This window comes from Azolla caroliniana, unplaced genomic scaffold, assembly GCF_043228905.1.
Source record: "Azolla caroliniana isolate FFs.n. ecotype wild unplaced genomic scaffold, voAzoCaro1.0.p SCAF_5, whole genome shotgun sequence".
Taxonomy (NCBI): Eukaryota; Viridiplantae; Streptophyta; class Polypodiopsida; order Salviniales; family Salviniaceae; genus Azolla; species Azolla caroliniana.
The window spans coordinates 7,085,770-7,192,676 of NW_028230440.1; the positions used below are offsets into that span (position 1 = coordinate 7,085,770).

Here is a 106,907-nt window from a genome sequence, read left to right on the forward strand (position 1 = left end):
CAAGGAGGTTCCATGCCTTTGTGGGGCAGCAACGTGTAGAAATTTCATGTGCTAAGCTCGATTTAGTGTAATATGTACAGCATCATCATCACCATATACACAATTGGGTTGCAATCCAATCCCAATAATACTCTTTACTTGCCCAGATTCTCTAATTTTCAGATTGGGAAAGAGAGCTCAGAGTTCTTTTATTGAAGCAGATTTTAATTGTAACTAAAGGAGATAGATATAGTCTCATAACTCTTTTTCATCCAGGAAGCAGTGGATGGTTCTTCTACTGGAATGTACTATAGCATTTATTTTACAGATCATATGATGCAATGGGCAAAGCATACACAGCTATTTTTGCCCACTATTCATTAGGAGAACTGTACATATTGTTGTAACATACAATTTTGTATTCTTTGTAGAGTACATTTTTTACGTTGGGCTACCAAAATGCTATTTTCAAAATAAAGTAATTCTTAGTTTTTGGTGTAAGCCAAAATGTCAGAGTTCAATTCCTTCTCGTTTGGATAGACACTCAATCGATAACTAATTATGTCCATTATTATTGATTGCAAGTTAACCCTTGCCTACGTCACTGCAATTTGCAATTCACTGATTTGATACAAGGAGAAAAATGGTTCGTTTCCATTTTCATCAAAGGATAGGTACAAAGATGTTCTGTACGCTTCTGAAACATGTGATGACAGAAGGCCACGGATACTCTGCATGCTAAATTGATGTTCAGGTATCTAATACTTGCATTATTCTCTCAATTCTTTGCACATTGCTCTCAAGATTGAGCACACAATTGTCATGAATTTTGAACCTTAATACTCTGCAGATATTCTAGACACTTTATATGATTAGTGTGGAGTATTTGCTAACATGTTGACATCGCAAGGAGCTTTGCCCTAAATTTAGTTTTATGATGGTGTTAACATGTTTTAAGATTGTTTGCATTGAATGCTAAATAGTTTTCTAAGTAGTGCGATAGATGCTGCCTAATATCAGCTCTAAAAACAAAACAAAGTAGGCTAACAATCCAGAGAATAATAAATAAAGTTCAAAGGAAATAAGGGTGAGCTTAGGGCATTTCCTTTGGCATGACAAGTAGTTACAAGTTATAAGAAAGAGTGTTTCCCAATTAGGATATATAGAGTTGTCGATGCACATTCTTCTGGCACGTTATGTATAGTATTGTTGTTTGTAATTGTGCGCATTATAATAAACTTTATTATAACTCTTGGTGAATTCTTCATTGTGAAATGAAAACCACTATCTTCCATCACAAAACATGTCGTCTATCTCATGACCTCTTTGGTCACATCTATATCTAACCTTACTAGTTACATCAACATCCTCTTTTTGCACATGGGCTCAATTCTCATTGTCATTATATCTAGCTATATCAACATTTGCACTTAAGTTGATTTTGATGAAATGATTGATAATGCATAGTTAAAAGTATTAATGGAATTTCTCTTACATTTATTTGTGATTTTAGAATCCACTTTTCAAATATTGTGTAAGTTGACAAATAGTGGAATATTGATTTTTAATCCATAAAAAGCATGCAAAACCAGAGTGTTAATATTTTAACAGTTTCAACCCAAAGTTTAACGATTCATGCAAGGTTGTAGGGAATGTGTTTCAAGTTTTTTGTGTCTATATGACTTGATTCAATGTTCCTATGAAATAATTATGCATAAACCTGAAGACATGGCAACAAGTGTTCTTAAAGCATTTTTTATGAACATTGAGTTTTGTCTTCTTCTTCTTCTTCTCTCACAAGATCTAGGTTTTCTTATTAGTTTATCTATGATTGTAATAAGAGCAAACCCATGTAAAGAATTTGTTTATCGGTTACTCATTCAAGTCACCAAATTTCTTTTGTATGTCCACCAACTGTGCCCTATTTTGCCAACATTGAATGAAGTTGCTCTTTCTATTAGTTTCATCTCCATTTAGTTGTACCTTCTTATAATTTTCTTTGATATTCACAAAGGTAGTTCTAAACTATATGATGGCAATGCTAAAACTAAAGATATTCATGTTTGACCAATGGATCCATTTGCATTATCTTCTATTTTTCATATATTTACCTTTTGGTATTGAAACCTTTCATGTACGTGGGTTCCATAGAGGCTTCATGGATTCCTAAACTAATATTTGTTTGACATTTGAAAACTTAATATAGGGAATAAGATGTAAATCTATAACCAATAACTGCAATGATGTGTTGTGTTCCTCAATTCCAATGAAGTTATAGCTACTATACACAACCACCAAATTTGATCGGTGCTATGGCTTGCTTGACATTGTCAATCTGTCTACCTCTAACAAGGATCCACTTATATCCTCTCTCTCTCACTTTTCATAATGTGGTATGCCTTTAATGTAGGAGATTACACAAATATGACGTGACACTTCTTAAGTTCATTTCCCATCATTGATAAAGCACTATACTTTGATTACATCATGAGTTGGATTCAAAACCTTCACCACTTGATTCAAAATCTTTTCATGCCCAAGAATATGGGGATATACTTGACCTATAATTATTTTAATTGCATTAATACATTCCAAAACTTAATGCACTTAACTTAGTACACATTGTTAGAGACAATGCCTATGTCCTTTTTGGTGATAGGATGGTTGTAATTTCCAAGTAAGGTGGATTGTTTATGAATCATGGACCTAATCATTTTTTACGTTACGACAATGTGGCATCAATGTTGTAATTGGGCTTTATAACATCATTATATTGTCTTTCAAGTGTTATATAACATTTCAACAATTTGCTTTTTTTATCCAGACACTTTGAAATTCTTGCAACTGCAAAGACAAAAATTGGAAAAGAGGAAATAATAGGAAACAATTATTCTTACAAATGGTGGCAGAAGACAATGCTATTAGATTGTAGAAATTTAATTTGTAAAGACATTTTTTTAAAGAAAAACTATTGATTACATGTGTTGATGTTATTACCTGGTTTTGGTTGTTGGATATAAGACAAATCCGTCAAGATTCACGTTGACATGGGAAATATATCCTAGTTGATAAAAAACCCAGTAGTTTTGAATCCAGGATTTCTCGCCTATAAACCTTGCTTAGCTATTGGTAAAATCTGCAATGATAGATTCATATATACAAGTATGCATATGCCTTTTACTAGAGAGATATGGATATGGAATAACACACTTCATTCTTCACATGCTTGTAGGTACTCATATCCACCCATGTATGTGTGTGAAGGGAATGTTTTTACATTTTACTTTAACATGTAATACATCATGAAAGATGACCATTTTTTGAAAAACGGGAGCAATGAAATATTACTTGTTGCATGAATACCTCTCTTTTCCTTGAAAGGAAATTTCTAGGGTAGTAAGAAAGGGGGAACGTTTGCATTGGATCAAGAAAAACTTGATCTCTAGAATATGAGCATAAGATCCCAAATGATCTTTTACTACAGGGCTTAGAGACACATCCTTAGGTGGGTCAAACAAGGTTCAGATTTGATAACTCACAATAAGTAAATGCCTCGTAACTTCATCCATAAGGAATATTCTAATCAATATGTGATGCTCCATTTAACAAGAAAGCCATCTCGACTTTGAAGAGAAGGTAGCACTTTGGCATTACATGAGTAGGATGTCCATGTGAAGCATCCTTAGGATCAATGCGAACCCATATAGGAGGAGGACCAAACCTCTTTGTAGATGTGGTACCTCAACTTTTCAATAAGGTGTTCACTTTTATTTGTAGCAAAGCAGTAGCAATTGCTATAACTTCCTTCTCTCACATAATCTCAAACCTCCACTTCGGTTCTTGCCATGGACTTGGTCCAATCTAATTGATCACACTATGAACCGTGAGGATTCTATCTATATATCTTAGTTTGTTGCTTGACAATTTTTACCTCTCCCATGTTAAAGGCAATCAAATTAACGTTATAAAAAGAATGACAAGTTTAACATGTAGTAAATAACCACCTCGAATTATTTGAGGTAGATGCACATTTTCACGAAACACCATTGCCAATCAAAGCATACTCAAAGCACAATTCCAATGAGAAATGCTTGATATTTTTCTATTAAAAATGAAATTGTCATTGTTGTTTTTTCCTTTTGAATAGGAATGTGATGACATCAAATCCATTATTAGTGCATTTGAGATGTCTTTTAAGGAATTAAATGAGGCTTTAAAAAATCCTTGAAGAAACATGCTAGATATTTTATCTCAAATCTTCCTCCCATCCCTCTGAAATCTTACAATATTGATGGTTGAGATCCACGACGGGGTTTTTTAATTCATTACTGTGATTAACAGTGACCATTAAACTACTTATTAAATCAATTAGGGGAAACTAAACATTAGTATAGTAAAGTTGAAAATGATGTTTTTCCGATTCATTGATCTCAATTTCCCAACACTTCAATGAGGTGAACTATACTATAAGAGGAATAGCCAGATCTAGAACATCAAAAGAGACATTGGCTATAATAAAAAAACTTCCAAAAGTGTATTCCATTAGGAAATTCTATTAGCAAATTGTAAGGTTCTAAAAGAAATGGAGAGAGCATGGGCTTGACGTTATCCAACTATGTCCTTGCTACTAAAGTCAAACTCACACACACATACTCACTCACTCTCTCTCTCTCTCACACTCTCTCTCTCTCTCTCTCTCTCTCTCTCTCTCACCTTAAAAAATCGTCTGTCGTCGTCAATGGTCATCACCACTTTATCTCTAATAAGATACACATAAGGGCATCCCATAACAATGAAATATCACCTTTTTTCTCTTTTTTAGGAGTGATTCTATAAGATATCATTTGCCTTCATGTCAATTATCTCTCTCCCTATAATTCATGTACAATTTCTCTCCCATAGGCATTTCCACACATCTAAGGAATTCCATATGCATTTTTGCTAGCTACCAAGGTGTGTCTTGTCGCTGCGCAGATTCAAAGGTGTTGATATGAAGAAGCATTAAATTTATGCCCCACAATGGTTGGTTTGCCGAAGTGGTTATGGGGGGCAATTTAAGATCGCCTGCACTCGAGTATACATTGGTTTGAACCCCACAACCAAGAGAATATCCCAAATAGATCAACACCACCAATGCACATGGTCTTCTTATTTACCTTTACAATTGAAGATATATGCATAAGACTTAAGAAATTGGCCTCAAACGATCTTCAATGTATAACAACAGAAATGCTAAAATGGACGGGAAAGGAACCACATGCATGGATAAGTGATATGTTTAATAATGCATTTCAACATGGCATGCCACATGATTGGACTACAAATTGGATCAAACCTTTGCATAAAGGTGAATATGTAAATAATGTAAACAACTATCAAACTATCATGGTTGGCCCGCTAATGGCAAAACTATTTGGATGTAATGGAATCAAAGATAAGTGCATGGTTTGAAAAAAATGGTAAAAGAGTTTGTGGACAAGTTGCCTTTCAAAAACACAAACACTATTGATCGTCTTGTCACCCTTCAAGTATTAACGGAAGAAAGACACTTGAGGGTTAAAGGTTTTATATTGTTGCTTCATAGACTTGAAAGTTTTTGGTATGATACTTAGTGAGTATCTTTGGAGGCAAATAGAAAAACTCAAGGTGCCAAGTGAATATATGAGAATGTTATATGTTAAATGTATATGGACGATAAACTTTCAAAAAAGTTCAATAGCACTATTAGTGTTACACAAGGATGCCACCCTCACCAACTCTATCTGGTCTATGCATTGATGAATTGGAAGGAATGATTGCCAAGTTTGTAAAGGAAGAAGGTGTTGAAGAAGTTGTCATTGGGAATATAGTCGATATGCTTTTGTTAAATGCAGATGATATAGTGATTTTTGCAAATACTTTCGGAGATACACAAAAGCTTATGAAGGCATTATAAAATTTTACATGCATACTAAATTAAATGTCAATAACTCTAAAACAAAGATTATGCTTGTGAAGAGCCAAAAAAAAGATAACCATGTATCATGTACAATAATGAGTCACTTAAATGTGTGGAAAGCCTCAAATATCTTGGTCTTGAAGTTCCTTCAAATCATGGATGAATGTGCTATATGGTGCTTAGAGGCGGGAAAGAGAGCATATTATGCATTTGAGAACAAATGCAATTATGGAGATATTAAGTGTTTGGTTCTCAAGAAATACCTTTTCAACACTTTGTGGCACCAATGCTTCTCTATGGGATGGTAGCATCCCTAAATCCACTTGGAAAGAGTTTAAAAATGTCCAAAAACATTTTCTTACAAAGTTTCTACAAGTCAACGCCATACACCCCCCTCCTCCTTGAGACGGGACCACTTCCCATTAAGATCATGGCCATGGAAAGGGTTGTTGAATACATGCTTAAGGTTCACACAACCCTCACATCTAATACTTTTAGAATTGCACGACAATCAAGCAAAAAGATCCAAAAGACGCATAAAAGGAAAATTGTATGTTTCGATTGATTGGATGCAAGACATGGAAATATGGTTTGGTAGATAGTGTCATGAACACATGACCATTATGGCGTCACCCGGACTTGAACCTCAAACCTTGTAATTCATACTTGAAAACCTCAACCATTAAGATAGCTTATTGTTATATGAAACAATAAAAGCTACTTCTTGTATTACATTGATTATTGTAAAAACTCTAGATTATTCTAGAATGTTCTAGAATGTCCTAGAGCATTCTAGGTCTAGAACATTCTAGAACATTCTAGAAATCTCTAAGCTATTCTATAGGAACCTATAAATAAGCGCATACATGTATTCTCAAATCAATTCGAATCAAATTGTCAGAACCAAGGATAAAAGATAGAGTGATGGAAGAAGGATAGAGAAGAATGGATGTATAAGATAGAGAAAGAAAGAGAATGGATACAAGATATGTAATGAGAGCTAAAGACTGGGAGGCCTTGCAAAAATTTGTCGAAGATTATGTTCGCACTTGTGACACTGTTGTCGCGCCAAAATACCCCGACATCACCCTTATGGCTTACTACAACCATTACCCCCTCCCAACAAGCCATGGCAGTCTATTTCTATGGATTTCATTACGGATCTGCCACCTTCCAAAGGCTTTGATACTATTTTAACAGTAGTGGATCGGTTCACCAAGATGGCACATTTTGTACCATGTGTAAAGACCATCAATAGTGAAGAAACTGCAGATCTCATTATGCGTGAAGTGTTTCGCCATCATGGTCTCCCGAATGATATTATTAGCGATCGAGGTCCTCAATTTATCTCACACTTTTGGAAGCACCTATGGGCAGGCCTCAAAATCTCTTGCAAACTCTCTTCGGCTTATCATCCACAAACAGACGGACAAACAGAGCGCACAAATCAAACGCTCAAGCAATATCTTCGATGTTTCATTAGTTATCAACAAGATGATTGGAGTAAAATTTTACATCTTGCCGAGTTTGCATACAACAACACGGTCCACTCTTCTACCAAAGTTACACCTTTCTTTGCCTACACCGACAACCACCCTCGATGGTGTATACTGGATCTTCTCGAGGTGTCACGAAACCCTAGTGCGGCGCATCACCTCCACCGACTACAACAAATCCAGTTCGAGTTATCGTCACATCTTCAGAAAGCGCAAGCACACCATAAGACCAATGCCGATCGACATCGTCTTAAGTCTCCGTTTAAGGTTGGTGACCGTGTATGGTTGCTTCGTCGTCACATCAAGACTACCCGACCGTGTGCTAAGCTTGACTATCAAGGCTTAGGACCTTTTGTCATCACGGCGCAGATTAATGATGCAACATTTCGTCTTAACCTTCCTGCACATATGCGACTTCACCCTGTCTTTCATAGCTCTCTTTGGAACCTTGCCACACCTCTTTAATTCCTAATCGTGTCGTGCCACCACCGCCTTCTATACAACTTGTGGACGGCCCCGAATACGAGGTAGCTGCTATTCTCGATTCTAAGATTGTGCGCAATAAGCTTTATTATCTAGTTGATTGGCTTGGTTATCCTCCGAGTGATCGCACTTGGGAACCCATCGATAACGTTTGTAATGCTGAAGCTCTGGTCAACGACTTCCATCGTCACTATCCAAACAAGCCCGGCCCAACAATGTTAACGCCAATGTTAACGCCGACTTCCACTCGGCGTTCTCGAAGGAGGGATAGTGTCATGAACACATGACCATTATGGCGTCACTCGGACTTGAACCTCGAACCTTGTAATTCATACTTGAAAACCTCAACCATTAAGATAGCTTATTGTTATATGAAACAATAAAAGCTACTTCTTGTATTACATTGATTATTGTAAAAACTCTAGATTATTCTAGAATGTTCTAGAATGTCCTAGAGCATTCTAGGTCTAGAACATTCTAGAACATTCTAGAAATCTCTAAGCTATTCTATAGGAACCTATAAATAAGCGCATACATGTATTCTCAAATCAATTCGAATCAACACCAGTCTTTAGCTCTCATTACATATCTTGTATCCATTCTCTTTCTTTCTCTATCTTATACATCCATTCTTCTCTATCCTTCTTCCATCACTCTATCTTTTATCCTTGGTTCTGACAGATGGGATGCAACACACTTGCGTCATGATGCATAAACCCTTTGTTAATACAACCCCTCCAAGATGTAGGACTAGTTGACATAACAATAGTGCACCCCACTCTACAAAGTTTTCACTAGTGAGTGCTTTAGGGACATGATGCTTGTATATGATATTAGTTGCGAAAACTTATCAACCAATATATCTTTTCAACCAACATATCTAAATTTGAAAAGATACACTAAACCATGTAACAAGGTAGCTTGAATTGCATGATTACTAATATGAAAATCGCTTTGCAAAAAAGCCTATAACCTCCTAAGACGAGAAAGTTCAATATTTTCAATGATATCTTTGAACATATTTGCAAGGAATTATATTCTTTCCTTCTCATGGTTAACCTTAATTAATATCAAGCGGGCAAGTACATTGCTTTGAATAGCAACATGTCCCAATTTATCCCTCACAATAGATCTTAGATGAGAACAATGTCCTTCATTAGCCAAAACAAATTGTACATGTAATCAAGTTGAATGGAAAACCTTGATTTAATGTGATTATTATGATCTAGTACACATAATACATCCATTGGATATGTAGAAGATTTCTCCACATATAGGAGAGCAAACTAATTTTAAATTCCATCTAACTATATGCATAACTTACCATATTCGCTATATTCCCATTTTTTTAGCAATTTTGGTGTATCCTCAAAATAATAATTCAATGAGCTAAAAAGCATTTTGTATTGGAGGTCCTTGGTAGTCATTGATGCAACGGTGACTTGTAGGAAGTTGCCAATTTTGTTGCTCTAATGGTGCAATGACTATCCTTATAATAATCAAGTGAGAATAACATATTCTGTTAGGATAGACTATGTGTGAACTCGGCCATGGGGTTGATTCTCGTTGAAATTTATCTCAAAATTCCTAAAAGAAGTTGCCCATCTCTTCCTAGCATATTGTCGAGCTTTTTTCTCTGAAGTATTGCGAATATATGGCAATTGTGGTGTTCTCCCTTAGGAGAATCATTCTTTGTTTGACCTCTCTCTCTCTCTCTCTCTCTCTCTCTCTCTCTCTCTCTCTCTCTCTCCACTGGTCTCAAATAATAAAACAAGGGAACTATTTGTCCCAACATTTAAGGGTCGTCCCTCATTTTCATATTTTTTAACTTTTAAAAATGCATGCACGTTAAAAGATGTCTTTGGAATGATCGCTTTTCCACAAGTAAAAGGCTGAAAATACGATGGGATGACAAAAGTTAATGCTTACATAGACATTATGTACAACGTGGAAACATCATATACAATATTTTAGACGTCCATAACAACTTAATCGTACAAGATATTGCTTATAAAGATCATGAGCTTGCCATATTAAAAGTCAATTATAATCAAGCATATGACATACTATTACATTCCAAGACGGAATCCTCTCTCACACATGTGAGGATAAATTCAAAACCATTTCTCTATAGCAAGGGTAGGAACACTTGACAAATATTAGAGAAGAATAGAATAATGATGAGGTCGATAGGAGATTTTCGTGATCTGAAATTGTTATGCAGCATTTGGGAAAGCACATCACACAACATAGTTGTAGAAACCAAATCAATCATTTCATGTACTTCTAGCTCGGAATTGGCAACAGTTCAACACAAGCCTGAACAAACCGTTAAACCATTTTTGAATGGTTTGGCAGTTCGTTTCAATTGGGTTTAGGCTTGAGCTTCCTTAACTCGTTTGAGCTCAATTTGGGATGGCTCAAGTGCCAAACCGAACTGATACGGGCCAAACCGGTCAAGGCTTAATCGGCTTTGCAAAACCGGTTCAATTCTTTCAAAACTCCCAATCCTATCAAGGCTTCACTGTTTTGGTTTGGACAAGGTCAAACCGGTTAAGTTGAAACTGAACTATTGTCAAATCCTACTTGTCGCTTCAATATCACCAAATAGGAGAAGCTTAGGCAAATTACATCGTCTTAGGTCTAACTTGATTATTATAAAAACCCTCTCTAATACACAAGTGACCTTTATGTAAATGCCATGCCCATAGACCACATTGATTGCCTATCGAATAGAGTACCCATATAGTGGGAACTGAGGCTTTTAGAGCGTTAATTCCATAGCCTTAAATGGCAAGTGGCCTTGGGGAGTGTGCAAGCATAGGGGTATGCATGTTCAAGATGCGTTTTGTACTAGCTGCCCGAAGGGGAATTCTTGCACCCACCTCTTTTGCACTTGTTAAAAAGAAATCCTTGCAAGCCACACAACACTCTTCAAAGTTCAAGGTTGTAGGAGAATATAATCCATCAATTGATTTCTCTGTCCACTCACATCACAATTAAACAATAAGGATCACATGCCTTGGTCTGCTTAGAATGATATGTTGGCCCAACTAAACTTTTAACTTTTTTGGGGAGCCAACGAGACATCCCTACGGGCATGGCCCTATGAATTTCTAAACCTTTCTTTCATGCATCGTTTGAGGTCGCCTCACATGCAAGGATACCTCGGAGTGCAGGTCCCCGCCACCTCCTTCCCTCTCTCTCTGTCTCTCTGTCTCTCTTTGAGGTAGTGATTGTGGTAGACTCAGGGGCCGATGCAACCTCACGGAGGTGTGTAGCCAATGTCCGGGCAGACAATGCCGCTGTGCAACAATGTCAATGGGTGGGGTGATGAGGGAAACGTGGGATAACAACCTACCCACATTTCTCTCACTAATCTCTCTCTTGCTCTCTCTCTCTCTCTAGTAAGACGTTTGTGTTCCATTAGGACACAAGAAAGTCATTAGGACACACACACACACACACACACACACACAAACCTACAAATACTCCACAGGTCTCTGTCTGTTACTTGGGTTCTTCTGTTCATCTGCAGGAAGAAGAAGAAGAAGAAGAAGAAGAAGAGGAAGAAGAGGAAGAAGAAGGTCTCTGGGTATGGTGAGATGGAGGGGCTTCATCCGCAAACTCAACCTGGCCGTCGAGTCCAGCTTCGTCGGCCGCCACTTCAAGCTCTCAGACCGGAAGACCTCCTTCACAACGGAGCTACGTGCAGGCACCGCTACCTTCCTCACCATGGCCTACATCTTAGCCGTCAATTCTAGCATCCTCACAGACAGCGGTGGCACATGCTCAGTATCTGATTGCACCCCCATATGCAGTCCCCAGCCTTCAATCCCCCCCTCTGATTGCTCAGGAACCCTCCCTGATGATGGTACCATACTCTCCCTCACCACTCCCGGCCCCGACTGCAAATTCTCATTGCCTGTGAACCCCGGCTACCAGGCATGCCTCGATCGCACCAAAAAGGATCTCATCGTCGCCACCGCCGCCTCATCCCTCGTAGGCTGCCTCATCATGGGCCTTTTTGCTAACCTCCCCATCGCCCTCGCCCCCGGCATGGGTACCAACGCCTATTTCGCATACACTGTGGTCGGTTTCCACGGGTCTGGCAACATCTCGTACCGCGATGCCCTTGGCGCAGTCTTTGTCGAAGGCCTTTTCTTCATCGCCATCACGGCGGCCGGCCTCCGGGCGAAGCTAGCTAGAGCCATCCCAAGACCCGTCAGGATATCGACGGGGGCAGGCATCGGTCTCTTCTTGGCGGTTATCGGGCTCCAGTCTAGCCAAGGCATCGGTCTCATCGGGTTTAGCCCCTCTACCTTGCTCACTCTAGCTGGATGCCCTGCCTCGGACAGAATCCCTGTGTTTCCGGTTGTGTCCGGCACCAACGGCACCACTCAACTCTTGCCAGGTGGCTCCGCATCGAGCAACATCTTGTGCCTAAGGAATCGCATGGAAAGCGCGACTTTGTGGCTCGGGATCGTGGGTTTCATCATCATTAGCTATGCCCTCATCAAGAACATCAAAGGTGCCATGATCTATGGGATCGTCTTTGTCACCGCGGTCTCTTGGTTCCGGAACACCGGAGTCACTTATTTCCCTAATACCTCTGAGGGAGACCTCGCCTTCGATTACTTCAAAAAGGTCGTTGATGTGCATAAGATTGAGAATACTGCAGGTGCCCTTCGCTTTAACGGTTTCAATACTGGGGAGTTGTGGATAGCTCTTGTAACTTTCTTGTATGTTGACATCCTCGATGCAACCGGGACGCTATATTCAATGGCGAAATTCTCTGGGTCCATGAAAGAGAATGGGGAATTTGAGGGCCAATATTCGGCTTTCTTGAGCGATGCGAGTGCAATAGTGGTTGGTGCAACACTCGGCACATCGCCAGTCACTGCATTTATTGAGTCATCGACAGGTATCAAGGAAGGGGGTAGGACTGGATTAACAGCCATCACTGTTGCTTTTTACTTCTTTTTGTCATTCTTTTTTACACCCTTGTTGGCATCCATCCCACCCTGGGCAGTGGGCCCCCCGCTAATTCTAGTGGGGGCATTAATGATGAAAGCAGTGCTCGAAATTGAGTGGGAGAACATGAAGGAAGCTATCCCAGCATTTGTAACCATTGTCCTTATGCCATTGACATACTCAATTGCATACGGATTGATCGGTGGGATTGGAACGTACGTAGTGCTAAATCTTGTGGACTGGATCTTCTCAGGGTTCCATTTATGTAAGGAATATGGGAAGGAAAAAGAACCAGTGGGCGCTGATGATAAACTTGAAGCTGAAGGCATCGATGCACATGATAGGAAGGTCGAGCTTCAAGAACCTTAGGTAATAAGAAAAAGGTTTGACAAGATTTGTTGTAATCCTCATCAATGTTTTATAATTCTTTTGGGAAGACCACAATGGGGGTCTTTTTAATGCATCATCGACTACATCTTTAATCTATTAGAGTCATTGGTATAATAAGTAAACTTGAATCTGATGTTTTCCCAAGTCATTGAACTCTCTATTCTTAACAATTGAATGTGGTGAATTTAAGGTATAAGGGAAACAACCAGATATAGAACATCAAATGGGACATTGGCTATATAACAAACTTCCAAGAGCCGGTTCCATAGAAGTTAGGAAAATTGGAAATTTTACTAGCAATTCATGAGGTACTAGACCAAATGGACAGAGCGTGCATGTGACATTATCTAACTAGGTCCTTAGTACTTAAAAAACTTAAACTAGATCTCTCTCTCTCTCTCTCTCTCTCTCTCTCTCTCTATTGCAACATTCATTAGTAAAGTTCTTGAACATTGAGAGTTGCTACTCACTTTCACACATGATATGTAATATTTTTGGTCTCATAAGTCATATTTCACCTTCGATGACAATAATATAATCTATCTATTTATTTATCTTTGTATCTCTCCCTTAAATCTATGTTTGTTATTAAACAAGACGATGATAGAACTTTGGCTATCTCAACTACTTCATTTCTAACTACATGGCAAGGTAAACCCTCTTGGAGTACCATAATACCAGAACACATAAATCTACCTCTTGTTGGAACAAAATAGAGTTGTGAAATTTGTGAAATCATCTTTCTTTTCAACCTATAGAGTTGTTGTGGTGTCTTACAAAGTCCATTAAAGAAGAACCTATTTCTCATGCTCCCGTTATACCACATTGCCCAATACCAAAGGTACTCCAAAATCACGTGATATGATGTGGTGGGTAGAGCTCTAGCACCATCAATGAAAACCCATCAATGATGCCCAAATTTGTGATATAACCATCAAAATGGCTTTACCATTCGTCATTAACTTATGTGTATTTATTTTCTTCAACCATTATGCAAAAAAAAACATGTCTGATTTGAAATATATTTTCATTTTAAAGCCATCACCAAAGGCAACCCACCAACCATTCCACACCAAAGAAACACCTCACTAGGAACGTAGAATCTATACCGTGGATCATAGATTAACATATTCGCATTCATGGGGGTTACCATACAAATGCATATGAATACGCATAAGAATGCATGAAAAAATATTCGTTAAAAAAATAAAAATAAAAAGAGTTCATACTTTTTAGTTTCTTAGATATATCATATAACAAAGAGACTTTCACATTTAAAAAAAAAAATTTAACTTCACATTAAAAAGGAGACTTACAGTAAATAATATTTTTATATAATAGATGGAAACGTAAAAGTATTTTGTTTTATTTTCAATAAATAATAATAAATAAAAGGTTCATTACTCTCCCACAAAAATTGATATAATTATCTCATATTAAAAAGGGAACCTCATACTAATAATATTTTTATAGTAGATATAAAACTTAAATATATTTGTTTTATTTTTTAAAAATAAATAAATAAATAAAAGGTTCCCATAAATTTTCATATTTTTATCTCAAATTAAAAAGGGGACCTCACACTAATAATATGTTTATAATAGATATAGAACTTAAATGTATTTGTTTTTTTAATAAAACAAAAAATAAATAAAAATATGCAAATAAATTAAAAGGTTCCATAAAATTTCATATTTTTTATTCACATTAAAAAGGGAACCTCAACACTAATAATATTCTTATAATAGATGAAAAACTTAAAAGTATTTGTTTTATTTTTAATAAAATAAATAGAAGGTTCAATAATTCCTCACTTTTTACTCTCTTGACATTAAAAACGGAACCTTCGACTAATATATTTTTATATAATAGAAGTAAAAATAATTGTTTTTTTAAATAATAAATAATTGTTCAATGGTTCTTTAATATTCTTGGGGTCATTTTGTATTCTCGAATATTGCGGATGTCGAATATCACGAATGGGTCAATCTACGTTGTGGATATTAAGGAGAAGCAAAGGCAAAATTTTGACTGGACCAATTTGTTAGCATATGGAAGATGAGAATGCCATCCTACGTCTAAAACTCGATGTCATCATTTTATACATCAGGCAATGTGCCATGTATTCAAAACCTCATTCACTAACCAAGCTCTCTCTCTCTCTCTCTCTAGTTACGGCCTTAAAATATCAACATTATCGCCATCAACATCTCTATCTCTAATATGATACATCTAAGGGTATCCCATAACAATGAAATATCACCTTCTTGCCTCTTTTGTAGTTGTGATTCTACAATATATCATTTGGCTATATGTAAAGTATGTGTCTCCCCATAATTCATGCAATATAGTAAATGCATTTTCCCACATTTGAGTGTGTGTGTCTCTTTATCTCTCCTTGTATGATTGTATCTATCTATCTATATATTCATGAGTCATGACAACACGACAAGCACAAAAAATCCTTTCCTAATACAACCCCTCTATTAATTTCTACCAATGAGTGTTTTAGGAACAAGTTGCTTGTATAAAACCTCAGTTGCACAAACTAATAAATAAATTCTCTCTCTCTCTCTTCTAAATTTAAGGATAATATTTTGGCAAAGATATAATTTAATCCACGCAGAAAGGATATGGGTCTCTATCACCAAAAGGATTATATTTTGGCAAAGAACCAACTTTTTGATAGAAGCTTAATGACTACAACTTTCCCATAGGTCAAGAATCTTGCACAACTTGACACTTTTGTAAAACCGTTACATAGGGACCTTCCACTTGCATTTAAGCATGGGCTACTATCCTCATAATGGTCATTGCCCACAACAGGAAGCCCAACTTTCTCATGTAATGTTTAGCATGGATGTTTCATCGCATCATGAGGCAAGCATTTGGAGCTAAAAGATTTATGAAACGTTAATTTAACTTTACACAAACTATAACTTCGAAGACTAGCGATTATCACACTTTGAGGACTACTTATACGAAAAAGTCCAAAAACCTCTTAACTACGTCCATCACTTTCAACTTTGAATAGCCACATGTCCCAACTTATCCCTCACAATAAATCCTAAGATAAGAACAATGGATGTTCTTTGATCAACCGAAGTAAATAGCACATGGAATCATGTTGAATAGAAGACCTAGATTCAATATGATTACTATGGTTTAGTACACAATCATAGAATATCTAAGTCTTGTTGTATAGAAGGATTCTCCACATATATATATATATATATATATATATATATATATATATATATATAGCACAACAAGCTCCCATTACATTCAATGTAAGATGACATAATACTCTCTCTCTCTCTCTCTCTTTTTGTAAAAACAGACAATTATATTAATAAATGTGTGTAAAAAACCACTACTTACAAAGGGTATGACAATGGAGTATGGCCACCCACTAACTACACTAGATGGGTAGTGGAACATGTTGAATTGCCAATAGGCAAGACCAAGACTCCATCGAGGAAAGAATTTCCACTTGCTCCAATAAAGAAAATTGTCACATTACTACTCGGAATATATAACTCTCTCTCTCTCTCCCTCTTTCTTAGGTTCTTTCATTTGCAGGAAGAGGAAGAGGAAGATCAATGGTAATGGTGAGATGGAGCGGCTGCATCCAAAAACTCGACCGAGCTGTCGAGTCAAGCTTCGTCGGCCGCCACTTCAAGCTCTCAGACCGAAAGACGTCCTTCACAACGGAGCTACGTGCAGGCACGGCCACCTTCCTCACCATGGCCTACATCTTAGCCGTCAATTCTAGCATCCTCATGGACAGTGGTGGCACGTGCACAGAATCCGATTGCACCCCGATATGCAATCCCCAGCCTTCAATCCCCCCCTCTGATTGCTCAGGAACCCTAAACCCTCATGATGCTACCATACTCTCCCTCACCACTCCCGGCCCCGACTGCAAATTCTCATTGCCTCTGAACCCCGGCTACCAGGCATGCCTCCATCGCACCAAAAAGGACCTCATCGTCGCCACCGCCGCCTCATCCCTCTTCGGCTCCCTCATCATCGGCCTTTTCGCTAACCTCCCCATCGCCCTCGCCCCTGCCATGGGCACCAATGCTTATTTCGCATACACCGTGGTCGGCTTCCACGGGTCAGGAAACATCTCGTACCGCGATGCCCTTGGGGCAATCTTTGTCGAGGGCCTTTTCTTCATCGCCATCACACTGGCCGGCCTCCGGGTGAAGCTAGCTACAGCCATCCCGAGGCCCGTAAGGATATCGACGGGTGCAGGGATCGGCCTCTTCTTGACTGTTATCGGTCTCCAGTCCAGCCAAGGGATCGGCCTCATCGGGTTTAGCCCCTCGTCCTTACTCGCTCTCGCCGGGTGCCCTGCCCCGGACAAAATCCCCGTGTTTCCCATCGTATCTGGCAATGACGGCACCACTCAACTCTTGCCAGGTGGCATCGTATCAAGCAACATTTTGTGCGTAAGCAATCGCATGGAAAGCGCGACCTTGTGGCTCGGTATCATAGGTTTCATCATCATTAGCTATGCCCTCATCAAGAACATCAAAGGTGCCATGATCTATGGGATCATCTTTGTCACCGCAGTCTCGTGGTTCCGGAACACCGGAGTCACCTATTTTCCTAATACCGCCGAGGGAGACCTGGCCTACGATTACTTCAGAAAGGTCGTCGATGTGCACAAGGTCAAGAGCACTGTGGGTGCCCTTCGCTTTCACGGGCTCAATACCAGGGAGCTGTGGATAGCTCTTGTAACTTTCTTGTACGTTGACATCCTCGATGCAACGGGAACGCTCTATTCAATGGCGAAAATCGCAGGATCCATGAAAGACAACGGGGATTTCGAGGGCCAATATTCGGCTTTCTTGAGCTATGGCATTGCGATTGTAGCCGGTGCATTACTTGGCACATCGCCAATCACTGCATTTATTGAGTCATCGACAGGCATCAAGGAAGGGGGTAGGACTGGTTTAACAGCCATCACTGTTGCCTTTTACTTCTTTTTGTCATTCTTTTTTACACCCTTGTTGGCGTCCATCCCACCCTGGGCAGTGGGCCCCCCGTTAATTCTAGTGGGGTCATTAATGATGAAATCCGTGCTCGAAATTGAGTGGGAGAACATGAAAGAAGCTATCCCAGCGTTTGTGACCATTGTCCTTATGCCATTGACATACTCAATTGCATTTGGATTGATTGGTGGTATTGGAACGTATGCCGTGCTAAATCTGATGGACTGGATCGGCTCAGGATTCTATTTATATAGGCAATATGGGAAGGAAAAAGAAATACTGAGCACTGATGCTAAACTGGAAGGTGCAGAGATCAATGCATATGATAGGAAGGTTGTGCTACAAGAACTTTAGCTAATATGTAGAACAAAGGTTTTGACAAGATTCGCTGTTAGCATCATCAATGCTTTATAATTCTTTGGGAGACACCTTTTGTGCTATTTATGTATGCCTTTAACGTATGCATTGCCCATGAGATTTTGTGACTACACATTTCCCAACCCGATAAAATATAAGTCATTGCAAAAGTAGGAGATTTGATGAAACAAGTTCCACATTTGATTTCTTCATTTCATACAAAAAGCGTATAGATAGTGCCCGTTTAGGTTTTTTCAGAGATATTGTGAGCATTCCTTTGATTAACTTTGGTAGAAAGATAAGGGCTGCTTTATGGATCAAATTATTACTGTATTCCTGATTCTGAGTCGGGAATATTTAGAGGACAACATAAAGAGAGAAGGCATTAGATGCAAAGCATTGTGTGATGGATCACCTTTGACTCTAACTAAGTCAATAAATCAACCTTTAGAAAACCGATTGCAGAAAGGTGATGTTAGAAGAGAGGAAAAGGTTAAATGAACATTAAGCACAAAGTATGATAAGAACAATAACAATGGCACTGAATCGTCATTTTGCTTGACCATCACCAAACTGGATGGAACTATGTTCAAAGTTTTTCCCATTTACAAAATGAAGAAGAACATTCGAAGATCGAGGATTCAGTCACTTATAAACATGGATCCTCATATTCATTGATGTACAGCATTCTTCAGTTTATCTTCAATTTGGATGGAGAAAATGTTCTGGTGCCGCCCCACATTTCAAATTCTCGTCAAGTATTGCTGGTTTCTCATATGCTTATTAGTGCAAAGGTAATATATAATCATTGTACTCCTGAACATTGATCATAATTGAAAGTTCAAAAGCTGTCTTCGATGACTAAAAAACAAGGTGTCCATAAAGAATTTGTCAAAGCAAGTTTTGAGGTGTTTAAGCCAAAACATTATCACTGAATGGATGCCATTGGCATTATTTAGGGGCATTAACTTGCACAAATTACAATTACGAAGTGTATTGAGATAATCTAGGCTTTTAGTGGAGAGGCAAATAAGTCTGTATATATGTATGTACGTATTGGATTAACTACATACTGCAAAAAATGCAGGAAGCAGAGAATCTCTCCAAAACAAGAAATTTAACATTACAAGATGGACTCTTGTAATGTAGAGAGGATTTTATGTAATGTCTTGAGCATGAGAAACCCCAATCTCTCCAGAGCAATCTTGTAAATCAAAATGGGCAGACTCCTCCTTTGACACATGAGCAATGGTGGTCTCTTGTTGCAACTTTGCCTAAAGCCAAAAAAGACATGCATTTCAATTCAATGGTCAACATTGACATCTATAAGGTATACATATACACATTGATATACATATACATGCACATGAAGATACACATAAGCAAGCTTGGGATATGTGTATGTATGTGTATATATCAATATCACACATATATGCACATATAAAAACTTTGCCTTGTTTGTGGGCAGAGTTTGTATATATAGGTACTAAAATATGTATGTGTGTATTTGCATACATGTGTATACTCGTGCACATTAATTCAAAGGTACACATATATACTACGTATATAGCATATAAGATTTCAGCTCGAAATAGGCTGCTATACTTACACCCAATTGCATCCACTGGATGAGCTGCTTCAGTTTCCTTTCCTTGTCGTCCAGTACATCAACTCTCTTCTCTAGCATTGTCAACTTCTCTTTTGCTTGGTCAAGGGCCTCAGAAAGTTCTCGACACTTCAGAGAAAGCTCACTGCATCTGGAACAGCAGCATGTGCTACCCTTGTCTTCTACTTCTTTTAAGGATTCCCAACATCTATCACCTTCTCCATTAATATTTGTTAACCCTGGGCCATATGCATCAATGCTTCTATGGTTCTTCACGTGCTCAATGCCCATGGCTGTCTCATCTGCGGGACAACTACCATTCCCTCCTTTTTGCGACAATATCTTGCAACTTGTACAAGCATCCGCATTGTTTGTTACAAAGCCAGACACATCAAAGCTTGTATTATGGTTCATTGGATGCTCAGTTGCCAGAGATTGATCTGAAGTAAGCTTCCTAGGGTCGATGGTCTCTACTTTCTGCGAGAGTTCGCAACTACGGCGACCTTCCACATTCTTTAACTTCATATGTCTCTCCAAATGCTCGGGTTCCACAGCAGTGTCACCTGTCATTACCTTTGGTACAAATCCCCCGAATGTGACATTCCTATGCCATGATTCCTGCACAATATCGCCAGCATTAGCATCATCGTTCTCTAAGAAAAGCCTCTCCGGAAATGGAGAAGCAACACCTGAGCTTGACCCCCCAGATCTTGACGATGCCACCCGGGCCATACAACTACTATATGGATATAACTGGTAAAAAAGGTCGAAACCCGTCGTTGATGGGGCAACCCCTTTCTCAGTGTCGGGATACTTGCACCGTGTATGGTTAGGGTTTGAAAGGGAGCAACTGTTCTCGAATGAGGATGCTAGCATATGCGCAAAAGGCACCTCTGGTGATGAAGGTGTTGTGAGATGGGCAAGCTCTGGAGGTGGAGTAAAGGGAGCTGTAGACAAAGGAGTTGCTGGCGTGGTCGTTGAAGTCGAGAAAATTGGTGGAGTCACCAATGTATTCTCAAGCATAAATGGTGTGAAAGTATCTCTTGGTTGACCTAATTGGCTATGGAACCTTCCCGATGTTACCCGGAACAATGTGAATAACGTTACTGATGCGGGAGATGACGGAGGAGCGCACATGACTGGAGGTAGCATGACAGCCTGACCTAAAGTATCTAATATTAGGCTTCCATCTTCAATGTCTTGTTGCATCGATTTCAATGTAAGTTGTGCCTCGACAGTAGGGAGTTTTTGTGGTACAAAACACCCGAATTTTCCCCAACACTTCTTCCATCTTTTCTGAACAGAAAGATAAAATAACATATATAATCAGAGGCTAAAAACATGTCGAGAATTCATTCATTTCCATCAACAATTAAGAACTAAGTACAAGTGTCAATGCTCTAGGTCTGCCATTTCCCATTTTGCAATCTGAACAAATTTGCTGGGTTTGAAACATAAAAACTCCAAGCAAGCAAAAAAATTATTTTGGCGAACAGAATTGGCTAAAGCCACATTGTAATCACTTCTTCAGTTAGAAAATCAATCACTGTATCACGTAAGGACATCTTCTAAGTTCTTGATCTGCCAGAAATGAATTACACTTTGGGAAACTACAACACCACCACTTTTTGAAGCCTGTCAATATGCAGACAAAGTACACAACGTCTCAGTCTCTGATATCTGCTGAATCCATATTTACGAGTCGATCTTCAAAGATGTCAAACATATAGAGTACATATGTTTACGCACAGTGGCTCCTTATGAATCATCAACAAATGATCATTATATACAACAATGTAGCTCAGTCTTGTCCTCGCAGGTGGAAAGGTTAATGACTTGCCGCTACGCTAGACGATAACCCTAATCCTTAAACTAAACCTTAAATCTTAGATACTAAGCAAAAAAACGCGGACTTCACCTTAAACCTACGGTACTAGCTACGAATCCTAAACAGTAAACCATAAACCTTAGATAGCAAACCTAACCTCTAGATTCTTAACCTTAAATCCTAAACGCAAATTCTAAACCCTAAATCTTAGAACCCTAAACCCTAGGTACTAAGCTTAATCTTTGTCAAAGGAAGAAATTGATGAAACAAAAACAGAGAAGCTGCAAGATGAGAAGCGGTGAAAGAGACGTGACCTACCAGGAAGCGATGAGGATCAGCCTTATGATGCTTATGATTACCTCCCATCAAAGAATAGATGTTGAAGAAATATTAGCAGAAACTTGAAGGAATCCACAGAGAGCAAGAAGAAGGTCTACTTTGTAATCCAAACAGAAGTAAGAGATTCAGCAGAGCGCAGCAGGAATCGGTGGAAGAACCCACAAACGAGATGGATCGGAGAACCCATAGAAGGATCGAATAACCCAACCCATACTAAGCTAAATCTGGTGAATAAAAGAAATGAAGAGAGGCGATGATGATGCAGAGGCAGAGAGAGAGTGTGTGTGAGAGTGACAGTTGAAGAGGTAGTTTAGGAGGAGGAAGAAGCTAACAAACAAAACAGCCAGCTCTTTTCTACAGTTACCATTGATGGTTAGCATCATCGCTGACTGTTATTACTCTGCTTTTCTTGAATAGAAATTGTGTGCCTATAACCTGATCTGCTATACATATATATACATACTGTATCATCACTATGTATTCAATACATAAACTATATATGCCTTCCCAGCCTTTCTATTTCTTCTTTTTCTTCGATTTTCCGGCCTTCCACTCTGTCCGCGGAATATAGGTGTTTCCGGTTCGATCAATCGATCGATCCCGGCCTCGGTGTTTTCTGAGTGTTTTGGTCGCATTCTCGTTTCCGAATCCAATTTCTGTGGTTTTGAGATCCCCTCCTCCTCCTCCACTGGGCTCTTTGGTTTGAGTGTCGTCTCGTTACATTTTATAGGCTCTAAATTTCCCATTTGGTTTGTGGGGGTCCGACTTCGCTACTGGATCTCTATCATCACACCTTCAAGGTTTTTGATGTTTTCCTTAAGAGTTAGGATTTTCGCCACGTCTTGGGTTTGATTATTAGTTCTACATTTATGGGCTCAATGGATTTCCGTTAACGTTACGGATTTAATTTGAGTGTTTGACGCATATTCTAGGTTTCATAATCTTCTTCACATTTTGAATGAGGAATTGCATCTGGCCGACAAAAGCTTTTGTATTTGTAGACTCATCTATGAATCACGCAAAATACACATGCTACCATATGTAGGGCTGAAACCCAAATTTGGGGTCCATTTTTCGAGTCACACTTAGCATTCAAATATATATTATGCATGTTCCATTTTCATTTCATAGTGCATTCAAATATACTCCCTAGAAGCCTGTTGTTTGGTGCTTGATGGTTGTAACTTACAAAGAATTCAATAATGACTTTCATTCAATTATGTGTTATATTATGCATGCAATTGTTTTCGTTGCCTTTAGGGTTTGATTCTCTTACGTGTTCATTTGGCTACATCACGGGTTATGAGTCATGACTTTCTTGGGGTCGTTTCAATACCTGAGAGTATTAGTAAGTATTTGATAAGTTGAATCCTCAAGTAACCCTCCAATACTTTGATCATAGCTCCAATTTCCAATACATCGTTAGTTATATATAGGTTGCATTCTAGGTTTTAATCGATTTTCAGGGTTTACATTAGATTTGAGGTTGGGATATGTTCAAGATATTTGGAGTAGTGTTAATGGGGGGACACTCCAACCGCTAGGTTGGAGGTTCGAGTCTCCCCGCACCAACATACATGTGGTACCTAAAGAAGGGCGGTTTGTGCCCGTAAGTGACGGTGACAACAATGACGGTTTCGACGATGAAGAAGGTAAAATGTAGCATGTCTACAAGTTGCATGATGGAACGTGGTGCAAGTCTCATCATATCTCCTAGAGGTCATCCGGTGCATGTATCTCACTCGTACCATTCGGTACACCCCCTGATGGACTATGTACTGCTAATAAAACATGACTTCGTGTGAGTTGTAGCCTTCGAGCGAGCCAAAAGATAAAAAAAATACTAAAGTACTATCTCTAAATGGAAAAAAGATATTTGGGGTAGATTTTGGGTTTGAACCCATTATTATGCTTTGTTTTCACTACCATTATGTTTGCTATCATTGCCTTTGGGTTGGAGTTCATTATATGTCACATTTTGTTTTAAATTTTATTCTTCCTCACATTCCGCTATAACCGACATTCTAGGTTTGGATCCATTGTAGGTCTAGCCCGACATTAGAATTCGACGTGCAACTTGCTAGTTCATGGGACTTGTATTTTTCAAATAGGTAAGCCTTATCGGAATGAATTTTTTCTAACTTGGCAATCCATTCATGCGCCAAGAAATTTGTTAACCGTCTCAAAGCACATAATGAAAAATGTCATATATTCTTTTCATAGCTATAATTTAAAAACAACTCCATATATTGGCATAATACTATAGAAAGATGATGTAATCCACTGCAAAAAATAAACATAAACCCATATAATAGAAATTAGAGTGATGATACATTAACACATATTTCAAAACATACGTAATGTTGCGCTACGGCCACTGTCCAATTCTTCTATTCTTCCAAGTTTCAAAGCATTTAGTGTACATAAAACTCTTCAATTGTGGTCACATGTTGTGCATCAATAAACCTACATGTTTTGATCTTATTCATTTTAGAAAACCCTCTTTCATTGCAATTGAGGATTGTGGCAACATAAGAACCACCCTTCAAAGTTTCATTAGAAGTGGAAAGATTTATTTTGATTATAAGAACCTTTCTAAGATGTCTACATGTTTTTTTGTCTCTAGACTAATTTCTCATCATCTATTTCATTTATGTTCTTCTTTAATTGATCAATGCACATGGGTCCTTCCCAAAATGATCATGTCACACTTGTAACCATTATGGTGTGCACGAGTCATGAAACAATAAAATATTTTGCAAATATTTGTAACATGCTACTTATTTTTAAATTGTAATGAATATCGTTAAGAATTTCTTCTAGCTAGGAACCTACATTGTAGATCATAGCCATTATATAAATATGCATAAACCATATTAGTCATGGCATATATTATGTTTTGTTTTCGACAATCACCTTTTTTTCTCCCTAGCCATGACGGGTGAAAAAAATTCATTCTCGCCCTACACTCTCCAAAATGTGGATGGCACTTCAAAACCTATGATTAGCAAAGTGATTATACTCACGATCTAATTCCCCTAAGCATGTTGACGTGTGTGAATTCATTGATGAAATCAAACTTAGTTTGATATGTCAGATGTCACGGGTAATTGATTTATGATAAAGTTAACGTTTATTCAATACCATTCATAAATTTCTTTGTTCAAACACAAAACCTTGAACTTTCGAGCATATAATACCTGGGTCAAATATTGACATGATGAATCAAGATTTGCTATCTAATAGAAGAGACATGCATTTAATTCAAATCTGATGAAGAAAATCTTGGATGTAACATGTGCTTAGGGTATTGTTGAATAATTTGTAGTTTGTCAAATTTTAGTTGACTACTAGATCTCGCCTATTATGTAGCGAAACAACAACGATGAGTCGATTTGAACTCATAACATAACCATAATCTAATTGTGGTTTGAACGCCCATAATAGATTTGGTGTATTGTGTCAAGTGTAATAACCATCATGCATGAAAACCTATAATGTAACTATACATTGCACATTGATTAAAGTCACGTGATTAAACCTATAATGTAACTATACTCACAATGTCACGTGATTAAAGTTTTAAAATTTTAAATCCACAAAGGTAACAATGGAAGGCTAAAGATTGTCTTTTAGGATATTAAAGTCGTAGAATGAAGTCCTACTTTATGTGCATTAACTGTCCAAGAACTTCATGTGTGTTAGTTTGAGATCATGCACGTGAACCATTTTCTACTAAAAGTGTTCACTTTGTGCAATCAAAGGGTTATGAATGCACGTAATATAACCAACTTTTGTATTCAAGGTCAAGAGATAAATTAAACTAAACGGTAGGAGCAAGTGAGTATTAGATTTAACAAAAATTATTTAATCATATATCCGAAATGTTTGGAGTTTCAATCACATGAGCAATTTGAACTACCGCCATAATACGCGTCTATAAGAGGGTATTTGCCACAATCTAATTTGCAAACACTATACAAAATTATATAAAAGTTTAATTTCTACTCTCCACAATCCATTTTATCAAGTTTGACCTAATACAACATCTAATGTTTCTTCATGTCTTGAACTACCCTCCATAGTTCATTTTATCAAGTTTGACCAATTAGGAGGTCTAATGTTTCTTGAACTTTCTTCATGTCTTGAACTACTCCTTGATTCCTGAAAGTGCATACAAAAAAGTTTGAATATGCATTCAATAGTTGGCCAAAAAAATATGAACCAAGAATGCAAAAGCAATGTCGTAGTGTATAGGTCGAAACAATGATTAGACATCATGTTATAGATCAATGCGTCAATCTTGAATACAACAATGTAAATGTATAATGTCCCAGACCATGGTAGCTTATCTCCAGTAGTTTATCGTACCACAAATTTTGGCAAGAAAAAGTATGTCATAGATGTTCGCTTAATTTGAAACGATTTATACACTAAATTGTATCACATTCTCATCACTTTGGAATGAGTGGTAAGTGTTTGGACAAAAAAAGGAAACTAACTGACAATACAAGTGTACTAAAAGACGACGTTAACTTGTTTAAGAGATACAACCATATTTTTCTAGCATATAATAGGACATAATTGCGTCATTACATAACATATTTATGTATATTGATATGTCCTTCACCCATGAAAATCAACAATGCCTACATATTTTGATTCATTACATGCCAATTAGGAGCATTCCACTACCCATGAGGGTTCCCATGTTGGTATTCTAGATAATTCACCATCCCGAGATAGGATAGGAGGTTCTTCGTAAACAACTCAGTCAAATATTTGTTTCCAAGTTTCAACATTGTCAATGATGTGCTCCCCATTTACTGTTCAAATCATGGATATTATAGATAATATACTATAACATAAGATTTGTCTGTAGACATGTGAATGCCCACAAAGTTTTAACTTTTGTATCAACAAGTTTTTACCATGTCTCGTTCACAATTCCTCTTTCTAAGTTCCAAGTGAAGTTTGAAAACTTCAATATGCAACGACCATTGTCATATAGTAAGCCAATATTTTTTGTTTTTGCATTCTTTGAAACATTTGTAATGTACTTCACAACAGTGTATCATTATTGAAGATGAAATTTAGTAAATATGGGATGTATTTATTATCACTTATTATTGAACCGAATACGTAGTCACCAATCCTTGCCTTCACTCTTTTCGTTCTCTAGAGATTACAATTGAAATTAAAGAACTTGTGTCCACATTTCTAGTTGATTTAATTTATTCAATTAATATATGTATTGTAATCTATGTGATTGCTTTCTTTTTCTCATAGCTTTGTGGAGTTTATGAGTTTATGTTTCGTATATGTGTAGAAACAATATTCACGTTCTTGTTTTTTAGTCTAATATTTTTGTTTGTGTCAAAGAGGTTCTAGCTCAAATGCTTCAACATTCTCATTGATAGCCATACTTCAAATTTCTCATAAACATTTTTACAATTGGATGCAAGTTCCCTTTGAGCTAATTGATGTCAACGCTCTTGTGGAATTGTGAACTTGAGAACTACTATTTAACTTAAGAATAATTCTCCAAATGTTTAATGAAAGAATGTCAAGGTAATGGAGGTAGAGGTGAAGGCTATGGCAACTTCCTCTCATGGAAAGAAGTATAACATTGTTCTAGTGTAGAGATAAAAATATTATTAATTTGATTCATGGATGATGGCACTTGATGTTACATGAGTAATTATTTGTACAATGAACAATTTTGAAAAGCCTAAAGAATTAACTATCTAACTACAAAGAAATCCTTCAATATACATATGTAGATAATGGAAAGAAAGCATTGTCAATGACTAATGTGGCATAGCTTATATGTGAGACACGCATTACACTTGTATCAACATTGAGATAATTGTTATTACGCATTTGGTTTCAAGTTGGTTAGTATTTAAAAGGTGTCAAGTTGTAGCAATGTTGGTGTAAATTCACTCTACGACTTTCTTGAAGAAAAATTCATAGTGTCATTGTCACCTTTAATTCCATCGAGCTTTCATTCTTATTCCTCACATCTTTTACTTGATCTTTTTCATCCTTATATTTGTGTTATGTCATAGTAGGCTCAAAAGTAGTTTTAATTTGTGGCATTATAATCAATTTCCAAATGTATCCAAAGTATGCACAACTTGTGAATCAACATTGGGGCCTTGAAGTGGGCAACACTCTCATATACGAGCACATTACAAAATTACTCAAGTAGTTCACACACAACACATAATAAATATTCTCAACCCCAACATAATGCTTATGAAAGGTTTTCCATCCACATTGTTTTGTTGGCTACTATAGAGGCATGAATAAGTAGCACAAAAGACATCCTCTTTACCATTGGTCGAATCACTTCAATGCATGTACCTTTTCATAAAAGAACTAAAGGTACAAAGTTTGACAACATTTTCGTTCATATGTAGAATTTTTACCCACACTTGGAACTTTTTTGTACTATAGCTACATGTTGATATTGGGGTGTAACATACCACGTGTTCATGTTTGGGCCTTTGGGAAATTTTACATCCTCACTTTAGGATGAACAATACATTTACAAAGAGAAAAATACAAAAACCAAAAGGAAAGTCTATTGATTGAATGCCTACAAATACGTAGTGGAGAAGCTCACAAATTTAATGATATTTTCTTGAACATAGTTTTTAACAACTTTTTGAACAATGTATCAATGCAGTATCTATGATATATTAAAGTCTCCTTCTCAAATAGCACACACGAAAAGCAACAATGCTAAAATATGTTGATTCATTACATGTCATTAGAAGCCTTCCACCACTAAATAGTCTATCTGTGTTGTTATAAATCATGATATCTTCCAAGATTGAGTGCAATGTATTTCGTAACCATCTTGTCAACCAAACATTAACTTTTAGGTTTTAAAATGTAAGTGGTGTATTGTTTGTCCGTTATCTAATTTTGTGGAATTCCATGCCATACATTTGTACCCAAGCCTAGAGGCATATGGGTGGAAACATACAATTTGAAATAATCAAAACCCCAATGCCAAAATTTGAGTTGTCTTAGAAAATCTCGTCCTTCTAATTGAAACTTGAAAGTTAGATGTTCACTCCACCTATGACAAATAATATTCCTATAAATAGTCCATACCATACCTAGCGAGATATTCATTTATATAACCATGAAATTCTAGGCAAATGTGTGAAGAACCCATGATCAAGGATGATTGTAATAACTATAAATAAATAATAAATAAATAAAACCAACATCAAGCCATTGCCTTCATCATGAAGGCATATTGGTGAGATTTGTCATTAATACACACAATTCCATTGAGATAATTCTTCTTCTGGGTTGACTAATGTTTTCTCTAACTTGTCTATTGTAGGCCTTTCTTACTCTAGGTCTTTTTATGATTGGCAAATTGAACTCATTTTCTAGGGAGGGATATGAGCTTGCAAACTTGTTGAAGTGACATTACACAACGGCCTAAGAACATTAAATTTTTTACACAACTTCAAGCAAGTCATTCATGCCTACAAACTCCTTATGGATACAATACGAGTTCTGGGATTTAAGCAAACATTTGATGACCAATTGAAGATATGGTTCTAAACATTATCAAATGACAAGCTAAAATATTTCTACAACGTAGAAGGATATTTCATAAAGAAATACTGCATGAGGGACTATATGGAGTGATATTGATTGACTTTCCTCTTTAAAGACGAGTTCTAGCTTTTAAGCAAACATTTGATGAACAATTGACTATATGGTTCTAAACATTATCAAATGACATTATAGAAGATTTCTACAACGTAGAGAGATTTCATAAAGAAATATTGCATGAGGGACTATATGGAGTGATATTGATTGACCTTCCTCCTTAAAGCAAGAAGAAATTGCGAGAATACTAAGAGTTTACATCAACAATATAATCTTGACAACAAAATTTCAAATGAAAAACTCATGAATAGGTTCATCGGTATCCTATACAAACCTATGCTACATAATTTCCTAATAGTTGGGTTATATAGATCGCATCCACAAACCGAAGTTAGGCACAAATCATCCATGTGCCCACCTGTGATATCTCAATTGGAAGTCAAAAGGCCGATAACCATGTAGTATGAGACAATGTACAACATCATATCTATTATGGACACCAAATGAACCATGAATGTCCATAGTTGGACTACAATAGTGTTATTCATTCTAAGCATTCGTCAAGCACTAGATAGCTTCTGCCAAGTATGGAATGGTGCTTAGACCCATTTCAGTTGATATTTTACCACAAAATCCTCAAATTCATCACATAGGAACTCGTCTCATCGATACAAAAATATGTGCATATGACTATAGAGGATCAGCCACAAACAATTAATTACCTTATCAACTTGAGGAATCACAAAGTCATTATGATTGAAATAGGAAGATGAAGTATTCTCTTAGTATGAAAAGGTAGCTAATAACACTTCCAACGTGTATGTATTAGAAAATGAGCACAAAGTAATTGAATATGGCCCTCTTACACTTGAAAGCAAACTATAATCTTTCAAGTCTTCAACATCTGAATCAATGACCTGATATACTTTTACATGGTAATCCTACTAACATATAATTGGCATGGAACCCATGATCCATGCATATTCAAAGCTGAATAGGTAGATGAGCAAAAGGATAATGCTTAAAGTTATATGTCTAGGCTCAATGGCATGGAGAAATTATATGATGAATGTTATTGTGCTCATACAAATAGGATAGATAGATATCTAGGTTTTTACAATCTTCTTTCTTGGTTTTTGTTTCCTTTCATATATCATGATATGCTCATTGTTGACAACAACTCTCTATTTAGGGTATACAAGTACGAAGCTCTTTGCTTTTTTACATTTTGATTCTCTATTGCTCATCTCTTCTTTTTGATGGTGTGTTGAGTTTCTACTAATCATCAACATATGATTGGTAGATAATCAAGCTTTTCTTTTCTACTAACCATATGTTTATACCAAAAACACATGATTGGTTGAAATACCAAAAAGCGCTCAAGCAAAATGAGCAACAAAACATGGAAGTCTACAATTCGGTCTACAATTCTACAGCAAGATTTTTGGAGTCATTTGAAGGACAAAAAGTTGGGATGGACTTATATACGGTTTGAAACCCCGAATTGTAAAAAGAACAAAAGCCAAAGCCCATTTCATTTCTGTCTTAGCAATCATGCATCATGCATTATTCTCTAGAGATATCCCCTCATTTTTGCATATTTGTAAAGAATATTTTTTATTTATTCTTACTTACTTTCTTCTGTTCACAATGCAACCATTCTGCACAAGGACATGAATCTGTTACCTGTATAGTAAAATAAAAAAGAGAGAAATCGTCCCTCCTTAAAATCAAACTAACCTTCAGTTGGTTGTCCATTCAAATAACTTTATTTGCAGTTAGTCATTTCCTAAATACATTTTTATATATTTCTCTATCCGTCATCCAGATACAAGAAACAACCACTTCTGAAATTCAGATGCTTGTCTCTCCCTCACGGTACTTGTTCATTCTTCTTCTCTTGCTCATATGTTACCTATTATGGATTCTGACCCAATCATAAACCTCAAATCCATGGTCGGTCCGACACTTCCAAACCTTTAAACAAGTAATACTTCTTTTCTCCACATTTCAGCCTACCTTGACCACAATAAGTTATGCTCAAGAATTCCAAATCTTGCACAAATAAGTAGATTCCTTAAAAACATTAGTGTTACAGGACAATGAAATTCTAACAAATTATAGAGGCTCTAAACTTAAACCTTCATTGTATCAAGAGATTATACTTCTAGTTTACAATGTATTACACATTGTCTTGCTTCTCAGGATTGTGGATCAGTGCCTCATTTGGCATATGTTCGTCCACACATGATTTTGTTTATCAAACTCATGTATACTCTCCATTCTCCATTTTCCATAATAATACACATCTCGCACTGATATTACATGAATACGAACATTAAAGACTGTCCCACCCTAATATTACATTACAAGGCCTCTTACCAAGCTAGTGCCTCCGCAAAAACAAACATTACAGGTCATTTCTCAATAAATCACACTAATATTTCGAATGTAACCTATTGGCATTATCAATTGTTATCTAGGATTGTTGCCAAGCTCTAGTTACATAGAAGGCACCATATTTCGTATACTTCTTACTAGTTTCTACCAACTGCTTGAATGGCAGCAGGTATTGAACCTGTCATGCATGGTGTATCAAAACAGACCCACTTCAGTATATATTATTGCCACTTTGTTTCTATTCAATGGTCTAGACATTGGCTTCCATGAGAATTCAGAAGAAACGTACCAAACTAACCATTTTATATATACATGCAAAAGACAAGTTCTGCCTTCAGCCATCAGACTCATAACACAGGTTCTTTGTGATCCAAGTACTATTTGATTTCTATAGACATATATCACACTCCAAACAACTGGTTTCAAATATACCACTACTGACAAAAGTACGACATCACAGTAAATTGGTTCTCACAACATATTAAATTGATATAGCAGATCAGTGGGAAATGTGCACATACTCAATATGTATTAAATAATTTAACATCTAGGACTTCCAGGTGTACAGAAACTTCTGTCAGCACATTGTGAGTTTATATATCGTCATTGACAAAAAGAGTATTACTGATACAACAAAGTCTTGTGATACCTGTATCTATGCGACTTCGTTAGGAAACAGTGTCACATAAATCTATCCTGATTTGATAGGTTAATCAGCAAAATATAAATTAGCTTAAGATGTACCACTCTTTGACTTTAAAGAACAAAATAATAAGAGTGACTACTTTCACGAGCTTTCTATCTACGAGTAGCAAACTACCATATTATGTTTAACTAGATACTGTCTACGAGCAGCATGCCTTAATACTTTGTTTAAATTTCTCTATCAAAACATCGTAAACCTTCTGGAGGGCCCCGACAATCTTTATTGCATTAGAACTCCAATGAGCTTGGTCTACACACATTTACTAACTATTGCATGAGTATGATCCAAAGCTGAATCATATATTCATATTCAAATACCAGGTTTTCAAATACGATTATTGATACTACAGAAAGAATTGCAGAAAGTTAAGATGAATGTATGCACTTATGTTCAGATCTCACCCTTTCAGCAACAGGCCACAACAGATAAAATAATGCAAAAAATACTTTTTAACAAGATCAAAGGTTAGATTAAAAATTACACCAAATTAAATGTAAGACGATACTTGGAAAAAATAATACAGTAAATAAATCATTTTAGAGAATTAAGACTTTGGCCAATTGTACATTAAGAGACAATAGAATGATACACAATCTTGCTTTATAGCTCAAATTCACTGTTGAATTACATTGTTTCACATGAGCAAGATATTGCAGTTAAGTGTTATGATAGTTCAGCATACACTGAAATGTTCAAGCAAATTAACTTTGAATCACAGAAAGCTTTTTATAACACATTTGACAACTTAAAAATCAACAATTCAAATACATAAAAATATGCTTTCAACTTTGATACAGGCAAAGCTTTACAATAGAACCTCAATAATTTAAAAATTGCCAATCCAAATATGTAAATGCAAGCTTGATGAGAAAAAACCTTGTTTCTCATGCTTTCTTAAATGAATGCCAAGTATGTAGCCTTTATTCTAAAATGCAATCTAAATATTTCATCATGGTATTTAGCAGAAATCAATTTAAATGGAATCATTGAATGGGACGTTTTGATGGTACTGAGAAACCATGTGCAACTAACTATTTAGATGCTGAACAATCCAGTCCAGTTGTGATTTTTATACACATTTGAGCATATCAAAACAGTGAAAGGGAACAATAACTAACATCCTCAGGAAACTCTTCTGTAATATATAGAGATCCTTTTGATCTTGTCACAAAAGATTCCATATTCTTTGCATCTTTCGCACCACACAACTGGAAAGATCTACATAATAATCATTCCAGATAATTAATCTCTTTAACACTGCAGACAGGTTCTACTCCACTTTTCTATCTCCACTCAGCCTTGCAACCCTACTTTCAAGTAGAAGCCTTCCAATAGTGATGGCCAACATACTATGGGTACGAAGCGTTTATATGATACAGATAGTTGGATAATCCATACGTTGATTGACAAAATACTGTTAATGTCATCGATCCCTCTGTTCTAGACAGCAAATATCGGTGACACTTTTAAAGTTATTAGAGTTCTAATCCAAGGAAGTGAAGATGCCATTTCACAAGCATCATATATCATTTACGGAATTCGCTCAAGGTATGGATCCTTATATATGCAAAGCATAACTTCCTATGATGAAAATCTCAAAGGATCTGAACACCGTTACGTTGAATAAACTCTGCAACCATAGTTTTGCGACACTGCTATTACTCTTTGGTACTGGGCTTCACTTAAACATATTAGCTTTACTTGCCCATTGTTCAGTTGTAATATGATCTGAAATTCAGTAATTCTCTTTCATGCTGAACTTTCCAAGAAATGGTAAGAATCCAATTGTTGAACATTCTCAGTTTCATGCATTACTTGGCCCAGCACGTAATAAGCAAGAAACTTGCTTCTTCTAGCAAAAAGGCTACGGAACACCTTATAAATCCTCAGATTGAGACATCCAAGAAATGGCACACAATTTCGTATGGATAGTTTTCGACATTCCCCAAAGTCAAAGCTCTAAACAAACATCAATTGACAGTACAATTGCATATTATACAACCAGGATAGCTCTTTTTATAAGGGAAAATGAGAACCTCGCACTTGATCACGAAAGCATGGGAACAAAATATTTTATTACAGTTTAAGAAAACAAAATCTAAGTTTCCTACCTTCTCCACGTTTTAAGCAAAGTTCCACTGACTAATTTTCAAACATTCCCAAATTCTAAGTTCTAAATAAACGCCAATTGACACTAACAGTTCTCTCTTACCACTCCATATTGTACAACCAGGAGAAGTCGTTTATAAGGGCAAATGAGAACCTCAAACTCGAATATAAAATCAAAAAATAATCAATTCCAACATAAGGGCAGAGTCTTCGCCTTTGTTGATAAAAAATTCCTTGCTTCATGTATAGAAAGCATCATAGGTACAACTTTCATCTTTGGCCCATTGAACATCAGGTGTGTGTAGGCCAAAGTATATGTAAACTCAACGCTCAAGAACATTTGTAGGCCTATAGCAGATAAGTTCTAGGAATTAAACAAACAGGCGAGTATTATAACAAAGAAAAGCACAATCCTAATTGTTCGTCATTCGTCTATTAGCTGATTAAATCATGCTAGGTTCAATCCATTGAGAAAATATAAATTTCACACGATGACTGGCAGTCCATATGACTCTATAGATGGCTAAGGAAATCGTGCCATTGAATTTTAGAGCATCAAGGTGACGAAGGATGGAGCCTCTAATCAATTACGAGCTGAGAAATGAATTGGGACATCGGCCAAAAACTTGACACTTGAAAAACCATATATAGCAGTAATGAGAATCTAAAACGTCCTGACAAGAAGGTTTATAACAAAGCCCTGGCCATCTCCAGCAGCTCTATTCAAAATCTGCGAAATTCACCGCATATCTGCCCAGCTATCGTTAATGAGAACATAGATCTGAGACGTCAAATCAAGATTTTATGTAATGTCGAACCAATGCGTTCTAAATACATATCATATCCAGTTCAAGTGGGTCTGGTCATAGAAATACATTCGCTTCAAATGCTTGATAGAAATATCCAGTTGAGTGGTGGATATTGGAGGAAGCTTTGAAAGAAAGCTCATGCTCCAATAAGTCCTAAACGTTATGGGATTTTTCTGAAATGTTCGAGACTGCCCAAATATAAAGAAAGCCTAGAACAACTCCCTTGCTCTCACGTGATCAAATCAACGTCGGAAAGGGCGACCACCACCCCGTGGAAAATCATCACGGTCACGACCCCCGCGGAAATCATCCCGTCCACCTCCACCTCCACCTCCACCACCACGAGGGCCTGGAGCTCGAGCGAATTGCAAACGTAGAGAATCGGACTCTCGACTTGTTTCGTCAAATTTATATCCTGGAAAACCAATAGGTTAGCTTAAAGTTCACTTATGTTGCTGTAGCTGCTGCGAAACAATGTCGGATCTTTTCCTCGAATATTACCCAACAGGTTGACAAACATACTAATACATGGATGAAGTGTTGTTCTTAAAACGTAGAGCCATCCCTACTAAACTTGAGTATTGAAGCTGCCATTTATTTTTCAGCCCGCAATAAATGTCAAAGATCGACAAGGGCTCGACAAACTTCCATCCCGTAATCAATCGAACAACGAAAAGGATGTTAATTGTCAAGAATGTCAATATTATCAGTGGATGGATGCACAAACAAGGAATACAGCTGTTCTCATCTATCTGTAAACTTAGAGAAAACTACTTCAAATTTCAAGCATCTTGACTGCTTTAATCCATGCAACAGACCTTTCCCTAGGATTAAGTGCCCATTTCACATATACAAAACTGGCTTCAAGTCGCACAATCCAAACTCAAGCAGGAAATCAAAACTGTGATCTGTATTGCAATTCATTTGCAACACTGAAAAGCCTTACGTGCATCCACCTTCAATTTCTATTTTACTAAGGACTCACTGCAATTTTACTAATTTACTTGAGCATGGAAATACTCAAAATCTTCATTTGTGATCAGATATGTCAATCTTTAACCCTCTTCATAGTCAAGACCAGTGTGGGCCAGCTTCTTGATTAGCAAAACGTTCTCTCAGTACTAATTTCTCATGTTTACACGTGTATTTCAATCCATTTGAAGCAACACAAAGCCTTACAGCCATTCGCTTTCAATTATTAAGTCTTACAACATTTTGAAACTTCACTTGAGCACACCAAGCATCAAAATCTTTGTTCATTGCAACACAAAAGTGTAACATATATCAATATTTCCCTTTCTCCGTAGTGAAGACCAGTTATGGGTCAGTTTATGAATTAGTAAAATGTTCTCTCAATGCTGATTTCTCTTTTTCATCTAGCTGATGATACTAATTTCACATTTTCACGTATTTGACCTTTGGATGCTTCATTTCATCCCTCAGATCTTTATTTGCAGCAACGTAAATGTGTAGAAAATTCGCAGATCGATTTCTGAATTACAAAGTTCTTCTCTCAATTCCAAATATTTGAACTTCTTGATCCATGCAATTTATGACCAACAGCTCTCTTACGAGTATTAATCTCAGCTGCAGTTCCCTAATGATCTCTGTAAAAATCCTAGCTTAAATTTTTACATCCCACAAAATTATGACTCATTGTGTTGAATATTTGATTGAATACTTCAGTTCAGCTCGCGGAAGATTAAGAATTAATTGATGGAGCGGTACAAAAAGCTATTGTGAACTGTAACAAGTAATTTACAACCACGACACACCTTAATAGTATTATTTGTTGTTTATATCAATTTCTTTGGTCATGTCTTGTACTGGAATCACAAGATAATGTACAACGGAATGAATCCAATGTTACAATATGGGCCAAGGATTAACCTTGTTGCTTTTCAAAGGGACTGAGAAACTATATGATTGCTCAGATCTATTATACATGTTGTTATTAGATACAAGTTTATGTCAAGTTCTTTGGTCGTGTCTTGTACTAGAAGCACAAGATAAGCTATAAGGGAATCAGTCCAATGTTACAATATGGGACAAGGACTAATTCTTGTTGCTTTTTAAAGGGAATGAGAAACTATATGATTGCTTAGATCTATTATGCATGTTACAAGTTAAAACATGACAACAGCATCCATTACCAACCCTATGTCTGATCAATTTTTCAAAAATGCAAACATTGCCTTCAATTCACAGTAGAAGGCCATCCATGTCATGTACGACATAGTACAGTAAGGGCTATGTACTCACAGACACAGAATGGAAGTCAGATCAAAGCTTATGCATTTGAAATTTTCTTAAAATGCTAAAATCTTGTAGATAGAAAAGCGGAACATACCTTGCAATGCCTCCATGGCTGTTGCTGCAGACCTGGGATCAGTAAAATCTACAAAGCAGAGAACTAATTGATCACCTCCAGGCTGCAATAATGCAAAAGAAAATTTACTTTAGAACAAGATTGAAATTTGGACTATTTCTGTAGAATTGTAATAACCCACCCTTTTTGCATCCTTTCGGACAAGGCGAACATCTTTGAATCCAAGAAATGGGCGAAAGACATCTATGTAATGAAGATGTCAAGAACAAACATAGAAAGCATGGTATACTTAAACAAATGAGAATTACAAATCCTCCAGCTAAATTAAAAGGATACGTGATGCTTCTCTTTTAGTACAATCAGAAGGTAGGCCTTCAACAAACAAAGTTGGTGATGCATCAGATGGAAGAAGCCCAGGTGCACCTGTCCTGGGAAGTGGGTTCTCTTGTCTTGGAAGATATTCATTTCGCCCAATGGTGGATGGCTTATCAACGCCCAGCATCTGTCCCTGTCCTAAAAGACCAAGATCATCATGTGTTGATAGACCAAGATTCAAAGACCCGTGTCCGCTTAAACCTAGATGACCACTGGTTACACCAGACCTATCAGCACCACTCAAACCAGATCCATATCCCATCTGTAAATGCAAAGCATATGAGTAATCTGTTGAAATATTCCCAATAGGAGCTAAGACTCATATAGCTACCCCAAGTGAATCGGGTTCCCTCCATGCATGACGGCCATCTCTTTCTTCGAAACGGGGCTCCTCTCGTGGAAAGTAGGCTGATGCAGGTGGTGCTAAATCATCTGCACATAGAACCACAAAGAGGCCTTAAACCAAATTCAAAAAGAAGAGAAATTTCTGACAAAATGCATTTAGATATACAATTTGACAATGAGCAGCACTACTATTAAGTTACCGTATTATTATTAGAATATGTATAGCATATCATTCTAAAGCAAACATTCCAAAACATCAATACGTATCATTCTATATGACAGAGACTGATATCATTCACGAAAAGGGTAAAAATAAAGAACATAATCAACTTATTAAATGGTATAGGAAAATTTGCCAATTATATACAGAACTCTTATGTGTACAGAGATTTGACCCAATCTTTCAGTTTTTCCAATTCTTCACTTGTTTTCAGTGAATATCACTTCTTGTTCCTTAATTTTGTTGCAAAATAGGGTGAATAAAAATATCAAAAAGTAAATATTCTCTTGAAATATCATCACTTGGCAATTAAATCAAGCCTACTCCCCCCCCCCCCAATACCAACACTAGAAGTAAACACAGAACAACAAAAACATGGACCGATTCATGTGGTTTAAAAACTAGGCTGTTCATATATCATGGAATCAGGCGTTACATCTGGTTCAAATGGTAGGAATTTTCCCTCTAAAGTTGGTTCAAATATATGCCCTCTCCATAGGCATTCTATAATGCTAATAAATGCTACCTCCTTGAAATCCAATCAATGGAAGAGAAATTTTCCTATAAAAAGTTATTTCCAATTTTATATAGTATGTAACTTTTGGCATATGCATATGAGTCCTATATAAAATAACGTTTTCAAGTTCAGAGACATTTTAGTATTTCAATGCAAGGAAAGGAAATACACCACCAAAGAAAGTACTCTCTTTTCTGTATCAAAACTTGAGGGCAAGAAAATACACTGCTGTCTATATAAAATTTTGAATGAGGAAATCGATGAAAAATACTGTTTTTAGTGGAAAATACAAAACACGTTGGAGAGAAACAAGTGTAATATCACAAAGGCGCATCTCTTTAAACCAGCAGAATGCACGCGTAAAGTCTGTCTATCAATGAATTAAAACGTAAGACAAAGCAAAAACAAGAAAACGATGATAACAAAAAAAAAAATCTTCGAGAAAGAAACGACGACAAACGCTACAGCATGTGTTTGTGTTGCAAAATCAAGGCAACAACAACACAAATATAGGTTTCCTAACAAAAGAAGACATATACAATGTCAAACACAGAACAGAAAAGATTAGATAAAGGGCAAAAAAGAAGACGGGAAGAACGAAAGAATGAGAGATAAGAGAGCAGTACGAAAATACGAGAGAAGAAATGTGGACAGATATAAGGAAAGAAAAACGGAAACTGAAAGCAAGAGGAGAGAAGCAGTCAAAACTAACCGAAATCGTTTCTGAGGCGTTTGAGGGGGGCTTGACCAGGTCCCATTCTGTCTGCGAAGCGCCAGTAATCCGCCATATCTGAGCAGACAGCAAGCGCTGACACGGAGGACAGAAGAGAACAATCAATCGATGGATCGAAACGCACGCAGGCAGAGCGTGCACAGAAACCCTAACCCTAGAAGCAGAGAAGTCAGTTGATACTGATGAATTAATTGTGTGGAGTCGAGTTTGCTTTTCTTAATTGCCCGAAATGCCCTTCCTTTCCAATGGGGAACCGACTTTAACTTTCTTAATTTCCACAAATACCCCTCCTTTCCATTTTTCGTTTTTCCATGATTTTCTTAAGCTACAAATAAAACCTAGCCACTACTACTAGTCTACTACTACGCAGAGACCAAAGTACAAGTAGAAGAGTACTCATCCTAAGGTGGGCTTTCCTAATTAGATGCTTCCAACGTTTCCTAACGCTATAACAAGTTCTTAAGTACAAGTAACGACGCACTCACAATGAGGTGGGCTTCCTACTTAGAAAGTTAGATGCTTTCTACCGTTTCCTGAAGCCATAACAAGTTCTTAAGTACAAGTTGTGAAGCACTCATCCTAAGGTGGGCTTCCTACTTAGAGGCTTCCAACATTTTTCCTGCTCGACCACTCATCCACGTCCTCCTTGAGATCTTGTGTCGAGAATCGCCATCACATGCCAAGAACTAGGGGGTGTGCATTATATATATCTTATAGATATATTGAGCGAGGCCATTTGTAATCATTGCGTGGAGTACTAAAGATGGAAACTCCTACGTTTTGTGAGTTTAATGTAACCCAAGTGAGATGAGTGTCCCAATACATGGAGTCTTTCTTGGATGATGTAGTGAAGCCATGGGCATTCAAACTCATGAGAGTGATTGACTAACAACTTCGGCTTGTCAATACCCACACGAGGCAGAATGTGTGAAGATCCTAAAAAGATAAAGACAAATACAAAAGTAGTCCTCACAATGTGGAAATAGATCAATATGTTTGTATTTTAGAGAGACAAAGAATATACCAATGACAATAACTCAATATTGGCAAATAAATGAAAGATTACAATAACTAACAATGACACTTGTAATTGAATGATTATGAACTATGTAATCAACACTTCAATTAGTTATATGAGACTTCTATGCATGTACAAATAGAAGTAATAGCAATTTAGTAACGATGGGAGTAATTTGGATATCTAGCATGTCCACTTCATTCAATATATAGGCATCTAACATCCACAAAGACGATGGTGGACATGCGTACTGACACAATCTACATGTGTGGTTGCACTTGATATTCCAGAAAGAGGAACTTTTAGAGTAACCTCCTCTCTGAAAGTTTATAGCATTTCAAGCATTCTCTCTTTCCGAAATGCATGGCATTGAGTTACTTATGATGCTTGGTGACTTTAGAACAAGCGATCTTACTATTTTTCATGCATTCTTCAAAAGCATATTGCAATCTATTCTTCCTTTGGATAAGTGAAATAAGCTCACATCTCAACTACTATGTTTCATTTGCCATTCTTCCACATCATTGGACATTCCCCTTTGTTCGCAATGTAGCAATACACATTCCCAATCTTTAATTCTATGCCCATGTGATCTCATGCAAATTTAGGCGATATTACTTCGTACACATGTTGACACAAGAATAGTCACGTGAGCTTTCATTGAGAACTTGATAGCGAGTAGCAACTCTCAAATGTTCGAGAACTTTGCTAATGAATGTTACAATTGAGAGGTCACACAATGGGTGTGAGAAATTTGTTATTGGGTTTGGTTGAAGATGTGTGGAAAGCATGGTTGATTGAGATCAAAATCAAAATGTGATACTCTTATACTTCAAACAAAACCTGCATTGTCAACTAGTCTCATCACTTGTGCCCCACCGTATTGCACATGGGATACAGAGAGAGAGTTGATGCGGTCATGCCAATTGAGCCAACGCGGAGCAACAAAATAGAACACTGTGTGGCCATTAATGCGGTACACAAATGATGTGTGTGTAGTTTAGGAGAAGCGATACATGGTATAACAGAGACGTGTTGAATAAAGATACAAATCCACAACCTTGGATCAGAATGCAAATAAGCCATTACAGACAAAATGAAGGGATCTTTTTTGCAGGGTGATCCATAGACAAGAGACACTCTCATGCATTGTGTAAATGAAACCTTCCCTTTGGTGGTAGGTGCGAGAAAGACACATAAGAGTGATTGTCCCATGGTAGTGCCGTTACAAATGATGGGGTGCCAAGTAAGAAAGGCACATGAGCATGGCGAAAAGAGTGTCATGGAATGATGAGGTGCCAAGCAAGTGAAGTGTAGCGCTCTCGCCCCCCTTACTTACCTCACGAGGTGCTTTGGTGGGAGAATGGCCTGCGTGGCACGCCCACTACGAGACATGGGTGCCACGTAGGCCGGCCCTTACCCTTTCTTCCCTCATGCTTGGTACTAGAGGAGACCACGTGGCAAAACCCAACACGTGGCACTCCCATTATGAACGAGCCGTGCCACGTAGGCAGGCACCCGCCCTTTCCTCAGGAACCACACAAATAATTTACTGACGCCAGAGAGGAGAGAGAGAGAGAGAAACTCCATAGCTGTCTCGCTTCAGCTTCCTCTCCATCTTCTGCATGTACGCAGAGAGAGAGAGAGAGAGAGAGAACTCCATAGCTCTCTTGATTCTTCGTCTTCTTCTCTTTCTTCTAGGGTTTCTCATCCTGTAACGCCTGATACTCAGGTATAATGGCGCAATGTAACCTAACTTGCATTTCAGGTACACATTATTCCAAAACACATACACAGACGTATTGTCGTTCTGTTTCATTGTCGAATATATCATCCTCCTCGTTACCATGGCAAGGAGTGCTCTCGCTTAAGCATTTCATAAAGAAAAAGATGAATACTCAGTATAGGCTCCGTCCTAACAGATCCTTTAACGTTTCACCTGGAGGAGATGATTTCGTTTGGAGAAGAAAAAAGAATATAGAAAGTAGAGTTGAAGCAGGTTCTATTGAAAGCTCAGATGTTTGGTCCGAGAAAAATGGCGAGAAAACATCATCCTTTGACAGATCAACAAAGAATAAAGGAAGAGTTGAAGCAGCCTCAATGGAAAGCTCAGTAGTAGATGTTCGGTCTGAGGAGAGTGACGTGAACATCTGGTCTGAGAAGAATGGTGAGAAATCATCACCATTTGACAGATCAAAAGCGTTTACTAGTATTTCGCGAAATGATGCCACTGAAAACAGGAATAATGCCACCAAAACAGTTGTGTTAATCGAACCAGAGAACAGCACAAAGATCATTCATGAAGATCCTTGGAAGATTCCATCTAAATTGCAAGAAGGAGGGCGGAAGCATGAAGAAAACATAGAACAGTTTTCAAATACAGTCTCTGAAGAACCGGAAATAACTAAAGGAAGTAAAGGACAGGAAAAAACATTGGAAGGACCAGGAATAGCTAAAGGGAGTAAAGAAGGGTACGGAAACATGTTAGGCTTTTCTCGTTCATTCCGGAATTGGAAACAATCTTTAGAAAGTGACAAGGTTTCAACAGATTCTGAATCGAGGCAAGCAAAGGGATTCTTGAAGATACTTGAGGATGATATTACCTTCGTCAAGGGAGGATGGAAGTGGATGGAAGAACAGGTTTTACCTTCCTTCACCGAGAATATGGAGAAAATACTGACATTGAAAGTGGTAGAAGATCCTTCTGCTATTCAAATTCCTGAACCTCAACCTTCGCCATCATATGACCCAGGTGCTTAATCCTCTTATTTGTATCATTTTGTACTTTTTGGTCTTATTTTTCGTATGAAATACAAATCACATTGCTGCTGCATTTTACATTCATAGTGGGTTCACTCATTATTTAATGTAGTGTTCTCATGTATTCACATAGCACATTTACATTAGAACTGAGATTTTTTTTGTTCCTCTGTGACGTCAATGCATTATAACAACTGCAATGAAGACTTTCAAGCAAACATTGGCAAGTATTAGGAAAATGCAGTTACACGGCTACATAAATCCAAGATTATGTGTGTCACAATTTACTGCCATCTCTAGCTAGGGAGCATTAATACAGAATATTGGACAAAGTGTTGGATGGAAAATTTCTGATTACAAACAGTTTGGGTTGAGTCTTAGATTGAATTCAAATGCCATCTCCAACCAGGAAGCATCAATTCAAAATTAGAGAAAAGTTTTGGATTGGGAACCTGCAATGATTAAGAATTTTGTTTTGAGTCTCGGAGTGAGAATTGTGATGGCTAAATGGCATCTCTAACTAAGTAGTATCAGAGTGACAATTGTGATGGCTAAATGTCTGCAAATCTGCAGAGTTGCAAAGTTAAAAATTTCCACAATAGAGTAATGTTTTTTATCTTGGGTTGAGCGAATTTATCGTTTAAGTGTCATCTCTATTAGGTAGCATCGATATGCAATGTCAGCAAAGGTTTGGATTTAGAATTTGTGATGGTTAAGAGTCTGGTTTTGATAATGTCTACTTTTAGTTGGTGGAAGATCCTTCTGCTCTGTAACCATTTTGGACATATAATCTTCTTTATTTTATAATGTTTTATCCAGATTATTTCTTCTAGTTGTCAAATCTCCATTGGAACTCTACTATATTAAATAGTCGTGTGGTAAGATTGCATCCTGACTGATAGACTCTGGGGAGTTACTATAACTGATTCATTATGATTGAATATGTGGAATATAAGGACATTCAAAATACATATTTCCTAGTTCTCGGGGTGAGTATATCCAGGGATTTTACAATATGAACTCCTAAACATGGAGGTTGGAATTGCCTTATCTCGGAAAGTTTGTATAGAATGATTGCTTATCTCATATCTAACATCAACATCAATCAAGGGGCCAACCCATCAATGGTTGACTGACACTTTACACTTTCCTCAGTAGGGTTTAGGGTTAAAGAATGAAGAAAAATGTATTAATTTCTACCAAAAGCAAAAATCACAGATGAGTTCACAACAAGACAACTTATAAATAATTTATAGTGAAAAACTGAAGTTTGGGCTCAGAATGTCCATTGTTGATGCACTAGAGTAAAGAGTTTACAATAACGTGGCATACATCTTCTGTGACAAGCAACGATGAGTTTGATCTTTCTAAGTTAGAGAAGGAACACCCCAATGCTTATATTATGCACAGTTTATTTGGACTTTCATGTGCATTATTTTGAATTAAGAAAGAATTAACTTCTTTTCATCATGTCTCTTTTGATCACAAAGAATATGATTTCAGGATTATCTGGCATGGACCTTGTACTGGCAGATGCCGAAAAAATAAAAGGTTATGTAGACAATGCTGTTTTCTGGTTAATGGCGTGGAGAATCCCATTACAACCATTCTATAACCCACATATGGTAGCGTCGTATTTTAACAGAAGACCTCACGTTTTGTTGTTTCGTATTATTCAGGTGAGATATGTTAATGTACATTTTGAACTGTTTGTATGTTTTTACCTTCCACACCAATAGTACTAGATATGGGTTGCATTTTTATGGAAAGTTTTGTTTATTTATCAAATCAGGTCCTACTTATATTTTACATGCACTTGTACCTGAAAATTTGACAAAGCTTGATTTTGGATATCTGTTTCAACTATATGATTAGTTTTGTTATTGTTGAAGATATGTGCAGTCTTTGCTTCTGCATTCACTCAACTAGAGGTTGAGAAGCTTTTGAAACCCAAGGATGAAAGTTTTGCACGGATAAGAGGAGCAGAGCTTACCAAAGAAGCTTTGATCAAGCTTGGACCTGCATTTATTAAAGGTTATTTTTCTTCCTGACTGTGTGGTATTTCTATAATTTTCTGCCTTAATTCTGTTGTTTGGAATTGTGTAGTTGGACAATCCCTCTCAACTAGAGGGGACTTAGTCGGTGAAGATATTGCAAAGGTTTCCCTCCTTATAACTCATTTCCTACAATCAATTTAAATAATATTGGGATTAATATGCTTCTATTTCTAGGTTATGTCTGAGTTGCAAGATAATTTGCCTCCATTCTCAACATGTACAGCCATTTCTATAATTGAGGAGGAACTTGGATTTCCTATGAACATGGTTTTTTCTTACTTCTCAGATACACCTGTTGCTGCTGCATCATTTGGTCAGGTCAACAATTTAGCATTATTAATGCATCACTATTAAATAATGCGGTGTTATATATGGTGGTAGTTTGTAGTTGAGATTATGGAAATTCTAACTGTGTCCACCTTTATGTGTATGCCGTAGGTCTATAGAGGGACAACAACTGATGGCCAAGATGTAGCTATTAAAGTGCAGCGCCCTAACGTCTTACACGTGGTAGCTCTTGATATTTACATACTTCGCATGGGGGTGAGTGTTGACAACATTAATGTTTTACTGGAATTTCATATACATGTGCTGGTTCATTCTTTGATTGTGCTGCATATCTGTTTGATAGTTGGATGCTCTTCGAGTAATTGCTAAGCGAAGAAGTGATCTGAAACTTTATGCTGATGAGTTGGGACAAGGTTTATTTGGAGAGCTAGATTACACTCGAGAAGCTGCCAATGCTGCAGAATTTGAGGTCTGTCTTTAAAATATTCTCTACGTGATCACATCTTTTGAAAGTTGCATGTATATGTGTTGGATATGATTATCTTCCTTTGAGCAAATGGTTTAGGGTTACTATCTGACATCCGAATGTGATTTAAACTCATATCTTAGGCAGCACACTCAAAAATTGCATTCTTGAAAATACCAAAGATCCTAAGGAATTTGTCAACAACAAAAGTCTTGATAATGGAGTGGATACATGCGGATCGCCCTGGGGAAATGTTACAGATTGCACGTTCGCCAAATTATAATGAAGATGCTGATTTTAGAGAGAAACAACTTGAAGCAAAGCGTCGTCTATTTTCTCTGGTATGGTAATTTAAGCGCATGAATGTAGAAACAAATGGTTTCTGTGCTTAAATATAGGATGGTGATTGTGGAGCTATTTCTTATGTAGGTCAACAAAGGGATTGAGGCTTCACTAGTCCAACTACTTGAGACTGGTATTCTACATGCTGATCCACACCCAGGAAACATGCTTTACACAAGGGAAGGAAAGTTAGTGTAAGTTATATTGACTCACATATGTCTTCATATGGCTAAAACTGTTACACGTATAGGTGTATGGGAGAGTTAAGGATGTAATGCATAAGGTGTGTAATGTGTAATGTGTAAGGTGCAATGTGCAATGTGTGAGTGTGTACACATGCACATTTGGCTTTTTGTGTGCATGTGTACAAATGTGAGAGAGTGGGGTACGTAGGTGTAACTACCTCCATTTGCCTTTTTGTATTGTCTCGTAACGCTCAGATTTTGTACTATATAAACCCCACCCAGGGGGCATGAAAAAAGGAAGAATAGTGAGTTACCTCTCAACATTGTGTTTCGTTTCCCTCTCATTCTCCCTCTCTCCCCTCACGTCCAAACCCCTTTGGGAGGGGGGTGGAGCAAGAACAGCTCCAACCCCCACCCATAAACACTGAACCCCCCTTAGAATAAGTCCCTCTCTCTCTCTCTCTTTCTCTGCGATTTCTGCAGAATTTCTTGATGAGAACGACTCCTCCCCAACATTCTCCTATCCTCTGCAACAAGATTGGTTACTTTTTGGCTTGGCTGTATTTTGGAAGAAAAAAAACTCTACAAAAATGGAGGTCCAGCACGAAAGCAAGCCAAGAAGCATGAGAAGCACTAGAATTACTAGAAACACTCATTTTTCATCATCAGCCCCTCCAGTTCGAAGAGGAAGAAGATGCATCAAAATTATTTGATCCCTCTGATCCTTACTGCTCGGCAAATCGGATGGTCTTAAAGGATTCCTAACTGATCTTGATGCTATTGCAATGGATTTCAATAGAGACAACCGATGGCCGAACAGAGAACGACCGACAATTGGCCTGACAACTAGCTGGACAGATGTCCAACAACCGGCCCAGTAGACGTCCGACAGTTGGCCGGACAGACCGCCGGACAGACGTTCCGGCAGCTGGCGATGGCCAGTGGACTGAAACAGCCAGGCCGGACAGGCGGTCGGCGGACAGGCGGTCCTATAGTTGACCGGACAGACTACTGGCAGACGACGATCACCAGACATAGAGACGGCAGAGCTGTCCAGCCGGCGGACGGGCTGGTTGAGACAGCCAAAGAGAGCTCGGCCGAGGCAGCCGACCAGAGGGGATGACCGGCGGGTGGGGACGGTCAGTGGACCAAAATGGCCAGGCCGAGGGATGGCGATGGCCACGGACATAGACGTCCGACAGCCGGCCGCTGTACAGAGACAGCCGCATAGAGCCGGTTGGACAGATGCATTGACAACCAGCCAAACAGCTGGCGGATGACGCCGGCAGAAACAGCCGGACAAATGGCGATGGCCGGCGGGCGGACAGAGTGACGGCCGACGAACAGACAAAGATAACGGCAAGAAAAAGAAGAGAAGCAGAAGAAACAACAGAAATATTAGACGCAGAAGAAGAAGAAAAAGCAAGAAGGAATGAAGAAGAAAAAGAAAGAGGAAATAGCAACAGAAGAAGGAAAGCACGCTGAAAGGAAAACAAGGAAAAGAAGAAGGAACATAGATTCTGTTTGTAGGAAGGCTGGAACAAGGAGGATGAAAGAGGAAGAGAACCTGAATCAGAAGGTGATTGAGAAGAAGAAGAAAGAACAAATGGATTGATATCCAAAAAGATGCGGATGGATTGGTAGTGGATGAATTGGTAGTAGAAAAGAAGAAAAAGAAGAACAGAGACAGAAGAGATAGAAAAGGGAAGAAGAAAGAGAGGAAGAAGCAGAAACGACGATGGCTGAACAAGAAAGAAGAATTTGAAGACAGAAACGAAGAAGAAGATATAAAAGAGAGAGAAGAAAGAGAAGAGGGGCAGAGAGGAGAATTTCAAAAATCGGAGGGCAAATGGAGAAATTTCCAAAACTGAAGGGCAATGATAAAATTTCAAAAACTCGAGCGTGGATAATAAAATTTAAAAAACCAAGGGGTGTTAACAAATTTTTTAACACAAGACCACTCACACAAATGAAGAAGAAGAAAAAAACACACACCTAAATCTTTTAAGACTTAAAAGTAGAGGTATCAATTGGTGTGTGATCCAATCGTAACAATTTTTGTGTCATGCTGACCGAGGGGGAAGGTTCATGTCAAGTGAGGTCTGATTGAAGTTATTGATCAAAATGCAATGTTTCGGTCAAGGGATTTCCGACCGACGAGAGAAGAGAAGACCGATGGAGTTCTGGTCTATGAGTTTTTGGCATGGGCATGTGAGTTCGACGTGCAATGCAATGTCCCATAGGCGTGCCATGTGTTACCCGTATAGGTGTACGGGAGGGTTGAGGGTGTAAGGCATAAGGTGTGTAATGTGTAAGGTGCAATGTGTGAGTGTGAGGAAGAGTGTGTACATATGCACATTTTGCTTTTTGTATGCATGTGTACAAATGTGAGAGTGGGGTAAGTAGGTGTAACTACCCCCATGTGGCTTTTTGTATTGTCTTGTAGCGCTCAGATTTTGTACTATATAAACCCCACCTATGGGGCATGAAAGACAAGAAGAATAGTGAGTTACCCCTCAACATTGTGTTTCGTTTTCCCTCTCATTCTCTCTCATTCTCATTCTCATTCTCTGTCTCTCTCCCTCTCCCCTCACGTTCGAGCCCCCTTGGGAGGGGTTTGGAGCCGTTCTTGGCTGCAGCCCCCATGCAGTGCTGGAGGTTAAGAAATTACACAAGGAATTTGAGGACCAATAGCTGCAACTCGCCCTCGACTTGGAGCGATACGAGCAGGAGCGAACCCAAGAGACTATCTTGGAGGACCAAGGAAGAACGGAGGATGAAAGCAGCGAAGACATCCTAGAGGTTCCGAACCAATTGGACGCTGAGGCTGAACAAAGGGAGGAGGCAGAACACGACGCAGAGGTGCAAGCCGACACCGGCAAAGATAGGGCAGAACCGACGGAGCAAAGGCTCCCACGCAACGAAGAACGGCCACAGCCAGAGAACGAACGGGAGAGGAAGCTGGAGGCCACGCTACAATGTGAGCCGAATGCTGAAGACCAACTAACGGATACAACTGACAATCAACCGACCGAGGTACAACTGACCAATCTCGAGCAGGCGGCCGAGTTCGAAACCAAAGCAGATGGCTTGTGGCAATTGCCGAGCATCTTGCGCATTTTTTATGAAAAGTAAAGAGCAACAGTTTTGCAATGCTTTTTTTAAATTATGTTTTATTTTTGGGTTCGACATCTAAGGCACAATCCCACGGACGTGCCAGGTGTTACCTGGTGGGACAAGTGGGACAAGGTGTGAAACGAGCAAAGGGAACCAAGCACCACAGACAGCCGAATAAACGGAGCCGAGTATTGTAACGGCCCATGCAAAGGCTATAAAAACCGAATGATCAGAAGCATAGAGAGATATAGGTAGATATCAGGCCAGAGATAGATAGATGGAGGTCTACGCCAGAAAGTGAGGAATAGGGAGAGAGAGAGAGAGCGCTTTACCGATAATTATTGGTACTTGTATCTGTGTATGTATGTACTATAATCGAATATACTTTCTTGTGGGCAACTCAAGTGTTCTTTCTTTTTAAGTCTGGTATAGAGGTACGGTCTGTGTAGGAATCGTGGGTCTGGGATTGGTCGTAGCCGACCCAGTCGAATACTGTTCCTTGTGCTGTCAGTTGTAGCAATTCTGAGTGGATAGGTCTGAATAACGGTCTGTACGTGTCATGAGTGCAGTAAAGTCAGTATACCACGTAACGATCTGAATAACAGGTACAGCAGGGTGCCCGTAACCCCCAACTCTCCTTCGGACCAAAATACCTTGATCCGATTACTCAGGAAGAGTAATCGACGATGTTACTCCAGGAGGGAGTAACAAAAACTTCAGTAAGATCATGATACGACATCCCAAAGCCTCGAATAAATAAATAAAAAGTACAACTGAGTTTTTGAATGCTATGTTGCTGCATTTCATACAAATATTTATGCTTAAGCTTGCTTCTTTCAGACAAAAAATGAATGCATTAAGTGCTTAATCTTAGAAAGATTTAATGGTAAGACTCTTTATAGGTTTTTGGATTTTGGTCTACTTTGTCGAATGGAGAAACGTCATCAATTGGCCATGATTGCGTCTGTTGCACATATAGTAAATGCAGATTGGAAAAATTTTGTTCAAGATTTAGCTGATATGGAAGTTCTTCCAGCGACAGTTGATCGCATGTCAATAGCCATGGTAAGCATTGTTGCTCTCTAGCTCTGGGGTTCCCTATTGAAGTAGAGATTAATGTAGACTTAGTACTTAAATATATTTATGCAGGAACTAGAAGAAGTATTAGGTGACACTGTGCCTCAACAAGGAATCCCAGACATTAAATTTAGCAAGGTTCGTTTAGAGTTTGTGATCATTATTTTATGAGTGAAATATATGAATTTTAACTCTTGAATGTAGTTATCTACATCAGGCACAATGAAAAACTGCTCCAGATAAAGTAATACACTTTTCTTTTTGTTTGGAGGATTGTTCTTACCAAATAATGTGGGAGACTCGCATGGCATTTGATACTGCCTAGAAATGCATGATTTCCATGCTCTGATAAATGCAGTAGGAATATGGTCCGATAATCTGTGTAGTTATTACAATTTAATGCCACAAATTTTGCCTTATGCCATGGAAACTATTGACCAATAGCCATAACTCTATTATACTTGATGAACAAGTGCCATACTCCTTGAGTTGGTAGAACGTACAAGAAACAAAATACCCTTCCTATGAAACATGTCAGGTGAATGTAGATCACATATAAAAAAACATGGATCTGTTCTTGCACATGATTCTTCAGAAACTTATGGTAGACCCAACATTTGAATCTTGTGCATATTTTACTATTTGTGGTAGGTGCTTGTGAAAGTGTTGGCTATTGCTTTAAGGAATCAGTTCAAAATGCCGCCGTACTTCATTCTTGTTCTACGCTCCATAGCTTCATTGGAAGGTGAGAATCTTCGTTTTGTTGTGGGGTTGGCATGAATATTTGCTTTCTCGTTATGAAAATTAATGCTTTATTGATGTCTATATGTTGCAGGATTGGCTTTGGCAGTTGATCCAGATTTCAAGGTGTTTGGAGCATCATATCCTTTCGTAATACAGAGACTTCTGACTGAAAACTCACCTCCGTTAAGAAAAGTTTTGATATCTGTAAGTATTTATCTGTAAATGTTCTGGTTATCACATCTTTCTGGATGGAAAAACTATCGTAAGGCAGGCAAAATGCATGGGGTTTGTACAACTGCATTTTCGTACTTTTTGTCTGAAACTAAGTGTAGCTCTTGAAATTTCCACATCCTGTTGGATATTTACACTTACAATGTTCTCTTTTCTACCCACAATAGTCGTTTTCTCCTTGTCCATCTCAGACATGATTTTATTGTGCACGGCTTATGCACTGAAGAGAACTAAATTAATCAACCAAAGATCATCAACTAAACACAATGGGCCAAAGGGGTTTTATATACAAGTCATCAAGGGACTGCCACATCCACTCGAGTACAATTCCGTCATAACAATATCTGATATTCTTTGACCACATTTACACTTGAGAACTAACTAGATATCACAATCTAGCTCTTTGTGCAACTAGATAGTTCACATGGATTACAATAAAGTGTGCTCACGCACTTTTTCACACATTGTCCTTTTCTTCATAAACACATGTTCACACAAGTTGAGCTTGATTCTCAACACTTAGTAATTGACCCATTAGGGCAAGCAACCTAATGTTTTGTAAGAAACTTAAAGAATGTCTAGAACCTTCCAGAGTTACTAGAACCTTAGAGAATGTCAAATTTTAGTTCTTCAGTACAGGTCACTGTTGTAGAGGTAGAGCTCCTGTTGTTATCATTCTCAGTTATGAGTGACCCGTTAGGGCAAGTAACCTAATGTTTTATAGGAAACTTCGAGAATATCTTGAACCTTACAGAGTTACCAGAAACTTGGAGAATGTCAAATTTTAGTTCTTCAGTACAGGTCACTGTTATCATTCTCAGTTTTACTTGTGTTTCAGACCTCTGCTGATATAATGTAATAACTTTCTTCTCCATTGTTTCTGTATTGATTAACTGTCCATGCATTCTCTGTTTCCTATGCATTAGTAATAAATAACACCACGAGATGTAACCATGGTTTTGATCCCATATAGGCCAACAGGATATTCCAGAGAAATAACTAAGATCATTCTTTTTTCTCTCTCAACACAGCTTTTATTTTTTATATTTAAATTATTGGTTCAGTTGTTTGCAAATACCTTTTATGCAAACCACAAACCATGAACAATTCCAGAAGCTTAGCTGTAGTTTGATGATGTGGCTTGAGTCTAGAACTTGAAACTGTAATTTCAAATGTTTCAGAAGAAAAGAGTGTTTTCTTTTTCAATCTGGATTTATTCTTTTTTGTTATTTGCAGTTAATATTGAATGACAAAAAACAATTCCGCTGGGATCGAGTTGCATCATTTGCAACGCTTGCAAAGCAACATTCACTGTGAGTATTTACACCATTACAAAAATAGCATTCACGTTTAGTATTTTGACTATTTTCAAAAATGACGAATGATGTAATGGATGTTTGTTCTTAATGCAGGAAGAGGGCTGCCCTTGAGACAGGTATGGAGCCACCAACAGGTGATACTATTCCTGAATTTAACATAGACAATGCGAATCCAGAGTTGATTCCCCTTCTTGTAAACGTTCTTTCATCTGAGAAAGGAGCTGCTTTCAGGCAGCTTATCCTCGAAGCAGTATGCATCTTCCAATCCTCCATTTTCTTTTCAGGACACTACAGTTTTTTCAAGAGATTAATATTTTTTTTATCTGGGAAAAACTCTGTAATACCCCAAAGTTCTCATTTTTCTCCAAATGCCCTGGTCAGTTCCTGAAAGTGCAATTATATGTGCGCTATTTTGAGCACACTTAAATGGTCAATAAGAAATGAAATGCTCACTTCATCCCTTTTGGGAAATAAAGAACTTGGGGTTATTTCAGAGTTTCCCCCTTCTTGTTTCTTTCTTTCCTGCAAGCCTTCTGTTGTCCAAAGAAGACCTACATAGCAACACACTTCTTTTGTGCAGGATACTTTTGATCTTGCTGGTACTTTCAGCTCAAGGAAGGCCTCAGCAGTTCGGAGGAGCATCGCCTTGAAACTTTCAGATGTTCTATATCAGTTTGGAAAAGATTACCTCAAAGAGCATTTCCAATTTGAGGTTCAAAATACAGAATTAATATCGCAAACAGTTCCATCTCAATCATCATCAGCATCAGATAAGGCATTTACAGATGACATGAAATCGTTGACGAATTGTTCTGACAAAGTTGATATCACGTTGCTAAGAAGCAAGCAAATGCAAGCTCTTCTTCAAACATTAGTGGCCAGGCTTAGAACAAAGCCATTGTTGATGATATATACTGGATGGATCGGTTTTACAATGATCTGCTATGCTATGGCTATTGCAGCTCACAAGCTTTTAGTAGCATCTTTTGATGGGTACTTTGATAGATCCTCAAAAACATCATCTCAACTTATCACTGTATGATATGAACTGCTCAAACCACTGCAGAAACTTCTTTCTTGTAAATGAATCATCCTCTTACCATATATATCCTTGAAGAGTCTGGCTCAAAAGAGTAATGGAGAATGGCTTGGGTTGGCTTGCCAATATATGACACATACAACTAAAATGTGCAAATAGTGGCATTACATTTCCTGCTATGTAAGGAATACAAAGAATATTGGATTGCAAATACACAATGCATTATATTTTACTGTAGCAATGTTAACCCATGTCCATAGCTTCAGCTATTGAATTCATCCTTGATTTCTATTGTTGAAGCCTATCAACAGTTAAGTTCCCAGTTAAACCTACTAGTGAAGCAGCGCTGAATGCGCAAGAGAATCTGAAGTTCCCAGTTTATATTTGCCTCCTTGTGGTGGTACTACAAATCTGTATTATCTTTTACAAACTATGATGTATTATTATTATTATTTTGAATACTTCGTTGTCATGTATGCATCATTGGTCCCAAATTTAAAAGCACTTGAGGTACCTTAGGATCAGTTGGGTAAAATTACCAGTTATATATGGAATCTATTCATTGGAACAGCATATTATTATTATTTTGAATACTTTGTTGTCATGTATGCATCATTGATCCCAAATTTAAAAGCACTTGAGGTACCTCAGGATCAGTTGGATCAAATTACCACTTATATATGGAATCTATTCATTGCAACACCAAAAAATGTTTTTCTTCATACTTCGTTGAGAATCATAATACTTTACTTCAAGAATTCAAATGTGGATTTCAACCCTACATGCGTAAGCTACCTAATTAGCTAGTAGCTACATGAATGTATGCAAGTTTGAGTGATGGTGAATGAGGCTTCTCATGGAAAACATAAAAAGTTGGACTTTTCGACAACATTGTGACCTAATCATTTTTTGTTTAAGGGTTTTATGGGATGGATGACTCTAATCATGTTTTTTTTTTCTCCAAAATGAAGCTACTTTCCCATTAGTTAGGTAAGATTATTACAAAGAGATTGTACAAGGAGGCTTAAGCATAGATCGGGGAATCCCCCTCCGATCAAGTTCTAGAAATTGAGACTAGTTAGTTACATCGCCTTTCGGACGGACTACTTAATGTAAGTACCTACAACTAAACTAGTGCCTTGTAGTGATGGCTAGTACGAGACAACTCTTGGGGTCGACAACAGAGGGAGGGTGGTAAGTGAGCCGGGAACAACCAACGTGGGGGTTGGTAGTTCCACCTTGGGCCACTTCCTCCTTGTGTCACCATAGGCGTGTTTCGCCATTTCTGCCAAAAGCGCAAACGGGCAGTATCCACATCAGAGGAATGGCTACAAACCTCGTCCAATTGCCCTCGTAATCAGCTAATAAGCGCAAACCATATGTCCATGATCACTTCCTCCGGGGGTTGCACCAAATCCTGGAAGACCTTTAGGCAACGCGCTTTCCATACGTACCACAAGGTGAAGCCTGCGATCAGCATCCAAATGTCTGGGAACCTAGGGGATGCGGACTGCAAGCCTCTCTCAAATCGAATCTTGGAGATTTTTCCTCACATGCATACATAGCACTAGCTATCCGTATTGAAGGCGTTCGTCCACCTATCACCAGAATGATCAAGCCATGCCGCAGCAAGGTGTGGGATAGAGTGACCCTCCTTGTGGATCATGTTTTAAAAAAAAAAATTGAACCAAATTACTACATTAGTATTAAGAAACAACTTGAAGCTATACAAGAAATAAATTTATGTACATGTTAACAACCTCCCCTTAAGTTCAAACTATTGGCTTAATTAAATTTTTGGTATAAAGTAAACCCACTTTAGCTTATCGAAAAACCGCCTATAAAATATATTGTTATTCAATATGGCATGAAACTTCAATCATTGCAATTCTACATGTTGGAGTGTCACTTTTTATATTATCCAAACAACCTCTTAGATTATGTATGGGCTTTGTCCAATTCTGATAATTATTTGTACAAGCCTTTATATCACAATTTGGAATACCTTCAAGCACCCATCCTTCCAAATTTTCCAAATTGTTATACTATACCAATTGCCATATTTTAGTTTTACCAACTGATATTTTTGGATTTAGGGGTATATTTGTTTTTGTGCATCTGACTATGTCTCAACAAATTAACATCTACAACATCCTTCTTCTCATACAGCTTTGGTTACCCTTGTACATTTGCTCACACTATCATCCGATTGAGGAAACACTACCATTAATATTCTTGAGATTCTTTTCCATATTTTCTTTGCAAAATCCTATCTCCACGAACGATTTTGAGCAGTCTCCACTGGATGCATACAAAAACGACACATATCGTCTGCATTCACACCTTTTCTCCACTCACTGATTGGTATAAGCTATAACTCACTCTATGAATCAATTACCATCAAAAACACTATTTTCCTACTCATTTTCATGCCCCCATCTATTTCCAAAATTGCCGGAGTTGTGGAGAAATTCCATTCCTTTTCTAAAAAACATTTTTAGTCAGTTCTCCCTTGACCTAGCACATTATATTTTCCTTCCAATCTTTACTAAATATTGAAAGAAAGGCACCTATTTTATTTGATCTCAAAACGGCACTTTGCAATGAAGTTCTCCATCTATTACTAAAGGCCACATAAAGTAATCACAACATTAACTTATTGAATGCAATCCACCTTTCATGGAAAGTGAGGTCACATTGGAAAGCCATACCAATTGAACATACATATTTAGAGGCAAGGAGACAGCAACCATTCCACCAATCACAGAATATACAAAGTTTACCTTCTATAGGGAGTGAAGACACTTGTTCATTTTCAAAATATATTACCACTACGAACTAAAGTCAATTCATCACAGGGCAAATGTTTACATCTTGTTTAGCTACAGCCTACATTTATTATTAATGTCTTAAGCTTCATATCTTGTTTAGTTGCAATTGTTATTAACTAGTATACACATGCACACATTGCACTCAAAAAATAATTACTATCACAATGTTGATGACTTATTGTGATTTACCACTCATAAATTTGAAATGTTTCGTTGGTCATTGACAATCTATACTATTCAATGGATGCACTCTTTTTGTTAGTAAACTTGTGAAATGGTTAGGTACAAAACTAAAAAAATAAATGCTTCCGTTCTTGCAGGAAAGTATTACCTCAACTAAGGACGAATCACTAATGAATCCAATGCCACTCCCTTGCAACTATTGACTCTGTAATTACTATTGAAATATTCGTCTAGTACAAGAGAAGAGTGATACTAAGAGATTTCCTTGATAAACAACCAGCCTAGTTTTTGTTTTTGAACTATATGATACTACATGTAGGAAATCTTAAGACAAGGTTGAACACCTACTATGAGCAGATATAGGGTAGGAACTTGGAGATCCACTGATCCTTCACAAAGCATTAAAAAGAAAGTACGTGTAGAAAAGCTCTCAATGCCATGAGTAGAAGAAAGCATGTAAAGACATTTGCAAGTGATTTACCCACTTGTATCATATATATAAATATACCCAGTTCAGAAACCATGAAATAACAAATAAATTTCAATATATTACTTGATTGAATTCATTGACAAAATATAATGTTAGAAAAGGAATAAGGCATAAACAATGCAACCCTACAGGGTAGGGGAGTAAGGCACTTTGTAGTGATAACGAAAAAAATGACCAAAACAATATTTCAGAACTCAATAAAGAATTTTGAGTGTTTGTGCAACACTAGAATGGAATACACACAACACCCTTTTCCCTATCATACATTGGAATTAGATATCCAAGAACTCGATTGTGTAAGCGAAGAACCCAATCTTGCAGCTATGCGAATCTCACTCATTGGAAGAGGCTGCTGAGTGAGAAGAGATGGAGATGTAGATGGCAATAGTGTGAACTGTGCTGCTGGATCTTGTATTCTGTACTGAGCTGCTGATCCTCCACTGTCAGAGCTGAATGTCATAACACCATTAACCAACACAAATAAAGGATCCAAAAGATTTTCTCATTGTCATTTTCTTTTAGTTTAATTATTTTCTACAACTAAGACAAACATTTCTTGCAGGTCTCTTCCAATATTTTTTAGTATTTTTTATTTTTCCCACAGTTAGGAAAGCAGTTAATCTTTCCAATATCTTTTTTGGAACTTCGACAAGCAATTTCTTGAAGGGATTTGGCCTACGCATAGCCATGAAAGCTGTGTAACATAACAAGAACATAAAAAGAACAAAGACACTACTTGCAGATTCTGCTGATAATAACAAAAAAAATCTATTGGAAAAATATTTTCCATTGCTTTTATGCATTTTCAGTAGTTGTAAGTAGCTGCAATGATAATACACGCACATTGTGCTATTATACAAATGAAGATATATGGCCTTAGCATAAGTTAAAATTTTATCGAAAAGATTTCGGTTATTTAGCAGAACTTGCACGTTGTAACACTACAAAGGGAAGTACTTGCATATTGTGATGCTACACAATTGCAGTGATATGGGCTAAGCATAGCCATTAGAGGTAAAAAAATATTTTCTACTGTTTGGCAGCTCCATGCAAAGAAAACAATTCAGGCGAGAAATAAATATTTGACTTTCTTATCATTATCGTGAAATCTGGAGTTCATCACATCAACATTCCATTTGTTTGGCATTACAATCTTGGTGATGGATTTCTCAATCAATTGATAGATTGAGAGGTCAGAATTGTTGCATCTTTTTAAATACATAACATGCTATCTTGTAAAGTTAAATGATGTAAGATTTCATTCTCAAGTGGCCAGATAACATTGTTTGTCCTCTCTTTTTTCTATAGATGCATGTCTGACTGACTATCGCCTACGCCCATGCTTGAGCAAGGTGTTATTGTAACTGAGAAGAAGAAATTGTCCTTGCTTTGTTTAGTTACTAAAGCTCCCTGATTATGCTTGGAACATCTTAAAATATCAAGCAGATTCAGTATTAAGTTCACTAGGAAAATACCTTGTATAGCTGCTGAAGCCATTCTCATCAACATCATCACTGTCATCATCATGAAGAGAGACTCCACGTGAATGATAAGAGCTAAAATTCCGTGTAGAATTAGACCATTTTGGCACAGGAGTTTTTGTAATATCTTCACCTAAATATCTCTTCTTGATTAACTGCATCAAAAACAGATCCATTAAAAAAAGTGACAAAGAGCTACATTCCAACAATATCCATGGTATCGTACAGTACTTACACCACAGAAAAAATGTTTAACCGCTTCCATATCCAGACGGCCTTCAGTAGCACACTGTAGCAATCATGTTGTAAAACAATTTCTTTTTAATGGCAATGTTAATAGCATTTTTACCACAATATATTTCTCCTGCTCTTCTTTTTTGCTGAGAGTAGGCTCTATTTATTTTGTAGGATATAGCCTTTATGTTTTCTTTTGCAAATAACAGTATTTATATTTCTTTTTTTCTTTGCCAAAATAAAATATGCAGAGAAATAGGACATAAAATTTATTTTGGCAAATAGAAATGTTCATATTTTGCATTTCTTTTTGGGAAAAAAATGTCTTATATAAACTCTCTACTACTTACAGCAACAAGCCCACTATTTCCAGGGAAAGTTTCTGTGACAGGAAGTTCGTCACCACTTGAAAGAAAACCTTGTTTCTCAACCCATTGTCGGGCAACATCTACAAGATTGCCACTACTTCCACCATGTTTTGGCACAACGTCTGTTTTATTTCCTATCACAAGAAATGGAACAGGGATACCAGCTGTGGTAAATGTGGACATAGGCACCGAAAAAGTCCCACGTGCAGCGATTTCTGCTGCCCATCTTTGTAAGTTTAACTTTGTCTTCCTCTGCGAAAGGTCATGAACAAAGATAACACCTGTATATACCCCCCAAAAAGAAAATGGAAAATGAAAAATGGTGAGAACAAAAACAGAGAAAATAAAAACAGCATGAAAAGGAAAAAAAATTAACACTAATAAACATTTGACAATTGAGGCTTGTTCATTTAGGCATGTCCACCAAAATATCAAGTTTCCATTCTCACCATTTATTTGAGAGTAAAAAAGTGACCGACAATCTTTATAACGATCATGCCCAGACAAATCCCACAATTCGACGAAGAAATCACGTTCTCTTCCAACTAACAAGCTATTTGGAGTTGAGCTTCCATTGTTGCTGGGATAGGTTATATGCTGCGAACATTATTATTAAGAAATTTATAGTTCAGTGTATGTTGATACACTATTTCGGAGAGCATGTACTTTGTTTCATTTTTCTCAACAATATTTTCTTCCTTTGCAGGAGAGGAGATAATGACCTTAACTTCCACGCTGCATCCTACAGTCCGACGAGGAGTCGAAACTGGTTTTCCATGCAAAATTAGCTGTACCAATGATGTCTTTCCTACTCCTGTCAAACATAAGAAAGGTTTTGTTTAGTATATCACAAGCTGGTTTTGTGTTTTGTTTTTATCTTGAGGTGCATGAGACCAGACATTTGTATTAATATGTAAATTTGATGAGATGAGACATTATTCTAAGGTAATTCTCAAGAGCAAAATTGTTATAAAAAAATGTCATTCTCTTATAATGACTGATAACATCTTGGGAAGCTTCAGGGACAGCTATTTCAGATTTCAAAAGTGGATATCAGTTGTGTTCTTGTTAAAGATATGCATTTGAGTGCACATTAAACTGGCCTGTTGTATAAATAAATAATCATGAGATACTCGATTGAAATTGCAGTAGTATATTCAACACAAAATATTGTCGTCAAATTTGAGGAGTGTCACCAACATCTTGATTTTATGTCCTCAAAGATCAAAAAATACAAAGTAAATTATAAATGGTAAGAGAAGAGAACTATTTATGCAAGAAAGTCACTACTTGGGACACATTGTGTGGTAAGGATAGGGAGTGGATGGATCGGGAAACATATGTTCTTACTACAAAAATTTTATGAGGTATTCCGAAGAAATGGTGCTATCTTAGACTCTTCTTCCAACAAATAAAGGTGTGTCTTGATGATCAGTTGAGACAAGGAAAACTATATTCCAATGTTTATGTAATGAATTTCACAACCATCATAATCTACTTTTTAAGAAGACATACATATACAAAAATAAAATCCAAATCAGATTAAAGAATAGATCAATGTAATAAATTTGCATGATCTGTCAAGATGTAACATATACACACAGCCGTATGTATATGTGTATATATACACATACAAAAAAACCAATGCTGTTAGTGCACACATACGATCTTCAATTTTAATCCTTTTATTTCTTTTTAAATTAATCAAGTTTCATGTAATAAATTTGCACAACCAATCATAATCTTCTAGTTGATCAAACATTTATAAATGAACCCAAAATCAATTTCAATTTCAATTTAGCCCAACTCAGATTCAAAGCCAGCTAATATATTGAAACTCAGAAAACATATAGTATATGTAGTGAGACAGAGGGAGAGGGAGTTCAATTTCCTTTCTTCAGAGAGAAAATTGGAATAATTCTACTAACCTGGATCTCCCACCACAAGCACACGAACTTGGCCAGATGGGCTTTGGGTTGCCTCATCACTGTCATGCTTCTTATCCAACCTAGGGATCATAACACCTCTCCTCTTCCTCTGCAGACTGGGCATGGAAATGCTTCTCCTTCAGTAAAAAGAAAGCTCTGCTGAACAATAAAGAGAGGGAGGGTTGGGGAGGGGTGTGCGATCTGAGACAGAAACTGAGTAAATAAAAACAAAATTGAATTATGATATGTATGTATACATAATATATAACATGAAACATATTACCGTCCTCCAGTATATGCATCCTTCCCTGTCTCTGTCTCTGTCTCTGTCTCTGTCGCTCTCTGTTTCTGTCATTCATTTATCAATTTGATCATATATCTTGTGTGTGTGTGTGTGCGTGTGTGTCACGTGTTTTGGCTTAGAAAAGTGAGTGTCTATTATTATTATAACTTATAACTTATTATAGTAGTATTAGTATTAGTATTAGTATTATTGTTTTCTATACCTCAAATTTCTTATTATTTCGTTTCGTTGTCCTCCTCTTCAAACAAGAAAGAAAATAAGCTCTCAAGCCTTTGCATGAATATACATATATGTATGTTACTGTATGTATGAATATATTTGTATGTATGTATGTATGTATACATGCATTCTCGTGTATGCTTCATCATGTTTTTAAGGCGTCCCCCAATGTCCATATCGTATCCTTCTAACAAACACTTCTCAGGCTTGCTCTATCCCGCGAGATCATCTTCAAAGATCTCGCCTGAAAAATTGTTGAGTGATTTGCATGCACGTTTTTGAAGTATACATTACATATTGGAATGGGTATTTTTAGCCCATCAGACATCTCTCGTACTGGCCTCACTTTCAACCTACATGGTTATATCATTCTGCAAACGGTGTTCTGCGAAAGCCGTTTCCCCATCTTTAGACTTTTGTACATTTTGTGCTTGTCTTGAAATATCAAACTTTAGCATCTTGTTTTCTAATCATACACCTACAAAACCATTTCAATTCCAAAGTATTTATCATAACCAAAACTAATGTCATGCCCTAAAGGTTTAAGGAAGTTGAGGGAAATGATAATATTTAGATTGTGAATCATAATAATCAATAAAAACAAGCACTCCCTCTTGAAATTGAGCTTCATTCCATTGTTTTTATGTGCAGCAGAGATTACTTTTGTGATAAGAAAGATTGTGGTGTGTGAGTAATGAAAATGTCCCAAGAAAATGTTGTGGTCTGATGGGCTTGAAGTTTCGATTACACTCGCAATCCCTTCATATGCACGTTATTAAGACAACATTCAATTAATCAATCATTGTGTTCAATTAGGTCATTCATTTATGCTTAATTTACATGTCATTTAGGAAACCACAAAAAATGTTATATCATCAAACCTCGGTAGTGGAACATGAATTTGTTATTTATAGAGGAGATTTTTAGTGAAGGAACAATTCAAATTGCAAGAAGGAGAATTGTGGGCCTTCCATTTTAGATTGATTGGCAGTGTTATCAATAAAGTGGTGAGAAATTAATAATTTATCATAAACATCTATAAATAACAAAGTCATAAAGCAATAATTTTAGGAGAAAAAATAGAGAGTGCTAGTAGCCATTATTTGGAAGAGGAGACAAGATAAAGCGGATATATGAATTTTATAATCAAAGAAACAAAAGAGTATGCACACTTAACACATGTTGCAACGTTCACATTAATTGACTTTCAATATAAAATTCAAGACATAAATTTGAGAAGCCTAACTCCATTAGGTGAAACCTTGATTATCAATAGCTAAGATTTTACATATTGTGATGATTTTTTTAAAGGAATTCTTGCTAATCTACCTCAAAGTGATATATTAGGTTGGGAATGAGTACCTAATGTACTCGTATTATTATTAGAAGACATTATTGTGCACAACCAACAATATTTTACAATAATACTTGTTATCCATTTCAAGTGATGTATTTGATTGGGAAACCTTTTGTTGGAAAGCATTATATATTATATAACCATCAATTTGTTTTAGTAATACTTGTTATCTACTTCAAAATGATGTATTAAATTGGGAAACCTTAGACAATGTACTCTTGTTGTTACAAGGCATTCAAAAGGATCTGAGATCGTTTTATTGTTTCTCCCACATAAGCTAGTTATGAAGATTTATTTTATAAAGGAAAACAAACATGTAATGATTGGTCGCTATCACGAAGCCATAAAAGAAAGTTTACATTGCAAGACAACATATAGAGATAGAGTTCCTATATGGTGGTTATCACGTTATATCCTAGTTTTAGATATCTTACTTTGAAACAAACGCAGTACTAAATATGTCAATCTCTTTGGAATGACTTAGTCCAAAATAACAATATTTCCTTTGTGATTGAGCCATGCTCCAATACTAAGCAAGGAATCAGTTTTGCTCGTCATCAATTTCTTGAAGGATTAATTGTGGGATTCACCTCTTAGACATAAGAAAGATGGAAGTCCAAAGAACGTAGCCATGGCCCATAACTAATTGAATGTGCAAGCTTCTTTGATAATTGTTAGACATATTTGCATAATAATGTTGTTTTAGTGATTATTCTTTCATAATGATTACAATGATTGCATGACCTTCAACCGTCATGTTTCCAAAGTCAATTCCGGTATTCTCTATAAAGTATACCACCATTTATGTTCTAGGTTGTACACCCTCAAACATAAATCGAATGAAAGCAAATCAATGAGCCACCATAGGCTCGTATAAATTCAATATTGATGTCCCACCAAGACACTTCAAAGTACAAACATTATCTCACGCCAACCACAACGACGCACTTTTCCCTTTTCTTTTCCATAACAACATTTGCATTGAGTATGACATCATTTCAAGAGCATTCCTCGACCATGGTAGCAAAGGAAGATAATAAGACACCATAGAGGCCATAATTCATTGGACCACCTTAAGCTTGCCCATGAAAAGGCCAATTTTGAGACCTCCAATATATAAACTTATCCTCCAACCTTTTGAATACCCATTGAATAAGTTTCACATGGGAAACTGGCACCCAAATTGGATATCCAAGGTGACGACAAATCATACAACAACGTACTATCCTTCTTGACCACCCCAACCCTAACACACATTGTTCTATACATTGTGCCAATCTCTCTCTCTCTCTCTCTCTCTCTCTCTCTCTCTCTATATATATATATATATATATATATATATGTTATTGTTGCGTGAGCAAACACCATGTCATGTTTGTGCTTGCTTGCCTATCTCTATTTTGTCTCTTGGCGTTTGACACTCTCACCGTGCCCATGTCTCTAAACTCTTATAGCAACACACACTCCATCCGATTGTCGTGTTCGTGTCTTTAACCTCTCGGAGCAATCATAAATTTATGTCATTTTGTTTGTGTCAGGGCTCTATCCTTTGAGCAATACAACTACCGCTATATTACCAACTTATGCTCGTGTTTGTATGCCACACACCACAAATGCATGTTTGGCACCACTTTGCTTGTTGTTCCACAAAATACCCTTAATTTGGGACCCACTTTTTTTATTCACATAGCCTACACATGATCAAGAATAATTTCCATGATATACCCCGACTTGGGACAACGAATAAATTATCAAGGAAACCAAGGGAAGGAAACACTCCCAAACTACACTTCATATGTGACAAGAAACCATTCTCAAAATATCCCGAACAAGGAAAACATTCCCCCAAACATAGATTGACACATGCGTGATATTCGTGATATTGTCCATGCGCAATATTCTCAATATTCGAGAATACGAAATGGCCCCAAGAATATTAGAAAACCACTCGTTTTGCAAAATAAATATAAAATATTGATTTATTTATATAAATAAATTTATTTCACCAAAAAAAGAACAATTATTCATTAATAGATTATAGTGTCAAGAGAGTTTATGAAACTTATTTTTATTAATCAATCAATTAATTAATTTTTAAAAACGAATATTTTTATATTTATTATACAAATATGATTAGTATGAATTATGAAGATATGATTAGTTTGAAGTACTATTTTTAATGTCAAAATAAAAATATCCATAAATTTTGAGGGAATAAAAAGTGAGAATTTAATGAGCCTTTATTTTATTTTATTTATTTATTAAAAATAAAACGAATACTTATAAGTTATACATTTATTATAAAAATCTAGTAGTGTCAAATCCCCAAGTCCCTCTTTTATTATCCCTATTTATTGTCAAGTTCCTCTTTTTTTTATCCTGAAAATTAAAAAAGACAGTTTTTTTTTTGAGTTAAACGAATACTTGACCACCCATTCGTATTCGTATTCGGTTGCATTCGAATGGGAAACCCGACGAATGCGAATATGTCAATCTATGCCCCCAAATACATCTCTCATAAAGGGAGACGAGGAAACATTCCATGATAACAAAAACAACTACATTCCCATAATATACGCTTCACATGGGGCAAAGAAGCATTTTACGAATACCCCTCGTCCGATGAGTGAGCACGGATAAACTAATGATGAAGCAAATCAAATTGAAAGACACAGAGGAAGAAAGGGCAAATTTCCTCCCAAGGACCCATCGAGCGAAGGAATCGAGAAGGATCTTACACACAGTCGGGGGGTGTCACCCGACGATTGCCTGAGATTGTACCCTGGTTTGGTTGTGAGATACATCACATGGAACCAAAGTAAGAGCAGGAGCCTCGCCAAAAAAATGACGGGTTCTTCATAACATGCGTTCGTTCGTTCGTTCGTTGGGACGGATAGATCTATGTCACACTACGTGTCAAATGAATGAATGGCCTTATTATAATTGTCAATTAATTCGATTTTTATATAGAGATCTCATCCCATCACGTGAGCCTTTCTTTGGCCCCTCCAACCATCACGTGAGCTCCAAGAAGAAGAAGAAGAAGAAGAAGAATTATTTCCCCAAATACCCCTCTCCTCTCTCCTCTCGGAGAAAGAAGAAAGAAGAAGGAAAACGGAGAAAGAAAGGAAAACCAGGAAAGATATGGAATCGGTGGCTCTGCAGCGATGGCGCCTCAGCCATAGCCATGGCGTTTCTTCTCACCTTCTTCGCAGCGCCTTCTGGAGCTCGTCCCCTTCTTCCTTCCTTCTAACTCACAGAAGAAACGATCCCCCTCACAAACCTCCCTGCCTCCATCGCACACGAACCTCCGTCTCCGTCTCCGTGGAGGCAAGCTTGCGTGGGAGCATCCTTCCCTCATCGATTGAAACTGCGAGGTTACTCATCAATTCCTACCACTCTCTCTACCTGAATGTTTCTGTCTTATCTGCCTCTCTTTCCTCATATCGTAACCATACGGTCTCATTTCTTTCATTGTCTTTATAAACGAGAGACCGTTGTTATTCGGTCGTATCCGCTTGCTGTTTCTCTGCACTAATCCTTTTCAGTCCTTTAGAGATGTTTACTACATCATTATTTATTTGTCTGTTCAAAAGCTTTCACTTTTAGTTCCTTAGTTTTGTTTTAGCGAGCAAATATTTATTTTGTCAGAACGAATGTAGCCTTAGAAATTCTTCATGTGATAGAGCACATATCACTGTAGTTAAAGAAAATGAGCTAAATAAAATGATTAAACTACTTGAACTCTGACAATTAATAAGGTTGGAGTACTAGATAGGTTAAGGATTGGAAAAAGTCAACCTTTTAATGTAAAAGTACGAATACATCAGTCTCTATAGTTCATGTAGTTCAATCAGTTGGTACACTAGTAGCTAGACTTAAAAGGTTGGCTGAGTCTTGTATTTTAGTGTATCCACTAATGTAACCGAATGGACATATTAGTAGTTGAACAGTGTGTAGTATAGTTTCACCATTTCCCATTGCACTCCATTTCGTTTGAGCAAATTAGTAGGTAAGCTTCATGTTGCTTAGGTTAATTGTTCAATTTCTTTTATTGTTCTTACCTTGACAGCTTTCTTATTTGAGTCTACCTACTAATGTAACCAAATGGGCACATTTGTAGTTAGACCTCATGCATTTTAGTTTAATCGTATTCCAACACATTAGCTTGGAGACTTGGTGTAGTTTAGTTTTTAATTATGCCATTCCTTATTTACTCTATTACTATCTAGATTAATAAGTTAACTTTTGGTAAAGCCTTCTTTATGACATTATGATGTTATTATATGCCTACATCAGTGGGTAGTATACTGTATGAGAAAATCTGCTCTTCATTTGTTTTTTTGCCAATTTCCAAATCCCCTTATTCTATGTGGATTTAACATTTTTCAGTGCATTCAGCCCAACGGTCATGTTTCCATCCCAACAGTCATCCACACTTTCATGTCGAACTGGTGAAAGATGGGTAATCTTAAGACTTAATGTCATTGATTTGATAAGGATAGGTGGTATACTTTATAGCTCAGCTATAATTTCATCATCTGTGAATAATCACAAGCAATTTAGAGTTCTTATGTACGTGTCATACAATATATATATATATATATATATGGAGTGAAATGGAGACTCAATATTTTCTCTTGGGAGGAACAATTTAATGGAGTCGTCCCTCTCAATCTCTGATACTCAAGTTCATCCTATATGACAATCCATATGAACATTGTATTTAATAGAAATGGATGGCATAAATGATAGTGCAGCTATGATTCCATCATTGGTGAATTATCATAAAAATTGCGTAACTCTTATGGATTAAAAATTCAATTGTGTTGGTGTTTTAACGAGAGCCAATAACAGATAATCCTTAGCTATGCTATATAGCAATTCTTGATTTATTAGAAATTAATGAAATTAACAATTATAATGCTGGAGTTCTAACTCCCCAACACAACCAATCCCCTGAATCTTGAGAGAGGGAGCAGGAACTATATGAGTTTTGGATATTTTACCTTATTTTATTAATCCATTTGTTTTCAATCATAGAGAATTTGATGTGATTTTTCATAATCGTTATTATCATTTTTGGACAGTCTTTTGTTAGTCTACGAAACATTAGTTTCACAAGAAAAGAAATATTGATTCAATATTTCTTAGTAGGTATGCTTCGGTGGAGGGAAAAGACTCAGAAAGCCCCGTATCTGGAAAACCAAACAGCGCAGAGGTACAATCAGCAAAGGAGATAAGCTTCTTGATCTTGTGGGTCACAAACCTCGATACTTATATCTATACTTATTGATCAGCACATCTAAAATTAGTAAATCCAAATGAGATGGAAATTTTGTTATTAGTTCTTTTGCAATGGATCATCAATGGTTACTGGTTGAACAGATTCAATCAGTTTCGAATGTTAAGGAAGAGGTTTATGGAGCACTAGATTCATTCGTTGCATGGGAATTGGAATTTCCACTTATTGCAGTAAAGAAAGCTCTCCGTACCCTTGAGGTTCAGGAAAACTGGATCCGGATTATACAGGTAGGCAGCCTTTTGGTTTTCATGCTCCTAAAACCCCAAAACATCTTAGTTTTTCATTGTTTCCGTAAATGGCCCAAAGTTATTGTTATTCCCCAATGCCCATTGTCAACCTCTTCTTGAACAATGATATGTGCTATTTGACCAATTGTGTGGCCAATTCACCCCATTTTTCTCAAATTGAATGTGCAACTTTGAAAAATTATATGGCCAATGCATCCCAGTTTTCTCTCTTTTGGGGGGATGACAAGGGGCATTTGGGGAGAGAAGGAGAAAATCAGTAGTATTTCTGGCTTTTCCATTCTTTATATTTGCTAAATGTTTTGTCCAATAACTGTTTTACTATTTGGTAGCATGCAGGTTTGTAAGTGGATGCTTGGAAAAGGGCAAGGAAGAACATTGAATACTTACTTTGTCTTGTTAAAGGCGTTCTCTGAGGATGGGAGAATTGATGAAGCTAAAGAGCTTTATAATAAAATATTTATGAAGAATATGAGGCACACTCCTTTGAGGTTTTTCCTGCAGATTCTGAAGATGTACAAACGTTATGAAATGAATGAAGAAATCATTGATGTACGCCATCTTTTTTCTTCGATGTTCTTTCAAGTACAATAAATAGATGCAGATACCATTTTTTATCCTCTTCTTATTGGAACTGTGAGATTTTAAATCCATGTAGATGTCCTTTTTGCTGCAATGATTATGGTGTTATTTGTGTGAAATACATATGTTACTCCTTTATGTTTCATTCAGTATGCGGATGATGTAGAAGAGAAATGAATTGTGGAGTAACAAACATCTTATTTCTTGCGTCTTTTGTCTAGGTCTTTGCAGATTTGGAGGAACTCGAATTGAAACTTGACACAGAAATGGTCAACATAGTTGCAGAGACTTATGAGAAACTTGGAATGAGTGACAAGGCAGAGAGAGTGCGATTGAAATATCCTGCTTCAGCATATCGTTGGCGCTCAATTGATGGAAGGACTAAGAGAATTCCCATCCGTCAACCTTTTATAGTCAGTAAATTTAATCCATCTACTCAAGGTAATGTTGTTAACTTTATTAATCATTATTTTTATTCTGTATGTGCATTTATGTATGTATTTCACATATGCATATGTTATGTATACACACAAATTTTGTATATATGTACATGTGAGTGTGGAGAAGAATTTAATTGCGCATCATGTGACGCCAATTGGAATATATACTCTTCTAATTCTTAAAACATTTCATGGAGCTAATGAAACAAATAGTGAATTGTAAGCATGTGAGCTTGCTTGAGAGGTTATGCCTTAATGGACTCTGCAAAAAGCACATGGGTCCTTCCCAGTTTGAAAAACTAACATGATGGTTCAAAAAGGAAACCTTACAAACAAATAGAAAAATAGGTTGATGTAATTTGATAGTGGGAAAGAGGGCTTGCCATGCATTGAGAGTATATGCAATGGTAACAAACTACATGTTTTGTCTCTTAAGAAATACCTATTTGAGCTTCAATGTTTTCCCATGGGGTTGAAGTATAAAAAGTTTCCTAGAATCATGTGGGAAAAAAGTAAAAGGATTCAAAAGACACATAAAAACAAAAACTTTGGGTTATTGGATGGATGCAAGATATCAAGAAATGGTTTGGAAAATGGGATGCAATACATGCATGATATGCTAATCGATTCCACCATGAATGAGGTTTTTTCCAAACACCAATGTATCATGGCTGGAGAAAGATATGAGCCATGGTCACACATAATATTACATATGATGCACCAAACGACAAAATGTCTTCTCCAAATTAGGAATCTGCTCTAATTAATACTTGCTAGAGTTCATCCCTTTATCTACTATTGGCACCATTGCTTCCATATGAAATAGCTCAAACTCTCTTGGATGTGAAATGGAACATTTTGGCACAAGTGAGGAAACTTGTAGGCTATGCATATTTTGCTCTGAACTCATCAACTATCACATTTTGAAAGCCTTTGGTCACGTTTGGGACATTATCAATGCAGTTCACTCGCTATTAGGAATCGGCAACGGTTTGGTTTCGGCTCAACCTGTTCGGCCTTGTCCAAACCAAACTGGTTAAGCCTTAACCAGTTTGGGAGTTTCCAAACTTGAGCCAAACTGGTTCCTAAACTGGTTTAGCCAACCCGATTAAGCCTTAACCGGTTTGGCCCAAATCGGTTCGGTTCAGCTTGAGCCATTCCAAACCGAGCTCAAACCAGTTAAGGAAGCTCAAGCCCAAACTGAACTGAAACGCCAAACCTTTTAAAAACGGTTTAACAGTTTGATGCAGGCTTGAGCCAAGCCGTTGCCGATTCCTACTCGCTATGCACATTCCTCTCATGGTCAGGATGTGCACCCTCTATTGTAACATTCATTAATAAAATTCATGAACATTGAGAGTCATTATTCAATTACTCATATATTATGTGAAGATTTTTCACTTTCAGTCCCATGGGTCATATTTGACCTATGAGGATGATAATAAAATTTATCTATCTCCCAACAATAATTCTTTTTCCTAATTCATTAGGATAATCACTAGGTCTCCCCAGGAACTATTTAGACAACCTGCCCTTGACGAAGTGTACACTACCAATGCCAGCATCTACAAATTAAGAGGATGACCATTGACACTGTACTAGCGTTGATCAATGAATTAAAGATATACGAAGATAATGCATGACTGATGATGCAAGGTAGCTGAAGAATGGACAGCAAATTGAAACACTGACAGATGGTAAATGTGAGAATACATAGGGCAAGATAGTCCTTGCACCTGTTTGAAAACCAAACCTCTCAAAATCAAATAGTAAGAAGTTTAGCTTTTATCAACAAGAGTTACACAAGGGAAGCGACTCAGATCCTTGAGGCAAGAGGTCTCAAGGTCTAGTCTTCGCATCACATATTTAAGAAAACTTAAAGCAAACAACTAGAACATAGAATTTTTCACAAGGAAGACAATGAGACCAACAACACCCAATTTGGATTTTCCTTCTATAGGCAACGGCACCTCTACTTCGTCAGCTTGTTGTAACTTGTCCAACCTCCTAACAAATGTGTGATGGCTCGCGTTTTTCCTCTTTCACTATAGAATGCAGCTCCTCTATTTCTAGGCTGATCATCCTATATAAATAATGCAAGTAGAGTTTTTCTAGAAAAACGCCGTCCACTCTTGTCGTTGCTTTTTTTAACTTCTCTTATCATTGTTTTTTTCTCTTCACTCTTGTGGTTGCTGTTTTCTTCATACCTGTTGTTTCTTTTTTATTTATACCTATAACTGCTTTTTCCTTTACACCTGTAGATGCTTTTTCTTCTATGCCTCTATTAGGTGTGCTTTATCTTCTCTAATAAGGTTTATCCTCAAATTACATGTAATTCCTTCTCCAAATTATAACTTTGGCCTAAGCCATTTCGTAACTCTCCTTGAACTTGATTCTTAAATTTCTTTCTGCCCCATTCTGCAATTTCTATGTCATTCAGTGGCATTCACTTCTTCATTTGGATGTTCTCCACTTTTGATCCAAAATCGCTGACACAATAAACAACTATTATGTGAGAGTAAAGAAAAATGGACTCCCCATTAGGATCTTTGTCTTGAAAACTAGAACTGACATTATATTCTTTATGAGTTATTGGCTAAAGTGCAACATTACACGCTAAAAAGTCTTGTTTCCAATCTCTCTCTCTCTCTCTAAACCTAGTATTTCCATTGGTCCTCTTGGCAATGACTCAGATGTCATCATGATGATGCGTGCAACTGACAGTCAGCATAAAAGTGGATGATGGAAACTCAAGAAACCACCACTACCTGACACACTCATTTACTCCAGTTATGGTTTCCTGCTCATAATTTTGGAAGGCTGTTTTGACTATTTTGCTTTATTTGCATGTAAAAAGTCATCATAGCAACATTGACATTCTTCTTTATGTGTACTTTTAAGGCAAATATAGATACCTCCTGGTCATTCCGTTGTCATTTTTTTGTTTTAGATGGAGGTTTCCTACCATACATAAAATGTATCACAAAAACATGATGGTGACATTGAGAATCTTTGACTAAGTGTGGGAGCCTGAGCGGTGCCTGTGAATTTGGATGTCAATGGAATACGAGCTATGAATTCTTCCATTAGCTGTTATCTACTTATATGCTTTTACAAAAGCATATCATCATATTCTAAAGTGTTCTTATGTATGTTGGATTAGGGGGTAGTTGCGCACTTGCCATAGAGTATAAATCAGAGAATATAAGTTCATAAATCCATTAGCTATTACCAGTTACAAATTTACATTTCCTAGATTCTCGGGTGATTCAAGGCTTGCCAGATGCTCTTTCTTATGTTCATCCATATTATCAAAATACAGATAGGCATGGCCCAATACTTAGAACTAGAAGACTTCAAAGTTGAGGTGCCCATCTTCCAAAATTTCCATATAAATTTCAAAGGTTTATATATTGCTGAAGTTATCATATGGTGAATAATGAGGAGTCTGTAATTAGCACTCAGAGCAATCCAATATACTTTAATACAGACAAATATAACAGATCCTTCCAGAATCCATTTAATGATGTTGATAAACTAAGTACATTTACTAAAGAATTGCAAGGTGGAGCAGCACAAACTAAAAGCATAAACTGTACTAGCCTTATCATTGGAAAGTAACTTGCATTATTCTGTTAAATGATGACATTTTAACCTTTCTCTTTATCCATTAGAATGGGATATACCAGTACAGATTGATCCATATAACAATGTATTCATTCCTCAAAGCATCTTATATATACCAAATTGCACATTAAGGGAAATTATTGTTAAATGTTCTGAGACACATTAGACGTTGTGTGACCTTGATAGCATTGTATAAATTTTTTAGTGGTAGGTGGCATTTTATTTCAAAATTTGTCTGTAATACTCCTGCAATACTATATTATTCCTTTAATGATATTCTTTTGTATTTCAGGGCCTCTACAGCATGAAGAGCCTCATTATGAGCATGCCATTGTTGATAATGCTGAAGATGGTTTAGAGGTTGAGGATGATGATGATGACTTTGATGAGGAGGGATATGAAAGCTTCGAAGATGAGAAATCAAATGATCATGGAGGTTTTGATGATCTAGAGTTTCATGTGTACGATCAGAAATCGACTTTAAAGGCCTTGTCAGGAAATAGAACTCCGTCCCAAATACAATGAGCATTTCAAAATTCGGAATGATGGGTTGAAGTTGTAACTTTTATGGTTGATAGATTCTTCGAATGCATGGAATTTATCAATACTAGAAAGAAATGATATAGTCATATTCATGGAATTTACATTAGTGAAAAAAAAATGTACAGTAATAGTTTTGGGCGATTAGATATAGATCTCAGAATCTGTCTTCACTGTATTATTGGCAGACACTGGCAATCAAATTTCATTTTGCTTATTTTTCAAGTGATTTGTTTTGTAGAGATTGTTGAGATTCCTTCACCAGTTATTTGTCTTTACTGATGTTTCATCTATTTGTTCCTATCCTTAAATAAACAAACCCTAGCTGATGTCATGTCATGTGTTATAGAGTTGATTTTGGGATTGAATTAATGGTGTGCACAATTTTCATACATCTGAAATTCAAAACTTCAGCAAAGTAAGCATCTTGAGTCCACACAAACATTTTTTGGGATGTTTTCAGTCTCTTAAGTGGTGTGTAACCCTGCTTTTCCGATTGTGCTTTATTTTCATCCTTGATGTTTCTTTTTTTAGCTTCTTAATTGTGCTGATAATATTAAATTTTTATTATTTCAATAGATTTACACTGTGATCATCCATGTTTATGCACTTCACTCATGTGATCTCAATAAGCTTTTGTCTTTTGACACACCATTAGACTTGAAAATGTTATTTAAACAAAACCCTGTATGTGTTTATTCCTTCTCTAGTCAAAGCAATCATTTTCAAGGCGTTGCTAATTAGGCTTCATATGCTATCTTTAGTAAGAAAGAGAAACATGAGTTGAAGTATGTTAGGTCAATGGCAACACAAATTTGTGGCTTGTCTAACCATTATCTTTTCTAACATGGAAAGGTTAAATAGACCTTGTAAGGTTTTAGAAGGTGGAGTTGCCAACAAGATTAAATTCTTGTCCCTTACTTTGGATATGCTCTTGACTGTGCGTCTTTTTCATGAAAAACTTTCAACATGGTCTTGAGATATCTTAGAGTTAAAATGGCATAGAGAGGATAAGCTACAAAATATTAACCATAACCTTTCCAATATTCACCAACACATCACCATTAAATTTTTTCAGGGACAAGGAGGGATGATGAACATGGACACACTTGCACCATTTAGACTCTCCTTCATTGAAGTAGAAACCAAACACCCTTCAACATTAGGCTTCAAATTCACTCATCATGTAGAAGCAATTAAGAAGACAAGGGAACGTGAGTTGCCCTGCCTTGGCGCTATGGAGGGGATACCATTTACATTGAGACCATGGGCCACACCTCCATCAAAACTTTTGAACCCCCCGATCCTTTTTGAGAGACTTAGATGGAAATTAAACTAGTCTCTCAACACATAGACATTTCCTTTATAGAACATGCTACACCCCATAACGTTTTTTTTTGTACCATGCTCAAATTCTTTTATTTATGTTTTTTATTTTTTATTTTCGATGATTGGGTACACATACCCATTATTGTAATCAACTGTCTCATCAGCCAAGTTTGGTCTTAGAAGATGTTGATATATCTTTCTATCTTTCTTTCTTGAAATTGTCATGACCATTGTGTAGAATGTCCAAAAAGTCTAAATGGAAACCAAACTTCTTTTCCAAAAGTATTGTTGTATAATCCTAGCCACACAATGTCTTCTATACACACATCTCACTATCCTAAACCCATAAATATACCACAACATATGAAATGTGACGAAACACAAATGAATGAAATATTATATTACCATGTAGTTTGTTATATATATGCCTGAAAAACATTTTTGAGTTATTGGTTAACTTGTTAACTTTGTGTTACGGGCATGACCATATAATATCCACGTGTATAGAATACTACGACAATTCTCACCACGGGATATTATATGGTCATGCCCGTAGGCCAAGTGTGAACATGGCTGGGGGCCTTGAGAATTACTATAAATAAGAGGCCTAGCTACCCTCATTTGGGTTGTCTCAATCCCGAGGATTAAAAGTAATTCTCCCCTTCTTTAGACTCTTTGTTTAACCCTCACACTTATCCACGTGTATAGAATACTACGACAATTCTCACCACGGGATATTATATGGTCATGCCCGTAACACTTTGTCCATACGTCTAGGATGATCATGCCAAAACTAAAAGTAGTCATAGGTTTTTGGAACATTACATGCAACAAGTGGCATGTAAACTTGGGGTTGACACGACATACTATAACAACTAGAAACATGTACAATTATATATTTTATCCACCAAAACCATAGCCAATTGGGGAGTTGTAAACATGTTTCTTTGTGTGAATAAATTTGAGCATCTTAGTCGAATGATCCAATACAATACAAGAAGGATTACAACCTTTATAGATACATGGTAACCCTAGCATAAAATTGATGGGTATGATTTCCATCTTTGCTTGGAATTTTCTAGTATTGTCAATAGTTAATTAACTTTACAACATTATACTTTAGTATTGGGACAGAATTTTGAATATCTTCATGCAAGTACCGAGCATTAAAAAGTCATTATGACTAAATTAAATGCTTGATGCAGCTGATGCTTAACTAGTTACCCTATTCATGTCACTCCATGACATTCATTAATAATAGTAACATTAACTTGGTTTCACGAAAAACATATATGTAATACAACCTTTGTGGTGGAGATACTCATCATCCAAGACCTTTGTTTTCCAAGGATATTGTGAATAATGTGTGTGGTATGCATTCATAGCAAGGAAATCCATTATTTTACGATATTGAACATTGTCTATATAAACTGCAAAATTGATTGCTCTTTGGACTTATATTTGGTTTCCATGATACATGATACATGAACCACATGGATCTTGTTCAATGCATCAACACATACGTCTCCCTTTATGGTAACGTATGTGAAGATAATCAAGTCATTGAGTTTTTAATTCCTTCCCATTGGACATTATATCATAGAGAAGGATTAAAAGAAGCCCCTTCATAGTGCAAGAGGAGAGAGAGAGAGAAGAGAACAATATCAAGGAAAAATAGATTTCATATACCTTTGTAGGGGAGCAACCTCTCAAAATATTGATGTCCATTGAAGAGAATTTCATTTTACAAGCTTCACTCAAATATATGCTCTTAAACTTCATAGTTATACCCCTTCATGATTGGTTAAGGTTTCCAAGGGTCACACCATATTATATGAAAATTAAAGAACAAACATCTTGAGATATGAAACATGAGCCCCTTAGGCCCACAATAGGTTCAAAGTGTATGTCTTATCTCACTAGAACCAATCGATATGACTATCTCAAAACCAATATGTGGATTCAATAGTCTCTTTGTCGCAATCCTACCAAGTCTCTTAAACAAAGTCAACATGTGGGTACAAGATGTTCTATAGTTGTACATTATATTTCACTTGAATTGCTTGGAAAACCGTGGACTCATTTTGAGAAACGAGCATCATTAACAACACAATGACATGTGAATAATAGAGTCTTGTACCGATCATATTTGTCAATAGATAGAATGTAGCCATAAACATGTCTTATTACATACATATACATAGGTATACTTTCTTGAAGTCAATTGAGCTAAGTATAAGGTCCTTAATATGCATAGATAGGCCCATTGATGTATATGGTTATGCATACATTCATAAGAATATGGGCACAAAGTGGGAATGGCAGATAATAAAGGGGTATAATAGAAAGCTCTTTTTGGCCTCCAAAAACGTCTCTACCCATAAAAAGGTCCTAGTCCATGGATTGATATTTTTCCATGTAGGGAAGGGAAAATGATATCATGTTTCATCAAAAGGTTTCATATGCACTTGAAACATCTCAATTTGACAAACTATAGGCCCATTAAGGTATACTCAAGTGTATACTTGTTACAATATGGGCATTGTACATGTATTTGGTAGTGCACATATGGGGCTTGAACGACATAATTGAGTTGACTACGTTGTTGTCCATCTCTCAAGGCATTTGTGCAACCTCAGGACAATTGCAAACCGGCGATTGAACATATGTTGAATTTCTAGTATAATCCATCACAATCGCATATGAATGATCCAAAGGGTTCGAAATACATATCACAAGTCTATCATTGTCATAAAACATACATATATTTACGAGATATATGGAAAGGAATATAATCTAAAATTACATAACATGCTCATTTGGTAAAGAGCTTGACGGACTCGCCCGCCAAGAAGCTCATTTCATTAAAAAATAAAAAATAAAAACTTGTAACATATGTGAAAGCAAAGGAGCCGATTTTCAAAGATGAAGCTCAATCACGCAAAGGTATTTAATTATAGGGCTTCAAACCTGAAGGCTTTTGAGGATCGGGGATACGAGTTTTAAGGCTTAATGCATGCTTGGAGGTGTAGGGTTTGCAATCCTGAAACGGGCCTCGCCTCGACAGCAAAGCCTTTCGTTCCAAAACCTACAGAAGAAGGAAGACTCGTAGCGATGCGGGTTAGGGGCACCAGTGAAATTTAGGAAAAGTTAGGCTTGAAATTGAAATGAATAGATATGTACATAGATAATAGGCTAATAGAGTGATGAGTAGAACACATTAGAATTAGAAGAAAGAGTTCAGTAACAAAGGGGGGATGGAAGGATTGCATGAAGAAGAAGAAGAAGAAGAAGAAGGCCAAGGAACAGGGGCGCATGGACCCAATGATGGAAACCATGAATCGAGCCAAGACAATGCCAACAGAGAGGAGAAAGCAAGTAGAGATGCAGATGCAGGAACACAGGTAAGAACAAGGGGGAACACTAATGAAGAAGAAGAAGAAGATGATGATGATGATGATGGTGATGATGATGACGATGATGATGAAGAAGATGATGATGATGATGGCGGTGGTGGTGAAGAAGAAGAAGAGGAGGAGGAGGAGGATGACAACGATAACGATGATGATGAACAAGTGAAGGAAGGAATTTTGTTCCGATTGGGAGGTAAGATCGATCCCCTTGCTTTAGCAGAAGAAGAGCTTTCAGGTATTCAACCTTATCAGCAATTTGAGCGACTCGAATATGAAGCTCTCGCTGCTCAGAAGAGGAAACGAGCCCTCCTTCAGAAGAAAAATACACAAGAGCAAAGCGGATCGAAAAGCAAAGGCTTGTTTGGTGTCGATGTTGATGACATTCTACAAATATCAAAGAATCCAAGTAAAGTTTCGTGAAATAAGATTTCGGTTTACTTCATTTTCTCACGTGTTTTGTATTTTGAATTCCATACATGCATGAAAATCTGATGAACTATTACTCTTCACTTCTGTTTGTTTATTGCTTTTAATATACATACATACATTGAAAAACAGAAAGATAACGGATTTGTCTTCACATACATGTTTTGCTTTCAAAAAGTGTAAAAAGTTACACCGTTTATGAACAACAAACCAAATTACTGGTTAAATTTGAGATATTTTCTGGCGGCATTAACTCTGATCTTACTTTCGTGTGTATAAAAATCTCGTAAAAATATAGTTTTATGAAGAGAAACATATAAAGCATTACTGGTTTAGATAGATTGTTTTTGTGTTGTTAGCCAGTAAAAATATACTATATTGCTGTTCATTGTGTTGGATTTGGTCCTTACATTATTGCTTAATATGTCATTTAGTATTATCTTCAGGAGCGAAAGATTTAGGGATCAACACTATCTTAATGGGTTTTCTGTATAGGCATGGATCCTGATCCATCAACACTTGATGCAATATGGGAGGGTTTCGGATATGGCATCCGTCGTGGTCGGAAACGGAAGCGGAAACAAAGGAAACAGAAACGGAAATCAGATCCCGAGATCACAAAGAAGCTTGGTGAAGCGAATCTTCTTTATGCCATGGGTCAATATGAACAAGCCTTGCACCTTCTACAAGAAGTTATTTGTTTGGTGCCCAACATGCCTGAACCCTATCATACAATGGGTCTAATTTATAACTCTATGGGAAATAGGAAGAAAGCCATAAGCTTCTATATGCTAGCAGCACATCTAAGGCCAAAGGATGTATCTCTTTGGAAGAGACTCACGGCATGGTCTTTGGAGGAAGGGCTAAGCACAGGGCAAGCGATTTATTGCCTTAAGAGGGCTATGAAAGCTGATCAAGAGGATGTTCTTGTCAAGCTAGAACTTGCATCCTTCTACGCCGAGCTGAAGGAATACACTAAAGCAGCAGAAACATATGATGCCATTTTAGCTCTTCATCCCACTGATGTGGAAGTATGCAAGATGGCAGCCCAAATGCGTGTAAAGAGTGGGCGAACAGATGAAGCAATCAACACTCTTCGGAAGATGATAGATGAACATCCGACAGAGGCCGACTTGACGGTAGTAAATCTGTTAGCTGATTTATACATGGAGAAGAGAGATTTCTCCTCTTCAATCTCATGCCTTGAAGACGCCCGGAGGCTTTACTGTGCTGGTCAAGGGCTTTCTGTTGATCTGGCAGTAAAAGCTGGGATTTGTCATGCACATCTTGGCAACGATGAGGTGGCAAAAGAATATTTTCTAGCTTTAGGGAAAGAATTGGCTGAGGAGTTCCCAGACCTTATCATGCAAGTTGCCGATACATACAATGAGCTTAAAAACCACCCAATTGCACTTGTATATTATTCGATGCTAGAAGGAATCACAGCCTGTCAGAATAAAGTCTTGTGGGCAAAGATGGCTGAGTGCCACCTAGCAATGAAGGAAGGTATAAAGGCAATTAGTTTGTATCACAAAGCACTGATGGATACCCCAGATGATGTACAATTGCGTTTAACACTTGCATCAGTGCTCATTGAGATGGATAAGGTGGAAGACGCATTGGGTATACTTATCCCACCCGAGGATTCAAATCGTGAAGAACAATCTTGGTGGTCAGATGGAAAGCTTGTATTGATGCTAGCAAAGGCCTATGATTTGACAAAGAGCTATGATTTGTATCTCGATACTATTGTTCCTCTTCTCAAGACAGCATTGGAAGCCGAACTTCACAATCAAAACATAAAGGGGGGTAAGAAACGTCTCTCAAAAAGTGTTCTAGTCGCCAGAGCAAAATGGCTAGATGGGCTCAGTGATGCATTCTTTCATGTCAATCCTATAATACCGAATAGGGAAAGAAACAAGGCTGCAAGGGCAAAGAAGGCATTAGCAAAGATAGAAGCTGAAAAAGAAGAGAAGAGAGCCGCTGTATTAGCAGCAGGTCTCGATTGGCATAGTGAAGAGGATCTCAAACCAGATATAGTTGAGATAGAGCCAAAGCCACAACCTCTCCCAAATTTGTTTGATAAAGAAGAACATCTTGAGATGTTGATAAAGGTATGCAAGCTTCTAAGTATGAGTAAGCGGTATGGTGAGGCTTTAGAGATAATCAACCAAGGTGTGAAGATTAGCCATCCGAATGTCGTGAGTAAAAGAGCCGAATTACGAGCTCTTGGGGCCGAGGTAACTTTGAGGGCCAAAGATACAAGACATGGCTATGATTGTGTCCGTTATATGGTCCAACAACAGCCGTATAGTGTGAGTGCTTGGAACTGGTATTATCAAGCCCTTTCCAGGTTAGAGTTTAAGGTTCCAAAACACGGGAAGTTTCTATTGAGTATTCGGAATAAATATGCTGATTGTGTCCCTCCAATGATCATTTGTGGCCACCAATTCTCAATGATTAGCCAGCCTCAGGGAGCCTTGAGAGAATATTTGCAAGCATGCAAGCTGCAACCAGAAGACCCATTTATCAATCTATGTGTGGGTATCTCGCTCATCAACCTCTCTCTTGGGTTCAGATTGACAAATCGAAATCAGTGCGTCCTGCAAGGGTTTGCATTTTTGCATAAGTATCAGAAACTTTGTGAGCATAGCCAAGAATCCAACTATAACCTCGCAAGAGCCTATCATCACATCGGGTTTGTAACTATAGCTGTACATTACTATGAGAAGGTACTTTCATATTACGAGAAGCACTCGACAGTGAATGTGTCAAACGATTCATATGTTATGTCCGGCAGTGCAGACGAGGTGATGGCAACCGGTAATGAGATTGAGGGGGTTTGTGACTTGCGCCGAGAGGCTGCATACAACTTGCACTTGATCTATAAAAAGAGTGGTGCGGTCCATCTTGCAAGGCATCTGTTGCAAGATTATTGCTCTATTTAGAACCTTATCCAAATAGATTGCTACGGCAATGGAGAGAAAGCTTGTTCTTTTTTGCCACAATCTATTTGTGAGGATATGAACTAAAGATGGAAAATATTCATTGTAAAAGATATACATTACATGATGATTATAGTGATGTTCTTTTAACAAAAAATGATATCAACCTAGGGCCATCGTGTGAAAATATTTTATTAAATTGTACAATACAGAATAGCCTACTTAGATTATAGCACAAAGTGGTGATGCTAAAGAGACAGGTAATATGCATCATGTTCACTTATTAAACACGTTTGAATCACAATAATATTACTGATACTGAATTCAAACTCTTTATAATAGAACAACTGATAAAGAGCCCAGAAAGATGAATATTGATATATAGATAAAAGAACTTTAGCTTCCATAGAGGTGGTCAATATTGATCAATGGGACTTTGATATATACAAATTTTCTTGATCTCTTTCCTAAGAAGGAATATATATACTTGGAAGTAGGAAATACAAAGTTTCTACGCAGGCATACATATATAAAAATCTTCTAGGTGATCTCTCAAGTATGATACTCTAAAGTTTTTTGTCTCCTCTTAATATGTCATCATAGATTTCTTGAATTTCATTATATGCCAAGCCTGTAAAAAGCAAGTGTATTCATCCTCTAGGCCTTCATCACACACCTTACAAGCCTTTATATTTGACATATTTTGATGCCATAATCCAACTTCAATACCTAGCTTGTATGATTTGAGTGCAAAAGAGTATGATCTACAAGAGCTAGTACTCATGTTGGTAATGAGATGAATTGATTATTGGAAAGGTGGTTTTAAAAGATGCAAACTCATCCAAAACTTCAATATGCTGGAGAATTATCACTTACACACTCACATACGAATAAAGTTGTGGTTGGGAATGAGACAACATTGTCTTTAAAAATAAAGTGCACATATCATAACACTTACTTTTGCAAACATCATTCAATGGAAAATAAGTTTAAAACCTTTTTGGAGGGAGGAACATACGATAACATACTTGAGAAAGGGATGAGATTGTGTATAAATGAGGAACATGAATTCTTACTAAAAAGAATCAGGTAAATCAAAATATAGACTATAGTGAAACTGGTAAACGAATGATGAAAGGTAAATGAAAATGAAAACTCTCAAAAATGGTGAAGAGCTTCAATATTACATGGTGGTCGCAAATACATATATAGCTCACATAAAAAAGAGAAGTGCTTAAACAATATTCTCATAAGCATGCAATTAACAGCTATAAAACTTGCCCACAAAACTGAATTCTGAATTCGACCATGTCCAATGTTTCGTATCTTGTATTTCTACATTAAGTTGTCTCTTTTTCTACAATAAATATAATACTATTTACAATTTATTCTTGTATTTCTACATTAAGTTGTCTCTTTTTCAACATAAAATTTCAGATTGCATTTCAATGTTTTTGTTCATTTTTTGGCACGGCAAGGATTGTTAAAATTTCTGTCTAATGGTTTTCTTTGTGCATTAACAATAATCAATTCTATTACCATTTTTCAACAAGAAAACTATATAATTACTATCCTCCTGAAAGATATAAAGTGAGCATTTTCCAGCTGAATTATCTTAAAAACCAATTACAGATAATAGGTTGTCTATATCTAAAGTACATATAGAAGCAACACCACCCAAGTGGGGTTTTTTATTGGAATTATTAACCCAGAAAATGGGTTCCTTTCTATAGAAATTGCAAACTCAAATAATAATAATCCAGCTGAATTATCTTAAAAACCAATTACAGATAATAGGTTGTCTATATCTAAAGTACAAATAGAAGCAACGTCACCCAAGTGGGGGTTTTTTATTGGAATTACTAACCCAGAAAATGGGTTCCTTTCTATAAGAACTGCAAACTCAAATAATAATAACCGTAGGTTCTCTTACTCCACATTACTTAGGGGTGGTGCTTGGCCCTAAGTTTATAAGCAACAAAATAAACATCTTACTTTGCATTCACATCTTGAAACAACGAACATCAGGATATCTGAGGGGTGATGTGGACACCTGCATTATGTGTACGTTACTTCGATATTGGCATATGTCTACCTATATCTATACAAAACTCAACGTAATAAAGAAGATGTTTAATATATTGATTGTGCATATCATGCAAAAACAACAAATTTAGTCTTACAATTTTACATTCAAGTGCCAATAAAAAATATCAATGGTAGTAGCAGCATTCCATCGACCTATTACATTGGCTTGTGAACTCAACCAATCTCTCTTAATATTCGAACTTTGGTTTGTTTATCTTATACATTGACTGGTGGAATTCACTATATGGTGTGAGGTCTTTTATGTAATCATATATCCTTCATGTTGCAATCAAGTAAAGAGATTCTTTACCATTAGAATCAGAACATACATAATCATGAGATGATTCATGATTTCCAAACACGTGCACATATACATACATATATATATATATATATATCTTACCATCTCCTCACCAGTGATGACAACAGCTGCAAAAAGAAACGCAAAACTTTAGCCAATACAAACAATCATTCATATGGATTTCTAACAAGGTCAGAGACAAGGATTCTTTAGTTTAGCTTCCCATTTTATTTTTTTCAGTGCACATTAGTAGTAAACTCTTAATAGACATGGATATAATTTCAAAAAAACCCGAAATTAATGGTTCATCAAACATATGTCTAAGGTATAGAAATTGCACAAAACCCGGAAAAAAAACAATTAAACCCTAAGCCCTGAAAACCTATACACTAACACGCATTAACTTTAAAACAAATACATTATTCTAAGAAATTTCAGGAAGTATTTTTATATTTCAGAAAACCTGGAATAGTTCAAAAATGCTGCCTTTTCTGTTCCCGTTGCCTTTATTATTTTCTTTCTTCTCATACGGGAACACGACTGCAACAGATGCCCTCCATCCAACCAACAGAACAAGGGTACTTGCCATCGAAACAATAATAAATGGTTGGGCGGGAACATGACCTGATGTCACCCCACGGATAACTAAAGCCATCTGTAACATGATGGTACACTCTATATCAAAAATCTGAAAGCGTCATCTCTTATACATCCATCAAAAGGCCACTTCCTCACAAAGTTAAATGAAACATGATGATGTGTATATCTTAGTGGTAATGCTTATGTCTTAAAATTTATAAGCTTCAGGTCATGAGTTCCCTTGAGTCCATCGCAATTGATGGGTCTAAAAGCATTCATGTTTTTAGTTTTAAGATCATGATATATGCTAAATATTTTATTCTCCTAAAAATGGCATCCCAATTTCATTTTCCATGCCAAAAATACTGGACTTGGTTTTTTCCTGACATATCAAGCAGTAGAGTTTCCCACTGTTTGCAAATTAATTAATAATATACAGGAAAAAACAACAAAATATCCCTAATTTGTTGGGTATAGGAGAAACACTAGAATACTCCTACAGTTTCCAATTTTAATACCAGAATACCCTAATATGGTATAACATTGACTACTGTGTTAACTCTTGTGAAAACTTAAAGAGTATTATGGCAAACATCCAAAAGATTGGGGAATACTGGATTTCCAAAATACTTACAGGGATGCCCACTGCCCACGATTTAAGAGTTGCAATCATAGCCTTTGAAAATCCATTCACACCTTGTCCTTCGGGTCCATAACCACCCAAAAGATATGCTCCTAGAAGCCAACCTAGAAAAAGAGTCCCAATGGAAAACAAATTACGAGCAGTTTATTATCAAACGCCTATTTAGCCAGAATGTTCTGCGATTCATACATTCACTTATATTAAGGCCATGATATTCCTTCTTTTACCGTGAGTGAGTTATATCACCATAAATCAATCTATAAAGCCAATTGCTAGTTAGTGAAATGAAAGTCTATTATTATACCTTCAATAGTGAAATGAGGATTCAGAAAATGTGTTTCACCTGCAATAAATGGATCGGCTGTTCGAAATGCATCGAAATCAAGGACCGACATACCATGGCTTAACCGACCTATCGCAGCAAATGTTAGCAAAGCTATAATGTCGCCGCCAACAAGAAATCCTACTCGGCTGCAAAACAAGGAGCTCTTAAGATATGATTGCCACTACTTTTGACTTGAGATCACCATGAGTGCTTTGTGAATAATCTTTGAGGAAATTTTCACATCTAGGGAACGTTCTTTCTCATAAATTAGGCGCCCAAGATGCCTTTGAATGCTTTTTGAGAAAAGAACAAATATGGGTTTAAAGTGCATTTTGTCGATATTGGAGAGAAAATGAATCACAATTGCCTGTTTTAAACATAGTGCACAGAATGTTTGATAAGAATCATAAATTATGCGGCTAAAACAATTGAAATCATTTGTGGGGGAAAACAAATCACAATTGTGGCTTCAAGATGAATTTTGCAATCACTTTCCAAGAAAAACATATCACAATTACAGCTTTTTTAATTGCATTGCAAGGAGTATTGAGACAAAATCACAAGTAGGGGTTTAAGATGTGCATTGCATGGGACTATATCAGTCAAAGATTCTCTAATTGCATCTAATATTTGTGATCTGCCTTGTATGGTTTCCCAGGTTGAGCAATGTGTTTCGTATGATTGTAATTTTTTAGTACGTACAAGTTTAGAATCATTAATCTTAAAGCTTTGACATAGTTATCAGTTTTATGAGTATCATGATGTGTGGACTATGTACTGCATGTATGCCCTTATGTACTACAAACTATTATGTAGGTTTGTTCCTATGCATATAATATATCCTCGATAAATGTTTGAGTTCCTTTTCAGTTTCCTTGTGTTGGAGCAGTGTTTCCCCCATTGCTATTTCTTAGTATTTCCATTGCTGCGACAACTATGGTATGTCTGTGTGCATAAATTATACATGTATCATATTATATATCCACATCCATAATATACAAATATGCAGATGGATATGCATATGCGTATACACTCATACAGGTAGCATGTCTTGATATACGGTAACATGTCATATGTTATATGTATACACACACACACACACTGCAATGCACCAATACACCTGGATCAAACATTAAAACATCAAAAGAACAAACGTAATTTAGTGGAGATACATGTACACACAATGTCTAAATGTATGCATATGCATATATAGAGACAATACATAATCACACGTACACACTCACTGGATTGTATCTATACACACATATACACATACACACGTGCATACATAGAACAGGTATGAATATATGCACACACATATAAACGATACATATAATACATAAATATACCCATACATTCATATAATATATATGCACAAAGTATGGCATGATAACTTCAAAATAATCAAAATAGAGAAATTTACCCCCAAGAAGAATCATTGGATGAAGAATTTGTTGATCTATCCACCTTGGCAACCCCTTCAACTGAGACATTCTCGTCTTCGACAAAGACTGTTTGAAGAGAAGACGAAGACTCCGATGATGCGGGAGTTGTTCTGATCTTAGTGGTGGCGGTGGTAGAAGAAGAAGAAGAAGTATTAGACTTGTTGACGTCTGATCCGGCTCTGACACTTAGTGGGCGACTGTTGTGAAGAGAAACAGAGGTAGTCATGCTCTTCAAGTTCATGGAGGACGATATCCTGAGGTTCTTTGAGGAAAGGGAGCATTGCAGAGGGAGTCTTGGCAGGGAGAGGAAGGCATGAGTTGCCACCATAGCTGTCCACTGATCGATCGATAACAGGCTCGGTCGGTCGGTATTGCCTTTTTTTTCCTTCAATAATCTCTGTCTCCTCTGTTTTCTCTTTCTTTCTCGCGTGTGTGTGTGTGTGTGTGTGTGTGTGAAATGAAGAAGAAAAAGAAGAAGTAAACCAATCCTGCAGAAATATATACGTATATGTATGTAGCCTACAATCTCACTGAAACTAATTTACAAAATTGGCCCACCGTTTCCAAGCCCCCCAAAGAAAGAAATTAGCCCCCTCCCTCCACTTTATGACTTTTTATATGGACCCGACCGACAGTGCCCTTTTCCCGAGCTTTCCTGCTCGCTCTGCTTCCGGTAACAGAACAGCCCGCCGGTTTCGGCCGAATCTTTCACATGCTATTTCATCCCCGGGTCTCCTCTCCTTCCACAAATAGCCCGATGGTCCCATTGAAACTTCACAAACTCGACAAACACCCGTTTTGTCGCACTTCACGTGCGGCTCGTTACGAAAATAGCCCAGTGGGTTTCGTCACGATCACAACCTTGTTTGTTTCTTTATTTCTTGAGCTTCTTGGGTTTCGTTCTCAAAACATGTCAGCAATTTCGTTGGGATTACAAAGTTCGCCTCAACTATTGCATAGGTGTTGTAAATTGATATTGTTTCATATGCTTTCTTTAGTTCTGTTTTGAATAATGGCCCAATAGGTTTCATTGAATTTAACACTACATATTTCCCGAGCTTCTTGTCGCAGCTTATTGATTTGACAAAGTTGACATTGTTTCTTTGCCTTCAAAGAAAGGGGCTCACCATTGATAACCTTTATAGCAAGCATGTTTTGGTATGGTCCATTTTATCAGTCATGATTGCCAAATACTTATCATATTTAAAGTCCATTTTTTATGATGTGCCATAGACATATCATGATTCAAATTTTGATTCACTAGATGGGTGGAGAGAGATGGGAAATATTGAATGAGCTAACCACATAGCAAGACAATAGTAGCAAAAAGGTGGTATGCCTTTAGATAACGACGAGAGAGAGAGAGAGAGAGGCCCAAATGGATGTAGCTCAGTTGGTAAGGTTGCCTGATGGAGACCAGGAGCTCATGGGTTCAACCCCTACATTCCATGAGAGACAAATGCCTAGATGGATGTAGCTCAATTGGTAAGGTTGCTCGATGGGAATCCGAAGGTCATCGGTCCACTACATTTCATGATGGCATCTAGTAGTAAATTAAGAGACGTCAATGGAGTAAAAGATAGGTGAGAACATCGGGTTTCGAATCCAAGACATAGGATTAGTAGGGTAATCACTTACTACTAGGGTAAACTAATAAAAGATAAAAAAGGGAGAGACTATTAATCTTTTGTATAATTGTTTTTAACGTTGAAGAAAAATGGAGAATACATCATTCTAATAATGGATGGTGATAGATCTTAAAATGTAATTAGCCTTATAAATTGCCACTTGTAGCGAAGGTTTTCATTTAAAGAGTTTTGATCGGTTGTTTGTCTTTGAGATTAGCTCTAAAGTGGTGTGAACTAGCAATGGGCAATTACTTCTTTTGTATTGTTCAAATGGAAGATAATACTCATCATTTCATACAATGTCCAATTGCTTGTCATATTTGGAGTTACATTTAACAATTGGCAACGGTTCGGTTTGAACCGAATCGAACCACAAAACCGTGGCTTGATGGTTCGGTTCGGTTCAAGTTCAGGTTTTTTAAACGGTTCGGTTTGGTTTCAACTGTTAGAAACCCCAGTTTAAATGGTTTAACAGTTTTTAATATATATATATTTACACAATCTTTTCATTTTTGGACCTTATTCTCACATTTTAGGAACATCTTTAAATTTTTAAAATAATGAAATATTTTAAATTTAAAAATTTAAAAAAATAAAATTTGACCTAAGTTGAAAAAACCGAAACCGAACCACGAAACCATGGTTTTAACAATTTAAACTTTTTTTAATGGTTCGGTTCATGTTTCAAACTTTCTAAACGGTTTGATTTTGACCCTCTCAAACCGAGCCGTTGTCGATTGTTAGTTACATTTCTTAAATTTGGCAAGTTTTATCACGGTGTTATTTGACGCCTAGACAATGGGTGTTTGCACAATTCACACAGGTTGACCCAAATTTAGAGATGGAGACATTTTCTTATTTTTGAGGTGGATTGCGTCATACTTGGGATATACGCATTGCTTTTGTATTTGATGGTAGGCATGTAGTCAAAGCATATAAAGGAAAGTTGAAAGGAGTATTAATGTGGCAAATCTCTTTATTTGAGCAAATGGAAATTCTTTCCTCAATGGAGTGTTCGTGTTGCCTATTGACAATTCAACGTATTCCATTACCCGTGTAGTTAGTGAGTTATCATACTCCATTGTGACATCCATTCTAAATAGTGTTTTTCACATGCATTTATTAATATAATTGTGTGTTTTCACCAGAGAGAGAGAGAATATGTTGTAAAGTTAAAAAGACTTTTTTTGTGGCACTTAACATTGCTAGACAAGTCATGAAATCTCAACCATGAAGAGAGAGAGAGCTCTGCAAGGTCACATATCATCATATTCACCATTTGAATTGGTGTGTAGGGTGGCATTGAGGTCGGAGTCACAATAGAGTAGTATTTAGATCTTTAGATAGAAAGCTTCAATACTTTGTAGTTAGTCATGGTGGTGTTTTTTTTTACTTTCATAATGAAAACCATTATTTACGAGGAGAGAGAGTGAGTGAGTAAGTGAGAGACACGCGTAGAAAGATGTATGTAGCTCAGTTAGTAAGGTCACCCAATGGAGATTAGGACGTCATGTGTTCAAACCCTTACTTTCGACGGTGACATTTAGTAAAATAAGAGGTTATGCATGAAGTAATAGAGAGGTGAGAAAATATAGTCTCAAACCCAACACCTAGGTTTAGGTGTTTAACAACTTACCACTAGGATAAGGTAACTACGAGAGAGAGGGAGAGAAGAGCCCAAATGGATGTAGCTCAGTTGGTAAGGTTGTCCAACAAAAATCAAGAGGTCATGGGTTCAACCCCAACATTCCAACAATGGCATTTAGTAAATTAAGAGATTTGTATTAGATGAAGTATCTAATAGAGAGGTAAGAAAATTACAAAAGACATAATGCTGGTAGTGTAAAAAGTTACCATTAGGGCAAGCTAATGACGACGAGAAAGAGAGACCAAAAGGTCATGGGTTAAACACCAACATTCAACATTATATCATGCTCGTTCGTTCGTGACAAGAGAGAGAGAGACCAAAAGGTCATGGGTTCAACCCCTACTGACGACGAGAAAGAGAGACCAAAAGGTCATGGGTTAAACACCAACATTCAACATTATATCATGCTCGTTCGTTCGTGACAAGAGAGAGAGAGACCAAAAGGTCATGGGTTCAACCCCTACTGACGACGAGAAAGAGAGACCAAAAGGTCATGGGTTCAACACCAACATTCAACATTATATCATGCTCGTTCGTTCGTGACAAGAGAGAGAGAGAGACCAAAAGGTCACGGGTTCAACCCCTACATTCAACATTATATCATGCTCGTTCGACGAACGAGTCATCATGTTTCTCGTGAGTCACCTTAAGAAACGATCAATCAATAAGCGGTGACAGAAGAGGAGTGGGGTGTGTGTAACGTGTCCATCTATCTATTCCATTTGTCCGTCCATGAGAGATGGTGGGGGGGGGGGGGCGTGGAGTTGTGGCCAAAAAGGTGGGGTGGGTGTCCATTATTTGGTGGTGGGTTAGGTTAGGTAGGAGATGGGATGAGAGAGAGAGAGAGAGCCAAATGAAATGGAATGGCATGAGAAGAAGAAGAAGAAGAAGGAAGCAGACAGACATACATACATAGATTTGGATTTCTGCTGTTGTGTTTACTACCATACATATGTACATACATACATACATACATACTGAAAACTAAAAGTGGAGGTGGATTGATTACTACCATACATACTATACCATCCATCCATCCATCCATCCATCCATACATACATACATACATTACATACATACATACATACTGATACTGAATCCTGATACACTAAACCGTAGGAAGGAGGGTTTTGGGAGGGTTTTAGGCGCGTTTCGCTGCTCCTTTCTTCTTCCTGCTGTGTCTCCTGCATCCAATCCAATCCATTCAATCCATCGGAGAAGCAGCTTGTAGCCATGGCTGACCCTCGCTTCGATCCCATCTCGCATGCTCGTAGCCATGGTGACCTTTCTTCTTCCTCCCTCCCTTCCTTCCTTCTTGCTTCAGATGCCCTTCTGCCATGCTCGCTGCCATACTGAATTCTTCTTCTTCTTCTTCTTCTTCTTCTTAGATGTGATCTCGCATTTTTACAGTCATTGTGGATTCACTCCCGTCTTCCGTTCTTCCTTCCTCCTTCTTTCTCCTTCCCTCTGCATTCGGCATTCTTTCTTCTTTTAGCCATTCTTCCTTCTTCGTTCCTCTCTTGTTTAATTTCTTGTGTTTGTTTCTAACCCTACCTCTGAATTCCTCAACCAACGTGGTCTCTCTATCCTTACAGAATGGAGAGAATTCGTGTGTGGTGGGATCGCTGCGGCTCTGGGAGAAAGCTTGATGCATCCTGTTGACACCGTGAAGACGCGAATGCAGAGTGGAGGATCTTTCCTTTCCTCAGTTCAGGTATTTTTCATTCTTCTCTAAGCAGAGTTTTCTTTAAGAAAATGTGATACTTCAGCTACTTCGATAGCCAGTTTGTGAGTACTTTTTTATTATCAGCGATATTCTTTCTTTGAGAAATGCGAGCGTTGAATCAGATCTGTTCTTTGAGGAATACGTGCTTTTTTGCTAATTATACTGGTGCATTTATGAGTTACTCTTGAAAAATGACATTCTTTGGGAAAGTTATGCCTTTTGGGTCTCGTATTACAATTATGGGTAGTTTCTGATCATCATTCTTTTGAAAAATGCGTGCCTCTTGCTCCTACTCTCAGAGTGAGAACACTGAGAAGCGTACACATTTTTCTTCTATTCTCAGGTTTGTAAGGAGTTCTTGATCATCATTTTTGAGAAAAGCTTGGAGTTTGCATTCTACTGTCAGAGTTTTTTTTTTTGAAATGCATTGCTTTTACAAAGTATCACGTCTAAAAGTTAATATTTTCTGAGAGATGTATGCTGTTTGACTTTTGCTTCCGATGTGACGTTTATGAATTCCCTATTAGTTTCATTGAGAAATGTGTGCGTAGCTGATGAGTTCATGATTAGTTTTATTTTGAGAAATATATTCCTTCTCTTCTACTTTCACATTGAATGAGTTATTGTACTTCTAACTATTTATCTCTTAACTGTTCTTCCTGAGTGCTTCACCATATGCACTTCCCATATGTGATGAATCAAGTGTTCTAGTCTGATAAGAACTTTTGGTTGCAGGAAAGTACAAAATTCGGTGAGTTCATGATTAGTTTTATTTTGAGAAATATATTCCTTCTCTTCTACTTTCACATTGAATGAGTTATTGTACTTCTAACTATTTATCTCTTAACTGTTCTTCCTGAGTGCTTCACCATATGCACTTCCCATATGTGATGAATCAAGTGTTCTAGTCTGATAAGAACTTTTGGTTGCAGGAAAGTACAAAATTCGGTGAGTTCATGATTAGTTTTATTTTGAGAAATATATTCCTTCTCTTCTACTTTCACATTGAATGAGTTATTGTACTTCTAACTATTTATCTCTTAACTGTTCTTCCTGAGTGCTTCACCATATGCACTTCCCATATGTGATGAATCAAGTGTTCTAGTCTGATAAGAACTTTTGGTTGCAGGAAAGTACAAAATTCGGTGAGTTCATGATTAGTTTTATTTTGAGAAATATATTCCTTCTCTTCTACTTTCACATTGAATGAGTTATTGTACTTCTAACTATTTATCTCTTAACTGTTCTTCCTGAGTGCTTCACCATATGCACTTCCCATATGTGATGAATCAAGTGTTCTAGTCTGATAAGAACTTTTGGTTGCAGGAAAGTACAAAATTCGGTGAGTTCATGATTAGTTTTATTTTGAGAAATATATTCCTTCTCTTCTACTTTCACATTGAATGAGTTATTGTACTTCTAACTATTTATCTCTTAACTGTTCTTCCTGAGTGCTTCACCATATGCACTTCCCATATGTGATGAATCAAGTGTTCTAGTCTGATAAGAACTTTTGGTTGCAGGAAAGTACAAAATTCGGTGAGTTCATGATTAGTTTTATTTTGAGAAATATATTCCTTCTCTTCTACTTTCACATTGAATGAGTTATTGTACTTCTAACTATTTATCTCTTAACTGTTCTTCCTGAGTGCTTCACCATATGCACTTCCCATATGTGATGAATCAAGTGTTCTAGTCTGATAAGAACTTTTGGTTGCAGGAAAGTACAAAATTCGGTGAGTTCATGATTAGTTTTATTTTGAGAAATATATTCCTTCTCTTCTACTTTCACATTGAATGAGTTATTGTACTTCTAACTATTTATCTCTTAACTGTTCTTCCTGAGTGCTTCACCATATGCACTTCCCATATGTGATGAATCAAGTGTTCTAGTCTGATAAGAACTTTTGGTTGCAGGAAAGTACAAAATTCGGTGAGTTCATGATTAGTTTTATTTTGAGAAATATATTCCTTCTCTTCTACTTTCACATTGAATGAGTTATTGTACTTCTAACTATTTATCTCTTAACTGTTCTTCCTGAGTGCTTCACCATATGCACTTCCCATATGTGATGAATCAAGTGTTCTAGTCTGATAAGAACTTTTGGTTGCAGGAAAGTACAAAATTCGGTGAGTTCATGATTAGTTTTATTTTGAGAAATATATTCCTTCTCTTCTACTTTCACATTGAATGAGTTATTGTACTTCTAACTATTTATCTCTTAACTGTTCTTCCTGAGTGCTTCACCATATGCACTTCCCATATGTGATGAATCAAATGTTCTAGTCTGATAGGAACTTTTGGTTGCAGGAAAGTACAAAATTCGGTGAGGTCCTCAAAGTCATTCTGAAGACCGATGGCATAAGAGGTAATCCATTGACTTAGTTGCAGAAAGTTATATACGGGTTGAAACCATTATGTGGAATCCATACAGCAAGATTCTTCTTGCTCACAGGAAAAAATGCTTTATTATTGGTTATATCTCACAGTGGATCACAGCAGAAAGGCTCATTTTCATCCTTTTTGTGGATAAATTTTATTGGTTTTCTTTATGCTCTAGCCTCCGAAAGCCCCCAAACCTCTTATTTTGTTCCTCCTTTTCCCATTGGAGTGTCCTAAGTAAATATTTGTGATGCATATGACGTGAATTCTTGTTTTGTACCTCCAGCCTCGAGTGTTGTATAACCTTTTGATCTCGTTGTTGAAATTTACTTGTTTTTGTGTGTTTTTATTGCAGGCTTGTATCGAGGCATTGCAGCAGGAATGACCGGATCCTTTGCAACTGGGGCAACATATTTTGGTTTAATTGAGATCACAAGAAAGTGGATAAGTGAGAACCATCCAACTCTTGATGGGCCAGTGTCACATTTTTGTGCTGGCGCTTTTGGTATGCACTTTAACCCTTATGAATTTTGTGTCCATGGTTAACATAAGATGGGTATCACAATTTTGATACTGATGTATAGATAGATATATAGTTTTCCTGTAGAAGACCAATATGATCTATGGGAGACAGGGCTGAGTCCATAATAGTGAAAAGAATCAGAAATTTGGCTGGACAATGGACATACACTCAATTTGGTTTATGGAAACATGCTATCCCCTCTCCAGTTTCAGTTTTGGTGGTTGGAGAATATCTCTTGACAAGGAGATGTAGGCCTTTAAATTATTAGACATTTTCGAGCATCTCAACTTTAGGAAAATTTCGAGCCTCAACAACTCATTGATTTTCTGATATATATTCCTGTTATACTTGCAGATGGACTCCTGGAAAAACATTTGAATTTTAGTTTTTGGTGGTTTCCCTTATGCTGTTACTCTTCTGTTTAATATCTGATACGTGGCCTATAGGGTCACTAGATACATCTATCTTGAGACGTTTTCCCTTTCATCTCTTTCTGCTGTTATCTATCTTTCTGGAAGGATGTCGATTTAAGTAGCTCTTCGTTTTGTTTTTTTATAAATTTACTGGTAAAGGTCACATATTTTTATGTCTTAGTTCACTATCATAATGGAGCTGCATTTTCTTGGTCTTTTTCACAATGTAACTATCTATATAGCATCTAGCTGAAAGGTGTAGCATGAAATGGGTGAAACTGTAAACATATGCAGTGAATGTGCTGCTGAAATGCTAGAGTACATATATTGCTTTCTACAGAGTTTTTGCTCTTTCAGCATGTTGGTATCTTTGTTATTTTCAGAACTTTTTTTAAAAATTGGGGTGAAGAACTTCAATTTGCAAAATATATAGATACCTAGGAATATTCATTGATCTGAACTTCTCTGTGGAAACGATCGTTAAATGAGGTAATTGGATTTTTAGGCATCCTTGCAATAGCTCCTTTTTAACTCTAGAACCATTTCTTTTTTGTTTAGAATGACTTTGGTTTAAGTTCTCTTCTCAATTATGACAACGGTGTTGCATGCTTGTCAACAGGGGCATGGCCTATCATGAGAGGAGAGACTGAACTAGGGTAATAATGGTAGGAAAGGTATAGAGATAACATGATATGGGAACGTTGAGGTTTAAAATATGAAACAAATCATAGCACAATGGAAGTAAACATGAGTTATAGAAAGAAAGAAAGAAAGAAATATTAACGTCTTTTAAGAGGCCAAAATGGCCTATAAGACCAAATAAGAGATTACATCTTGAGTGTTTTCTGGTCTTTGAGAACAAATCAAAATAAAATAAGTATTACACAGTAAATATAAAAGTAAATACGATGAAAAGAGAAGAAACGAGGGAATCTGGTTTTTGGCACATGTGAGATTCTCAAGTTAGGTATATTGTGGCTTTTGTCTTCGAAAGATCTCTAGCATAGGTCGATCCAGAATGGAAATGTCTCCGAAGCGAGGGAAGCACCTACAATGGTGGGAGATAATGGCTTTTATCTGTCGATGACAAGGGTGTCGAGGTTGTGGTCCATGGGGCCGGGGCCTATGTGCTCAGCAAATTGCTATTGCCCGATCAATTGTAACCCCTTTGTTATGTCCTGGTTTGGGGCCCATTTGTGTATCCCGTGATGGACTTGTAGCATTAGTAGGAGTGATGGGGCTAAAGAAAGTTGTGATTGTTCTTTGTGGATGAGCTTGTGTGGTTGTATTCTTCAACAACTTTTCCCGATGTCTCTTGAGTTCTAGCAAGAAAAGTCCTAGGCATCGTTGGTCCTCATATTCCATTACCTTGCATAGTGGGCCAAAGCCTTGTTTAAAGAGGTAATGGTATCTCCCTCTCATTTCATAAAAGACACTACAATGACAAACATAATGTTCCTCAGATTCCACTCCTTGATGACACAATTGGCAAATTCTCTCTTCTAGAGGTAGTCGTGTATATCTGCCTACCTCAATCTGTAGCTGATGTGATGAAGTTCGCAGCTGGCCTATCACACTACTACGCAGCGCATAGGATAGATGTATGTCCATATAAGGTGGCTTGATAACGAATCCATCCTCCGATGTATGTAAGAAGTGTTGGAGGGTGGCAGCTCCAGACCTGCACTCTCTTTCATATTTATTATCTCTGTACTACATTCTCTCTTTTCTCAGATTCTTCTCTCTCTAGAATCTGCAACTCTTTAAATGCCTTCTCTCTCTAGAATCTGCAATGCTTTAAATGCCTTTTCTCTCTTCTACCTTTTCCAAGATATTCCCTTTTATTCCTAGTTTTTTGTACCTGTTTGGTAGTACAAGAGTCACTTAACTACCAAACAGCCATTTCACCCACATTCCCCAATTTTGTATAAATAGGCTATACCAGCCTCTTTTGTATAGTTTTCATTTTCTTTGTTGCTACTTAAAAACAAGCTCTATTCCTTGGCTGTGTCTTTGCTCTTTGCAACCATTTTTTCTACTGCTGTCTAACAGCCTTCTCACAGCTTGGCTGTGTCTATTTAGTTTTAAGTCTTCCGCTGCTGCTATTAACAGCTTTTCTCACAAGAAGCGTGTCTTATAATGGGCCATCTTTGTACCAAGTGGTATTCTGGGGCTGATCCATGTTATCTTGTTTTCCAAGTTAATAATATCAGTTCGGATCACTTTGTTCTTTTCCACTTTGGTCATATTTAGATAGAAAGAAAGAAGAAAGATATATTAACGTCTTTTAAGAGGCCGAGAATAGGTTAGATGTTCTTATATTACGCGTGACCTAAAAGAAAATTAAGAAAAAGATGAAATCTTATAGTACAATAAACTCTGATGAAACCTTATAGTACACTCTTTATATTTCAATAAGAATTACACCTGAATACCCCATATCTATCTTTCCCCCTTCCCCAAAAAACCAAAAAACTCTAAAGGAGATGCATTATAAGTATGCCTAAGATACCGCATGCTACAATGTGGCGCACACATGAAGCTATGTTTTAACTTAAATTATATATATACATGTGCATTTTACCATATCTAAGACCTAATATGGAGTCCCTAATGCTTATTACTACTATATCTTCGATAGTTACAGGTCTTCACAATGCCGACTTACATGGTTTGAAACATGTTCTCACACTTTATTTACAAATGTGTGATTTTAGTTGTTTTTCATATCGTGGCACAAAGTGTCTTGACACCACGAGCTTAATGTTCCAGTTGTGCATGGATTACTATGGAAGAAAACAGTCTCGAATGCATGACAAGGTGCATTGCATTGTGTTGTTTATCTCATGGAGCAATAGATCCTAAATTATTTGCAACACCATGAATAAGGATCCAGAAAGGTACTGCATCCTTCTCCCTCTTAGTTGATGATGCCTCCACATCATGCAGTGACAAATCTACAACCCTCATCCATTCTCGTTAAAATGTGTACATCTGTGGAAGACCATATTTGTAATAGAGTTACCAGTGATAAGCTGGCGCCTTCACACAGTTTGCTTTTACTACCCTTATTCGTGCAACACCATGAATAATAATCCAGAGAAGTATTGCATCCTTCTCCCTCTTGGTTCATGATGCCCACATTGAATCAGTGACAAATCTACAACCCTCATCGGGGGAATACCATCCCTTCTCATTAAACTGCATGGAATTGTGGAAGACCATTTTTGTCGACAGAGTTACCAACAGTAAGCTAGTGCCTTCAAGCATTTTGTTTTTAGTACACAGAAATAAAAATTGATATAATCTCTCATTTTCTTTCGTTTAGATATATAGTAATTGTACCAAATAAGTTGCATACCTTCAACTTTCAGTTTTTAGTACCCAAGAAATGAATTGCATGTTATATACCCTCAACTGTTTTCTTTTAAATTCATATATCATCCCATATGAATCATCATTTAAGTATTATTTGATCTTGGATGTAACTTTACTGAAAGACCTCAGTTACTATTAGTTGTTTGTTGCGTAGAACATCTTTTATGAAATTGCATATAAAGTTTATGGCCTCAAACAATAGTAATCAAAATTCTTCATCCATTTCATTTAAGTTTTATCCGGCCTTCAATGTGTTAAAGCTATTATCAGATGCTTATTTGTTTAACTGCCCTTCTATTAAATTTCATATAAAGCTTTGATTGATCTTGCACATTGCTAATCACTTTATATGTAAACTTCTTTGCATTTCAAGGCAAAAAGATTGTGGTTGATTGTGTTGCAAAATTATTATCTGCTGTAAATATTGAACCCATTTCTGAGGCACTAAATGATCGATCGCAACGTTTTCCCTGAATCTTGCAAATATAATATTCCAAAGCAGGCCTATTTCTTATATCCGTCCTGTTTAATGCCTCCTTATGGAACCTGTTATTATGTTTTAGATATTTAGGTATGCTCAAGCAATACGTTTTTATAGCTGAGGATATGTGATACTGTGCCATAATGCCATGGGTTTATTGGATTTTCTCTTCAGGAGACACGGTTGGATCTATTATATATGTTCCTTGTGAGGTCATTAAGCAAAGAATGCAGATTCAGGGAGTGGAAAGTAATTGGGTGGCCAAAAACTCTCAAGTTAGAGCCTCCAACGATACTGAAGCTCAGTATTATCGAAGATTTTCACATGCGGCTGTCTCCATTGTTGAGAAAGAGGGTTTGAGGGGTTTATTTACAGGGTAAGCGAACCTGCTTGAGTTACAGATTCAGTCTCATTTTTCAGCATTTGGGGAATAAGGAAAAACTCATGGGTATTTTGGCCTTTTTTCCTTGTGTATTGAACTTCAAAACGATGCCTAAACACGCAGGATGTTCTTAGTTTACATAGTTTCTGTAATCTTGATTTGTACCAGCCAGCTCTGCAGTATTAAATCTTTATACTGAATTGGCATGCTCTTGATCAAATCAAACAGATAACTCATTAATATTTGTAAGATTGGTTGGAATTCACTTCATGGCAGGTTCGCATCGACGCTTGGGAGGGATGTTCCTTTTGCTGGGTTGATGGTAAGTCTTTGTGTTTATTAAAACGTAATTTAATTCAGATGGCTAAATAGTTTTTCTTCCTCTTTTGAAGACGTTATCCAAGAAGGTTCATTTAGACTTTCGTATTTTTGAACCTTACAGATTGTATTCTATGAAGGCCTTGCTCAAGCTGTTAAATCTGGTAAAGATCCAACAAATGTAAAGGAATTTGCTGTTACAGGTATTGAGGATCTGGTAATGGGAGGTGCTGCAGGAGGTATACATTAATTTATGGTGTTTAATCTGCAAAATTATCTGAAGAAATCAAATCATGAATGGGAAACTGGGTATATGTAGGTTTATCTGCTTTTCTGACAACCCCTCTTGATGTGATAAAAACAAGACTTCAAGTTCAAGGATCTACAAAGCAGTAATCTTTTTCTCTTTGACTAAAAAGCTGAATGCTCATAAACAGTTTTATGTACTTTGAATTTTGATAAATGCTCATTGTCTGTGTGGAATGCCAGTTATGAATATTGTTTTTAAAACGTTGCATATTTGTAACTTTACATAACTAGGGTTTGCTACTTCTTTCTCATGGAAGCTTGCCCATTTTTTTTAGGATGTCCATACAAGTGTCTCATAATGCAAAGATTATGTATATACTCTGGTTATACGAGGTCACTTTGTTTGTTGCATGTGGCAAGCAATTTCTCTACGGTTACATCGTACCTAAAGTAGTAACAGAAGAATATCAATGTGTCATACTTCATGAGTTTCACTCTTTAAAATATTGAAAATATGTCAATTTCAAAGTCTTTGTTTTAGGAGCTATTTATGAGATTTTAAACTATGCTAAAACCATGACTTCAATGGTACAAAGCATCACAAGATTCACCACTTATGTTACCCACCATTGTGTTTATATGAGAATAAAAACAGAAGTAATTTTTCCTTAATAGGTACAAAGGATGGCAAGATGCATTTCAGAGCATATGGAGAACCGAGGGATTTCGTGGGTTTTGGAAAGGAAGTTTTCCTCGAGTGATGTGGTATATACCTGCATCTGCAGTGACATTTATGGCATGGCAAGCACTCCGGAATGTCTTAATCAAACCAGACAGTAAACAACTCAATGCTAGTCTCTCAGGTCTTAAAGAAGTTCCAACTCTATAGACACGATGGCTAAGTCTTATGTACCTAATTCATCCTCAATTGAAACGAGAGAGAGCGAGAACTTCAGCTGATTCTTCATTTATTCTTTTACCGTGGAGAAATGGAATCTATACCCACATGTACAGCAAATTCAGTTGATTTTGGCAAAGTGAAAATTTCCGGCAGTTTTTTGGTGAGCCCAACTCATTTTTCTAGGTTAGTAAAATACCTTGCATCCCAGAAATATATCTTGTTTACTTATACTACACCTTAAACAAACACTAATTAATTAGTCTAGCCTTGGATAGCATCAATTTGTGATAAACTGGAGTCTGATACCACCACCAATTTATGATAGCTTGACCTTGATACCACCATCTTATGATGACAAAATTTGAGGATACTACCAATTTATGTTGATAAAGTTAAAATGGGGTTTGATACCAATGACAATAAACTCAATTCATGTTTAAAAAGAAATATACACCCAAAAAAGACATGTGGTTATTGATGCTTTATTTTTATTATGTGAATGGCTTCTAGATTGCTACCAATTATCACGTGGCATATGATGTCTACTGTTTTCTCTTACCATGATGATATGGTTTTTTTACCCTCAACTTGATGGCATGCTTATGCTATTGCATTACCATGATCATCTTAAACACCACTCTTGTATGCAATTGCATTCCATAATCATCGTAAACACCACTCTTGTATGCAATTGCATTCCATAATCATCTTAAACACCGCTCCTGTATGATATTGCATTACCATGATCATCTTAACTATTTGGACGTGCTTATCCCACATGCAAATTTTTAACCCATCATGTGTAGGCTTGGTTGTAGCAGCACCATTGTCAATCTATTGGGCGAGACAATTGCATTCCACGGTAATCTTAAACACTGCTCCTACATGCTATTGCATTACCATGATCATCTTAACCATTTGGACCTGCTTATCACACATGCAAATTTTTAGCCCATCATGTGTAGGTTCTAGGCTTGGTTGTAGCAGCACCATTGTCAATCTATTGGGCGGGACACTTATAAGCATGCATTTAGGTAATGGATATATAATTTCTAGTTTGACCAACAATATTTTTTTCCCTCTTTTGCTGCTCATTGTACTATTTCTACTACTTGTATAGGTTGTAGTATATGCCATATTCATCTAAATTTTCATGTTAGTTACAACAAATATGGTGAATACCAACCAATCATTGATAATCAAATGATCACTAGCCAACGAAATAAGGTAATTCATACAAATTTTTTTCATACATTTCTTGTTATAGGAATTGCGTAACTTTGCATTAAGAGTCAAATTAGGGCTAGAAGTGGAACCAATTAGCAATATAACCTTTAGTACAAATAATTTCGATAACCATGGCATATACAAGACTTTGAATTTTGGTATACGAGGGGTGGGCACCATTGCACACATGTCATACATCCATGTTAGGCCATATTCAAATAGTTTGTGATGTCAATTTACAATTTGTAGACTGTTAGAACCAAGAGAAAAGATAGAAGAAAGATATAAAATGATCATAAGAAGAGAGGAATGAAATGATAAGAGAAGAATGAATGTATGATAGAATGAGAATGGATACAAGGTAGGTGATGAGAGCTTAAGATTGGTGTTGATTCGAATTGATTTGAGAATACATGTATCTCTATTTATAGATTCCTATAGAATAGCTTAGAGATTTCTTAATGCTCTAGAATGTTCTAAAACGAAAACATTCTAAGATGTTCTAGGACGTTTTAGAATGATCCAGAGCTTTTACAATAATCAATATATTACAATAATAGCTTTTACTTCTCATATAACAATAAGTTATCATAATCGTTGGGGTTTTCAATTATGGATTACAAGGTCCTAGGTTCAAGCCTGGGTGACGCCATAATGGCCATGTGCTCATGACATAGGCAAGCTTACTATGTGCATAAAAGTTTAGCACTAGAAAATTCCACTAACAATATATGTGAAGAAGATAAACACCTATTCATTTAGAGGCGTTCACAAAATGTAACATGCAGATGTAGGCAAGGATTTACAAAGGTTCTTAAAAACTTCATATGACCTTGCAAACTTGGACCTCTTCAAGGTTGAGATTCTATGACTTCTTTAACATTGTCAATTGGCACAAAAGAAATCCTTTTAACTTTACAACATATTTTCTCACTCTTATTTGCAAATGAAAAGTGAATACATTCTGCATATTCCAATTAAACCATTGCCCCAAATACTTGAAGAACTAAAAAATAATTTGGAAATGAGGCATCACTCCATTGTTATCCATAGGTGCAAAAACCCAATTAAATGAAGATAGTTTTACTCTAGTCTAAGAGATCCACACTAAGTCGATACACCTTCAAACTATTTTAGCCATCGGGCATGAAAGAAATCTATGTCGACTATGTTTTGATTCCAGAGAACAAATGAAACACATTCCTCTAACAATGTTTCTTCTCTTTAAAGCATCCCTAGGAATTGACAACGGTCCAGTTTCGGGTTAACCGGTTTGGAAGTTTTCAAACTTGAACCAAACCAGTTAAGCCTAAACCGCTTTGTAAACTAGTTTGGCCCAATTTGGTTCGGTTTGGCTTGAGCCTTCCCAAACCGATTTATGAAGCTCAATCCTAAACCGAACCGCCAAACCATTTAAAAACTAGTTTAACGACTCGATTTAGGCTTGAACTGAGCCATCGTTGACTCTTATCTCCAACTATACCTCTCCAAATGAATACCTTATCTTGTAACATCAATCTAGAACTCCAACCTGCCATGATTACATGAAACCACTAGGTAATGGGCTAATGGAAGCCCCATATTGTTACAACCCTTTCTTCCATCCACTTAAGTTTTCCAATCAACTTGCGGGAATCATCATTTGTTGATATCATAGTCAACCTCCTATTTCCAACAAATGTCCAATCAATCTCTTGAGGTGACAATCTAAAACAAGATTTGGTTTAGATGATGATAATAATCCTCACAACTTATCCCAAATAAAGGTATAACCTCTTGGAATACAAAATGATCATCTTGTTGTTCAAAAGACCATTAATCTTCTTTGCGACACGAACATAGCGTCCCGCCTCCACAATTAAATTGAAGGTAAAGAAGTTAATCGCCTTCCCACCTCCACAACTTTGATGTTGCTAAAACGTCCATTTTGTAATGAATTGGCACATCCCCTTTTTTTGTGGAGGATGTCATTGCAAAAAATCTAACAAACTTTGCCAAGACAAGATGTCCATAAATGATTAACTATCACAAAACCTACGCGTTTGACATGCCTTTCATTTCAGAATTAATGACATTCCACCAATTAATTAGTTCAAGCGTCAGGTTTCCAAGCTTAATTCTTATCTTCTCTATAAAGTATGTCATCCAAGGTTACACACCTTCAAACATAAAATCGAATGAAGGTAAATTGACAAACCACCATATGCTCATATGAATTCAATATTGATCCCCCAAGGAGAAACTTCGAAGTACAGACATGATCCCATGTCAACTATGACATGCTAGTTTTCCCTTTTCTCTTGCATAACAACATTTGCATTGAGTGTAACACCATTTCAAGAGCTTTCTTCAAACATGCTAACAAAGGAAGACAATAAGATATTATAGAGACCATAATCAATTGGACCACCTTAAGTTGTACATGAAAATGCCATAATTGAGACTTCTAATACATAAAGTTATCCTCTAATTTTTTTAGATACCTGCTCAATAAGTTTCACTTGGGAAATTTCCACCCCAATTGGATATCCAAGGTGACGACAAATCATACCATAATGTACTAACATTCCTAACCACCCAACTCTTAACACATCTTGTTTTGTACATGAAATGAGGACAAATTTATGCATAGTAATTCTAAACGCTGAAGCATTTGAAAACATTTCCCACACATCTCTTGCCTTACTAATATTTTCTTGATTAAGTACCGAAAACATGATATGGTTATCTACGAGAGCTGGAACAATACATGATTTCCCCGATGGCAACCTCAGTCCAAGCAATTCTTCCTCCACAACC

The 106,907-nt window shown here is 37.0% G+C and overlaps 10 protein-coding genes and 1 pseudogene across 18 annotated transcripts in view; 7 read left to right on the forward strand and 4 right to left on the reverse strand.

Moving 5' to 3' along the window:
• LOC147863972 (histone-lysine N-methyltransferase ATX4-like) overlaps positions 1 to 545 on the forward strand; it is an 8,636-nt gene extending 8,091 nt beyond the window's left edge. For both annotated transcript variants that reach the window (XM_087319604.1, XM_087319605.1), the window contains exon 19: positions 1 to 545. This exon is cut by the window's left edge and continues 27 nt beyond it. In XM_087319604.1, coding sequence (XP_087175730.1) covers positions 1 to 55 — 55 coding nt within the window. In that variant the 3' untranslated portion in view covers positions 56 to 545.
• Positions 546 to 11,385: 10,840 nt separating this feature from the next.
• LOC147863973 (adenine/guanine permease AZG1-like) lies at positions 11,386 to 13,354 on the forward strand. The gene has a single exon (XM_087319997.1). It carries the CDS (start codon positions 11,494 to 11,496, stop codon positions 13,237 to 13,239), a length of 1,746 nt encoding a protein of 581 aa, XP_087176123.1. The 5' UTR covers positions 11,386 to 11,493; the 3' UTR covers positions 13,240 to 13,354.
• A 3,483-nt stretch (positions 13,355 to 16,837) lies between these two features.
• On the forward strand, positions 16,838 to 18,686 carry LOC147863974 (adenine/guanine permease AZG1 pseudogene; annotated as a pseudogene).
• Positions 18,687 to 19,498: 812 nt separating this feature from the next.
• LOC147863975 (uncharacterized) lies at positions 19,499 to 22,625 on the reverse strand. 2 transcript variants are annotated; one of them, XM_087319607.1, is made up of 3 exons: positions 22,373 to 22,625; positions 20,230 to 21,517; positions 19,499 to 19,894 (listed from the first exon to the last, which is right to left on the reverse strand). In XM_087319607.1, the coding sequence occupies exons 2-3, from the start codon at positions 21,433 to 21,435 to the stop codon at positions 19,778 to 19,780; spliced, it is 1,323 nt and encodes a 440-aa protein (XP_087175733.1). In that variant the 5' UTR covers positions 21,436 to 21,517; positions 22,373 to 22,625; the 3' UTR covers positions 19,499 to 19,777. The 2 variants fall into 2 exon arrangements, with proteins under 2 accessions (XP_087175733.1, XP_087175732.1); XM_087319606.1 differs by having other exon boundaries at positions 20,230 to 21,522.
• An 11,005-nt stretch (positions 22,626 to 33,630) lies between these two features.
• LOC147863976 (RNA-binding protein 1-like) lies at positions 33,631 to 40,775 on the reverse strand. 3 transcript variants are annotated; one of them, XM_087319610.1, is made up of 6 exons: positions 40,560 to 40,775; positions 39,097 to 39,197; positions 38,727 to 39,027; positions 38,572 to 38,633; positions 38,412 to 38,493; positions 33,631 to 33,826 (listed from the first exon to the last, which is right to left on the reverse strand). In XM_087319610.1, exons 1-6 carry the CDS (start codon positions 40,633 to 40,635, stop codon positions 33,807 to 33,809), a joined length of 642 nt encoding a protein of 213 aa, XP_087175736.1. In that variant the 5' UTR covers positions 40,636 to 40,775; the 3' UTR covers positions 33,631 to 33,806. The 3 variants fall into 3 exon arrangements, with proteins under 3 accessions (XP_087175736.1, XP_087175734.1, XP_087175735.1); XM_087319608.1 differs by lacking the exon at positions 33,631 to 33,826 and adding an exon at positions 36,035 to 36,476; XM_087319609.1 differs by lacking the exon at positions 33,631 to 33,826 and adding an exon at positions 37,756 to 37,887.
• A 2,489-nt stretch (positions 40,776 to 43,264) lies between these two features.
• Positions 43,265 to 55,464, forward strand: ATATH8 (Protein kinase superfamily protein). Its single transcript, XM_087319611.1, has 16 exons — positions 43,265 to 44,350; positions 45,862 to 46,037; positions 46,251 to 46,392; positions 46,465 to 46,517; positions 46,590 to 46,733; positions 46,854 to 46,958; positions 47,047 to 47,172; positions 47,313 to 47,510; positions 47,599 to 47,705; positions 51,716 to 51,878; positions 51,963 to 52,028; positions 52,542 to 52,635; positions 52,726 to 52,838; positions 54,102 to 54,178; positions 54,278 to 54,434; positions 54,765 to 55,464. Exons 1-16 carry the CDS (start codon positions 43,336 to 43,338, stop codon positions 55,224 to 55,226), a joined length of 3,198 nt encoding a protein of 1,065 aa, XP_087175737.1. The 5' UTR covers positions 43,265 to 43,335; the 3' UTR covers positions 55,227 to 55,464.
• A 3,301-nt stretch (positions 55,465 to 58,765) lies between these two features.
• LOC147863978 (small GTPase LIP1-like) lies at positions 58,766 to 63,138 on the reverse strand. 4 transcript variants are annotated; one of them, XM_087319975.1, is made up of 8 exons: positions 63,022 to 63,138; positions 62,739 to 62,854; positions 61,533 to 61,624; positions 61,260 to 61,407; positions 60,793 to 61,091; positions 60,444 to 60,497; positions 60,203 to 60,363; positions 58,766 to 59,176 (listed from the first exon to the last, which is right to left on the reverse strand). In XM_087319975.1, the coding sequence occupies exons 2-8, from the start codon at positions 62,827 to 62,829 to the stop codon at positions 58,987 to 58,989; spliced, it is 1,035 nt and encodes a 344-aa protein (XP_087176101.1). In that variant the 5' UTR covers positions 62,830 to 62,854; positions 63,022 to 63,138; the 3' UTR covers positions 58,766 to 58,986. The 4 variants fall into 4 exon arrangements, with proteins under 4 accessions (XP_087176101.1, XP_087176098.1, XP_087176099.1 ...); XM_087319972.1 differs by having other exon boundaries at positions 62,739 to 62,894; XM_087319973.1 differs by having other exon boundaries at positions 62,739 to 62,897.
• Positions 63,139 to 67,728: 4,590 nt separating this feature from the next.
• LOC147863979 (pentatricopeptide repeat-containing protein At4g21190-like) lies at positions 67,729 to 75,639 on the forward strand. Its single transcript, XM_087319876.1, has 7 exons — positions 67,729 to 67,995; positions 69,011 to 69,083; positions 69,776 to 69,874; positions 70,007 to 70,150; positions 70,508 to 70,720; positions 70,972 to 71,191; positions 75,110 to 75,639. Exons 1-7 carry the CDS (start codon positions 67,763 to 67,765, stop codon positions 75,340 to 75,342), a joined length of 1,215 nt encoding a protein of 404 aa, XP_087176002.1. The 5' UTR covers positions 67,729 to 67,762; the 3' UTR covers positions 75,343 to 75,639.
• Positions 75,640 to 79,919: 4,280 nt separating this feature from the next.
• On the forward strand, positions 79,920 to 83,600 carry LOC147863980 (tetratricopeptide repeat (TPR)-containing protein). 2 transcript variants are annotated; one of them, XM_087319613.1, is made up of 3 exons: positions 79,920 to 80,148; positions 80,218 to 80,505; positions 81,021 to 83,600. In XM_087319613.1, exons 1-3 carry the CDS (start codon positions 79,944 to 79,946, stop codon positions 83,471 to 83,473), a joined length of 2,946 nt encoding a protein of 981 aa, XP_087175739.1. In that variant the 5' UTR covers positions 79,920 to 79,943; the 3' UTR covers positions 83,474 to 83,600. The 2 variants fall into 2 exon arrangements, with proteins under 2 accessions (XP_087175739.1, XP_087175738.1); XM_087319612.1 differs by having other exon boundaries at positions 79,920 to 80,505.
• Positions 83,601 to 85,588: 1,988 nt separating this feature from the next.
• Positions 85,589 to 89,283, reverse strand: LOC147863981 (uncharacterized). Its single transcript, XM_087320527.1, has 5 exons — positions 88,830 to 89,283; positions 87,425 to 87,552; positions 87,073 to 87,185; positions 86,323 to 86,514; positions 85,589 to 85,987 (listed from the first exon to the last, which is right to left on the reverse strand). The coding sequence occupies exons 1-5, from the start codon at positions 89,177 to 89,179 to the stop codon at positions 85,958 to 85,960; spliced, it is 813 nt and encodes a 270-aa protein (XP_087176653.1). The 5' UTR covers positions 89,180 to 89,283; the 3' UTR covers positions 85,589 to 85,957.
• A 4,011-nt stretch (positions 89,284 to 93,294) lies between these two features.
• LOC147863982 (uncharacterized) lies at positions 93,295 to 103,228 on the forward strand. The gene is made up of 9 exons (XM_087319614.1): positions 93,295 to 93,406; positions 93,723 to 93,841; positions 96,165 to 96,222; positions 96,592 to 96,741; positions 101,206 to 101,407; positions 101,690 to 101,735; positions 101,856 to 101,970; positions 102,051 to 102,123; positions 102,656 to 103,228. Exons 1-9 carry the CDS (start codon positions 93,361 to 93,363, stop codon positions 102,867 to 102,869), a joined length of 1,023 nt encoding a protein of 340 aa, XP_087175740.1. The 5' UTR covers positions 93,295 to 93,360; the 3' UTR covers positions 102,870 to 103,228.
• Positions 103,229 to 106,907: the final 3,679 nt, after the last annotated feature.

Bases quoted from the DNA above. Each gene is read 5' to 3' on its own strand.
- LOC147863973 (XM_087319997.1), top strand. From the start codon at position 11,494: ATGGTGAGATGGAGGGGCTTCATCCGCAAACTCAACCTGGCCGTCGAG.
- LOC147863975 (XM_087319606.1), bottom strand. From the start codon at position 22,420: ATGGGAGGTAATCATAAGCATCATAAGGCTGATCCTCATCGCTTCCTG. The intron at 21,523-22,372 runs GTAGGTCACGTC...CTTTCTGTTCAG, and splicing joins CTGATCCTCATCGCTTCCTG to AAAAGATGGAAGAAGTGTTG. The intron at 19,895-20,229 runs GTAAGTATAGCA...TTTTGGCTTTAG, and splicing joins TCCAGTGGATGCAATTGGGT to GCAAAGTTGCAACAAGAGAC.
- LOC147863976 (XM_087319608.1), bottom strand. From the start codon at position 40,635: ATGGCGGATTACTGGCGCTTCGCAGACAGAATGGGACCTGGTCAAGCC. The intron at 39,028-39,096 runs GTAGCTATATGA...TTGCATTTACAG, and splicing joins GGGAACCCGATTCACTTGGG to ATGGGATATGGATCTGGTTT. The intron at 36,477-38,411 runs GTATGTTCCGCT...TTGGTTTTCCAG, and splicing joins AGCCATGGAGGCATTGCAAG to GATATAAATTTGACGAAACA.
- ATATH8 (XM_087319611.1), top strand. From the start codon at position 43,336: ATGGCGCAATGTAACCTAACTTGCATTTCAGGTACACATTATTCCAAA. The intron at 51,879-51,962 runs GTAAGCATTGTT...ATATTTATGCAG, and splicing joins ATCGCATGTCAATAGCCATG to GAACTAGAAGAAGTATTAGG. The intron at 54,435-54,764 runs GTATGCATCTTC...TCTTTTGTGCAG, and splicing joins GGCAGCTTATCCTCGAAGCA to GATACTTTTGATCTTGCTGG.
- LOC147863978 (XM_087319972.1), bottom strand. From the start codon at position 62,862: ATGCCCAGTCTGCAGAGGAAGAGGAGAGGTGTTATGATCCCTAGGTTG. The intron at 60,498-60,792 runs GTAAGTAGTAGA...TGATTGCTACAG, and splicing joins GAAATAGTGGGCTTGTTGCT to TGTGCTACTGAAGGCCGTCT. The intron at 60,364-60,443 runs GTAAGTACTGTA...TTTTTGATGCAG, and splicing joins TTAAACATTTTTTCTGTGGT to TTAATCAAGAAGAGATATTT.
- LOC147863979 (XM_087319876.1), top strand. From the start codon at position 67,763: ATGGAATCGGTGGCTCTGCAGCGATGGCGCCTCAGCCATAGCCATGGC. The intron at 70,151-70,507 runs GTAGGCAGCCTT...GGTAGCATGCAG, and splicing joins ACTGGATCCGGATTATACAG to GTTTGTAAGTGGATGCTTGG. The intron at 71,192-75,109 runs GTAATGTTGTTA...TTTGTATTTCAG, and splicing joins ATTTAATCCATCTACTCAAG to GGCCTCTACAGCATGAAGAG.
- LOC147863980 (XM_087319612.1), top strand. From the start codon at position 79,944: ATGGAAGGATTGCATGAAGAAGAAGAAGAAGAAGAAGAAGGCCAAGGA. The intron at 80,506-81,020 runs GTAAAGTTTCGT...TTTTCTGTATAG, and splicing joins ACAAATATCAAAGAATCCAA to GCATGGATCCTGATCCATCA.
- LOC147863981 (XM_087320527.1), bottom strand. From the start codon at position 89,179: ATGGTGGCAACTCATGCCTTCCTCTCCCTGCCAAGACTCCCTCTGCAA. The intron at 87,186-87,424 runs GTGAAACACATT...CTCTTTTTCTAG, and splicing joins AGCCGATCCATTTATTGCAG to GTTGGCTTCTAGGAGCATAT. The intron at 85,988-86,322 runs GTTTTCTGAAAT...TTCTTTTTGCAG, and splicing joins GCATTTTTGAACTATTCCAG to CTGTTGTCATCACTGGTGAG.
- LOC147863982 (XM_087319614.1), top strand. From the start codon at position 93,361: ATGGCTGACCCTCGCTTCGATCCCATCTCGCATGCTCGTAGCCATG. The intron at 101,408-101,689 runs GTAAGCGAACCT...ACTTCATGGCAG, and splicing joins TTGAGGGGTTTATTTACAGG to GTTCGCATCGACGCTTGGGA. The intron at 101,736-101,855 runs GTAAGTCTTTGT...TGAACCTTACAG, and splicing joins TTCCTTTTGCTGGGTTGATG to ATTGTATTCTATGAAGGCCT.